Consider the following 144179-nt stretch of genomic DNA (forward strand, 5'->3'; position numbering starts at 1 on the left):
GAATTCATACTCAATATCTGCAGTTATTCAGTTTCTGCCAAATTGCCTTTTCTGATTTTTGACTATTTTCTTTTTCTTCATTACTTATTATAATATCCTTGGTACGATTGTGTGATGGGGTCAGGGATATGTTCCATTACATTTACAGGTGTGAGCCCTATATCGAGCTCCAGCTGTGTGCGAATCCATTGCAAGCTGTCTTTGCAAAAGGCTAGGTAATGGAGAGAAGCGCTATGTACAACAGCGAGGTGTAAGAAAAGGAGAGACAGCTCCTGCTCTCCTTTGAAGGATGCGCGGCACCGCCGAGAAGTTATGCGCTTAACTACAGGTGGAAATCAGGTGCTTTGACAATTTAAGAGAGCATCAATAATCGGGACTAGCGCTCTCATATCTAGAAATACTTGCCCCTACTGCATTTCGCTCTCTCTCTTTCAATGTGATGGCAACAATGAATTTGTGTACCTTGAATTGGAGCAGCGAATCAATATGCAGTGTAAAATTGACAATTTTAACAGCAAATAGTTTAAAATCACGCTGGAACACGCTTTAGCGGAGTACTTTATTTGAAAGATCAAAATATCCCATATTAAAGGATAGAAAACTAACATGCGGAAATGTGCGCATTATAGAAAAATATTAGGTTTTTAAGAGGGCCTAATTTTCATTTCATTTCGATTTGCGCATTACGAAGAAACTAGAAATACATATATTTATAATATTGAATTCTTTCCTAAACTACTCTTAATCAATTCGAGTATTTCATTTAAAATTTTACGGGGGAATAACGCTTGTAATTCAACGAAAGGTGAAATGCGTTCTTCGTCTCCGAACTTCGCCTTGCAACTAGAGCGGTGCAGAGCATGACTTCAAAGCGTATAGTGGAATGCTAGACATCCCACTGTAACGCTTTGAAACCAAACATGTGTTTGCATGAATTAGAACGAGTTGTCTCTCCTTTTCTTACACCTCCCTGTGTACAAGAACTTGTAGAATAAGACAATCCTGCATGGAGGATAATGGAGGAGGGGCACAAGACGTAGCATAAGTGAAAGCATAGTTTTCTTTCCTTGTCTTTTGTCTAAGATTATTTCTTTTAAAGGTCCTGTTTACCTTTGGAAGCAGTGATTTAGAAACTAGTTAAAATATCACATTAGATGCGTAATGCGTAGCTCTGTTGTATCACAGAACATCCTTCCATATGAAATTTTTGCAATAAAGCCTAAAAAAAAATTTCAAGCAGATATCAGTATTTTTGTTATCAAACCGAAACTGTAGACGGTTTAGCCTGAAAACATTTTTATCATAACTATTGTTCACATTTTGTGCATTTAACAGTACTTAAAATTGATAATGAATTAAAATTTTTACAGAAGTTGTTTCCATCCCTAACTCACATTTTAGAACTATCTACAAGCACCAATGCTGAGTTTTTGTTTCTTCTGCAAATGGTAAAGTATGCCTTTAAACCCGTACTTAACATAATTAAACAAAAACCCCACGCTAGCATAATTAAAGCTCTAAAACCCCCAAACTTTTGTTCTGCTTTCGTTTCACCTTATTATTCTGTATCATTCATTGTCAATATTTCATGAGGTAGAATACACACTTTACTGACGTTCTTAGCCCTTTGTTGGTCATAATAGCAAAATCATTTTTTTTTTCTGTTCCAGTATTTTCAAGATTCGTGATTTTTACATTCGTACCTGATTCTTCCATTGCTAACATTATATTGGCAGATTAAAGCTCCCGTTTCTCTCAGAGTAGCAGATTTTTCTTCTAAGTTTCTTTCCGACTTTGCCAAGATTTTATGGATCTATCCAGTTCCGTCCAACTTTTCGCCAATATAGGATACGCAGGAAATTCAGCATTACCAAATATAATGCAAACTTTCCCGAGGACCTACTGTAATTGGTTAAATGATTGAAACGTGGGTTTACCTTTTGTTATTAATACATCAACTTCCCATTCTCAACTTGGTGAAAAGGGGGATCCTCATGCCTACCAGGATCTCACAAAGAGGGCGCTGTTTCGATTGTCCAGTTGTCGCGTACCACAGGACTGGTTTCTCATAAATAGAAGTGTGAATATTAATTTCTGTGTAAGAATACAGTACATGAACAGTGGATTATGAGTGCATATATATATATATATATATATATATATATATATATATATATATATATATATGCACTCATAATCCACTGTACATGTACTGTATTCTTACACACACATATATATATATATATATATATATATATATATATATATATATATATATATATATATATATATACACATTAATTATGTAGGCCATACGTATCTATCTACATAATTATACGTACAAAATATTTGCATGTGTGTGTGTGTATGCATGTGCATGGTGGTGCGTGCAAGCAGCTGCAACTGCTTCTGTGGAAAAAAAAACAAAGTTGAAAAAAAAAAAACAATATTCACGTGTACACGTATCACACTCGCCTGACTAAATACAGTTCACTATGAGCAGGGAGGTGTTTCGAGGAGTGAAAGCTCTCCGCAATTTATGCAAATTTATGCGTAGGTTCTATGGCATAACAATTGAATGGTTAAGTCTTACACTTGCTTTGATGTTCCATGCTCCAAGCCCCTCTTCCATAGAGTTTGGATATGGAGACCAAAGAAGAGGTTCTTGATTTGAACAATTTTAAGCTGTATTTCAGGGTAAATGTTGAAATCCTGTGTGGAACTTGGTGGTAATCTTGTACGGTAGAGCTTCTTTAAGTTTTGAAGAAAAAAAAAATTAAACTGACAAAGGAGTAATAGTATCTCATAAAAAAGTCAACACGAGTGCGCACATTAAATTTTGCAAAACAATTATTGTTCACCAGGTTTAGCACTTGAATGTTAAATCTTTCAAATGAAGTAATGTGACTATCAATGTGCATTTCAGAGTGTTTAGTGGCATTTTACAGTTAAAGAAGTACAATTTCTACTAATTTTCTTCATGTGTCCCATATTCTTTGCACACTTTACAACTGCCTGCTGCCGAAAATACTGAAGGGGATGGTGAATTGCTGCTGGCTAGGTATATTGTATTTTAGGAATGCCATTCTTTGCCAATGCAATTTATTAAAGGGGAAATCCGGTCCAAATATATGTTAATCTGATTTCTTTAAAAAATGAAATCTTACAAGTTCAACAGTAAAAATTCAACTGAAATTGGATGAAAAATAAAGAAGTTATGACATTTTGAAGTTTTGAAAATTTCTGTAAAACAGTTCTTGAAGAGTGGATATGAATATGCAAATAAGTGAGCTAACCATGTCATAAGCTCAAAATTTTCCACTGATTGTTGAAAAATGGTAAAAATTAAATGTTTCTGTCATTGAAGTCTGAAACATGATGTTATTCCTGGTTGAATAGCTTCAGAATAATGATCAGTTAGAACTACCAGGATTAGAGCCTTGGGCATAATTTCATTTGTAATAAAAAAACAGAAATTTCAAAAATTTTTGTACAAACTAAATGGCAAGTTGTGAGGGGATGACAAGCTCACTTTGCCATTTGCATATTCATATTGACCGTTCAAGAACTGTTTCCTGAACAATTAGAGAAACTGCAAAATGTCGTAACTTCCTTATTTTTCACCCGCTTTCAATCAAAATTTTACCATTGAACTTGTATTTTTTTACTCTTTCTTATCAGACGAAGTTATATTTGGACTGGATTTCCTCTTTGCAACATCAGTGATGAAGCATATAACATTTTGGGGGCACAGAGCATAGGCATAAGGAGAGATTTTTGTTTCTTCTCCTTCTCTTAACACCTCCCTACGTCTGCATCAAGGAAAGACACACAACCCTGTACAGTAGTTCGAACTTTTTGAGTTATATATCTTTATTACATTGTGTCTTGAGAACTCCTACTGATGTAATGGTACATGGACAAATTGGTAAATGCTAAATCGAGAATTGTACCTGAATTTGTGGAAAACATTTCTAGCTTTTGCATGCACAAGCTACAATTGCTTTGGTGATGTTACCTCATGTGTATATAAAAGCAAAGCTCTACATGTTCTCTCTTCTTTTTCCCAATACAGGTTGAACTACTGATAATCTATACTGTCTGGGTATCATTCTTGCATTAATACTGAATAACCCATAACTTCAGAATAGAAATTTAGCATAAATGTAGCAGTAATGGATTTTTTTGTCGTTGTCTTCCATCAAGTGCTTTGGGTATACAAACTGTTGCTGCATCGATGTGAGATATTTGTCAAGTGCTAGAAATTCAATCATGCTATCATTTTGTCTCCTGTCTTTGGAATTGCGGAGAACGATTCCAATAGTTTCCAAGGGAAGAAATGAAAAAAGAAAAAAAAAACCAATAACAATGCAAGGCAAAATGCAGCATACAGAAGGACATCTCTCTTTCCTATAGAAGTGAGCCCTCTGCGGTCAGTTTTTTGCCAGACACTCGCTCCGTGTGAACCGAACCATTTTGTGGCTATTCCCCCCAGTAGCACTGGGGGGTTGACGCTTGACGGCAATGTACATACCTCTCTGACATGTTCACACGATAAGAGATTCATAAATTTGCACTCACAGGCCCTGCGACATATTTTTTTTTTTCTCTTCATTTTTTTTTTCTTTGTGCTCACTACAAATCCTAGGAGACTGATTCACTACAAAGCCATTTGATGTTTTCTCATCAACGGCAATCAAACACAATTTCCAAACATTGTACCAAGAGATCCTACACCCCCTTCCCCCCCCCCCCCCCCCCCCCCGCTTGTTAATGTTTCAAAAACACCCATTCTTCACTACAAAATAGGAATAGCTTTTTGAATAATTTCATGAAAGAAAAAACAAAACAACAACACATGATGCTGTTGTCTGCTCAGAGTGTATCACACTGCGTATGACCAATCAATCAATCTTGACCTCACTCTTTTACTGCTGTCCCACAAGGACCTAAAAACAAATTTTCGCCAAGCCAACAGCTCGGGGCATGGAAAGTCCACCCTGTCACCATACCCTGGCTGACGCGGGCTGACGGCCGAGTCTCTACTGGTCTGCAATATCTCAGCGCAGAATGACGTAACAAAATTGACCCATTCTGCAGTGTCACTCGCCGACAAAAAGTGGTTTGGACTATAGATTGTCGAAAGAGCATCCAGCCCTCGGAGGAGGTACTGGACTGCAGCTTACTTGCGGCACGGCAGAAGTTTACAAAACCGTCCACGAGCTGAAACAAGTACATCTTTAAAACATTCTCTTTTTCTATTCCAAATGAAAAAAACAATAGATAATTCAAAGAAGAAAAAAAAAGACACTGACCACTGACATGTATTAATTCTTGTTTTTTTTTTTTTTTATAAGCACTCAGTTACCTGCTTTAGAACACACTGGCTGGGACTATTACAATGCACCACACATGGCATCTGGGAAGAAACGTTGCTTTCATGATGAGAGTGACAACGATGCAATAAAAAATCTGCATTCCACAGTAAAATGTATTCTTACTGTACACAAAAATCAAGAACATGTGAGGCTCTAATGCCAAATCGAGTGCACATTCTTGGAAATCTAGCTACTGGTCAATTGGAATCTGCCTCTTCAATTTTTTTTTTCCCAATGCAGAAATGACCACGTTCCAGCGACATTGGAGAACAAAAATGTACAGAAAGGCGAATGACGAAATGACTCCCATGGTACTCCTGGGCTGAGAACCACTCCTGTGAGTCTTCATGCGAGAATGGGATAAGATGGAGCAGAAGTCCATAAAGTAGTAACATGGGATGCAGTTCAACATGAACCATCACCAAACACAACATATGGGACTGACTCCAACACATAACTACTCAGGCACAGTCTAAATATGCAATGGTAATCTGCTTCTTCTTTACTTACAACAAAACATGGAAACCCCCATACTATCTATCATAAACAGAAAATATTTTGGAGAACACTCTACAAGCATGTGTTCACAAGAAAGAAGAAAACAAAATGCCATTAAAACAGTGAACAGACTTATCAATAACAACCCCCCCCCCCCAAAAAAAAAGTACATGTAAGTTTAAAAATGTTGATATTATTGTGACATTTATACATACAATATGCTTTTGCCAAATGCACAGTACAGGGGAATCTCGTTATAATGAGATGCTTGGGACCACTGACATTTCCTCGTTATGTTGGCTATCTCGTTACAACAGGGACAACAAAAGAATATGGAAAGAATGGGAGCTGCAAAATGACCTTGTTATGTCAGGTATCTTGCAATATCCGACCTCGTTATAACGTGGTTCCGCTGTATTCCTCGTTTCTTTGCTGGTAAATTTGGGCAGCACAAATCTATTAGGAGTACACAATCTCGAGCAAAACAATGCTGTACATATTTTTTTTTTTTTTTTACCACATGTTGCAGATCTTTGTAATCCGCTCACAGTAACAGGATACAAATAAATCTTGCTTCATTCAGGATTCATTTAGGCTTTGTTTCTTTTGTTGCTAAATCTATCATGCACACAAACATGAAAAAAGAGATCATTGGTTTCCACCCTCCACATCACTAACAAATGTGATGCGTCATCACGAAAGCCAAATGTCAGGAAAATGATTTGTGGTTATGTGACAGATACGAATTTGCCCGACAAGCTGTAAATTGATATATAATTTGTCCTACTCCATTACAAGGAAAATATAAATTAAAAAACAACGAAAAATTAGAAAACTCAAAGGGGCGTATTGCCAAAGTCGGCTTCACGCTCACTTTTCTTCCTTTTATGATCTCCGCATTTATACCGGTAACATGATGACACACCACAGATTAGAAATAAAGAAAAATGTGAATAGAACATACAAAGCTAGAGTTTTAAAATATCTGTGACAAATAGACTCTCTTTGTAGACCTCAGCTTTACCAAAATCGGCCAAAGAAATGGCCCAATGGTCCAATGCGGGATAACTCATATTTTTTCGTTCTTTTATATAAAGATTGTCATGCTCTATCTTCTAGTATTTGCTGTTTGTTTGTTTGTTGTTTTTTTTAAACATAATATGACCGCATGACTGACATCATTCAAGAATTATGATTTTCTCATTTATAAGCAGTGATCAAATTGGCATCACCACACATAATTCCAAAGACCTCTTCTACGACAGGGTCCCGTCAAGGCATAATTCTTTCAGATACAGGCTCCAGGAAACTTAGGATTTACAGCGGCACATACAATCAAAGCCTGGTATAAATCTCTTCAAATGTCGGACAAACACAAGAAGTCGATCGGGGCACAGACCGCGAATGGGAAAAAAACTTAGTCACCAATCTACTTTCCTGTGCCTGCTGTGACCTGCCCATGCATTAAAACTAGTCGTGAAAGGAATGAAGAACAAAAGATTTCATTACAAATTATGCAAATGTAGTCGTCACACAGTGAGCATGCAATCAGTTTTATTTCAAAATGAGTCAGCCCCTCCCATTATTCAAAAGATATTGGGGGAAAAAAAAAATCCTTCAATTCAACTCTTATCTGCTTGATTAAATTTATCGTCATCCCTTTTGTTGTTGTTGTTGTCAATAATCCTTCTTAAATTTCATGCAAACAAATGAGCAAACATCTTCGTTTTTTTTTGTTTTGTTTTTGTTTTTCTAGGAATGGACAAGAGGAGGAGCCGAGGAAAGAACACGCGATGGACTCTGTACCGGAAAAAGAAATTTGGATAAATTCATTCTGAATGCAACTGATGTGCAGGGGACAAAGCAGTGGACCCGTGGTACGAGAGCACTGGAGAGAGGACGCGACTCTTTGACGGGGTTGTCTGGTCTGGTTGTACGCCCATGCCACCGACAACACAGTCTCTCTTAAGATGTCATGTTTTTGATACCAACAACACTCTCTTCACCCATGGCGGTAAGCACAGTGCACTGTAGAAGAGAAGAGAGGGGGAGAGAGAGAGAGAACAAGAAATGATAGTCAGGCGAAAGGGCAAAACAGACTGAATAAACAATTGGTGAATTTTCCAAACATATAAACGATGAAAAGTTATTGTCTGAAAGGTAAATGCATCAGGTACATTGACAAGAGGTACAATGTATTAACACCACAGTATCCTTCCAATGAGCCTGCCAATGAAATGTCCCTGGCACAAGAACAGGAAGATACAGTTAAACTCGCATAAGTCGATCTTCTCGGGACTGAGCAAAACACATCGACTTAGGCGATTTTCGACTTGTGCGTAAGTCGAAAAAAATCGACTTAACAACAGTTACACCACACGTACATTATGTATAAATGTACATGTATGTTGTCTTCTCTGGAGCCGAGAGCTGGAGAGGTGGTGTGCCGCAGCACGGGTCGCCCGGCAGGGTTGCGGCTAACTTTGCATGGACAGTGCATTAGCATTGGCACAGGTCCGATTACTTTACACCCTCGTTAAACCTTGGGGAAGTGAATATGAACGATACTTGAGCAGTGACTGATTCCAGTTTACCATACCGTGGCTTGAAATGCGTCTGATTTACCCGTGCCCGTAACTTTCCCCCTTCTTTCCGCTTTGAAAACTCAGCAGCTTCATCCATCCACTGCACAGCGCAGACTGCAAACACACACAGACTATACACAGCCCAGCCGCTGTACACACAACAGCCGAGTCGCTGTACGTACGTAGCGCTAGCGCGACAGGGCTGGACCAGCGGACCTACAAACACGAAGAGAGTTCAACAATCGCATGCGATCGCTTAGAATTTTGATACTTTAGATCATTTTTTTGTCGCCTGTCTGGTCGGGCTAGTTCTTATGTACACAACTGGCGTCTCGTGATTTTGACAGTGATTTATTGCACAATAAAATCTTATTCGACTTAGGCACAGTGAATTTAATGGTTTTTCCGTGAAAGTGTTCTTAGAATTTCATCGACTTAGGCGAGTATTCGACTTACAAATTTCGACTTGTGAGTGAATTAATACACGTAAGTCAATGGGGAAAAATCGGGACTTTTTAAAATCATCGACTTGCGCGATTATTCGACATATGCGATGTCGACTTAGGCGAGTTTAACTGTATGCTGCAGAACAATCTTGTCCCCCCCCCCCCCCCACAGATCTCGCCCATCGATAGCACAATGGCTACGTAAATCGGCAAACACATTGCCTGCGGGGTTATCTAAGAAATTGTAAAATTGATTTTTCAAAAATTATCATCTATGCTAATTTATGCTAATATATGCATAATGTATGCATGAAATCAGACTATTTAGTATAAAACACAAAAGAAAGCTCCAAAGAAGCACATTTTTGGTGTACATATTCTTTCCAGAATTCTAAAACTTGTGCCATCAGAAAAAAAAAAAAAAATTGAAAAAATTATTTTACTGCATTTTGTAAAATTTCCTATTTCCTGTTTTCTATTTCTGTTCCTTATTTCTGTTTCCTACAGGCAACAAATAGCTGGAAAAATGCTGCATTTCTCGCTTCCAGCAGGGCTTACCAAAATCTGGTCTTCCTTCTCGTAGCGGGACGTGATCTCCTTGCCCAGGTCGTTGTCTGGCAGTTTGATGTCTTCTCTCACCACACCGGAATCGTCCATTAAACTGAGGTAACCATCATCGATGTTGGTAAGCTGAGGAGAATGGAAGGATAGAGAAAATCCAGGCATCATCAGCATCATTCAATCCAAACATTCAAGACATTCTCAGACTTATGAGGAGCATGAACCCAAATATATATGGACTGACGGAATGCACGAGTAGTACAGACCACATCAGCAAAGTTTGAGAAACGTTGAAGAGTTACTGTAAAACAAGGAATGTTCGCGTGCATTTTAATTTCGTGAATTTCACGAGCGCCAAAATTCGCGAAATTTAAATGCACGCGAAATTCCTTATCTACACTATATGCACTGAACGCCAGTGGCAATTTGCAAAAATTTCATGCCATGAAAAAGGCTGTCTGCTCCAATTTGCAAAAATTTTGTGCAGCGAATATATCACGTTTTACAGTATCAAGTTTTCAAAATTTTGGAGCAGCCATGCTAAATGATAAGACCACTACAGTTCGTGATGTCACATATGTACAACGAAAAGAAAATATAGGCATACAGAGAGTTTTACAAAATGTCACTGTTTAATGAAAAGTACACATTCCCTAGACTTATTACTGACATCTGACGTATCAGTCACAAATGTGTAAATAGTGTTTACATTCAATGAATTGAGCTTCATTTGGATGGATAGCTAAATTGCTTATTTAGTACAGAGAGCAAGCAGTTTGGAATTTGACCATACTCACATGACCTTTAATCCTTGCCATTTGACCCCATGACACACAATTCTTCAAATAAGCACTAACAGGTACTATGTAACATCCATTTTCACGACAATACTTTGAGGTATTTTCAAAATATGGTAAAAAAATTGTGATATTTTGAACATTTTCACTTCACCTTTGACCCCATGGCCAAAATCTTTACCTACAGAATTGTTTTACAGCGATGCATGAATATACACATAAAATTTGACCTTTGACCCCAAACTTCCCAAGGGAATAATCGTCAGGCAGTATGCATATGAACTAAGTTTTTAAAGATACCTCGAGACATTTCTGAGATACATGTACTGGGTATATAGAAAAAAGTGAAAATTTTAGCATTTTCACTCAACCTTTCAAAAGGTAAACCCATGGCGCAGAACTTTCCCTCGAGAATCTCTATCTCCCGATACATGTATACACACAAAGTTTCGAGAAAATACCTTCACACATTGCATACATGGGGGAAATAGTGAAATTTCAAGACATAGACTGTGACCTTTGAGCATGAGAACCCAAAGGTTGATGGGCACAACTTCATCCACTCATATATACATGTAAATACCAAGTTTCATTAGGATACCTCAAAACAGCTTTTAAGTTACGCTGTCCACAAACTTGATTATGGATGGAAAGACGATGAACGGACATCCCCAAAACAAAGGCCTGAATTCACAAGGGCGGTACAATCTTGTCCATGGTTTAAACAATGGACAAAGACCATGGGGCGCCAAGTGTCCCATGGAATATTTCATTATGAAATCACTCATTTCATCAACGAAATTACCACTTTGTAACAAAATATTCCATGCGATGCTTGCCGCCCCATGGTCTTTGTCCATGGTTAAAAACCATGGACAAGATTGTACCACCTTCGTGAATTCGGGCCAATGCCTCTGGCAACATTTTGTGGCTGAGGCATTGAAAAAAAAAAATATGTACATTAATAATCTCACTCAAACATCATGTGTTTTTTTTTCCCCCCTCCCACATCCCCTGCCTTATTTCACCCATCATCATTTCTGGTTCTATACATAACTCTGACAAGATGATACAAGGCAAGTGCCAAAATGTGTCTCACCCATTCGCGTAGAAGAAATTAATGTTTTTCTAACTCCCGGAAGTTCATTGACCCTGCCTATGACCTTTGACCTTGTGGTGACCTGCAAATCCCCATGAGACATTTACCAGCCAAGTTTGGTCACAAACGGAAATATGGATAAAAAATTATGAGCCAAAATCGAAACACACCATAAAACTTAACCCGTTGAGGATGGACTGATTTTGCTACAACATGCATTTCCCATAGACACCTGCCCGAGTATACTCGGGACTCATCCTCAACGGGTTAACATTGGGCCCTAAAAGTTTGTTGACCCCTGTCTGTGACCTTTGACCTTGTGGTGACCTTCAACTCCCCAAGGGACATCTACCATCCAAGTTTGGTCACAAGCGGACATAGGGATCAAAAGTTATGATCCATAATCGAAACACGCCATAAATACTTAACATTGGGCCCTTAAAGTTTGTTGACCCCTGTCTGTGACCTTTGACCTTGTGGTGACCTTCACGTCCCTGAGGGACATCTACCATCCAAGTTTGGTAACAAATGGACATATAGATAAAAAGTTATGAGCCATATTTGCAGAGACTCCAACCCCAAGCACCTTCTGATCTGGAGATTCTCCCGCCCAAAACCCCTAGCAAACGGGAGACTCCAAGTTGATGTGTGCGAAGCGCGAAGTTCCTAGGGTTCTAGATGTTCTCTGGTACTATCTAAGGCTATTTTTTCAACATACGATAGCAATAAGTAAGAAATCCTTTCCACCAGGAGACACAGAGCCAGGGCAGGAGAAATCAAATCTCAAGCGGGAGAACGGGAGATTTCGCAAAAATGGGCTTTCGGCGGGAGATCTCCCGTCGAAAACGGGAGAGTTGGAGTCTCTGTATTTGAAACACGCTGTAAAAACTTAACATTGGGCCCCAAAGTTCATTGACCCCTGCCTGTGACCTTTGACCTTGAGATGACCTTTGCATTTCATAAAATGTGTAACTTTGTATAACCACTCTTCCCTCCAAGTTTGATTGATATTGAAGTCCTCAGTAGAGAGTTATTCAAGTTTTTGTAGCGTCACGGACAGACGACAGACGGACAGACGCCGCAGGCGATCCCTTAGTCTCCCCGCACCTCCGATGGGCTCGAAAAAAACTAATGGCCGGAAGATGTTGGAGCAGCAATAATCACCAGTCAACATACCTGAACCAGATTTCAATTTAGCAGTGTAGACAGAAGATTTTGGGGGCATCTGATAGGGACTTACCTGTAGATCTTTCCTCGAAACGTTAGGCACGTTCATGTTGTGGGTGGATGGACAAATGTCCTCATACTTTTTGCCAGTGAATATATCAATGCCTACAAGATGAACCTGCATATGGGGGAGGGGGAGACCAAAACAAAAATAATGAATAAACTAACATGTTGATTTCTTGTTATTTAACTGACACAATTTGCAATTTGACTTACAATAAGACAATGTTAACATGACTATGGTACATGTAGAAGACCATGGCTTTTATGACCCATCAAGCATGCTCAAATTTTGTCTACATTAATTGTAAGCTGTAGATTTCTTTGAAAAAAAAAAAATTATTGTTCACATTTTCATGTTGGACATTTTCATCCCTAACTCACATTTTACAAATACTTTGAAGCACTAAAGCTGTGGGGTTTTTTTCATCCGCAAATGTTAGCAAGGGGCTTTAAAGTCCCGTAACTTTTTACTTCATATCTGAGCTCAATGAAACTTGTACTCTTCCGTACGTCGTATTCTCTATCCATTCAAGCCAGTACCGGTATGTCTGCACATGGAATAAAGGTGCGCTTCAACTTTTAATCAAAAAGGCGGGCAAGGAAACGCCCGCAACCTTGCTTTCAAAACACAAAACACTTGTATCAGCTGTAGTAGCCTAGCAAATTTCCACCCCACTCACAATATTTCAAAGTCTTGATGTGATGTGTGGGTGTGTACAGGTGTATGTGGGTGTCTTTTCGGTCTGTGAGGAGCATACCGAAACTGTTTCAAGAATTTCAGCAGCCTTGTCATTTTGTCTGATAGGAAAGTTACAGCCACAAAATGAGGTTGCTCCTTGCCATTTGTCAGTGCAAGGGAACCCACAGACAAACAACCATTGATATACCAAGAACAAACAAAACACACACAGCATGTGAAAACAGACAAAAAATAAATGAAACTCCTCCATTTTCACAAAATGGTATTTAAATCAGCAGGCATACCTTAGCGTGGCCGTGCTTGCCAGTCTTGGAAGTTGACATTTCTACGATCTTGCATGGACGACCCTTGATGACGACGTGGCCATTCTTGCGGAGTGCAGAACATTGCTGTGGGTAAGTTGAGGAGGCGCCCGACTCACCACTACCGAAATCTTGCTCTTCAGCCATGGTGCTTTTGTTTCTTTTTTCTACAGAAAGTGAAGCAGAAAAAAAGAAGAAGAAATAAACTGAGGGAGTGCTCTAGCTCAGTACACAAGACCGTAGAATCTAAATTGTAGCATTCCTGGTTTGAGGTGTGCGCTACCTACATGTACATTGTACATTTTAACCGCTTCACAGCTTCATCTCCATTGCCCAGTTCTTGCAAGAATAGTATGGCTGCCAGGACCATTGACTGCCCGTAAATGTGACCTTGAACTAAGCATTTAAATTCCTCCCTAAATGGTCTTTTTATGGATCCAACTCAACTCAAAATAGCTGGTCTATGAAGCACAGAACTTGTAAATATGTCCACCTGCAGCAGAGTATTTGGGTATAAATGCAAATAATCTCAGCACCTACATTGTACACCTGGTAGAAACGTCTCTACCACAAATATTACTTACCGAGCAAAAAGTAGAGCCTTTAACAGTCAATATACAATGTACCGGTATACACTGAGCATGTCTTGTCTTTTGGAGCGTCATTCAAAATTATTCCTGTTCTATTGAAGATCTTTGACCGATTCACAGGCGCATGTCATTCTCTTTGTTTTCTTTTTTTTTTCAGCTAGAAGTGCATAACTTTTAACAAGAAACTGAGAGTTGATAAGTTACTGTCACACTAGCATGCTCTGACAGGGTAAAACTGTGAGTGGCTCAATTTCAGAAAACTGTCAAAACTTTGCTGAGCTATGTGAAAGTGCTCCAATGTAAGGAAAAACACTCCAGCATGCAAAAGTTTTGAGAATCATATTGTCACTATCAAAGAGATATTGAAAAAGCATGCACATACGTTGTACATCACTGTGCTAATAAACATTTTACAGAGTGGTTTATTCTCAGTCTGCAAAGTTTATGATCGATAATGCAAAGTATAGGATACCAGGTTATAAACAGATTTTGAAGTTTTCAATGCATTCAGCAGAGTTTACTTTCCACCCTGATTATTTGAGAGTTTGATACATGTAGGCAGACAATATCTGAGACTTTGGTTAGCAAGTGCGACCACGCATTTAATTTTAAAATTGGACACATTGGCCCGTATTTATGAGGGCAGGTTAAACTTTGACCATGGTTTAATAAATTTAGTCCACGGACTAAAATAAGCATGAAATAGACAGATCTTTGACATGCGCATGTAAATGCGCCATTTTTATTGGACGTCCGTCGGTGGACACAATCTGTCACATGCATTTACGCAGAAGAAATCTGCATATAAACGAAGGTCTAAATTCAAACCGCCATAGTGAATACTCGCCAATGTTGCACAGTGCCTCTACAGTAATTCCACATTTTATACTGTATGATAAAATAGTGCAAACATTCAATCAATTTCCCAATTCAAGGTGAGCAAAAGCTGTACCTTCACTGAATTTAGCAATTCTCCTTGTTTGCTATTAAAATGTACTGTAAGGTACTATGAGCAAAGATCCTACACACTATGTAAGATGGTCAACTCTCATTCGAAGAGTGAAACACTGCCACTTGGAATTGTGGGATTTTTAAGGAGTGCGCCAACTCCCGGTAGTGTTGAGCGGGTAAAGTTTCCAGGTGAGCCGTACTTTTCTGATATGTTTGTGTAGGACCAAGACAGGCTAAAAAACAAGAACAAAGGAATCGTGAGTAAATCTAAGAACTGGTGCCGTGCATTAAACTTCACCAATAGCCACACCAAACCATCAGCAGGTTTATCATTATTTCAATTTCCAAGAGACGGTGCACAGCAAGTATTGTCTTGTCTTCCTGGTCACAGCGAGCAGTAGACTCGCACACAGCTCGCTCAGCTCCGCTCGCAGGTCGCTACACTCACTGTGACTGTGCACGTCCACAAATTATTGCGAGCTGACTTTGCAAAAGGCTAACGCTTGTTCAATCTACATGCTTTTGTATGCCTGCTAAACGGTAGCGGGCGGCAGACACTTCCGTTCCACCAGCGGCCATGTAAAATCAGGGAGAGTTGACCAGCTTTATATAGTGTGTAGGATCTTTGCTATTAGTATCATCCTGGTACAGGAAGACCACACAATGTTGCTACAACGTAAACTGTGTGACAGCATCGAGCATGAAGCGGAGAATAGAGAACTTCTTCCACAGGAAGTCAGCCTGATTGGCGTTCTGAAATGTGCTGGACTCTCTCTCCCGTGTCAATGAAACAGGCCGACTGATTCAGACAAACAGGATTGCTTAATTTGCAATGCTTCTTCCAATTAACATGCCAAACACTGCTCTGGAAATCATCTGCCTGGAACCCACTATGCTGAGTATGTTACCCATCAACATTTTCAAGTTATGACAATACAGTGCACTCCCGTTATAACGAACACGGTTATAACGAAATTCCAGTTACAACGAAATAAAATTTAGGGCCGCAACATTATCAACTCTATGTATTTTTATTGTTTATTCATTCGGTTATAACGAAATTTCGTTTTAACGAAAGAAAACTGCCGGTCCCGAGGACTTCGTTATAACGGGAGTCCACTGTACTTAGATTACCCGGTATAAATGAGAATTAAATTCTGCCATTGATGGGGTCCATTGTACTATATAAGACAGTCAGATTTTGCAGTTTTCAGGGGTATTCACAAAAACACACACACACACACACACTTTTTCCTAACTATACACAGCCCAGTTGCTGTACATGGTACGTCGCGACAGGGCTATACGCGCGCGACCACCAACCACTAGGAGAGCGACGTAATCGTATCACGATAGCTTTGACTTTTGATACTTATGTTCATTTTTGTCACCTCAAACCCATCGAGTATACTCTTCAATATTTACTCTACATCTGATGCTATCAGTATTCAAATGTACAAAATGAAACTTACCGAAATTGATCATCATATCCAGCATGTCCACACCATACACAATCTTTCACGCCAGGCCAAGTTTAGATATCGGGTGGTCACGTGATGTGAATGCCCTTTCAAAAGGTCGCGCTGTCGACCGTGCTGTTACACTCAAGCAGCGTACGCACGGTTACTAGTATACAGCTATAAACTTTACTGGGCTTGGCGGCGGCTGGCGTCTGGTCGGGCGACGAGCATTGAGCTCCATACCACGGTTATTGTGTAGCAGACGCCAAGGTTTGTTCGACACTTTCAACGCACACGCGCTCGCTCTGGAGCACATCCGGTCACGCATGCGCATAAGTCAAGGCGCCATTTTGAATCCTGCAACGACGAAGCCCGACGGTCAGGAATTGCGCCAGAAAGTGTAATTTTATTTGTTCCACGGACTTATCGCAAGTGGTCTCCATGGACCCAGTGTGGCGGACTATTCTTCTGTAATAGAAACATGCATTTAACGTGAGTAAAGTATTCTGTTTAAAGGAGAAAAGTATACATTTTCCTAAGTTTTGTAGTTGTGTTGAGGTTCCTCATTTCGAGGCTGCATGCCGCGCACGTCAGACGCTGTTTTCGCATAGCGTAACAGCATCTGGTCGGGCTAACTTTTTCCCTACATTTCATTACTCTCTGACATCAAAATTGTGATCAATATACCAACACAGTGTGTACCACATTTAACAACAATGTATCCTGATCAGAGTCCTGTGTAAGGCAGTAACTTTGTGTACAATTTGGGTCACTTAGGAAATGAAAAGCTGGAGGGAATGTATGGCTATATTGTGTCTTCCTCCGTTACTATTAAAAAATGTATTAAAGGGAACACAAACCCAAAGAGCAATGTGGATTGAGTGAAAGCAGCAACATTAGTAGAACACAAGTTTTGGTGTTGGAATCGGTGGATGAGGAGACAACTAGAGGTTATGACGTACAAGTGGACAACAATATAAAGAAAATATTGAGGAAATTCCACAAAAATTCATTTTTCATGAAAATTACAAGTTCCATCAACTTGATACTGACATATGTTAAGGGTAGCAATTATTCCCCCTGCTTTCTGAAAGCGGTCAGTCAAGTGCTCTTTCATAATGCCAGAAATGTGAATTTTTGTTGAATTTCCTTTATATTTTCTTTGTATTGTTGTCCACTCATACGTCATAACCTCTAGTAGTCTCCTCATCCAGCGGTTCCAACACCGAAACTTTAAAAATTCATAACTTTTGCATCGATTGTCCGATTTTCCTCAAACTTTCACTGATGTGTTCTACTAATGTTGCTGCTTTCACTCAATCCACATTGCTCTTTGGGTTTGGGTCTCTTTAAGAGTTATTCTTCATCTCCCCCTAAAAAGAAGAAAAAAAAAAGTAATACGGACAGGCGTTGCGAAATAGCAGAACTAGACCACTTACTTTGCAGCAGGGTGCCTATTTGTGGCAAAGGCAGTTTCATTCATCGATGAATCTGCCCAGTCAGGTGCGAAAGTAGTCACACTTTCCCTAACATGTTTGAGCAACCCCTGCTTCTGTTCTATGTACAGTATGTGGGACACATTCTATGCTCTTTAGCTGAAAAACAACTGAATTCCACACGGAACCTCTCAGGCTGGTAAGTTTGCAAGACACTTATCGGTAGATTTAAGGTTATAAAGGGTCCAGACATACCTAGATCGATCTAAAATTTTTCTGGTTTGGAGGTCAATTTGAGTTGATTTTAAAGAGAGTATAGATGGACTTTTTTTTTCTATTTCTACTGCAAATATGTAAATAGTAACAACCACACAGGGTTTTTAGGGGAGGCCATAAACAGGGCAATGATAGAGGGTGCACGTTCCGGATTGTGCTGTCGCATGTGTGCAATCTGCGAGTGCTGTGTTCAAGGAGGTTCGAGAGATGGAGTTACAACTGACTATAATTATTCAATCAGCTGTCAGTTTTCTATGAATGGACAAAAGAATTCCACAGGTGCATTTGTGCCTTTGATGTTCGATGCTTGAAGCCGCCATCTTTCTGAGCAATCGGAAGATTCATTTTAACGCTAACATAATATCGGGTATATGCTGCTTGTATCAAATGCAATGAAATTTCACCTATTGATAAAGCATATAAAACAAAAGTCAAAACATTCCGTTCGAAAATATGTGCAAACGTGTAAATCTGAGCTGTATTTTGTGAAAGTGTTTGAAATTTTACCCTCATGGAAAGCCGGTTTTATCACTTTTCTCCTTATTTCCGCCAAATGAAACTAATATGGTATCATCTTCAAGTATAGTTATAAATTAAATATGTCAGATTAGCGTACAGACACGTACAGTCGAGTAATTTTGATATCTATTTCAGCAATATTTGAGCAATTTCTATTCGGGCACCCCTGTGCCTTTACCATTGTCTACCGCTCATCGTTTGTAAGTAGGGATAGCGAAAAGTAATTACCATCACAAAGACATATCTTCCTTGGTAAGTGGCTGGTGATTATGCAATGAGACACGAGTCAATTGTCTTCGCATCTGAGCGGCAGATCCAGTTTGACACATACTTCAAATATTTTTTAGTGGCGGCTTCGAGCATGAGATCACAGCGAATAAGATGTTGTGACTCCATTTCTCGAACCTCCTTGGTTATTACCTAGGCTCTCATTGTGTGTACCGCCTATCGTCTTGCGCTGCAAACAGGAACACTCCCCTGCCTCAAAATCAGACACCCTTCTGCTAACCAGCACTGTACTGTACCTTGCTGCAAAGAGGGACGCGCTTACCCCATCATGAATAAAAAATGGCGCATATCAAGTGCGAAATTCAAACTACGCAACTACCTTCACACGTGTTCCGAAGAGCACAACAGTGGGCCACATCGCCGGACCCCCGAAATAATTGTCGCGACCCTCCCGTGTCAGCTCGCATAAGCAGTTCAACGGGTAAGTAAAGTTGCATAGCAACACATATAAACTTGTTTCATTCCCAGCTTCGAAGTTACTAGTCCGCTTATCTGCATTGAATCTGTACAGCGTGTACACCTACAGCCACAATGGCAGCTGTTTCTAAGATAACTTGAGCGTTTACGCGATATTTATATTTTGCATGCCACCCGTGCCAGAATTTGCGGCATTGCCATGGTTCGATTGCAACGTGTTGTGTATGCGTTTAATCTCTCGCACAGCGTGGAGTACATGGAGTACCGTGCTCTCGTAGTGTAATGTATACAGTTTTGCCCGCGCGTGGTACGCACGCTAATCACATAGGCAGGGCGAGCGCACGGCGCGAATGTCGAAGCATGGGCATATGGGGTCGAACAATGAGTACTACAATGAGTACACAGGCGTTCGAACGATGATCGCAGCGCAGACGATCGGATCATGCACGCTATTTTGCTTCCACAATTTAGGATGTCAAACATTGGGTACTGTAAAAGTGGATATTTTCGCGCTTGGCCAGGTGAGAAGAGTTTCGCGTGTTTTTAATTCCGCGGAATCAAGACATCAACTACTGGATCATATGGCATGCAAAATATTCGCGTGCTTTTATTTTCGCTCTAAGTTCTGGCTACGCAAAATGCGCGAAAATTTCCACACCGCGAAAATTTCCACTTTTTAAAATAACTTGCTTTAATGTAGCTAGCTGCAATGCAGGTATGAAATAGTTTGTTGGGTTCTATAGTTTGAGTTCAATGTAAAAAATACTTAGAAAACTAATGTTAGGTTTCAGGACAAAAACAATTATTGTGAATTAAAATTTTAATTAGACCCAACGCCCCCAACGGTTACACTTACTCCCCCTACAGACAGATTGCTCAATTACGAGTCAATGACAATGTCAAACTTTACTGAATAGTGAATCTGTCTCACTGTCTGGGGACGAACTGATCCGAGCTGAGTCTGAGACATAAGACAAGTCTAACCTCTCTAGATCTATTTCTAAATCAACAAACAGTTTCCAGTTATTCTAACGTTAGATGTAGTTCTAGATGGCAAAACCAGGCCAAAATACGCCATTTCCAGGCACTCCATTCTACAACTTCACATTTATAGAGATTGCCAATAATTTAAATCATCAACAAACACATTTCTGTTCCAATCCTGTCGTGGCTTACAAACAGTTGAATCCACCGAGATTTCGCCGCACCCATGTGGCTTAGTGCATGCACAAAACTTGCCCTCGTGTCGGTATACAACAATGAATGACCATGCCCCGTGCTGTTGCAGACACACCGCCACTGCCATCCCCTACAACGTACACATGTACGCTGCGGTACGCGGCTGGCGGCGCGCCGATTACAACATGGCGCGTAAGACGTACCTATTTCTGCAACATCACGTTTGTATTTTCAACATAGACATGCAAAAAATGAATAATCTAACTTTACAATACTGGTCTTTGAATGATTTTACACATGTTCTTCATCATCAACCCGGTGAATAACGCAAATAATGGAATTAATTACCTTAGAAGGGCCCCAACAATCACGACACTTACACGTGCAAGATCTGCGGAACGGAGGCGAAGGAAAGACGACTTGCTGCAATTTGTACGCATGCGCATCTGAAATTGATTTAGCGCCATCTTCGTTGAATTGTTACACACTTCATAGAACAGCCACACGACTGAGCTTATCAGTTTTTATTGAAGGTTGAATGACAAATTTGCCGATTTATTATTTTGTAGGTTGTTTTCTTTAACCTGTTATATAGTTAGTCTTTGATACAGCAAATTATAAAGATGAAACAGCAGGTCGTGCAAAAATCAACAATCATGAACGATGTTATTTTTGTGTAGTCGCTTTAGTAAGTCAATTTTCATTATCTTTGATCGTATTGTATCATAAGGATTGTAATAAAAATTCTTGCAAAATTAATAAAAAAATATGGCTTACATAGAGATGACACGAAGAGATCAGTAACGCATTCTTAGCGTACACACACAAAAAAAAATGGTTGCAGAAAAATGTTAATGGACTGTGCGCGTCTTCTTCAGGGTTTCAGACATTCAATATTTTATAATGATTGTATTCGTAGTGTTTATTTATCTATGGAAGCGTAATTACCTTGGAAACTGTGTGTAGGAATGCATTCTCCTACAATACAATGCACACACACATGGTAAGAGCACAGTTTCTCTAAAAATTGTTTATTATCGCGTTATTGTGAAGAAGATGTGAGGCGCGATCAAAATTTGATGGTTAAACTATTGGACGTAGGTTTTCTAATTAAATTTTCATTATTTCTTATTTCGTTCATTTGTCATTCAATTTCATACACAAGAAGCATTCATTTTCGTCAAATTTACTCACGTCAGGCGTCTAATACCGTTATTCAAATTTCGTTTTTAACTCGACAAAGCAACCGATTTCGCATTTGCGCATTCTAAACCATTGAATGCGCATACATTTTCGGCAATGGTTATTTAACTTCGTCTCCACCAAATGTCCTGTCGCCTGCTCTTTCCCATCAGTATCCAAATTCGCAAATGGGCGAGCAAGTTCATGCAAGGAGTCAGCATTCAAATTAAACCTGTTGGTAGGTCTTCGATGTCTATTAACAAGCAGGGGCGGATCCAGAAATTCTGTAAAGGGGGGGGGGCGCAACTAATATTTTTGGTGCCACTTCCGGGTTTCATTTCATTATTTTCTTTTTATTTCTTTTGTTTTTAACGACCGATAAATAGGGGGAAGGGGGCGTGCGCCTCTTGCGCCCCCTTCTGGATCGGCCACTGACAAGTGAGATAACTTGTATAACTTCACATGTGGATCGCACAATGATGATGTAAATATACAGTATAGTTATGTAGATTTTCATGAAGATCACAAATCAGCATGATAATCATGCTTGAAACAAAGACTGATATCAAACATTATATGATGATCTTAATTGAATAAGGATGTAGGCTAAACTAGAGATAAAGAAAGCCGCCATATTGTGATGGCAGGACGAAATAAGGATTCTATATTGAAGTTTACATAATTATGCTTAGCAAAAGAAAAAAAAATGTTGATTATGATGATGAAATTTAAGATAAAAAAGACAGTTAGCATTCTAAGCCGGACATAATCATTCTTGCTTAACTTACATGCATTGTTCACTTGTGAAAATCGCTTGCTAAAGAGCGAAATTGATCGTGATTGACCATGAATGCACAAACTTGGAATTTCATTTCCAAATACGAAGTTGAATGCTATTCATACATCAGAATTTTAAATTACAACCACTGATATAGGTGCCTAAAAATGAATTTGAAAGAAGTAAACGTGAAATCGTTTAACCAAAGTCACCTCACCCACGAAGTTGAATGCACATAAAATAAAGATGAATTGACAATAAAATTTTACGAAATTGACCGGGCGAACCTACTAGTATATTATTGCATTATCGATTTCTTCACCCTTTGCGTATTGCTATTAGGGAGCTTTAGATTTTGAAGCGCGGACGTTTGAGACGACGCTTGCGCTGGACGTTCTCCTCTTCCCTGCGTCGTGCTGAAAAGTAGCTTTAGATTCAAAGAGATTTTCCCCAGTAAAAAATCTCTTTGCTTTAGATTACACTGGCACGCAACGTATAAGAAATAAAATGGCGCCACCATTATGGTGCATGAAGTAGCTCTCTGCGTCGTAAATTGAGCGGACGTAGAAATACTGTATACACTATAATTTTCGCGTACATAAATTTTCGCGAATTGCCGATGTAACACATTTTCGCGAGTGGTTAAATTCGCGATTGGGGGACCAGAGAAAATATGAAGTGGCAAAGAAAGTGTAAATTTTCAACTTACTAGCAACGAATGCTACCACAGCGACTGGGCTGTGTATACTAGTAGTTAAACGTGGACATGCTATATGTACGTAAACAAGCTTAGCGTTAGCCAGTATGGTCTGTTCGGTAAGCCGTAAAATGTTTGTATCGTCAAGGCAAGGGATTCATTTTGGAAGGTAATATTTTTTTCGCGTGTTGTTAATTTCGCGAATAGCTCCCGACTCGCGAAATTCGCGAAAATAAAACCCACGCGAAATATATAGCGTATACAGTAGCCCAGAGAACGAGTAGTGAAAAACTTACGACGACGCAAGCTAAAAATAGATCGACTTGACGCGTGCTTCTGCGCATGCTCATAACATTTTTTTTTTTTTTCCTCTGAATGTCCCCGTCACGAAAATCTAAAGATCCCTACTACTAGTGCATTGAAAGAACATAATAAGTAAAATATTGTGGACGAAAACGAAGCTCGACGTAAGCGGTGGCCGGGGGCCATGCACCAGGAATAGACGTCGGGCCACCACTTTTTTTCATTTTTTTTTCTTTTTTTCTTTTTAATAGAAAATAATGTTTTGGTGTCCACCACTTTTCCATTTTTTTTTTTTAAATGGTGGCCCGATGGGGCCATCAAAAGTGCACTGTGGATATGCATTGTTTTTATGTGTTTTTCTCATCCAGAAAAGGGGAGAGCAATGGTACCCATTAATGCAACTAGCTATCCTTACTGCTGCCGCGCGACACCCGGGATTGCAACTTGCAAGACCGTTTTGACTGCCAGTTCGGCCAGTCGATTGTTTCTATCTTTCATGTAAATGTTATCTGTATATCCAGTCATAGAAGTGTAATAATTTCATGAATATACGGTGGTGCTGTCATGGAAAACCAAATTCATGCCTCAATTCGACATCAAAATAATATGTACGTTATACAGACTATTATAAGTGAACCTATAGTGGGGGGGGGGGGGGAGGGGGGCATTTGTAAATCCTGACATCATGCCTGTCGATTTTCAGATAATAATCCGCTAGGTCCTAATTATCAATGTTAAAAAAATCTAGAGTTTTATCAAATTACTTTTTTTCTATATTCTTTCTTTAATTTTTACTCACAATAAGAGTAAGTGCGCGTGCTTGACGTACTTTTTCAAGTAATTACTAGATAGACATTACTTTTAATGGGCCTATATTATTGCCATTGTTTATTGTATTATTTGACTACCTTATAAAATCATTTTCACTGATTTTCTTGATTTTTTTTTCGGGTCACCAGACTGGGCCACCAACAAATGCAATTTCATGGTTTTGGTGCATGACCCGAATGGGCCAAAGACAGAAAAAAAGGTATTGTCGAGCCTAAAACTCGTAGTTGTTGATACATTTAGTTATATGAAATATAATAAATAAATAAATGAAAAAATAAATAACTAAACAAACAAATAAATAAATAAACAAATAAATAAATAAATAAATAAATAAATAAATAAATAAATAAATAAATGTATAAAGACATGTGCACACATCATATACACACACGCATTCTACACTAAAATCAGGGGCGGTGGTGGTGGTGCATGCACGGTTTTAAAGATTCTCATTCAATTCTATTCTCTCGGCACCGTATAATAAGGACTTTTTTATGTTTCTTGTTTTCTTGTTATAATCGTTATTTTCTCTCTACTGTGCCGTATAAGGTAGAATTGTGAATAATTGTGATTTCCTTCCTTGGTTATGATTCAGGGTTACACGTGTGGTTTCTGGACGGCTGAAGATCCCTTATTACAGAAAGATGAGCCATTATTCTTTTCGCAAACCTATAAGACTACCAAAGTGTAATTCTGCAAGCTTAGTTTCAATACTTTAATCATTCAGTTAATTGTCTTTATAATACACAGGCGCATGTTACATGGGTTACAGTTCAATATTCCGAAGGTTCGTTATTCTGGAGTGGATGGAGATTCGTTAATCCGACAATGAAATGTAGGGTTCGTTAGGGTTCGTTTCCCAAGGTTTCGTTAATCCGAAAATGGAAAAAAGGGTTCCAAAGGTTACAACATTATTATTCAGAAAAAAAAAAAGTTTGTAATTTCGAAGGTTCGTTCGGACGCACCTCGTTCTCATTTCAGATTACCGAACCTTATTTCATTTTCGGCTGAACAATCGGAACAACGAACCTTATTTCATTTTCGGATGAACAAATCTTTGGAATAACGCCACAAGCGTAGTTCGGATGATGGACCTTTCGGATTAACTAACATCTATAGGTATGAGGGAATTTTTATGTGTGGGAATAACGAAACTCATTCAGGAATAAACGCACCATTTTTCTGCTGAACGAATTGAAACATCATCCGTTTAAAGTTGGTTTTGATATCCTACATGAATGGCAAGGACGCAAGTGAATTGTATAGAAAAGAAAATGTGATCTACAGTATATTGTGAGATATACCCCCAATTATGGTATGTTCCCCATTCTTTCTTTTTCTTTCTCTTTAATATGACTATAAGTTGAAATGAAGACTATTTAAGTGTGTCGGTAAAGTCACATTTAGCTTAATAACTTCAAAAGTTTTTCAAATGGTTACTACACGTATACAAACTGTGTGCATAGCAGGGGCGGATCCAGGAATTCTGTAAAGGGGGGGGGGGGGGCTTCCGGGTTTCATTTCATTTTTTCTTTTTATTTCTTTTGTTTTTAACGAAAAATAAAGGGGGGGGGGGGCTTGCGCCGGTTGCGCCCCCCTCTGGATCCGCCACTGCATAGTGTTCAAAAATAAAGTGGAAAACTTATCATTTTCCCCTTCAAAATAGATCATGACTATAGCTATACACATATCCCCTTCATTGTGAGTGTTTTGGTTTTCAATCATAGTAGGGCCTATATAAGAAGGATCAAAGACCCCATTTATATGGATTTTCGCCGATGAGAAAACATAAATTAGATCCACTGAGTGAGTAATTAAGGGCCTATCAGACACTCGTCATGGTTCAATTCAAACTTATCACGGAATAGTTGTTTGACCGCATAATTGTATTGCCACTGTAAAGAAGTTTGCTTGAGGTATGCATGACCAAGGAGGTATCTCATACCTCCTTGGCATGACTGACATTACTCGTTACTTCCTCCACCATGGAGTTAACATTACAGATGTATCTATAAAGTTTTATTTGTGTCCCTGATATGTGTTTATTTGTTAGCAGTTTGCAACTTAATATGCACAGATTTGGTGTAAATCTCTCAAGGGAACGTCAACAACGCCCCTTGTATTTCCTTACACTCTATTCGTCTTTCAGTTTCTTTAGTTTCGCATTTTTTCTGTTTCTTTCTATTCTTTATCTTTCCAAGCACGTCGGGTAATCAATCAATTATTATTGACAATGGATTGGAAAGATGCGTGGTTGCTAGGGTGGGTACATGGCGCGGTTAGGCGCGGTATGTGGCATGGGCGTGTCGTAGGGCAATCCCACAATCCGGTAGCCGGTCATGGTCTGAGATGTTCTTCCGGTATCTCATCAGCACAAAGAAGACCGTTGTGCGATCGAGACGGAACCTTTCCACCGGGAGAAAAACACCATCCAGAAAGATGTCCGAGGGCCAGGAAGAACAGCCCCAGACCAACGAGGCCCCGGAGAAGACAGTTCTGGGTACGATGTGTGATTTTTAGGGTGTTTTGAAGTCTGGAAAGTGTGGTAATCGTGATGTTAATGTTGGATGTCAAGCCGTCTTGCTGCGGTTGTGAGTATCTTGTGTTCGAAACACGCACGCGCATTCATGTTCCACGCTCGCTACAGCTACAGCTACAGGCACACGAAGGTACACGCGGAAAGCTTTTACTCTCGAACTCGTAAGAGTCGTACTGAGTTCACGCCGCGCGCCGCCACGTTGTTGCCAATGGGCATGTTCTGCACGTAGGTCGTAGCGTGGCCACCGAATTATTTTTCCACTCGGTTGGAATTCGAAGTATGCTTTAATTTTAAACAGCCACTGGCATATATTTGTGAGTGTCGTTTTAACAGGATGACGCACATGTCACTATGCTCCCCAATAGGTATGAAATATGAGAACAAAAAAATTGCTTAATAACCCAAAATTGCATCATTGTGTGTGATGTTTGATGTGTTGTTTGTGCCATTGCATTGTGGACAGTGTGTCGGCGCAGAAAAGCTAAAGCAAAGCAGGGAGGTGGAAAGAGACCACCTCCCTGAGCAAAGCCAGTCACCCCCACTAAAGATTAGAAAGGCAGACTGATCTTTCCACGTCCCATTGCCCTTCCGTTGTAGTCCACAGAATATTTACAATGCTGGGCGTACAGTGATGTTCATCTTACATATAGAAAAGCTGATGAACACAACACCTGTCAAGGCAGAGATCAGTCTAGCCCGACCAGACGCTGTTAATACGCTACGCGAATACAGCGTCTGACCAACGAGCGGGCACCTTCAAAGTGGGGAACCACAACACAACTACAAAACTTATGAAAATTTATACGTTCTTTATAAACAATGTACACGTTACCAAACGTTACTCTCCTTAAGTGCATGCTTGTATTACAGAAGGTTTGTACATGTAAGTCCATTGAGAGCCCTCGTGATAAGTCCGTGGAACCAAAAAATGATACTTTCTGGCGGATTCCCTAACACCGTCGCGGTTCATCGTTGCAGAATTCAAAATGGCGCCTTGATCTCTGCGGAAATCTTTTGCGTGCGTGCGATGCGCTGCTTGAGTGTTGGTGTAGCAGCACGGTCGACAGCGCGACCTTTTGAAAGGGCATTCAAATCATGTGACCTCCCGAATATTGGAAATGGCCTGGCGTGAAAGACGATGTACCGTTCGTGAACTGTTCACACATGCTGCATATAACCATCAATTTAGGTAAGTTATTGAATCTAAATTTCAATACTCATAGCATAGATATGAAGTCTCATTATCATTTTGTTCGTCAGATGAGTTTGAAGTGGCAAAAATATGATCTAAAGTATCAAAATTCAATCCGATCGCATGCGATCGTTGGACCCTCTTCGTGTTTGGAGCTTCGTTGGTACAGCCCTGTCGCGCTACGTATGTACAGCGGCGACTGGGCTGTGTATAGTTAAAGGGAATGTAAACCCCAAGAACAATGTGGATTGAGTGAAAGCAGTAATATTAGTAAAACACATCAGTGAAAGTTTGAGGAAAATCGGGCAATCGATGCAAAAGTTATGTATTTTTAAAGTTTTGGTGTTGGAACTGCTGGGAAAGGAGACTACTAGAGGTTATGACGTATGAGTGGACTACAATATAAAGAAAATATAAAGGGAAATCAGTAAAAATTCATTTTTCATGAAAATTATACATTCGCCCAACTTGATACTGACATTTTATGTGAGGGGTAGCACTTATTCCCCCTGCTTTCTGAAAGTGGTTACTCAAGAGCTCTCTCATTTTGGTGGAAAAAGGGATTTTTGTGAAATTCCTTTTATATTTTCTTTATATTGTTGTCCTCTAATACGTCATAACCTCTAGTAGTCTCCTCATCCAGCGGTTCCAACACCAAAACGTTAAAAATTCATAACTTTTGCATCGATAGTCCGATTTTTCTAAAATTTTCACTGATGTGTTCTACTAATGCTAATGCTTTTACTCAATCCACATTGCTCTTTGGGTTTGCCTTCCCTTTAAGATCAGTCAGGATTCTTGACTTGATAAATTGCTGAAAGATTGGTCTGCATCTTGTGGGTTGGACCTACTACTCATCACCTGCCTAATGTTTATTTGCTTGATAAGAATATTTAACACTTACATTCACATAAAAACTTGACCTATGTGATTGAGAAAATTCAGCGCCATCAAATGCTGTTGTTCCCTTTTCAATTCGAAGTTTCAGTGCAAAAATATCACCGTTGAACTTGCGTGGCCTCTGTTCAGTTCCCCGCTGTGCCGTTCCCTTTTTAGATCGACCGCTGTTTTTGCATTGACAATGCGCACACAAACCGAGTTGTATTGAACACCGTGTTGTATGGAGCTTTTTAGAAAATGCATTGACATGACATTACGATTTGGTTAAAATATTCATTCGAAACTTTGTCCTTGATTAAAACCATTAATGAACAGTGAATACATTTTTATGTGCTCTGCGCGCAGTGCAGTTCGTACTAAGCGTTCTGTGCGCCAAAAGTACGCGGTTGGTTTCAAAAAGGGTGGTCGATGTGTAGTAGAGCTACCAAACGTTGTATAGTAATAGATCTATTAAACTGTTACATCTAGTTTACAGTGTAGTAGTTGGACCTACCACTCATCGACCACTTTTTGAATGAATACCTTATATCTTGATTTCATTCCACTTGAGGCAGAAAATACCGCAGATACATATCCCGGGCTCAGATTGTTGACTGGTACCATACACGCGGAATTCTCTGCGACAAACACAAGTGACATTTTTCACTGTACACCAGCGGCGCAAGCTCATTTTAAAGGGGCATAGTCCCGGTAGTGTAGAGGGCGCTGTTGATGATACTGCCGATCACCGTTAGCATTGATAAGAAGATTACCGAAGTTTAGCTGTCATCAAGAGTAAAGTGCGTAGGTGTTGCTAAGTAACGTTGCCTTTGTTGTCTTCTCTGCGCATCGCGCAGTCTGTAGTAATGCCAGGGTGCGTGCATACATGTGCTTGTTATTATGACATCACAAAAGAAGTTTGCTAAAGCTGTCATCCCCCTCAGCCGAATCATGAGCCGAACTGTGATCGGACCACTGACTACAGTGAATCGGACTTCTTCGGACTCGGGGAAGTGGGCCAAAGCGTAAGCGCTAAAGAGGAGTCAATAGTGTAGGTCTAGAGCTATAGGAAACTTGCGCTGTGCGCCCGCGTACGCATTTGACTAAAACACCGGGACCATGCACCTTTAATCGACCGCCCATTTTTCCATTGAAAAGCACGTAAATCCAGCTACCAGTGAATGGGCAAATATGTGTGAACAATAATTGCGTGTATCACTAATGAGGATTTTCTTCAATTCTTTTTCCTCTTTTTTCCTCAGGTTATTTACCTGTATCCCCCTAATTTTTCTTGATTTGTATTCATGTTCGAATGTTCCAGTGTATTGCGCCCCGTCCCACGTGTATTTTTTATTTTATAAGCGAGAAAGCCATTGCGCGAGGGTGGTCGATCTAAAAATAGGTGGTCGATGAGTAGTAGACTTACTATAGTACACACATGTATCTGGCTTCACAAAATACCCTTCTGTCTATGGAGCTGGCATGGAGGAGGGGCCGTATAGAATAAAATTTGAAAATTACACATTCCATCAAGGATCAACTTGATACTGACATATCTCCCTGCATCACAAAACAAACAAAAAGTCACCAGACATGGATTTTTAGTTAAGAGTAGATTTTGAAAGAGCAGACTCTAAGCTTTAAAATGATGTACATGTGGAAACTCAGTTCAAATGGACTCTCCGAACCAGAACTATCTAAATATTGGAAAGAAAGAACACACTCTGGAAAGTGTGAACTGAGAAACAGGCTCTGAAGTACAGCTGTACATGTACAGGGTGTAGTCAAGCGCTTTCCCAAGCCATGCTAGCTGTGGGATGAATTGAACAAAAAACAGGATGTTGACCACCGGAGCAACAACAATGAAGGGATTATCGGATTAAGCTGAAATTGAGCATGCTTCACTAGCACATTGTGTACATGATTAATACCAACTATTAATGCAGCAGCATCATTCTCCAAAGTTTATGGAGTTGAAAGTGAAGAGTATGGACAGGGTTTTTGAGAAATGGGAAGAGGGTTCTATGAGAAACAACTAATCACACTATTCCACCAAAAAGTGTTCGAGAAAAACTGCTGAAAACATAAGTTCCTGTTTGTTTTATGACCCCAAATTTTTGATTTAGAAAAAGACTTGCTCTTTCAGAAAATATGAAAAACTCAAGATTGGTTTAGATTGACCCATTTCACCTATTTTCAGTCCTCGCACAAAATCACTGTGTGCGACTTTTTGTTTGTTTTGTGTTGCACGGTCACATTGTAATGGTACAATTATTCCCCTGCTTTCTGAAAGCGGTTAGTCAAGTGCTCTTTTATGATGCTAGAAAAGTAATTTCTTTTTTCTTAGTTTTCTTTATATTTTCTTTATATTGTTGTCCACTCATACGTCATAACCTCTAGTAGTCTCTTCATGTAGCTCATCCAGCGGTTCCAACACCAAAACTTTAAAAATTCATAACTTTTGCATCGATTGTCTGATTTCCCTCAAACTTAGCTTTCATTGCCGACACTGATGCCTTGTACACGTGTTGCTGCTTTCACTCAATCCACATTGCTCTTTGGGTTGGGGTTCCCTTTAATTTTTAACTTGAAGTTAAGGTATGCCTTTGGTTAAATACTACCTGTTCAGCTTTATTTAATGTTGTCAGAAATTTACAGAAAAAAAATGTTTGTCCCTTATTTCATTTTGTATTACAGTACAATTGCTGCATATACACTTGTACAGTACATGTACATCTCCAAAATTCAAATTTTCATTTGAACATTAAAATGTAATTGAAGACACACACAACAAACCATAATTTTGAGTCGATAGAGATAAACTTTACGACTGAGATTCTTTGTGAGACACCCCCTGCCTTATTGCATTTCATGTCTAACTGACTCTAGTTTGATGCGTAATAAGGCATGCAAACGTATTGCTGTAAATATATTCTTTCTTACTAAACAGTGTTTGTTTTCAAGATTTATTTCCCCCAGAGCTTTTTGTTAGTACTTCATCCTAATTTTTGTTAGAGGTTTTAATTTTTCTCTCAATTTCTCTACACCTGTAGCCACTAAGGTATCGGGCACCGTCAAGTGGTTCAACGTCAAGAATGGCTATGGCTTCATTAACAGGTAAGTGATTATTCCGAGTCTTCCACTAGGGTGGGTGTGCTGATGTATGTACAACTGAAGAGTTTGTTCTCAAAAACCTATACGTTGTACAAAAATGTAAGTCCATATTTGCCAAATGGAGATATTTGCGATTAAAGGTCAAGAAAAATAAAGAGAATAATAAGAAAATTTTTGCTTCTTTTGACCATAACTTCAAAAATATACCTTTATATGGAGTGACCAATATATCATTTAAAAGGTATTATTTTGTACTTTAGAGACCGTACTTCAAAATCTTAAAAAATGGACGTATTAGTTTTTGCGAACAAACTCTTTAACTGTATCTACAGTCAAACTTAGGGTAATACAGTGTATTCTTCTTGAGGGAGGAACTACATTGTACTGTACGTGTACAACAATGATGAGTTATGCAGGTCAGATGATTTTTTATGTAATACATTTCAGTTGTTTAAAGGGATGGTACAGTATTTGTGGAGATGAGAATTGGGCTTTCAACTTTTTGCAAGATACCAAGAAAACACTTATGAAATAGTACAGAGCATACCATTTTAAGAGGAATTCAATGTTTATTTGACGAAAATCGGGTTTGGAATGACTGAAACATCCAAAAACAAAGTAAAACAAAGCAGTCATAATAAAATGTGGGTCCCACACTTTATTAGAGTCGCTCTGTTTTGGATATCTCAGCCATTTCAAAACCAATTTTCATCAAATAAACATTGAATTCCTTGTGGAATTACATGCTCTTTCATATTTCATAAGAAGTTTCTCATTATCTCACCAAAACTGTTAGAAACCTGAAATTAGGTCTGAATCAAAACTACTGTATGTAATGGTTGTCATGAGAACAATCTGCCAGGTTTATAGCTTTTAATCTGTCAAAAGCAAGGGTTGTGATAGAATGCGTATTACCGTATAATACCATGTTATAATGAGGACCTGGAAACCATGACAATTACATGTGTACCTTGCTGTATCGGGTTACTCACTACATGTATGTCATGGTACAAAAACAAAATACAAAGTTCAAGAATATGAAAGAGTTAGATTGTTGGTAAACCCCCTCAGGACCACCAATAAACATGTTCCTGATATTAAAGACTGAAAGAGTTGATCAGGATACATAGAAAGAGAAAAGGTAACTTTGCTACTTTAAAGGTAAATTACAATATCTACAGGTTGTATTCAGAAGGCCTTATAATATATGTCTCTTCTCCCATTTGAAATTTGTTTGCTGTTATACGTAAGGGTTTACCAAGAAGCTGATCTAGCTGATGTCATTTGCCAGGATAAAGAGTTGTTTGGGAGCATTTTGAGATTTAAAAACAAAAAATGTATATTAGTTCTGATTGTCCACAACTTTTATTTCTGAAGCGCCCTCCCCATTCAGCAGTGGATAGATACATGTAGAATGTTATTTGTGGATTGATCATGCTCAAGTAGTAGTATTTCCCAACCAGCTGTGTGAGATTCACTTGCGTTTGGAAGATGGATGGATACTGCTATGGCCTGATTTGTGATTATTGTATTTGTTTGTTTCTATCTTCATCAGGATTGAATGGTAAAATGTAGCACAATTCCACAAGGAGACCAAACAAATATTTTATTGACTTGGATTCATCAGTATTAGGAGACGGGTCACCTCCTGTATACATTGTACAAGTATTGTAGATGACAACTTGTGCAGAATTTACAAAGGAGAGGAATCACATCCGCTTTTATTTTCAGTGGGAATATTTTCTTGGCCCAGTAATGAGCCAATCACTGTTCACCTGATCATATTGTTGTCGTTCAACACATGGATTCCCATATATGCATCATTAGTTGGTGCCATTTTCGGAAAGTTTCTGGCATGTTGCCTTTCTTTGAAAATTTTCTCTGCAGTCTGAACAAGTCTATTAAATGTTTATAAATTTATATTGGGGTCAGGTTCAGTACATGTTATGATGGGTCAGCCGATTAAATGTCAAAATTTGCTGATTTGCGATGCGTTTTGTCTCCTCTCTTCTGTTTTCAGGGACGACACGAAGGAGGATGTGTTTGTCCATCAGGTAAGTCAGTGGACTGGGCTATGAAGAGCTAGGCATAGGGAATATGATATCTTTGAAGTACAATCGGTTGAAATGTGAGGTTGACACCCCATTTCACACAAAGTTAGACACAAGAGTGCTTGTGGAGACCACACGTGCAGTGCCTGAGAGGGGCATACTGTAAACATCGGTGCAGGGTTTAAGTAAAGTGCTTCAGGAATGCTCCTGATCCTGGCATCAAGAGGGGCGTAGATTTGGAGCACTCCAAGGCCTGCTTGTCTGTTCATACAGAGAATTAGAGGGCTATGGGAGTGCGCCTGGAGCACTCTAGATGTCCTGTATGAATGGGGTATGTGATGTCTTTTAGGCAATAGGACAAACATACAAGTGTATGCCATTTCTTTGGAGTATCATAAATGGAATGGAAATGTTTGTGAACTTTGTGCACTACTGAACGGAAATATAATACAAATATTTTTTGGGCATAACTTTACAAAAATGTTTTCTACCGCAAAATCATGAATATTTGATTATTAAAAGTGGAGTGCAGGAAAGTTGGCCTAGTGGAAAGTAAATTACACATAAGTTGCCTATTTTACAGCACACACTACCGTAATTATCTCGGTGATAAGTGTATCACAATATTGGCTCTTTGAAATGCAGAATTGCTGTGAAAAGTAACAACCCCCCCCCCCCCCCCCTTCCAAAATGAACAGGTGTCAACACTGTTTAGGAAATGTGTCTTTTCAACATGAGAAGTACTACAGTGTCATGCTGTGATTGAATTGCATTTAGTTGTTGTTTTTTTTTTTTGTATTGTTTCAATGCTAGGGAGTGTGCACTCATGTACAGGATTGTATCATCATTATTTCTGTTTTGATCTTGGTTGTTTTCACAGTCGGCCATTGTACGAAACAATCCACGCAAGTACCAGCGAAGTGTTGGCGATGGAGAAGTCGTGGAATTTGACGTTGTAGAGGGCGTGAAGGTAAATCACACACACTCAAGTGTATTACATTGATGTGTCACTCTCTTATAAATTTAATATTATTCAATTCCTATATCGTCGCTGGGGTGACAAGACCTTGTATCTCAAATTTTGATGAAAATGACTTTTTTGCATTAGTGGTCAAATAATCGGTTAAGTGATGTCCTGTCCAAACCCCAGCTGTCTTACCCCAAAAATGAAGCCACCGCGGCATGTCAAAGGAACGGCTATCCCATTCAGTATAGTGCTTTGGCCGCCATGTTTTTTGGCTCTCCTGAACATTTGACATTTTTGAGATACGAGGTCTTGTCGCCCCAGCGACGATATGTGGATAAGCACAGTAAATTTCATAGTGTGTCAAGCAAGATTTCTCCCTGTTGCCATACATGATAGAAGATGAAATTGAGAAATGATTCTTTGTTTTCTTCCCATTACAATTTGGCAAGGGCATGATGTACCCCTGAAAAGGAAAAATGCAAAAATGTGACAGAATTGCTTTAAAATGATTAAAGGGATGGTACAGTATTGGTGGAGATGAAAATTGGGCTTTAACTTTTTTTTTGTGAGATACCATGAAAACACTTATGAAATAGTACAGAACATGCCATTTTAAGAGGAATTAAAAAGTTTATTTGATAAAAATCAGGTTTGGAATAGCTGAAACATCCAAAAACAAAGTAAAACAAAATGATCATAATAAAATGTGGGTCCCACACTTTATTAGGATCGCTGTGTTTTGGATATCTTGGCCATTTCAAAACCAAATTTCATCTAATAAACATTGAATCACTCTTGGAATTACATGCTCTTTCTCACTATCTCACCAAAAATGATAAAAACCTGAAGTTAAGTCTCAACCAAAACTATACGATCCCTTTAATGTTTGATTTTGATAGTAATCAATGTATGCCATTTGATTCCTCTATTTGTCTGTGCAGGGCAATGAGGCAGCCCGTGTCACTGGCCCCGACGGTGCCCCAGTCCAGGGCAGCAGGTATGCGGCTGACAAGCGCCGCTACCGTGGACCCAGACCCCGCTACTACCGCCGACGCAGACCCCGTGGCTCCCAGGGAGACGAGGGAGAGGAGGGCGCGTCGGACGAGAAGGAGGCGGAGGAGAACAGCGCCCCACCGCCTCGAAGGTCGTACCGCGGAGGAAGGGGCGGTTACCGCGGGCGAGGCCGGTACAGGGGGCGCAGACCACAACGAGGAGAGGGTCAAGGAAACCCGGACGGTGACCAGGTAAGGAGACGATATGAGGAGAAAAGCTGCAGCGCCCAGGGCTAGTTTGGTCTGAAGACACTCGGATGTATCCCTTCTGTAAAACTAGAGACATTCATGGTGTGATATTTTTGTGAATTGGAGCTGTCGGCCCTTTTCGCAGCATGGTGGGATTCAGTGCATTGTGTAGACAAAACCTTCTGTGACTCCTGGCTCCTTGGAAAACTTGCAAAAGTTTCACAAATGATATGTAAAATTTCACACTTTGCAGTATCTGATTGCAAAACAAAATTCTACACAGCATTGTGAAGGTCTAGAACATCCATTTTTTATGCCTCCCCCAACGAAGTGGCCGGAGGCATTATGTTTTCGGGTCGTCTGTCCGTCCGTACGTCCGTCCGTCCCGTTTTGTTTTTGTCGATATCTCAAGAACCGTGTGGTGGTTTTGCATCAAACTTGGTATGAGGGTATATCCTTGGGGTATGATACTTTGTGTGGATTTTAGGGTCACAGGGTCAAAGGTCAAAGGTCACAGGTTATTTTGTGAAAAAAAATTGAAATTTCATGTTTTTCTCCATATCTCGCAAATGGTTCAAGGTATCTTCATGGAACTTAGTATATATGCTTGTACCGATGGGCAGTGATTATCTAGGGAAGTTGGGGGTCATGGGTCAAAGGTCATGGGTCAAAGGTCAAGGTCAACTCCTCAAAATATAACTACTTTCCTTATATGTATGCAATGCCTGAAGGATTTTTTTAAAACTTGATGTATGCATGTATAACCCAATATATATTCTGTGGGAAGTTTCTTGCCAAAAGGTCAAAGGTCAAAAGATCAAAGGTCAAGTGAAAGTGCTAAATTGCACTTTTTCCTCCATATCTCAAAAGTAACTCAAGGTATTGTCATGAAACTTACATATTTATGCATGTTCTACCTAACAGTGATTCTCTTTGGAACTGCGGGGTCAAAGGTCAAAGGCCAGGTTTCGATAATACTATTTTACCATTTGATACTGAAATTATACTTTTTCTCAATACCTTGAAAATTACTCAATGCATAAACTTGTAAAAGGGTCAAAAGTCAAGTGAAAATGATCAGTTCCCCCAAATACCTGCACTCTGACGTTATAATTATTCATCCAATTGAACCTAGTTCTAGGAAAGTGAACATTCAGCACATTTGTGGCAAACCTGTCATTCTAATATTTTGCCAATTGTGTGAAACTGTCATCACACATTGTCAAGACATTGTACTATAGACCTATTAGGAGAACCATGCATTATGGCGGAGGCATACACCAGTCGCCGTAGCGACATTTCTAGTTTTTTAATGCAGTGGTAATACATAATGAAAAACTTAAACTGAATTAAACTGAAGAACCACAGAACAAGAAGCCTGATATGGAATGTGCTGCTGTGGCATTTGTATATAACTTGATTACCTATTCAAAGTACACTTAGCTTTTTTTTTTTTTTCCTAATTAATTTTTACAAACATCACTTTTGAACATTTTTGCCTTGATTCATTCTTCATGAGGAATGATATTCAATGTCTGCCTTTCTATCAGACCTGGGGTTTATCAGTACTGTTGAACATGATCGTGATATATGAATATCTGTTGATAAATTCTGCCAACAAAGATGTTTAAAGCGAAATTCCACACTGTTAGAACCGTTTGTGTGCTGTGGTCACACCCTTTTGTATCATTGGTCTGAATACAGTACCAACTATTGTAAGATAATTATCATGAAATGAATGGGGAAAATGAAGGAGTTTTATACTTGCATATCACTTACACATGGAAGAGTACCATGTAATTGCTTCTATCCTAATATCATCTGTTGTCGCTGTGTGGATTAGGCCATGGACCATCAACCACAAGGTTCCTTTCCTGGTTCAAGTCCCCTGGCAGCAACATTTGTGCCCTTTGAAAATGCCCTTTATCCTCATTGTCTAGATTAAGGGATTATCTATCACTTGGGCTACTTGCACTTCGTCTAATGACCATTAAGTCCAATTGCCACTTAACCTCGTTTCTGGATGGGCTATGACAACATCGTCTGATACCCATAGTTTATTAGACAAAATGGAAGAAAAAAATCCAAGGAGTCAATATTGCAATTAGACCATCTTGTCATTAGACGAAATTATAATTAGCCAAACTGGACATTAGACCAAATGAGGATTAGACCAAACGGGCATTAGACGAAATGGATTGTAGAACAAATGGGTTTAGCCGTCATGGTTTTAGACGAACTTGGAAGTAGACCATCTGATTTTAGACGAAGTGGCAATAAACCGTTCGGGGGGGGGGGGGGGGGGATGGGAGTGGGGGACTCGAAGGCGTTGGTCCTGTGGTTGCTCCATTGCTTGCGTATCGGTCATGTGAAACAGATTATAATACATAATTCTTTGATGGTTCCTCCAGAACGGTGATGGCGGTGATACAGAAGAGAGGGATGGTGACAGGCAGGAAAACCGCAGGCGCCGCCCGTACAAGAACCGATACCGCTACAACCAGAGTTATCGGCGTCCCCAGTCCCGCGGAGACGAGGATCGCGACGAGGACAGGCAGAACGGCGACGCGGGAGGAGAGAAGGACGGCGATAAGAAGCAGCGCCGCCCGTACCGACGCCGTTACCGCGGCCGCAAGCCACCCACGGGCAAAGGTGGCGATAACAGAGGAGACACTGGAGGACAGGTGAGCAGTGGTACCCTTTGCGCACAAAGCCTCCAATCTTCTTCCAAATTTTGTAATCACTGTTATACCACAAACTTAACAACACACAAAATATCTCCGCCTGATTTTGATCGCATATTCAATTTGCAGGGCGAACAGACCTTTTTGTCAGACCAGTAGGTACCAAGTTTTTCCATTTTTATTATTGGTCCATTACTGAAAAAGTTACTTGTTCGACAGTGATTCTTTACTGGTCAGGGACTGTCAGACCAGTTCTAGTGTGCAGGGTTGCATTGTAACAAATATTGTTATAGCAGAATTTTGTTATAACAACATAAAAATTGAGGTCCCCAAATTATTGTTATTCTGTCTTTGCATACTTTATTTAATCGGCTATAATGTAATGTAACGAAAGAAAAGTGCCAGTCCCGAGGACTTCATTATAATGGGAGTTGCCTGTAGAAATGAATGCGACACTGGAATTTGTGCAGAGTTCAAGGTTTGTGGATTTTCAGTGCATGTAACTGTGAGAGTGAGCAGGTTGTTTGCCATGTTAGTGACTGCACCTGTCCGTCGGCCGTGAGATGGCAAAACAACGTATGTCGAAAATTGATGAAAATTTACTTAGTCACATACTTCAGCTTATTTTAGTATAATCTAACTCTTGACCAAATCTTGAAATCAGAACCCATTCCGTTACTGAGATATGACGCTCCCTCCCAGTGGGAATTGTTCAAATTTTGTTGGCAAAACAACGTAAGCGGCGATATGCTTGCCCCTGCTCAACATATGTCGGGCATGCACTTGGCAAAACAACGTATCTACATGTGATACGTTGTTTTCCCATCTACATGTTTATGCAGTAATAGTCTGCTTACTATGTGTGGCTGCAGAAGGGCGCACATATTGACGTTGTAGGACATTATATATGCGCCATTGATCGAGACTTACCTTGTTTTGCCGTATCAGTGGCAATAGTGTGGTTATGTTGAGATGGCAACACCACGGATGTTTTGATTAATTGCAAATTACTCTAAAGATAAAGGGTCTAGTGAAATCAATTTGCATGCACTGTATTACTGATATTGTTGTCCTCCTAGGGTAAGATAATAAAGTGTCGAACGAAAACAGAAAAAGAGCTGTAGGTTTGCAAAACTTCAAACTCGATTTACTGGAAATGAGGTTGGATGTAGATACAATATGTACGTTGTTTTGCCATCTCAAAGGCCGCCATCTGTCGATTGTCTTTTCAGAATGATGCCTCCGACGGACCAGTCATCAAGGAGGAGCCTGCCGCGGCCACGGAAACGAAAACCACCATCAAGAGTGAGGAGTAGAGGAGACGGATGACGATCCTGAAGCACTGCACCTCGCCCATAGCTCTCACGTTTTAAATCTAAGGCACTTTACGCAGGTCCAGACATTGCTCACTCGCAACATGAACAACTGTTATTCCATCCGAAACAGAGAAAGCAGTCGCATGCATGGCACATTTACTGCGCCTCGTACCCGTCTGTAATCCTTCACCGCGGGGATTTTTGATATCAAATTTTCCGTTCACTATACTGGCATATCATAATTTCACTGTAGCGTGGAAGTGGATGGGTTTAGCGAAAAAAGCAAGTAAATATATATTTTGCATGCCTCACACATCATTACAGTAATATTCAAGTACTAGCTGCATCCACAACACAGCGGCACATGCACTCTTTCTCTGTTTTGCAATGAAAACGGTATTCATAACATGGAACGCTTGGTGTATTGACAAACAAGAACTATAGAATTTGGCCAAAAAATCAACCAAAAACAAAAGATGAGAGAATGACTACATTAGACGGAGGTATGTGGTGCTTTATGGGAAGTAAAATGTGTGAACTGTTCACTTGGTGTTCGCATTTCCCAAGCACTGTAGCACCTTGGCAAGAATTGAGCATTCTGCATCATTCAAGATGACAACTTGTTTCTACACCAGACTATGTATTCATTTTGCAAACCAATCCGTGGAGAAATATATCAGACTCTTGAGTAACTCCATGATTGCATTAGCATTATTTATTTTGGCTTCAAAAGAAACGAAAAAAAAAAAAAATGAAGTTCCATTTTGCCTCTGAGCAGTGTCACCTGTTAACGAGTGGCAGGTGTAAGTTTGGTGTTAATTTGTATTAGTTCAAGGAGAATAAACACAAGGATTGAAGAGAAGATTCCAAGTAGATCATATGATAACATCTAGAAGGTACATTGTAAGAACCATACCTGTTTGAATCGCCTGTTGCAATACCTGCGGCTTGCACTATTTAGAGCTGCCGCAGAAAAGTTCTATTTTCAGATCAAAATGTTGGCTTTGTTTGTTAATTTATTAATTTAATTTATATGTAGAAAAATAAGTTTCGAAAAAACAGAAATGTTGATGGTTTTTTTGACGATATTAAGAATTGTTTTGATTTTTTAATTTGCATTTCAAGAGGAAAGGATATTTGAAATTTGAGAAAAATGTTTTTGGTTTTCATTATCATTTGGCTTGAAAAAGAAAAAAGTTAGATTTCGACTATTCCTTTTTATTTTTTAGAAGTTCAAGAGAAGAAATTTTGAAGGCTACATGCTCATAGTGTAGTCAGCAGGTACTGCTGTTTGATACAGGCAAGAAGTTTTCAGAAATGTAATGCCTCAGCATATAATGGTAACACACGGAATTAAAGACCTTTCTCTACATATGCTTTTTCATATTAGTATTATAAGACTCGTTGAAGCAAAGACATGCCCGTAAGATCAGAAGTTTAACAAAAATAACATCTTGAGTCTTAAAAATTGCAAATCACCTCTCTGTATTTCACAAGAGTGGGCTGAACATCTAGCTCGCTGCAGATGTAGGTTGTTGAATGTAAGCTCAGGAAAACAAGACCCTTATTTGAGCAAATTTCTACTGTTTGTGATGTTTAAATTCTTTCCCCGTGTTTGCCTGTGCATCAGTGAAATGAATGACTTTGCTGTTGTGTGAGAAACAATTTGCCAAAAAGACACATCCCAAGTGATTTCCTTATCAGCAAATTGTTTTTGTGTATGCCGTCTATTTTGCAAGTTTTTTGTTTATTTCTGTGAATTTTGTGAGTGGGGTGCTATTTGTAAGTTTTAAAATACACAAAAATATTACATGTATTTCTAATCCTGATATGAATGTGTACATTTGCCATTCATTGCTGTACTACATGATCGCAAACCTGACCACTCGCCAAGTCTAGATTTGCAGAATCTAGACAGATATATGGCGTGTACAGTAAAACTTCAATGAGGCATGTTCTAATACTTGTACATGTCACCATTTCAGGGTAAATTTGCTTAGTCTGGTATACATGTATCACATAGGAAAATCAAAATTTTGTGCTAATGCTGTTTCCGCCATGTTCCTGCTGGCCACGGCAGTCTTGTTTCAGGCTGACGTAGACAAAACGGGATGGACATGAGATAATGCGGGGGGACGAGATGAACGAACGCGGCAGACCCCGCGAATGCTGTGGAGTCTGTGTCAGATTTTTGGACTTTCTGAAAGTTTGCCATAGCAGTCGCGATGCTGCATGATAAGAAATCCAGTGACCGTACTAAAGTTTGTGGGGGTGAATGCAGCAAAACACGACAGTTCATAATGTAAGAGGGCCATAACAAAACTTGGAGGCTGTCCAAAATGGGAAACAACAAGAAATATGTGTAATCCAGCCTGACCAGACGCCATGAGAACGGTGTCTGATAGATAAAATGTTTACTGGAGCAGGGACTGGAATGAATAAGACTAGATGGGGGGGGGGGGGGGGGGGGGGCGCAGTATGTTTTGGGCAAACGGGACTGCCGTGGCTGCCAGGAACATGATGTAAACGTAGCATGAAGTACTTCGGGAAGATCCTCCTGTTTGGTGGAGATTGGGCAAACTTTGATCTGATCTTTTCTAAAAAGAGTGCTATTCCACATCATGTTCAAGTTGTCTTTGATGCTTAGTATAAATCAGATGTAGAGAATGGAAGAGGTCTCATCAAAATCAGACATCAAATTAAAAAAAATTTTTTTTACAGTGTTTTCACATATTACATGTAGTGATACAATTCGTAGGAGCCTCATACTCGGTCACACACCTAGCAACCACATACTACAAGTACAGGTACTGGCATAGAATCGGAAGAGGGAGGGCCATCGCCTCACAAATCTTCCATTGGACTAGATGTAGATCTGTGAATTTCTGTCTTCACCATTAAGTCAATGAGAGAAAGATGCATCCTTGACATCAAACCAATGAAAGAAGTGTTAGATGATGACTTCATAGTATGATCACTGCCTCATCCAATTTGCATGTACAGTGAATTGGGAGAAATCGTTTGAAACATTTGAAGTTCCATAACTTTCCCGTTTCATGTCCAAAGGTGATGAAATTTTGATCATTCTGTACATCTCATTTTACTCTATGCATTGCATCAACTTGAACATGATTTGGAGTCAAACTTTATCTCTGGTGCATGTATCATGTCATACATTGATGGCAAATATCACACATTGCAAATGATATTTGGCATTTTATGGCGAGATGCTGTGTGTGTGTGTGTTCCAGCAATATCGGCAGTTGTGGGCAATGTCCACATTCTCAAAGTAGAAAAACACTCAGAGAGCGCAGACTTCCACCAAGCAGCTCATTTCCACCCAAGCACACACACTGAAAGTTGCCTGTATTTTCCAATGATAAAGAAGCCTTTTATTCACATCAGGAGCTAGCTGCCTGCAAGCTGTGCTTGGAATGCACACTCAGTGTACATAATTAAACATTATACAAATTATGATTGTTTATGAGTGCAATGTACAAATATTTCACAAGGTGATATAATGCCTAAAATAGATCCTTGTCATTTGATGTTTTATTAATTTAGAAACAAGAGAATGTGGGGGATCTGAGATCGAGAGAGTGCGACTAGGCGCTTTACGCTAGCGTGCTGTCGCATACACACACTGCAAACGCAAGCGTTTTACATGCGTAGTATGCCTGGCTCTCGGCAATGGAGCAAATCATATGGATCCAAAATTGCACGGTAAATGGAGCCACAATTGCACTGATGATGATGTCAATAGTGAAATGGGACAACGGATCAATGTCAAACAACCAATGAAATGACAAGGATCTATTTAGGCGTTAGATAAACTTTGATTTAGGTGTACACTGTGTATTCAATCGGACCACAGTTTCAGGAGACGGTGAGTAATTGCCCAATACAATGTACAATTACTTTACAGTACTACAATGTACATCCACACACAGAGGAGTGTTTATTGCTTGGCGTTGCTTGGCATTTGGGGGGGGGGGTGGGATGTCTATTTTTTGTTGTATCCAACAGATCAGTTAGACATCAAAGGGAGATTCCTTCCTGATATTCTGCTGCTTTGTATGAAAACACAAAATTAGAGAAATGGATCAGTGATAATTCGGGAAAAATATCTAGATCACACTGAATTGCTTATTTGCCTCACTCTGCAAATTTTATTACACCTGTATTCATGACTTTTTTAATGTGTCTAATTTTCCAAAAAAAAAAAAAATAATAATTATGACTTTCTCCTCTGATGTTTTTGTTTTGTTTCATACTAAGCAACATAATATCGGGGTGGAATTTCCCTTCATAAATCATCACTGCAATCCAGTGCATGTATCATGTAACGTACTAGTAGTTCATCACTTAAACCCACGTGTAGCATACTCTTTGCTTTTAATTTACATATCGAGGCTTTCTGATGATCAGTTGCAACAAGACCGCACATTTACTTCAAAGAATACAAATTTAAGTAGGTATCTCATTGAGCTGGATACAGTACTAGTAATTGGAGACCTTGTGGCGACTCAGTCTCCTTGTTGCAGAGATGTCACAGACATTTCCTGAAATCTAGTCAAGTCTCCAGGGAGTCGTGAGAAAATCGAACATGTTCAATATTTTTGGAGACTCTTTCCAGTCTCTAGCTTGTCGCGAAGACGTCTCCGTGATGTCACCTTAGTAATGGGTAAGTCACTGGGAAGAATTTAATTTGCGAGCCCTCCCAGACGCCTCCATGACTCTGCGGAGACCCATTAGCGACCTACCAGAGATGTCGCGGAGATGTCTCCAAGACTTTTGGAAGAATAAATGATCACCTTATTTGGAGATATCTCTAAAGTCACTTTGGAGTCACCTTCTAAATGAGAGGGCAAGCTTTTTGGGGGGTCTTTGAGTTGCACGAGTCACGGCGACGTCTCCTCTAGATAGGCCCTCTATGACTTATCCATGGACTACAGACTGTAAAGTACATGTACAGTGTATATTGCTACATAAAAACAAGGGAGACATCTGTATGATTTTCAGAATTTTGCATTTGAACATCTATAAATATGGTTATATTGGGTACAGAGTTACAGAATTTATAGGGACTGGGATGAGGAATAAGAATGTTTTCGAAATTCATAACAAATCACAATGAATAAGGATGACATGGCAGCTTCACATAAAAACGCATGATTGGGTGCTCAAGGAAGTAGAACAAAAGAAGAAAGCATGCATAAATTCTACACAGGTGAGCTTGTTATTTAAAGCAATTGGTACTGTGGAATTATTTGAATATGTAAGTCTCGTATATTTGGCATTGTGGTGGCTCAACTTAGTTTAAAAAGTCAAACTTTGTTGATGTTACTGAAGGTACACACTGATGTTCATCTGGACAAAAAAAAAAACAAACAAAAACACAACTTTGCAAATGAAACTCACTATGCAGATATGCATGAACAAATACCATCCTGCCAATCAAACCATTCCATTGATGGTTTGATTCTAACACCATTGTCTTGGCGGTGAGATTGAGCATGGTAAACGTCAGATTTTGAGGCCAGTTTGGTGGCCATTTTAATATCTCAAAACCCTGAAAAATTATGTCAAGCTGCAAGACAGAGAAAACCCCAACAACATGAGCTAAATGATTAACATTAACATCTCACTTTTTCATGGCTGTTCATGTTAAATTGCCCCTGTTCAATGTGAATTAACCTGATGAATGATCCCCAGCAAGACACCTGTATCTTGTCCACCCCCCCCCCCCCCACATCACTATTTCTATAAACAAATGTGACATCTTCCTCTTTTAGATACTTAACTTTTCTGGAGCTCAATAACAACTTGAAAATGGCCAAAAAAGGGCAATTCATGATATAATACCAAAACAAATTACTTTGGAATGAGTACTGCATTAAATCCAGCACCAACATCCCTAGCCTCACTTCATGGCTGTGGACCTTCGTTTTTTCCAGCTTAGTATATTCATCGGTACGTTTAGAGAACAATCTTCTGTGATACATTGTACCTCTCCCACCTGCCAAGGAGCTAAAATCCCTCTTTAAAACATACGGTTGCATAGCAACAGGAGTAACAACCACCACTGGCTGGCACTGCTCAACCCACTGGTCCATAGCAGGCCTACATCGTGCTCTCTCGATACCAGCAAAACCAGTTTGCATTCAGCAAGCGAATAGTGGATGGATGACTTCCATACTGGTAATAAAAGGTACATTCTCATGTGAGATTTGATAAAATCTAACGTCCAATGTCTGATTGCCGACTGCCGTGAGTGATGTCCGACGCAATTTGGGATGACTTCACTGTGTCATCACATTTCTCCACACTGGGAAACCACCACGGGAATCTTCGGCCGGTTGTTTGCTCCGGTCGGTACATTCTGTGGGGGAAAGATTGTGCAGGGAAAAATAGCAAATTGGCAATGGATGAATCCAAATAACAGTCAGACCTCTCCTATCTGGACATGTCGGGACCGGCCCTCATCTGGATAAAGGATCTGGCCAGATATGGGAGACTCGACGTTAAATACACGCAGCTGCCTACACAATGGTAGCTACGTGTACATGTATCAATTTTGCATGAACATGTCACGTCTTTGTCAGCTGGTCTGTGTTCAGAATTTTCTGATAATTTTCTTGATGAATGATCGCCTGTACCATCATGCCCTGATTTTAGTAAGGAAATGTTTTCTGTCCATCTTCTTGCTGTGCCTTGGGGGCAGTGAAAGTCGGAATGCATGTTATTTAGATGAAAATTTGATGTGAATGGATGTTTGATTACGTTGGGAATAATATGTAACTCCTGTGAGCTTGTGCAGGAATTTCATCTTAGTTTGGAATTCCCCCTTTTCCCCTAATTATCAAGATTATAAAAAGAAAAACAAAAATCACAATATCGCCTCCGGATAATGGAGAGATCCCGATAAAGGGAGGCTGGATAGGAGAGGTTGGACTGTACCATTAAAGGTATTAGCCCACATTTGTAAACCTGCAGCAATTGGTCTCATAGTTAGCATGGAGTTTGGGTATGATTGCAGTAACACCTGTGCAAAATTTCGTTCCAATTAGTCCATTACTTTCATAAAAATAAATGAAAATGCACCGAATGCATGCGTATAAAAACGCTTGCTAGCTCCGGTCCACGCACGTACTACATGCATGCGATACATGTGTAAGTTAATGTACGTAGCTAGCCCGCGCTCGTAATTCGATATTGGGTCGGGTTGACCCGGTTTGAAAATTGATTTTAAAACGATGATTTTCTCTCTTTTATCGAATGGTATAGACAAAGAGCAACAGGTGAGGTATGTTACTGTTATAACTTGTACTTGAAGTCATATTGGACCTGTTTTATGCAGTTTTGATTTTCGTTGGTTTGCAAATGTGGGCTAGTACCTTTAACATACGTGTAACCTCTCAAAGCACTATAAAAGATGATATATAGAGCTGAATAATATTTTTGATAGGCAATGACCAGAAAGAATGGATAAATTTAGGATTATCAAAGTAAGTTTCCATCTGAAATGTCATCAAATTTGAGTTTCTCTACGTTTGCTTCATATTATGAAACTGAACCAAACTCTGGAATCTTTGTCTTTTCTAATATTTATGTACGTGTATGTGTTCAGTGATTTCTATTACACCAGAGAACGGGAATGATTTGCTTTGAGTCTTTGATCTTATCAAATGAAAGGACACACAAACAAAATTGTCAGTGCAATTTTTTATTGTAACCAACAGGAGAAAGAAATCACAGCATGTGAGAAAATTGAAATAAAGTGCACTTTGATGAGAAAACACACTCAACAAGTAGGATAAATGGTGTACCTCTATTTTCCTCATGACCAGAAGACCGTCAACAACTTTGCCGAACACTACATGCTTGCCATCCAGAAAGTCACACTTGGCACAGGTAATGAAGAACTGACAGCCATTGGTACTGGGTCCTGAGTTAGCCTACATTAGAAAAGGTCATGAATGATGATTATATGTGACCCGCTACAACAAAATGATCCTAAAGTCGGGCGAGGTCGATTATTTGAAAATTGCATGACACAATTCCCCAATCTTTCTGCTTTAAATTGATATATAACACATCTTATAAAAATAATCGGCTGCAGAGATATCGATGCTTAAAAGAGAGCATGTCGAGAGGTCTGGGAAATCACTATTTTGAGAAAAGCGCCCTAAAAGTTCTCCTTGCGATGCAATAACGATTAAGGGACAAGCAAGTCAGTATTCACCTCCGGACAAAAGAAGGTAAGCCCTAGCAACTCCGGAAATGCTCATTCAAACACAGCGTCGGCGGTCTCCTCACCGACCAATCAGTGACCAGGATGCCAGGAGAAGTGGCTGGGCATAGCGCACCCCGCCATCACGCACCAGTCGACTGGGGAGTGTGCGAGCTTCACGCTTCGGTTAGCGGCAAGCGGCAAACTGACCAATGAGATCACTCTGGTCGTTGTTAGGGGCGGAGCCTATCTGTGGCGCTCAATCCAAATGTTCGAACCAGTTTCTGCTTCGTTGAAACGCCAAAAAACATGGCCCAGAAAAACATTGTTTTTTGGTCTTTCCTTTCATCATTTTGCTTCAAAATTTCGACAGATGATAGAAGACATGTCAGACTCTGATGATATGTCAAATTCAGAAAATCGTAAGTTTTGACCAATTTTGATGCTTTGACTTCAAACTCGATTTTCACGGCTTCGACCGTGCACGACTTTAGGACCATTTTGTTGAAGCGGGTCACATTTCAGTTTAATCTAATAATCCCTTCATTGTTGTTACTCTGGTGGTTTACTTCCTGTTTTTTGTCCCATTCATCGCACAGCCAGCACGGTTTGGTAAAGATTAAGCGCTTGAATAGACACTGTACTTCAGAGCCGCTTTTCTCAGTTCACCCTGCACCTCAAAACAAACAAAAAGTCGCCAGACATGCATTTTTAGTTAAGACCATATTCTGAAAAAGCAGACTTTAAGCTTTAAAATGATGTATAACTCAAATCAAATGGACTCTCCTAACCTATCTAAATATTGGAAAGAAAGCACAAACTCAGGAAAAGTGTGAACTGAGAAAAGCGGCTCTGAAGTACAGTGTCTATTCAAGCGCTTAATCTTTACCAAACCGTGCTGGCTGTGCGATGAATGGGACAAAAAACAGGAAGTAAACCACCAGAGTAACAACAATGAAGGGATTATTAGATTAAACTGAAATTGAGCATGCCTCATTAACACATTCTGTCCATAATTAATGCCAACTTTCAAAGCAGTAGCACTATCCTCTCGAAAGTTATTAGAGTTGAAAGTGAAGAGTGTGGACAAGGTTTTTCAGAAATGAAAAAGAGATTCTAAAGACACACCTAATCACACTATTCTACCAAAAATGTTCGAGATAAACTGCTAAAAAACACACTTTCCTGCCCGTTTTATGATACCAAATTTTAGCATACTGTAAAAGAAGACCCGCGCTCTTTAAGAAAATATGAAAAAGTCAAGTTCGGCTAGGTTGACCCATTTCACTTATTTTCAGTCCTCACGCAAAATCAGTGTGTGCGACTTTATGTTCGTTTTGAGGTGCACGGTCACATATATGAAATGAGATATGGGCGAATCAGTAAATTACCAAGTACGTCAGAGGCAGAGAAAAGGTGAATAATCCTGATTTATTCCTTGTTTCTTTCACATATTTGGGGAACACTAATACATGTAGTTCCATGCAGTGTCCCATATTCATTCTGAAGAAGTTTAGCTTCTTAGCTCATTCTACCTGACATGCATTGTGATTTAAAGTCACTTCAACAATTTAAGATCAACTGCAGTTTTTGGATAGAACCCCCAAAACAAAAATGAATGTAAACATGCCCCCCCCCCCAAAAAAAAAAAAAAAAAAAATAAAATAAAATTGTCTTCCACAATTGCATCAGAAGACCTCATGTATATTCAGAGGATCCACACAAACATTTTGCAGCAAATAGATTGAATTGCTGACAGATCTGTGATAAATCAAACTTTGACAGCTGCAATCAGTCTCCCATATCCATATCCAGGTTGACATTGTTTTAGTATTGATCTCCATGGGTTATTTTTCGAAGTTCTTGCATTTTGCAGTTTGATAGTGAATATGAACAAAACATTTGACACCTGTGCCTAATTACCTATTTGAAACAAATTTTCAGTCAGTTTCACTCGCAATAAATTGTTAATTTCCCAAATGTACAAGGATTGTATAATTTATGTAAATGAAAAAAAAAAATCAAATCACTTAAAGAATACACTTGGAATCTTATTTTCATAATACTTTCTTGTTCTTCAATCGCTGAATATAGGCTATCCTAAAAAAAAAAAATTATTTTTCCTTTACTTTCCCAATTTGGAATGAAAGCACAAAACAGAAGATACACACCAAAACTTTGGTTCAAACCACAACACACAATATACTTGACGAATATTCACCGTCTTCTTCAACTGGACAAGTTACAATTCTCTGGAGACGTAGATACAAGGCCCTATTTCATTCTGTCTGCTATCAACCCATTGAGGACAGGCTGATTTTGCTACAGTACACATTCCCCATAGACGCTTGCCCGAGTATTGACCGATTCTGTGACGCGCTATGTGTATTTTTGGCATGGGCGCAGCCATAGTGGGTGTATCAGCCGACCCCCCCTCCGCACTCCCCCACCCCTCTCCCTACATTAGCACGCGCGCAGAATGAAAAACTGCTTTAGCCAATAGGCGTCTCGTACTGAGTGCGCGAATGCTTGCTTAGTGCGCGAACCTTTGTTACAAGTGCGTGTAAACATGTTGCCCCGGGGTGGGGGAGAGCAGGGGGGGTCGGCTGATACACCCACTATGGCTGCGCCCTGTGCCGTAAAATGTCTGCTGCCCTCAACAAACCCGAATCGGTCAATACTCGGGACTCATCCTCAACAGGTTAATAGTATTTGTCTCCTCTAACTCACCATGGAGAGCAAGCCAGGGGCATCATGCTTCAGCTTGAAGTTCTCATCAGCAAAGTCTGGGCCATAGATACTCATCGAACCGGTCCCATCTCCCTGTAAACACAAAGAGAAGCTGTGAATTTTTCTTTTCCTTCTTTTTTTTTTTTTTTTTTAATGATACAATATCACATGCCTCGTCACCCATTCCAGACCTGAATATGGAAGTCACACTGAGAAAAACCACAAGACCTTATTCATAGCAGTTTCAAAAAAATATGAGTGACCAACTATTACCTGCAAATGAGTAACATGAATTTCCAGGATGGATTTTTTTTTTTTTTTTTTTTTTTTTTGAATACATAGAGTGAGATGTGACAGTCTCATACTGCATGGGACCTCCATCTCAATTCCTATGTGAGGGATATACAAAGCTTGTACAGTTGTAGGGGACAAAATTGTAATGGTCAACATTGTTCAGCTGGTCTCAATGGGCCTCGAACCGGAGTTCTCCTTGCTTCCAAGGAAAACATGCCACCAACTGAGCCACTTTGCTACTCAATGAAACAAAAAACCTATTCTCTCATGGGCAGAAAACAATATACCGGTAATGGCAGATTAGGTGAATAGGTAAAATGGATGTATGATTCTGGTAGTAGGAGCTACAATTATTCTAAAAGGAACAACTGCACACTGCAAATGGTTCAGTGTGTCCGTTTCCCAACCATTATTGTTAAGCAATATGATATAGGCAACATATTTGGATACTTTCATCACCAATGGTACAAACAAGTACACTCATCCATAGTTCCAGCATGTAATAATACATGCACAAAATAAATACAAACACACAGAACTCTTATCATTTTGATAACCTCTCCTCTACAAACTAAGTCTTACCTGGTACTTCACATACTCTAAAGATATCTATGAAACAGATGCAACCAAGTGATATCCAATATCTAAACAAATGCAATAATTCATGTAAAGTTCAAATTTATATACCAGGGTACTGATTAAGTTGCAATACATGCACAGAACTATGTAAAATGGTAATCTGCTTGTGTCACTATTACAGTCAAATCTGCATCAAAGTTAAGGCAAAAAAGTCAAATTTTGACCAAAATCAAAGTTAATTCAAGGTGAAAGAAATGAGGAAAATGCAACCAGTGACATTTAACACTGATGCACATTATCAAAGTTGAGGCTTTTTATAGATGACCTGTCATCTCAACTTCTACATACAGCAACTGATTATGCGAATCTCATGTTAACTAGCACTTCTCTCATTAACTACAGATTTCCACACTATGTGCAACAAAGCTGGTTCAGAGGTTATGTAAGGCCTTTTCTTGGTTTTAAGGCGTGGTGAATTATCATCAAAGTTGTATGATAGGGAGTCATAAAGATGTGCGAAACTTACCTTGATGAAATCTCCACCCTGGATCATGAAGTCTTTGATCACACGATGGAAGGTTGCCGTCTTGTATCCCACAGGAATGCCATTCTTCCTGAAATCAAATCATAATATCAGCGTGGGGAAGTAATAATGATATCTAATGTCTAGAGCTTCGCTCCATACCAGGCATCACCAAATCCTCCCTTCTTGTCAGTCATCTTATGCTCTTATTCTCTATCCATACAGTGATCTCTGCCATAGAAGGATTGTGTTTGCTACACATTTATGATGTTTCTCAGGTTTTCCTTTCAAGCTTTTTTTTTTTCTCTCACTCTTCCAACAAAACTTTCACTACATCAGCCAATATTCGACCATACAACTAATGTCTGTCAAGCATATGACTGGGGAAAAAAAAAGAAGCAACACTGTCTGGTTATCTTCTCTCTAATGAATCAAAAGTCCAGAATTAAGACTAAGCATCACATTTGCATGTGAGAGTCAAGAGAGAGGAGCTCTTTACTTACTTATATTCTCCTGTGCAGAGTTGCCTGAAGTTTTCCGCAGTTCTAGGGACTACATCAGCAAACAGCTCCATTTTCATCCGTCCTATATCCTGGGAGTGGCAAGACAACAAGTTCATGAGAGAGATTTAGCATGAATTCATGATCACGTCATGCTCAGGTTTTATCACAAAAGAGTGAACAAGCAAGAAGCAGCCAGGCTACCAACACTGTAACACTAACAGCCGAGTGAAATACAAAATAATCATCATGGCAGTTTAGAGATGAACATGTTGATATATTCATTTAAAAGATTTTAATCATCATAATATGAGAACCACAACAAGGTCAAGAGGCAATGATCAAAAGTTTCACCAGATCTGCCATAAGTCCAGGGTCTTGAATTCAAGATTCATTCTTTGTAGCCATCTTCCTTCATCGAATATTAACAGTCTTCTTTGGAATCATTTAGGTCCAAGTTAAAGCAAGATCCAGATGAAATGTGGCATAAAAAGGAAAATGGAGAGAACTTTATCGTACAACTTGTACCAGTATTACATTTAATTAGTACTTCTCCTATGCAAAAAGCCAAAAGTAACACTAAGATTCTTTGCAATTCTACTAGCCTCTGGACTTAAGTATCAAAAAAAAAAAAAAAATGGAAAACTACACAACAATGCAATGGCGTTTAATGCCAATGGCAATTAGAAAAAGGGTTCTACTAATATTTACTCATATACAGTACTGTAGACTACATCACTGTATAATGAAGATAACTGTAAACCAAGCAAGCCACCCATAATTCGACCATAACGCCACCCAAAGAAGCAACAAATGCAAACAATGACAAACTGACCAGAAATGAATATAATTTATTAGTGGAAAAATGAGCAAAGAAAATGGAATCACATTTTCTTTGCTCATTTTCCCACCAAAGAAGCAACAACAACAAGAAGCAATGTCAGAATTTATACTTTTGCGCATTTATACTTTTGTGAACCTTGGCACGGCACGGGTGCCGATAAACAGAATGACAATGTTTGTAAATTCAAATTTCAGCACTTTTTAGTCAATTTTAATTGCCAATTAGATGGACCTACTAATAATTAATACCTGGTACCTTGTGGTAGCTGCAGGCAGTACAGTACACAGTATTAAATCAGTATGTAATATAACATTTAACGTTCCTGCATTGCCATTGCGGTAACGTTGGCTTATGTTTTAATTCAGTCTTTAATTCCTAATTAGACCCTAGTATTAAAATTAGTAAGTTCAGAGTAAATTAATATACAATTTTACATTTCTGCATTGCCATTGCATTGTGGCAATGATCTTGATGATTTGGAAGGGCCTATTTGATAATACACCAGACATCCGGCCCTGCTGCATTTTGCGCTATAAAGTGAGCGTGATCAGGTGACTGCCTAGTGCAGCTCGCGCAGAGAGACTTATCATTTAAAACTTTAAATTAGTTACTGAGTTAGGTTCTTCACATGATCTGCACATGTAGATTCTAGAGCCAGGAGGTCAGGTCTAACTTTGTTAAATGTTAGATCTTGACCCTCTACAAATACCCGCCCTACTAGCCCTACTGATCTACAAGCTATAAATATTGGCCTACTACCACCAGTAGACTCTAGGTCGACGGTCTAGATCTAAGTTTAGTCTAGTTGATGTTGTCTTGTTGATAGTCACACTTTTGACTGCACCACAGCAGCCAGGGACATGTACCACCACCGGTACGCGTTTTTTTTTTTTAAAGACGGCACAGATTGGGGCATGGCGCGTGTTAAACCTATGGGAAAAACGTTGGGTTAGGGTTTTTGGTTATGGTTATGGTTATGGTTAGGGTTAGGATTGGGGTTAGGGTTAGGGTTAGGGTTAGGGTTTGATGGTTAGGGTTAGGATTAGGATTAGGGTTAGGTTTAGGGATAGGGTCCCCGACAGATTTTTAGTTTCCCCAATCTGTGCCGTCTAAAAAAAAAAACACGCCACCGGTACACGTACCCGTACGTACATTGTACGTAAATTACCATGTCCATGATTACTGTCCATGTCCATGTCCACTGTCCATGTCCATGAGTAACGTTAGACATGTAGGCCTACCCGTTACTCAGGCGTTAGTACCGTAATCTTAATCGCGTTCATGTAAATTAGTTGCCGGTAATGGATTTTCAACACACATAGATATGAACGCGTGGGACTGTAACATAACGGGCTAAAAGGCCCGGAGCTCGAGCATTTACTCCGCAAAATGCCACTAAATTTTAAAGTGTTTTGCATCTTTTTACCTGGCCTCCAACGGTTATATCGAAGAAAACAACCGGATTCTGTGAATTTGAGGCATCCACTCCCTGCCGAGCCATTCTGACGAATCACAAAAAGACACCACAGCACAGAATAGAACAAGAGAAGCGTGTTCAGCGCGGCGGTTGTTTCTATACTTATGGAACGCCACATGGCCTACTAATGATCGTGGTGAGTGGTCTGCAGTACACTGTACCGAATATTGCATAAGTATAGCGCTACACGCGGCGTTCTATACTAGTAATCTTGCTGATGCTGGCTCTGTCATGTTTCTCTAAATACCTCTAACATTAGGATGGTTGCGCTATCGCTAGCTAGAAATAGGTTTCTATGTGCAGGGATTCTGCGATAGACAGTTTCGAACGATGGTAAGAATTTTTTTTTTCTCGAACTTACGATTATTCTGGTGTTGTTCATATTGTATTCTAAGGCATAATCTTAATTCACCCCATGACAATCGAGAGGAGGTGCAGAACATTCACTCTTACAGTCGTAAATTTACTGTTTTACTATTGGCAAATTGGTATTGGTCGAACTTCAGATCAGCCTCATCTCGGGCCAGCCAGTCAGGGCATGATTTACTGTGTCTGTGTGATGGAGATGCTCACGAATGTGCCAAGGAGTTGTGTGTCAAAGAAGGATCGTGCGCTCTCACAAAGTGTCGAGAGGTCGTGCGGCTGCATTGAACCACAATAATTTGAGAGGACGTTATGACAGATGCAGCATTGATTTACTTCATTTTGATTCGGTCACGGTTAAGAACTCTAGGACACACATTAAACTTTAATGTAGGACACACATTGAACTTTAAAATAGGACACACATTGAACTTTAACGTAAGTTACTAATTACAGTAGCTATAGAGTGTTTCAACAAGAGCTAGCTGGCTCCGCTGTGAGCTCCGAGGACCGAGGTCTACAGTACACAATGTATAGTCTAGAATAGAAATAAGAATTTAAAGAAGATCCCTCAGCTCTGTGTTTAAAAGATTGCTAAATCTTTGACAAATAATTGATTGAAAAAAAAAAAGAACTGTAATATAACCTCAAAGTAAACTTCCAAATGTTATGGTTTAATAATTCTTTTTTTTTTTTTCTCTTAACCCGTTCCATACTAAATTCTAATATCCCCATAGACTTAATACACAGGCCACCAGGTGCCCGTATGGAACAGATTTAAAAAAAAAAACCAACAACTAGGGTCTAAGAAAAAAGCCTGTGTCACATGTGTGCTCAATTCTCCGAAAGATACACAAAAATTTGTAGTTTGATTCTGTATGGTAGTGAAGCCTATCCCCTTGTTTTCACGTTTGTTTGTTTTTTCTGGAGGTAAAGATTCCCATTTGATTTCATTCCCTCAGGATCAGATTGAGCAGTCACAAGAAGCCAAGAATGGCCAAATGTCTGCTAATGCAGCAAGCCCCGATGAGGAGGTGCCCCCCACAGACAAGGCCCAGGAAATGAGGAAGAGGATGGAGGCGTGGCTGAACCAACCAATGAGGATTCGGATGACGGACGGTAGAACGCTGGTAGGAACTTTCCTCTGCACGGACAAGGATAAGAATGTGATCCTGGGATCATGCGAGGAATATGTCAACCCCTTAGGTACACGTTTGGGTTATTCTATCTCAATGTAAATGCTAACTAAAAAGCTTCATACTGTTTAACATTAGGCAGTTTATAATTATTCAGGCACTATATGCCTACTACAATCAACCTCACCAGAGTCGGATCTATTTATACTGAAGGCATAACTTCGACTTCAAAGAGAAAACTTGACTTACGAGGGGTTAAAATCAAAAGAAAATGAAGAGAAGAGGACTTGTAAACACCTTCAACTTGGATGATTACTGTAAAAGCTGTTATTTTCATGAGAGTTTAATTTTCACGAATTTCACAAAGCACAGAACTTTGGATCGCGAATTTAACAATATGTGAAAATGTCTCCAAGTGCTTCGTTAATAGAGCATTAATGTAAGTGTTGGTGTCGATATGCGAAAATGAACATCTCGCGAACATGTCTGACCTCATCATTCGCAGAAATATCTTATCTGTATGCGAAAATAACAGCGTATACAGTAGTTGACCTGCGAGGTCGACTCAAGCAAGGTTTCAAGACTGTATATGTACTACGTGTACAAACTGCTTCTACTACTGTTTGCTACTGCTAGCAGTGCAAATCCTTCACCTTCCTCAGTCTAAAAACAATGAAAGCACAGGTATTGAAGGCTATTACTATTAAACAAAGACCCTGTGTTTTGTTTCTGATCCAAACATGTAAATTTCCCCCTGTCACTATTTATTCCCCCTCCTGTGTGACATCTGTATAGCTTCTCAATAACCTCATGAAATCACTCAATGCGGAATGTACGTACATGTGCAGTGTACTACGCAATCAGTGTCCTAGTGCATCTATCTCTTCCATTCTTTAGACTCGGATGAAAAGGAGGAGCCCAGAGTGCTGGGGTTAGCAATGGTACCGGGCCAGCACATAGTCAGCATCGAGGTGGACCAAGGGTCGCAGTCACCGCTGTGAGACTGCACGCAGGCAGTCATGTGATCGCTTTCCCAACAAGCCCCACGCCGCTGCTCGCGAGCTGAGTGCGGCTGCTGCCCAAATGGAATGCGTTGTGAGCCGGAACAGAAGACCTTTGCCAGCGATCTAGACATTGTTCAGAATTCAATGTCCCTGGATCTTCAGGGCTGTGACTTCCATCTTGGCAAGGTGACTAGATATCTGCAGAGATAGCATTGGTTCAGGGCAAAAAGGTTGTAAAAGAGATTCAGCACCAAGAGGATGTCATGACAATCGTGAAGCAGAAAGAAAAACAAGAAGTATTTCTGTTTCATTTGAGCAAAAGTAAACAAGGTTTCCTATAGTTGTGATGATTTCAAGGTAGGCTCATTTTTCACTTTATTTTGCTCAAATCTTTTCTTTTTTTTTTTAAATTAAAGTTTTTAGGTCATTGTTCCTGCTGTATATTCCCAAATTGCTGTATATATATATATATATATATATATATACATACATACATATATATATATATATATACATATATGTATATGTATTTAAAGTTAATCAAATCAATGATTGATATTATCACTCATCAAGTTAGCGTTAAAATTGCACCACTGATCCAGGATGTGCTGCTGAGCAGACCAAATAAAAACATTAAAAGGCAAGATCTTTTATGTAACACCATTTGTGAAAGCGCAAGTGGTATATCATACAATAGCATGCAACGAAACCTGCTGCTTGTCCACCCAATCTGCTGCTCTCGATGTATTTTAAAGGCAGGGGATACCTTTTACAGAACTCCCAAAATGCAGCAAAACGTTATGAACCTCGGGGGACTTGTTTAGGCCACTGCTTAGAAATTTGGAAGTTAACAGTTATCTACAATTTGAATAATGCACAAAACTCAACTACTCAGTAGTTCTGTGTGTCAGCCACATTTAAGCCTTTTTGTTGCAGTCTTCTGTATTTTTTATCTATAAACACAAATCTAAAAGTATAAGAGCTGATGCAATAACATATAGAGTGTGTGGCAAGAATGTATAGAAATGTTTGTAAGTTTTGATGAACTTTCTTCACAAAATATACATGATGGACACACATGCAGTGCATGGGTCTGCAAAGGTAGCCTAGTAATGTACTGGAATTTACGGTGAGCCCCGAAAAGAATTCAATTCAAAATCTAACGGTCAATAAAAATGTACTAAATGTTACCTTCCACTTTCAATACTTTATGGGAGTTTCTTAAATGATACTCTCTTCAACATACCACTGTATTTATACAACTCTTCATTTAAGGCATGCAAATGGGATTCCCTACCTTTAAAAGGTTGGTTCATGAGGAAACGAAGGAGATTGCTTGCAACGAAAATTTGTCCAGCGTGCTATCTTTGTTGCATACAGAACGCTGCTATACCATCCCACTCTACAAGATTCTTTGACTAGGACACAGACCAACAATACTTCTATAATCTGAGCATTGAAATATAAAGGCAGTAAAGTCAGCTAGAACGGTAATGCTACAATGTAGTTGGTCTACATATTATATGTATGTCACTTTGTTATTATGCAAACTCACTGATGCATGAGTTTTGACATGAATTACAGACATAATATATGCTGATTATGTCATGTGCTCAGTAATACATACAATTGATGTAGAATAAATTATTACTATTATTTCTGTCTTTCTTTTCTTTTTGTCTGCGTGTACCTTTTACATTTAATTAGTGTTTCAGAGCCAACTTTCATAAAAAACCTGTTTTATTCTGACACCCTGTGATACAACAAGAAAAGAATTTAAATGGTATGTTTTACACATTACATGTATGTAATATGACATACAAAAAGTGAGGTGTCAATACGATGCTGTACATGTATAGTAAAGGGGCAGAAATAATGGAGAGCACTACAGAATGTTTTGACTGAAAATTAAAAAGTTTGTATACATAGTGTCAGTGTGTGAAAGCTAATGAATTCCGCCCATCTCCTGTCCAAATTTCTTCAAATTTCATCCCTCCTTCTTTTTTTTCTTTTTTTTTTGGGGGGGGGGGGCAAAGTTTGTACATGACACTCCCGTTTAAAAATGTACAGTTAAAACTTAATTTTTGTTACAGTGAAGGAGAAATTCAGGTCCCAAAAGTATCATCTATAATATATATCTCTTTAAATACTTCACTGTTCGGCAAAAACAAAATTCTGATACAAGAGAAGAAAACTGCTTGTCCCAAGAACTTTGTTATAATGCAGGTTCCTGTATGATGCTTTTTATGGATTAAATGTGATAACCTGCCAAATCTCCTCGACTATGTTTCTTAGGCTTTAATAGTTTCTCAAGATTGTGTATGTTTTAGGACATTTTTTTTTTTTTATGTAACTTATCTGTTGTGTTTGTCCTACAAAGTTTGACTTATACATGTATTTCAGAATGCCATGAAATTGACTGAAATATGTGTATTTAGGTTGTCATAAATCTTCTTAATTTTTCTATGTGATTTAAACTCATCTTTGTGACATGAAAAAGAAGAAGTGAAAAAAAAAAACACCAAAAAACGGCAATAAGATAAAAGTTTAATGTTCACAGAATACGTACATCATTTCCTGTACAAGATGGGTATGGATTGCTGAATTTGTCCTTATCTGAATCATAAAATTGGCACAATAAATGATAACTGTGCATAATTAAAATTAAGCCATACTCCACACATTATATGTATGTCTTATGTGTATACATGTGTGTGCATATTATGTATACATGTACCTCAATGTGTATGTAAGTGTATAGTACAGTGCACTCCCGTTATAAGGAACACAGTTATAACAAAATTCCGGTTACAACGAAGCAATAATTCAGACCGCAACATTAACCACTCTATGTATTTTTATTGTTTTTTTGTTCGGATATAACAAGATATCGATATAATGAAAGAAAACTGCTGGTCCCGAGGACTTCGCTATAATGGGAGTCCACTGTACACGTAATGTGAAATCCAGCAATTTTAACACTTGCTACGATGCTATATTACAATAAGAAAACTGTACTTCTACATCTCAGTATGCATACATGCCTGCAGACTTTAATAACCCAAGGTAAGTTTCAACATCAGAATGGATATGAAAATGTGGATTATACAATGTCATGTATATGTGTATATACAGAATTTTGATATTCTATTTCCAATATGACACACGCATCCCCCACCCCTAATGCGCATGTTCGGTGTATTTGTCGTATATGTGTTGTGTTGTGTGTGTGTGTGTATGTGTGGGTGCTGTTTGTTGTTCCGAAGGTTCGATATTCCGAAGGTTTGTTATGCCGAAGGTTCGTTAATCCGAAACACACAAATTCCCTATACCTAGAAGTTCGTTAATTCGAAAATGAAAAAGGGTTCGTTAATCCGAACATTGGTAGCGTTATTCCGAAGGTTCGTTATTCCGAAGATTTGTTATCCGAAAATGAAAATCGGAAAAACGAACCTTCGGAATAACAAATCTTTGGACTGACGAGCCTTCGGAATAACGAACCTTCGGAATAACGAGCTTTAACCATGTGTGTGTTGGGGGGGGGGGGGGGGGAGCGGCAAGCATGCATACAAGATGCCCTATGAGACCCCTAAATGCTTTGAAAAAGACTTTAAAGGGATGGAACAGTTTGGTTGAAATGGGGGTTCAGGTTTTCACCTACAATGTACTGCAAGATAATTAGAAACCAGAATTAAAAGTTTATTTGATGACGATCGGTTTTGACATGGCAGAGATCTAAAAAACAAGGTAAAACGAAGTGGTCCTAATAAAAGGTGGGTCCCATCTTTTATTAGGACCACTTTGTATTGGGATATCTCAGCCATTTCAAAACTGAATTTTATCAAATTAACTGTTAATTCTTCGTAGAATTTCAAACTCTTTAATATTTCATTTGAGTGGTTTCTAATTATCACGCAAACAGTTAAAACCTGAATCCCCATCAGAACGAAAACTGTACCATCTCGTTAATGCCAGAAATGAGAGCTATTTTCAAGCAACAGATTGACAATTATATTTGTTCATGTAGACACATACACACACACACACACACACACACACACACACACACACACACACACACACAAAATAATAAGACACCAACGACTTTTAGGAAGTCAGTAGATTGATTGAATTATCTGAACCAGACCTAGAGATCTGTAATATTTCATCTCAGAATATTTGCAAACATATACAGCAGAAAGTTTATTCACCCTCGCAGCTATTCATATTTGCTGTAGGTGGTGCTTCACGGAGTTGCTACACTTTGCTAACTTTCTGTCACTTTTACCATGCGTCAATTTCTTTGTTTTAATTCATTTCCCTTATTCTACGCGGAAACATGAAAAACAAAATTAGACTTTCGAAATGTTCGCATGGATCTACAAAGAGATAGTACACAAAATTGACACTGGAAAATGCTACCCGAATACAATTCCCGCGAATAAGCCAGAGAAATACGGTATGTGCGCGGATAGAACACAATAATTGCATGCCCATTGAATTACCAAGGGAGCCTTGTAGAGACAAATTGTTTCTTTGGATACAGAATCGTTCATCTGAAATAGATAACAAGCATCTTCATATGGGCGGAACGTAATGATATCTTTCAAGCCAATCAACTGAGGATTTTAAGATTTATTGTGACAAATTGCCTGAATTATTTGATGTTAGAAAAGAATGAAATTGTTATGTTTAGCGGCATCAGTAGGAGATATACTTGCGGACAAGACTGCCGATTTATAGTAGTTGCCCACTAACAGACATCTCCGGGGCATTTAACCTTGTGCCTTCCTAGAAATAACAGAAAAACGAACAAAATGAAAAGTACATCACAACAGTCATTGTCGATCACTTAGCAATCAAAATGTTTGTTTCGAAATAAACAATACGATTTATATAGCATGAGACCGTATTATTACCTTTTTTTTTTTCCAGTGGAGGAGCTACTTTCTATATTCATGTGACCTTGAAGTCAAAGTACATGTACAAATCTATTTTTTTATTTCATCAGAAATGCTCAAGTATGTGAGAAACCAAAAAAAAAAAAAGCAAAGTAAAACGTGATTTTCCATAAAGGGTAATTCACTCCAAGTATTTGGATTTCAAGAATAAATAGAGCAATATTAGTACATCAAAGTCAGATGGGTATGAGGAAAATCGGCCAATGCCTTCACGTTTCAGTGTTCATGGTGCCGCCATCACTTCTGATGGATAAAGAAGACGTGAAATGGGAATTTACCCCCAAACGATTATACACGTGGATTGAGTGAATGCAGCAGTATTGGTAGAATACATTGGTTAAAGTTTGAGGAAAATCTGTCAATTCGGCAGAAAGTGATTTCAATTCAAGCGCTTTGCTCATAGAATACACATTCCACATTCTGATCTGCACCTACTTCATACATGAATAGCTATAATACATATGTATATGAATATTATCTCAGTTACAAGTCAGTTTCAAGAGAAGATCTGCGATTATCTTTATTTGTACATTCTCGAATAAATATTGTATTCATGAGTAAGATGTTAATTTGCCTGTTGGCACAGAGTCATTTCGCTCTGCTGCCCCCTTGTGTCAGCCCAGTGCTAACACGGTAGATTACGTTTTTTTAACGGTCTGTCTGACCCTCTCTGACATCAGTCTTGGGCAGTGTGGACAACGTTCGGGGTGATGATTTTTCCCTTGCCAGTAAGTAGTCATTTTAGCACGCAAAGGGCATACTATGTGTTAAATGTGAAAACAGCTTTAGTTGTGCCACTCTTTTCGGCATACTAGTTCTAGATCTTCGTGTTCTTGTCTGTCTTTTCTTCTTTTTCTTCTTCTTTTCAACATTATGATCAATATCATCATCGTCGTCGTCGTCGTCGTCATCATCATCATCATCATCATCATTATCATCACTATCATCATAAGGACAAATATTAGTTTAGTTTGTATATACCTGTATACCATTTAACGTCATCATTATTAAAGGCTATTTGATTGCTTGCCACAATTAAATAATTTAGTTCCGCAGCATTGTGAATTCCATTGACTTGAGATAATAAGACCTTTTATATATATATATTTTTCATAACTAATATAATGATCATAATTGATAGTAGAATTGTTATTGTAGTATACACATTTGTAGTGGAATTGGTGATAGCTGAAGGAGCATCATTACTAAATACAATTACCATCATTATTTCAAGTTGGACAGGTGGCTTAGGATGATTCCGGATCAGAAAAAAAGTTAGTTGAAGAAAGAATATATTTTATAAGCGCAACAGTAAAAAAAAAAAAAATATCAAAATGAGATAAATACTGCATTATGTAAGGAGAGTATGTAATGGTGAATTAGGTTTTGGTCATTTACACTATAAGCTTGAGTAGTTAATGTGGATGAGTTGATGATGCTATCGCCTTACAAGTTGCCATATTATAGTTTGTACATAAACTCTTGAAATTTCCAGTTGTGTTATCAAACGCAATTACGCCCCATTGATGAAGTCTCAAACCCTAATCTTATCTGAATGCATCATTTCAAAGTTAATCAGCCTGGAATATACATTGCGTTTTACATTTTTGTTGTGTGATCAAACGGAATTACGCCCCATTGATGAAGTCTCAAACCCTAATCTTATCTGAATACGTCATTTCAAAGTTAATCAGCCTGGAATATACATTGCTTTTTTACATTTTTAAAGCAGAGAATTGTTTTGTGTTTGCGAGTCATTTTTGTGCACAATCAATAGGCAACATTTTGAGAGGACGACAACATCTCAGCTCCCTCATTTTCATACTTATCACATAATCTATTCGAGAATTGTTGTGCAAAAATTAGCGAAGCTTCAGTACAATTCATAACTTCCCTAATTTTTGTCCCATTTTGATCAAAATTGTTCACTGTTATACTCATAAAATATGACTTTTTCTTTTCAGACAAGCTATCAACTGATCCGGAATCCCCCTTTAAACTGCATCAACCATTACAGTCTTACCTCTATGGATCATTGTATTTTTATCGTGCCTTTTTGTGTGTGGCGTGTCTTCATCTTCTATAGATTATGTGCCTTCCACGTTGCTTTTCTTCAAACCTATTCTGTCTTCTTCGGAATCTGAAATCTGAGACAATGATTTCCCTGTCCACTTCAGCACAGTCGATGATGATAATGACGAAACATTTTGGTTTGGTTTAGGTTGGCGTGGGGTTCGGGATCTGCGTCTACGTGAAAATCTTAACGACCGGGTGCCATGTGTGTGTTTTAGTGGTAAGGCAAATAACCCTTCCGTGGAGTCATGTTGACTCGAGAAATGCTGCAGCTGCTTCGAGATTTAGCCGAAGGTGTCAGAGTGAGGCAAAAGCAACCACTGTGAATAATATAAGCTTTATAAACTTGTTTCCTCTCTCTCCCTCTCCCTCCCTATATACCCCCATGCAGGCTCATCGTGTCGTTCGTCAACCGAAGGTTCAATACTTACGTACTTACCCTCAGATTTCCCCAAAGATTGTTCTAAAACCTCTCGCACAGCACATATACTTCTATTATAGCCAGTCTCTTACGTATAGAGCAATTCATTACACACAATATAATCACACACAAACGCAAACACAATTGATATATACTATATTAAAATATTATTATGTATGCTTTTTTTCCTTGGGAGTGTTCGTCTTTTTGACCCTTAACATTATAGGGTTTTTTGGCCTCATCATAATATTAAATGGTTTGTGTGGACAAAGGAAAATATATGTAGCTTAAGACATAAACAAATGAATAATTGCCAAATTATATAAGTGAAACATAGTGGGTAGATTTGTCTTGTTTTGTTTTGTTTTATTTTGACGAGATTGTAACAGGCAATTTTCTATTACCGTGTTGCTTTTGACAGGCAAAGCCCGAAGCAACCTGGTCCACACTTTTTTTTTTCATCGAATAGTCAGACCAGGACCACTGAAATATGATTGGGCTTTGTCCTGTCTCTGAATATCTGCAAAACCCTATCGATATTATGCTGCCTTACATGGTTATGGTTGCTGTCATAATGTCATTTCCTAGAGCGATGCTTGTCTAGTTTTGAGTCACAACATGTGGCATTATTGAACATTGTCTGTTACACGCGTCTTGTCAGTGAGGAAAAAAGCTCTGCGTATAATGTTAACGTCAGAAGGGAACATCCAAGAAGATGAAAATATAGGACGTGGCCTAACATCGCGATTATTGGGGAACAAAGGAAAAATCTATACAGTCAATATCTAGTTTAAAGGTCAATCATGTTGTCTGAAGGTTCTAATGGTCAAACGTTAATATCCAAAAGGCTACCGCAAACTGCACAATTTCAGGTTCGCTCCCGGACAGGGAGAGAACAAATTCAATTGAACCAGATACATGCACGGGCCTGTCCACTTTACTTCGTTTCCGAAACCGTTCGGCTTTGGTGGCAACCATGAAAAAAAGTAGTTCGAAGGGCATTTCTATGCCCTGCAGATATTGTCGTGTTAGTTTCATTTCAAAGTTGAAATATGTCTTCTTCTTTTTTATTTGCCACTTAGTGTTTTTCAAATTATTATAAATTTCCAAGATTTTCTTTTCAGTTTCAAACCCATTCTCTAGTGCACAGTTAATACCTCGTATCAGAGTCGCACCGTCGAATTACTTAACTCTTTAGAAGCAGGACGCCCTTTCTGTGTTTAATGTCTGAGCAAGGCATTTTGTCCCACTCACCTTTACCTGAAAAGCCGCTCCATAGTCAAGTTTAAAGGGGATGGCAAGTATCTGATCAGTGGGAATCAGTGGGAATGCCGGGGATGATTGTTCCAATTCTTGTGGGATTAAGAGTACATTATATATCTATTGTTGTGTGAGAATTATTTGCTTCAGAGTGGTCTCATATTCAAGTAATGTGCAGTTTAATGGTTCCAGGCTAGCAAGCTTATACAGCGACGGGGCATTAAACTGCACATTACTTGAATATGAGACCGTTCTGAAGCAAATAATAATTTTCACACAACAATAGATACATAATGTACTCTTAAATGAATCCCACAAGAATTGGAACAATCATCCCCCGGCATTCCCACTGATTCCCACTGATCAGTATAATAGCCATCCCCTTTAAGAGCAAAATGATTTAAAAGCCGAACGGCAGTTGTGCATTTAAAGGGTGTGTACAGTTCTGGTCAAGGTGAAGATTTAGCTTTTAACGTTTTGTGAGATATTCAGAAACCACTCTATGAGATGTCAAAGAGCATGCAGTTCTAAGGGGTATCAAAAGTTTATTCGATGAAAATCGGTTTTGAAATGGCTGAGATATCCAAAAACAAGGTGAAACAAAGAGATACTAATAAAGTTGGGGCATGTCGCCTTTTATTATTAGCACTTTTTTGGATATCTCAGCCATTTGAAAACCAATTTTCATCAAATAAACGTTGAATCCTTCTTAAAATTACATGCTCTTTCATATTTCATAAGAGGCGTTTCATTATCTCACTTAGGAATGTTCAAAACATGAATCCCTACCTCAACCAGTACTGTACAGTCCCTTTAAAGTCGCAAGCAAATTATGACGTTATGTCATTGATTTCACGTTTTGTGGAAACCGCAACTCACCACAATCCACAAGGCACGTGAAAATTATGAATCGTTATGATGATTAATATGATACAATCTATGTCATATCGTAATCCTTATCACAAACATTTCCTCTCCTCTCTTTCATTATATGTATGTATGTATGTATATGTATATATGTATATATGTATATATATATATATATATATATATATATATATATATATATATATATATATATATATATATATATATATATATATATATGTTTCTAGTATAAAACAGATAGATATTGACAGATAGTTGTTTACATTATGTGAATACATTAATAATTATATCATTCTTTAAAAACTAAGTGAAAATTGCGCATGCAGACCAAAAGAAGTTAGAAAAATTAACTTCTTTTTTTTTCAGGTTAACTTAAAATTGTAGGACATGTATCTTGAAAACATGATTTTAAAATCGTGAACATCAGTCTGTACCATGTACTTATGAGAAATCCACGTTGTTTATATCCTCGTAGACCAGAGAATTGTGTATTTTACAGTGGTTTCCTGCAAAATGAAATGATCATGTAATGATTCAAGTTGTAGACTTGTAGACTTTAATATTTTAAAAAAAATCAATTTTGTATTATGCAATAATAAATTTATCAGGTACGAATTTGTCTGCCTTAGCCTTATATCTCCTCTTACAGTACTACATTCCTTCAATCACATGATTTCTTCTTTGTGACGCATGTCGTCTTAATGGTTATAAAAGTAGGGGAGATCGTCATAGTATACTCTGCTGCGAAGAACATGATACTCTGTGATATTTGACTTCCGATTGTCTTTCAGCAATTCGTTCCCCGAAGCACTGTCCTCCTTTTCTCGCGATGCAACGATGATACTTGTACATCCGTTTTTATCTCAGAAAATAAAAACAACCTTGCACGAGATACATCCACTCAATATTCCTGAAGATCTCGAAATCTACAGTGTTTCGAGTAAAGATTTGCTTCTCACGCAACAGCAAGACAGCTGTTTATCTTGATACATAATATGCAAGTGGAAATGATTTCATGTCAATAAAGCATGCAAGTTTCCCATCCAGTGGGAAAACAACAACAACGTTACAGTTGGCAACTTCTATTTTTTTTATTGTTATGGTTATTACTTATAGTTTTCTTTTTACTAGTAACCCGTCTCGCTAGTACAATCCTGAGATGTTGATGAATGTGTGTTACTATCATGGTTTGAATAACGTTTACTGAAGCTGATACCCGAATGAGAAGGGAACAAAATTTTACTTTTTTCAGATAAAAGACCAGCCATTGATCATTATCAATCAAAATTGGTTATTCAATACATTACAAAATATCATGCATGTAGCCCGACGTAACATGTACTACTCCTGATCACCAAACGTCGACTATCACGTTGCAAATTTCGTGAATATCTGTAATTTCTGTAACGGTCTTAACTTGACTGGAATTTCTGCGTATATGATGCTCGTCTATCAGCACGATTGTGTTTGTTTTTACTGCCTATTTGCACTATCTTGTTTGCATTGTTTTGTTTGGCGATACATAAACACTATTGATATTGGTCTTAAGGTTTATATGAGCTGTATTCTGGTGTTTTTTATTTCATTTTATTGTTGCGAATCCAGAGACATGAGGTGTGGAGGAGAGTGGATGGCATGTTTAAATCACGTCCTCTTTGACGCTCTCTGGCAGAACGCTTAAGGTGGGATGACAGGTTTTGGAAATGGGTAAAGGACATGCGTAAAGTTCTCGACGAATTCAAACAGGGACGAGGCGATCGTTGAGGGCACTGTCAATATTTACCGGTGAGAATCGTTAACGAGTCGACGGCAGAGACGCACATGCTGTGGTTGTTAGGCATATGAATCGTGTCACTGCAACTATGGTTTGGTATGTAGGTCGATTATGCGATTCCAGGATACTTTTAACCGGTCTCTGATTGACACGGAGAATGGAATGCTCATGGAGGGATTTAATAGGTTTTGCTATAAGTATAACATTAAACTTTATGTAAAGTTAGTTATATTTGAGAGCTTCGCCCGGCGTAGTCGTGCAGTGCGTTTTAATAGTTACCCGGCGCGTCTTCTCTACGTTATCTTTTCTTGCAATGATCCTCATAAAACAGTGCACAAGTTCATAGCAATATTAGAGACAGCGAAGATCGGGAAAGAAATATCTGTGAAGTGGTAATAAAGTAATGGTACTATTGAAGTATCACCAAATTGTGTCCAGTGGTATAAACAGTGACATAAATTATATCAGCCGAAATCTGAACGTAAATAAAAATCCCTCGCTCGCCAAGAGCAACATTTATTTTAGCACGTTATATAATCATCACTTGTATGTAAGTGTTGTCAGATATACAAGGTCTTGTATCTCCTATTCACTTTTCAATGGTGTTCACTTATTTCCGTTCAAACAATATATGGATAAGTCTCTAGTATTTCTGTACAACATAACAAAATAGTCGCATCATAATATGCATGCACACATATGCACAAGCACGCACGCACGCACAAACAAACAAACAAACACATCCGACACAAAACACACACACAAATATGATTTCTACCCCGATCTTTCACTGAGAGTCAAGGAAAAGATATTACAGAGTCAATAAATCAGTTTGGCTGGTATATAGGCATTTTAAACGACATTTTGCATTTCTTTCCTACCATATAATATCTCAGGACTATCTGCAATATAGTTCAGCTTAGGTTTTCCAAACACATACACCGTACGTATACCGTAAACACATAATGCCTTTACTGAAATCTTCACAACTTGCAATATCAGAGTTAGATATTTAGGTATGATAACACAAAGCAAAACAAAAACCGAGGATCATCTTAGAAAGCATAAATATCTTTGAAAAAAAAATATACCATTAGAGAGTTGCAATGAACACTGTAATTTATTGCTTTTATCTTTTTCCGTGAAAGGACAAAGACGAATTTAAAATGTATATTTTACTTCTGCGCAGCAGTCGTACTTGGTGTCCACTAATTGGCAATTTGACAGTGTGGTATTTCAGGGCAATAAATGGAATTAACTATGTACTTTGTTTTGTGCTAAGGTAAAAGTGAAATTCTTCTTTGAAGACACTGTGATGTAAACGAGATACAATCCGAGACATTGGATTATTTCTACTTTTCTTCCTAAAGATGAAAAAAGGGAAGAACTGGAAAGTGGTTGGATCAATAATGCCAGAGGCGCCCAAGCGATAAAATTGGATGGAAAGCGAGAGCGGTATCAGCTTTAGGGTTGTTGGTCCTGCCGATCGGAGGGGAACGTGCAATCATCTTTACAGGTGATTTTCACCTGATTAAGGTATCAGTTACCGAACGGGGAGACATCAATCCCTTCAGTTACGGAATAATGAGATTGAATGAATGAATGGATGGCCAGATTGAGTTGGGTTATAAGAGATGTACATCTGTCAGGTTGATAGAATAGCACTCTGCTTGAAGAGCGGAAAATTATATCGTTTTGATAACATTCACATTTTGCTATCATGAGGGAACATCTTTCACAATCATTCTTCTTTCAGAAGTCAAAGAAGCGCTTGTAATTCAGGTCTGAACAAAAAAAGAAGAGAAAAATAGGTTCATAATTTTGACCATTTCATTTACATCAATGATAAAATTAGTATGACTTGAACACACGTGTGTTATAATAATAATAATAATAATAATAATAATAATAATAATAATGATAATAATAATAATAATAATAATAATAATAATAATAATAATAATAATAATAATAATAATAATAATAATAATAATAATAATAATAATAATAATAATAATAATAATAATAATAATAAGGTCTTATTTACCCAGGGTAGCCTCTTCAGTGTTGCCACTGCTCTACCAGAGGGCCCTGCCATTATTATTACCCCAGCGTTGCCAGGTACCCATTTATACACCTGGGTCGAGAGGGACATGGTGGGTAAAACTAGTTTCAGGTCATTTTTTTTTTTCAACTTGCATACATTCGCAAAGTTTTCTCTTGCAATCAAGTTTATTTGATTTTGTAAAACAGGAATATTGAAGTAGCACAATCAACCATTCCTCGCAGCAATGGGATGTATTGTGAATCAGTGATGATTTATCCCCTGTCATGTATAAAACACTATAGACCTATAATTGTGCCAAGAACAGTTCCGAAACTATCAAGATTGTATGTTGCATTAGAGAGTAGAATAATGATTCCGACAATCTCATGAAGCTTATTCAAAAGAAAGGCAACATTCAGGTTATATCAATTTCCTTTGCTGTTCAAAATGCTCCTCATGTTAATGGTATACGCGTTGTACGGTATATCGCCTAACTTTGCGTATAAGTCACAGACCAGCTAAAACTAGTTAAAGGGATGATGTAGTTTTGATTGAGACCTGGCTTCAGGTTTCAAATTTTTTTTTGATGAGATACTGAGAAACCTCTTATGAAATGTGAAAGAGCATGTAATTCCAAGAGGAATTCAACGTTTATTTGATTCAAATTGGTCTTGAAACGGATGAGATATCCAAAACAAAGCGATACTAATAACGGATGGGACCCACCTTTTGTAAGGATCGTGTTGTTTTACTTTGTTGCCGGATAGCTCAGCCATTTCAAAATCGATTTTCATGATTTAATCAAATTCCTCTTAGAATGGTATGCTTTGTATCGTGTATTTCATGAGTCAGTAAGTGGTTTCCTGTTATCTCGCAAAAAGTTAAAAGCTCAATACTCATCTCCGCCAATACTATACCATCCCTTTAACAAACAATAATTCAATTACATTTGAAACAAGATAAGGGAACACAGTACAACAAAACAGAACAGAAGAAACCGCCTCAAAATACAACCAAACAAAGCAAAAGCAATATATTAAAAGTACAAAAAAAAAAAAGGTTGAGGGGACATCCCACGAACTCGACACCCACCAGTTTATACAGCCTACAAGCTCTAGACATCTTGTAAAACAGACTCAATAGCAAGACACTATAAGTAAAACAGAACCATGAGCCAGACACTATAGGTAAATAAGGCCTATAAGAGCTCGACACTGGACAAAACAATAAGGCCCACGAGCTCAACGCTAAGCAAAACAGGTCCACGAGATCGACATAACGTATATCTTTTCGAGTCCCGTATAAAATGTCTTCTATCCTGTCTCGAGGTTCGCTTAATGATTATTTCCAACCCCTCCACTTATCTTCTCATTCCGTCCTCTGCTCTCAATTCTCTCCAACTCTTTCTTCCCATTTCTATCCCCGATCCTTTTGTTCTCGACCTTTCTTTGCGATCACTCCACCGTGATTAAAATGAAAGGACCTCCTGGCTTTCAAGCCCTTGTATTAATCACGGTCATGTTTAAACCATGAGTTTTTGCTGCATCACGATCGCAAAAGGAAATCTGTTTTTGGGGGTATATCATGGCTCATGGTGAGCCGCGTTAGTGAAGGCACTTGCAGTAATTTGCTGCGAGAAGGCGGTATTTTGCGACAGAGACAAGCTTGATGGCGAAAATCGAAGATGGAAAGCGCTAATTCCACCTCAGCAACAGGAAGAATTGGCCGATTTTACACTGCATGGTTTCCAAATCCGGGTTACATTAATTCGCAGAACAGAGAAGAGCTCCCTCAATGGCCATAAGATGATAAGTGCGATAATAGAGCCCGAGTACTTTCAAGCATGTATGTCATTCACTTGGGAATTAGTTCAAGATAGCTTTATTAAAAAAACACTGCATTAGGCTAACTGCTCATCAAAAAGCGGTATTATCTGGAAAACATCTTGTGAGGGTTATGTGTAATAGTTTGAGTTTAGTTTCATCCGCAAGAAAATCCATGATGTCCAACCAAAATTCTAGAAAACAATGTATTGAGTATCAATGGCATGAACACACGAAATTCCATTTATTTATGTGCTATATATGTATTTGTGTGTGTGTTTTTGTGGCGTGTGTGTGTGTGTGTGTGTGTGTGTGTGTGTGTAGACGCTCAGTATGTCTGTCTGTCAATCTGTCGCTCCAATATGAAGATATGAATAATCATCTATCCATTCTTCACTGTGAAAACATTAATACACTTGATTTTGTACAATTTAAAAGTGTGTAGGGCCTACCCCCCCCCCGCATACGAGGACAATTTTTGTAGTATATCAATTCTTGCTCATACGCCAAATCTACCTGCATTTTAATTCCTTATCCTTCTTCTTTTTTGCAATAAAGAGGGGCAACTGAGGCAAAAGTCGTCCTCTGTCAAATTGCTAAAACGATTCATATCCATTCCTTGAATTGTTACACTGAATAGGGAAATCATGGTCTTACTGATCAAACTTTTTTTTTATGTGACCATAATTATGTAAGGTTGCCTCTTGGTATTTCAGACGACAAGACACTTTCATGTTTTCTTTTTCAAAGTTGGTCAGACTAGTATTTCTAGGTCTGCCAAACATTCGGCAGCAGATTATTCAATTTGATCTGAAAATGAATTCGGCGCCTTCTGGCATTAGAATGTCTTCCATTTCACATTTGGAGCGCCAGGGTATTAAATTAGGTCATGTTGAACTATAATGATGTTACCTCTGGCGAGGAATTTCATATACACATTGCCACAATGAGGTGCGATCGAGTGCCAAAGTGGAGTGGAAGATGTACCCATGAAGGTACAAACCTCGCAGTGACATATTTGACAAACAGGGCGGGAGGATGTTAATTTATCAAATCCACGATACATAATGAAGCCCTTCTCAGAGGAGCGTTCAAATTTAAACCTCCCCACTTTGTTAGCCTTTGTTACAGCCCCTCCTGCTGTAGTAGCAATGTTTGAGAGAGAACTGAGCAGCGCCAGGACATCAGCGAGGAGCTGCAGCGGGCTGCACAGCAAATGTGCCTTTGGAAACCCGTCCGAGTTTCTCACCTTTGATTTTCTACCAAAATTTTTTATTTTGGCAACAAAAGCCAATCAGTATAACCAGAACTCTGCTCGAGAATGTGAAGGATGCACCTCGCACCAATGGCCGCAGGGGAAATCTAGCCTTTCTATTGGTCAAAATGACCAAACTGAATGACTCGGAAGGAGTGGCGTACCGGTTAAAGTGACTCTAGACCCACCTCCCTGCACGGCCTATGAATAGTCATCACATGCGCAGATCTCAGAAGGCTTCGTAGTGTAGTGCTCGGTTTCGGTTGCTTAGCTTTGATACTTCACTCGCCATTATAGACTGGAGGTACTATTGACAGATTGCGGGCCTGTGGAAAAGACTACGCCTTTAGTTAGAACGCATACGATGACTTGTCAAGAAGAAAGCCTTAAAAGTTCATTTTCTTTTGTACAAAACATAATTTTCTTACGGAAATGACGTCAGTACTCGGTCGATATACGTCTGGTACTGGAAGAACGAATATTGCGTGTCTTTCCGTTAAATCATCTTCTGAAGTCTAATTCAAAACTCATCTTCCAATGACGCCATAATAAAGAGCCTGCAGGTACATGAGTAAGCAATTCCGGAGAGACAGGAGACTATTCTTAGTTGTCCATATAAAAACAAGAAATCTTTAAGAAGGAATAGATATGATTACGGATGTATAGTACTCACATCAAGCACACAACGAACAAACTAAGTCAAGTAGACAGTGATTCTTGTTCCTCACCGATTCATATTATGCCCCCATAGTTTTGTTTTTTTTATCCATCAGTATACATACGCCATCACGTGTGCTGAATACTCCTCTGAACGTCGGGTCTTTTCCTTCGAACGAACCTGTGATTTTTCTGTCCTCAACAGAGCACTCAAAAGAAAGAAAAATCGTCCTACTGCTATACGACCTTCAGGCGCATTCTGTTTTGATAGGCCTCGAACAGTTTGCAGGTATAGTTTCACTTTAATATGCTATCCATATATGGCGTTATCATTATCATTTTTATTGAAACTGATTGCCAAATTGCCCTTGATCGATGTAAATAAGCACCGATTATGCAGTGTTCAGTGTAATCTAAACATTACGAAAATTGCCCACATGACCCGAGTATGTATGTCCATAATTTTTATCATGACTATTACTTTAAACACTGTATAATCTGTGCTTACTTATGTCAATGAAGGATAATTTGAGAATCAGTTGCAATAGAACAACTCGAAAAATCATTTTATGCGAATCCTTTTACTTTTGCAAATTGTTTAATTTCAATCCAAGTCATTAGAGTATGAATTACCTTATTGGTTCCTCTCATCCCAAAGACTAATTTGTAAAAATTCACAATGTTAAGAATGGAAGGAGTTCAAGGAGGAATATACAACGCCAAATGATAGGAATTCAAATTCAAGCTTTGTTAATATGAAAATAATATGAATTAATATGGAAGGCTGCAGGAATTGTTCACAGGTTTAGAGAATTTTCTGTGTAAAGCAATTACAAGTACACAAAAGAAGGATCAGGTTCACCCTATTTGAATAGAAAGTCTTCGTCACTTTAAACCGCTAATCAAGAGAAGAGTGGACATCGTCGTCATAACGAAGCACCGAAATCTCTGGACGTAAAACATTATTGGTCATCTGAAAGGAATTCATTAAGTTCTGAAATAAAAAAATTCTCCATCGTTATATTCTTTTAAGCGCAAATTGAAATCTCTTTTGTTAAATTCTGGCTGAGATACTTATGTTCATTACCTATACAGGTTACAGCAAACATAAGGTTCATCATCATCATCATCCTTTTACAATGAAAAACGGCAAAGTAATGAAATTCGGCATTTTAATTTTCCTCAACTTTTCCACAGCTGCGTGCAGTCACCAGCTGTCCGAAATACCTCCTCAATCCCCTTTTCCGTTTCTCTGTCCAGCGTGTAGGCATTCTCTCTATCTCCTTCTTTCTTTCCTTCCTTTAATTTTGTTTTTGCCCCATTCCTTTCAATCGTATCCCCATCAGTTTAGTCATGTCATGTTGTTGTGTCTTTGTTGTTTGTTTCATTTTGTCTTATTTTCTGTATTATGTATTATGTACTTGTAATTGCAATAAGTATTTTGAAGATATTTTAGAGTGGTCCACAATCTACAAGCCAAGGAATGCTTTTTAGAGGACCTCTCAGTTCTCATTTTTTTTTTACCTTTCAAATATAACTTTGTAATTCCAGTATGTGTGCATATCTTTGTATGTTTGTTGATTTCCATTGATTGTCATACTTTGCAATATATATATGCTTATGATTGAATTTTGATCTAAATTACTTTGTGTTGTTTTGTTGAAAGAAAAAAAATGAAAATGAAAATGAGAATGAAATAAATAAATGAAATGAATGAATGAAAAAGGGATGATAAAGTTTTAGTTGAGATAGGGATTCAGCTTTTAATTTTTGCGAGATAATTAGAAACCACGAATGAAATATTAAAGAAAGAGGAATTCAAAGTTTATAATATTATGATAAAAATTGGTTTTGAAATGGCCGATATATCCAGAAAACAACGTTAAACACAGCGCTTCTAATAAAGGTTGGGTCCATCTTTTATTAGCATGATTAGGATCGCTTTGATTTGGATATCTCAGCCATTTCAAAACCAATTTTCATTGAATAGCCGTTGAATTCCTCTTCAGAGTGTTTTTGCTCTTTCATATTTCGTAAGATATTTCTCATTATCTCATTAAAAAGTTCGAAGCCTAAAGCCCCCATCTCATCCAAAACTATACCATCTCTTTAATAGCGTAGAATATGAATGCATCCTGAATCGCCTTGATGTCAAAATAAGCACTTTTTGTAGATTGAAGAGATATAATTATGATAGGGATATGATATTGGTAACTTTTCAATAAAAATGCATTACTCGATGTTGCTCAATAATTAGCCCCTTCGGGATCTTATCCTCAAACTGCAATTTAAATTGTCGACAAGGAGGTTGACATTGGTGTTCAGAAGGTTAAATTGTCACTACAACCTTTATCCGATTATTCCGGTTTGCCCTTGAAAGAGGAAACGACTGGAAAGTGAGGCTGGGAGACTAAACTTGACACAGAAAAGTCGAAGCGGCAGTGATAAAAGGGAACTTCATGACTGCAAGAATATTCATTGCTCTCTGAAAACACAAACTGAATCAAATTCGACTCTATCAAATCAATTACACGTCAGTAGACCCAATGATCACCCTGATATATTCCCTTCCCCTGAAACAAGGCTAAACAAACTTAACCCTTACTGTGCCAGGAATTGTGCACGGTATATGTACAAGGCTACGGAGTTTTCTGTATATCAATCGGCACACAAGGCACGCAAAGAGTTAAGGAGGAAAGGAGAGGTACAATAAATAATCTTCAGTGAGAAAGAGACGACTGGTATACCTTTATTACCTCTGCGAATCAAATAAAATCTCATTCAATTTTTCGTCGGGACTCCTACCAAGAGATAACAAAAGTGATTGGCCTGCATAATTCAGTGTAATGCGAGTTTTTCAGGACTTTATGATTAGTGATTGTGCAAGCCGAAAAGGAGATCAATCGAGGTATATAGGTATCGCTGACCGGATCAATTTCGTCAGTACGCCGTACATGCTGAATCATTCATAGATTTCCAAATCTCAAAGTAGATAGGCTCCGAACTGAGCAGTATAGTGCCATCCATGCACCCTTTTTTCGTTACACAAAGAGGCATACAATCTATCATCATCATTGTTTACGCTGCTTGATAATGAGGGGCAATACTTTAGAGCCCTAAATATCATAACTTTGAAATGAGTTGAAGGGAACAAGAATAATGGAAAGTAACGGATAACCTCCCATCACGCAACATATACCAACTGTACGTAGGCTGAACTTGGAAATTATTGTTATTCTCGTTGACAAAAAGTAAAGGTCTCTTCACATCTATTATTTTGACATGCACGCACATATGTATGTATAATGATATTATATCCACTATTGTGAGTTTGTTTTGTTTTGTTTTGTTTTGATTTTCACCAGTTTTTCTGTTGGGTACACACGGCACATCGGATAGTGCACTGCAACTTAAACATTGCCAGATTGCCTAAAATTGTGTTTTCTGCACTTTAAAATACAATTACGGTTTGAATAACAATGATGTATACTTATTCATCATGTTTTCAGTGACCCATGACAAGTGACAAGCTCAGCTTTTTAGTGACCACTCTTTTTCCACACCAACTTTATTTTTATATTTCAAAGCATGCCGAGGTGTTCTCAGTTAATTATGCTCATATCATGAGGTCTATACTGTGCAATTCACTATTTGTTTTGTATTTCTTTTTCTTTGATAAATATTATTGAAACTACGTGATTGTTTTACGTATATATATGCTTTAGATTATATCATACTTTGTTTCACTTCTTGCTTGATGGAAAAAGTCAACTGAACTGAACATATAATGTTTCCATTATTTTTATATGTCATTGTTCTATCAGTTCACACTGACCGATTTTCAATGTATGGATTATAGACGTAACGAAATCGTTATCATTTAAAAGCGAATAAAAATGTGTCGCAGATGCTTCCGTCAGACGTCAATAAGATGTGACTATAACACTGTAATTACCGAAAACAAGTCAGAGCTGTAAACTATATACTGTCCGACCTGTATAAGCCGTCATAAGTTCATCAGATCTCTAGGGCCACAGGCGGGATGGGCGTCTCGCGCCTTTAATGGATAAAACCACGCTTTTCGATCCGCCGGTCTTTCTCGTTGTATTAAGAAGTTGCGTGCCGCGTATTAGCGGCATGTCAGCCGAGTATGAAGCCCGAGGCATCGGGGCGCTCGAACCGAGATGCTTGCTCATTATCAGCACCTAACTGGCTAGGTGTGAACACCAAGCAGACTACGGGAGTAATTAGCAAATCAGATCGACAGCCGTATACAATATGTCGAACGACTGAGATCACCCTTCACTCCCCCCTCCCCCCTCCCCCTCCCCCCCCTCCCCCCCAAAAAAAGATGCCTACTCATAATACACCCACTCACCTAACACACGACATATCTAATGACTTACAAAATGTTGTATGATAATCATTGGATAATCATTATTATCATTAAAGTATATATTAACGAAAATAGAAAATGTGTCATCTGAATAATCATATGCAAATGATATTCAATCGCCATTAGTAAAACCCTAAGTAATACCTGACATTACGCTAAGTGCATTTGATCCATGAAACATCCCAAATTTGAAGTAACTAATTCTTAAGGTCTAGCAATTAAAGAATCATTTAAAACTATGAGGACACTTTCTCATTTTAATTTCACTTTCCTAACGCGAGGGGGCGCATTCCATTCTAGTCTCATCGAGTTCCTGTATAAAGGGAGGGATGCTATAGTCTCATAGCTCAGACTTTCGACGGGATTGATGGCTTAAAAAAGTAGATCAGTGTGCTATCTTTTTTCTAGAAATACCTTGCTAATTTTTTTTTCAACTCCTGTCAACTATTCATGTATTGTCCCTCCTTTTCATTTTTTTTTTCATGCATTGTTTACGTTACTCTTACGCACGTGTGATATTTTGTTGCGGTGTGCACAAATAATGACGAAAGGGCGATTCATAAAACTATATTGTTTCCCGGTATTGGAACTGCATAATTAGTCGGGTTTAAAAGGAAAATTCGCACTGAAATTAATGTTATCAGTACGCAGGTGTATAATGCAATTCCGGTAAGAGTCTTCGCGACAAACTAATTATGACGTCATTTCCGTGCTCAATCTCGAAACCCTTGCAATAGCTCCTTTCTCCATTCGATAAGACGTGATTATGCGAATCATAAGATTTAACGGAGAGAGAGAAAGTGTCAGATGAGAATAAAAGATCAGAGAAGACATAGAAGATGTTATTAATCAATCATCAATTTTTAATGATCTTTGATGAGACGGGGCTTACGTAATAACTGTGAGTGGCAGGTTATGAATTAACATACCTCATTGGCCGCTTCCTATACAGAGTTTCATTTATCACCACGTGCTCATTACAGTAACCATGGAAACAAGAACTAAACGGGAATGAAAGAGAGTAACAAGGGGGGGGGGTAAAGGTTGTTGGAGGTGGCTTATGACATTATTATCTTAATTGTTGGAGGCACTTTTAGAGCACATATTTTTATTATTACTGGAATCACAGCAAATCGTCACATTGTCAACACTTTGCAAACGACTTCAAAATTAAATTATGTTATCATTCCTGCCATTACCATAGTGGGCGATATTGACGCAGCATGCAAGATATGCAGGCATCATCCTTTATTTTCAGTTTTCAAAATCTATAACAATACAATGTTATATCACGTTTGCTTCCAACTTTTCTTTTTTCAAGGAAACTACAATGCAGTTATAAATCGATATAAACATGCATTTACACGCGCAAAGTAAACCAACAGTCATCCTTTAAATAGGATATGTGCGGTTCGCCACTTATTACCCAAGAACGAATACAAGTCATGGTGCACCGCAGTAAGCCTTCTTCCACCCAACGTTTTACCGCCACGGAAGCCTTCCAAGATTTCGCCTTTTAATTATCTTTCAAAGAAAGTGCACTGGAAATTTGATTATGTACAAGGTCTAGTTATTTGAATATCATACAGCAGTCATAGCGAACTTGAAAGATGTGTGAATTACTTCTTAATCTTGTGGTCTTTCTATTGGATAAGGTTGTAAACTAATATGTTGCTGGAAGTGAAAATAAATGGAAATAAAAATATGGCAGTTTGGAAACAAGACTATGAGGGATGACTCATAGTGGTTACCTTGGAGTATCTATTTTGCATAAATATTAGTTTTAAAATCCCCTTAAGACAGGTCAATCGCATTTAGCCTTGACTCTAATTTGCTCTGATTGTAAGATGATATAGATCAAACAAACTATTGTACAATTAAACAATATTGTTTGGATCGCGGGCCAATGTCCGAACAATCTTTCAGTGGACAGGTTTACTAATATTTTTATAGACAGTTATTTATGTATATATATTTTCTGTTTGTTTGGTTTTTTTTTTTGGGGGGGGGAGGGGAGGGATCAGATAACTTTCCTATTACAGAAGTACCTCTGTATGTGACGTGTTGAATATATCTATGAAATTGATCTTTTTCTGAGGATTAGGTGGGCATATTGATAGCAAATTAGAAGCTTAAACTGATTGAGTTTAATAGGATGATCTTGTACCCGTACCGTACAGTGAACTCTCTATATGCTAGTATAATAATCTGTGATATGTAGTTTCATCCTTGAAAGACCATTTCTTTTTAACCATTTTTATTCACATCTGTAATACGAAAGGCATGTATTTCATAAACGGAAAATACTATAATAACTATTCTTTTTCATATCATCATTAGATTTTTCAAACAATACCACTTTATATTCACCATCAAACATGGAAACGGATATTTTTTGTTTGAGTTTTCAGTTATTCACTCAAATTTTGCACATTCATTTTTTTCCCAGAAATAAGATTAAGATCAATAACATATAGATTAAATTGCATGATAAAGGGATGGTATATTTTTGGTCGAGATGGGTTTTGAACACTTTTGTGAGATAATGAGAAACCTCTTATAAACTATGAAAAGCAATCAATTAAATCAATTCAAAGTTTATTTGATGAAAACTGGTTTTGAAATGACTGAGATATCCAGAAGCAATGAGGTCTTAATAAAATGTGGGAGCCACCTTTTATCAGGATCTTTTTGTTTTACTTTATTTTTTGATATATCAGCCATTTCAATAGCAATTTTCATGAAATAAACTTTGAATTCCTCTGAGAATTGTATGCTCTTTAATATTTCATAAGGGGTTTTTAATTATCGTGCAAAATATTAAAATCTGAATCCTCCATCTCACCTACATACCATCCCTCTAACTTGTAATGGATGTACATACTGTACTCTGCATATAAGGAACAAAGTTGCCGAAGAGAAAAAAGGTAAATACGCAGTGACAGTGGTATAGCATGGAAGAATGAGAGCTGAAAAAAATCATAAAGCCCCCCCCCCCCAAAAAAAAAAAAAAAAAAAAAGAGGAAAAGAATAAAAGAGTAGAAAGGAGCAAAAGTCAACAAACAAATCAGGAAAAACGCGTTTGGGAACGAGAACGTGGTATCACATGTGATATCTGGCTCTCTCAATCAAAGCGATGGGTTTAGTTTGAGGAAGTTTCAATCGCTACCGAGAAACTGTCATAAAAGAGAGAGAGAGAGAGAGATAGACAGACAGACAGATAGACAAAGAGATAGATAGTTAGATAGAAAGAGATTGGGGGAGGAGAGGAGAAAAGGAAAACATACAATGCTGAAGTCTGCAAAGTAATTCTCTCGCGTGATGGATATGCTGTTTGTGTTCTCCCCGAAACTGCTTTTAAACTAATCACCGGACAAGTTTCGCGAGAATCGTCTAAAGGTCCTTATTCGCGCGACCTGTCGAGGAAAGCAGAAACTGTGTTAAAAGTTGATTAATGCGAGTAATATGACGAAATCCGTTTCGCACTCTCGCTAATTACAAGTGGAATATTGGGAAAGAGAAAATAACCTCGTGCCTTGGGTGTGACAAACGGATGGAGAAAAGTCAACTGTGAATGTTTTTGGTTCAATCTCTGCCAAGTTGTCAGCTTCCCCTCGGGATGTGTGGCTCAGCCGTCAGTCATTGAAGAATCCTCCCATGAAAAGTTACGCTACTGTTTGATTGAAAGACAGAAGCCACAATCTATCTTCCCATGTAAGGAAGTCTTGGCCTGGGGTTCAAATGTCAAAGACGTCATTGGCAAAAAGTAATTTCGCTTAACAGCGTGTCTGCTCTCATATCACGCTCATCTCAAACAGTCGGACCACAAGACACACAAAAAAAGACTAAAAAAACAAACAAACAAAAAACAAAAAACAAAAACAGCAACAAGAAAACCTCCGGTTTCTAACACGGTCATACACGCACAAACATACCTGTACATAAACTTACGCACTCACTCACTCCATGCATCCTTATCTTTGTCCTTTCTTTTTGATTCATTTAACATTTGCAGACCATCTATAAACCAAAACACATTCTCTTTATAATCCTCTGTAATGGTTACGAAAGAAATACAAGCTTTAGAATTTCCTTTCGGAAACTCGGTGTTACCATATTATTATAACGCTTCTCTTCAACGTCTTCTTTTTTTCAAAGATAAACTCAATATGTGGTTGACCAATTAATGGGTGAAATAATTATCTTCTTTACAAGCGATCTGTCCCAACATAAATACATACCCTCATATGTACATACACCTATCTTCGAGACCCATATTTTGTTTGCAATTTCCCTCTCGCAGACACGCACAATATCTATGAGCAACCACAAACAGAAATACGAGAGACATATTTCTGCACATGAAAATACACATTTTACGTATACACATATACTTCTCCCTACACGCACTCCCACACACACCACACCAGGGCCCAGAATCCCCATTAAAGCTAGTCAAGATACACGTATCATACTAGGGATTTACCTCTTCCTATTAAAGTTGAAAGACTCATACCACTGGCGTTGACTTCAGGTAGAAGGTGCGGTGCTATTGATAGCATACTAGCTTCCGTGACCAAGTGACATCGGCAGTATGGGTTATCCCACTGTGAAAAGATTCCATTATCCACGTTATCTATTTCAGATCCATGGATTTTCCCCTGCAGTACTTACAGTTTCAAACGTTACATTACATTTCATCTCTCTCTCTTTTTTTTTTTTCATTTCTGTAAATACGACTGAAATTAAATTTGAAGATATCCGTTGTTACTTGAGAAAGCAAGCTTGGCAAGTGTGCCATACGCAGGCCGCAGATTACATTTTGTGAAGAAATACGGCGCACAAGCTAAATACAATGGTTCAATTTATTTCGCACAGGTTAGGTGCGTGTAAGAAACACAAGGCCTATGTTTGCGTGTGATAGTATTAGTACACTGTTATAAACACCGAGAAGAAAATTCTAGCTAAGTGTTAAACATGCACCAGACATTTCATGTTAAATTCAAGGCTAGGTTTTACACGAATGCAAATAGCGTCAGGATTTTAGGTCTCCAACTGCACAACTGCTTAATGAACCTTAGAAAGCTGTAACAAAAACAACGTTTTGCATTATCGTGAATACAATTGAAGCGAAAAAACTAAATATATGATTTTATATCTTTCTGTCATCGATGATATGCACAAATTTTGATATCAGTTAATATTGCCAGCCATGCCTGTAAAACATAACATGTATAGAACATGCAAAATCACTGAAACAAACATACCCAAAGGCAAACAGACACTCATACTTAATGGCGTAGCATCGACTTCTTTTATCCCATCTTAATATAACCAAAAATAGTAGATTTTTTCCCGCTATACTGATAATTCCCTGGCACGACAAGTTCCAAAGACATGAAATGAGGAATACAGTGGCAGTATACTTAAATAGGAAAATGCTTCGACTTTGATAAAGAAAACTTAAAGATTCTGCCTCTAGATGAACTTGCTACAGGCTTCTAGATAACTTTTGTAGGGCTTATCATCAAACACACCTGGCCAGTGTGAGCATTTTGACAACTTACATCGTCTGCTACTTACGGTATCTGATAACATGATTTAGAGGAGAGAGAGAGAGAGAGGGGGAGAGGGGGAGAGAGAAGAGGGAGGACGGAAGGGAAAGAAAGAGAGAAGTTATAGAACGAAATGGATGCAGAGTTTGTCCAAAAAAAAAAAAAAGAGAAAGAAAGAGAGAAAGGGGGAAGTGGAAGTAGGGGCGAAAGACAGGTGGCGGGGGCGGGGAATCAGAACTCTATCCAATGCCCGGATTGATTTTGACCGCTGGCCAGAAAACGACTTAACAAACATGCAGAACTTAGAGAGATCCACGAAGATATGATTTTTACATGACGAAGGGAAAGATCTCTCGAGGTCATATAAACGTCCTCAGAAATTATTATCAAAAATCATCGATTGTCGGGTTCGAGCTGCAACGGCCGGTTTTAATTTAATGGTCCGGTCTGATAGTACGTGACAATTCAATTGATAGTGTCCCGTCTTTTTTTTTTGCAGCTGATAACTTCGCTTTATAAAGCTGTAGTTCTGCGCAAGTTGAATCTTATACCGTCATGGAGAAATGGTGAACGTGACGTTTTGACGAAACACGTATGACACTGCTAACAAAAATCAGGGCTATGGATTGCGATGTCGATTTCTTTCACTCTCGTAGTCTGTTTAGTGCTCCCAAGTTCACAGAATACGTATACGTCATTAGACCAAAGAACTGAAACTGCGTGGTTGTATAGCGGCGGGGCGGGGGGGGGGGGTAGAGTGCGGTTGGATGTGGAACATCGAAAAGAGTGCAATATTACGGGCAGGTCACGTGATTGTTTCTTGGATGGGTGTTGGTAATTTTGCCTCGTTTGCGTTATGAGCTCAGCTGGAGAACATTGCGCATTATGTAGCTGATCAATTGACGCTCTAACACAATTGCGAGCGTGGAATTCTGTTTCAAACTAGATACGCACGGATATGAACTAGGGAATCAATTTGATCACTCCCTTATTCAGAAATGTCTAACACAAACTGACGCCACGAAAGCGTAAGCGGTAGCTCGTACCCGAATTAAGACATCCAGAATGATACTGAATTTCAAATACTGCATTTGGAGTGGTTTAATATTTATGGAAAGAATTATCTAAACGAGCAAGAAGCTAGCTATTAATGCGATTTAGGCAAATCGTTTGAATTAGTATGCCCTGTGATATAGGGAACTATGTATACTCAAATACAACAACAAACAAACTGATCTTTACAACGAAATAGGATATTCAACGTCGACAAAAAGAAATTTGAATACCCCCTACGATTATAATATAATATTATGATATAGAAACACAATATCTTAAGTGCGATATGAACAAACAATGTAATCAAGGAAAAACCTCTACAAAAGTGCAAATTAGAATAGTTTCTCTGTTTGGATTAGGGATTGTTAGTCCAGTTATGATTCAATTCCCAGAAGAGATATTTTCTGCTAAAATAAAAAAGAGAGAGTAGAATATGCAATGACTCAGACGCCTTCTAAGTGCTCAAATCATCTATAGTGTAGGTAGTGATGAAAAATACAAACACAAAACAACAAAACAAAACACACATTTTATTTGATTCTTCAGTTTTACATTTGTTTTGTTTTGTTTTGTCTGGGTGATTTTTAAAGATCGGCTCAAACTTAGTGATGATGTTACCTGTAGCTACACTTGTGTACATACGAAAGAAAACCCAGAAACGTGACGGCTCTATATATGCATCTGACAGAAAATATAAGACCGTTTTATCTATCTTTCTCTTTCATGCACAAGTCCTTGTCAACATGGCAAGATAATTAATTATGATGAATTTCTTGATAACAACAATCCACTAAGACTTACTTATATTTTTTCCATTTTTTCTATTTCATTTCACTTCATTTCATCTTTATTCAATTGCATTATTATTTCTATATCAAACAGAATTATATACAATATTATGAACATTAAACGATTACATGAAATAGAAAGTATTTCATATGATTCACATATAATCACTGTATATTCTAAAGAAGCGTATAAGGAAAGTAAAACAGGCTTTTTTGTTTGGTGTGATACTATGCAACGTATAATAATTAAAGAATATCTTGTGTTGCATTTGGAGTAGAAATGAAAAAAAAAGGCATCAATCCTGTTCCAGAGTCTTTAGGTGCATTCAGAGATTCAAAGCAGGTTCATGTCCTGTGATGAGTTTCGACAGAAACAAATGGAGATCTCCGTCCGGTCGTCCCTGGAGACAATATCCTCTTATGCCCATTCAAGCTGAAAGCTCCGATAACTTTTACTTTGTTCACACCGAGGTCTCGTTTTTTATCCAGATATCGGAACGTCTCGAGTGATTTGTTGACACGTGTGAACACAATTCGATCGCTGGCAGACAAGAAAATGTATCGGTCGAGCTAATATCGGGAGAGTGGGTGGAATGTGTGTCGTGGTATAGATGAGAGAAGTCTCGCGATAAAGGTCGACTTGAATCACTCGACGTCAGGACGACCGATTAATGCGGCTTTGTAGTCTTAGGTGAAATCGATCGATCTATCATGATTTGTATCGAGCATGGGGGAGAGACATTAAGGTGAGACCTCGTGAAGGGGAAGATGTAAAATGAGAGAAAAAGAGGAGAAAATAGCAAGAGATAGGTGGAAGAAACAGAACAGTGAGAGAAAGGAATAGGAAAGTAGTATGAAGAGAACGAAATGCAGAGAAAGAGATATAGATAGAGAGAGATAGAGATAGATGGATAGATATATAGATAGATGGATAGATAGATAGATAGACAGACGGATAGATATGTAGATAGATATAGATATAACCAGCGATAGATAAAGAAAGATGGGGATTAGGAGAAGAAATAACGAAAAAAATGTATATAGAACACTGTGATTATCACGGAGTAGAGATTGAGAGTGAGAAGAGAACAGGAGAAGCAAAAAGACTCATGTCTATCTATTACAATATAACATAAGTTGAACGTAGCAGGTGTAGTTAAGATAGTAGTCAGAGAAACACTGTTACAAGATAGAATAAAGAGAAGCAGTGACGTAAAAACAAATGAAATATATTTCTTTTCTGTTGCCCTAAACAAAAAGATATGGTTGGTTCATATATTTACTCTAACAGTTATATTCATAAGATAGATTATAATTTTGATAAAGATACTTCCCCCTCACTTTTCTTCGGGGCCTAGATCCATAGATAGGAAGATTTATTATCAAAGAAGACAAAAAATATGTCTCGCACTCCTTTCTTCATGTGACGTATAAGAGATGTTTTGATTTTTGGTATTATAGTTACAGTTTTGTGAACAACTTCCACTTCCTCAAAACATGAGTCGAAAATTACAGAGAGAGAAAAAGAAGTAAGAGAGAGAGAGGGAGAGAGAGAGAGAGAGAGAGACTGAAAGGGGACACAGAAAGAAAGAAAGGGAGGGAGAGATGAAAAATTGTGCTTCGGCAACAATCTGACAATTTTGGGAGATATAGGGTGTGAGTTTTCTTCAGTTTGCTCCCTCTATACAATTAAAATCTGTAAGATCACAGCTGCCGGTCTCTAACTTCTAACAAACATGTCGGGAAAAGAAACCATGCAGCGGTACTCCTACCTGTCATCTTCTGCTTTTCGGGCAGCGATACTATACCACCAGGCTATCCCTGGTTGTCAGGCAGTGAAACGGTTAACTTGGAACAAAAAACCCAAGATCCAAAATTCCAACATTGTTTTGTTAAGTTAAGCTGGTTCCCTTTTTTGCGATATGTTTGTCAACATGAAGATCAGCAGTTGTGATCTTATACAGAATTTCTATGTACAGAGGGAGACAAATTGAAGAAAACTCATATCCCATATCTTCACATCTCTGCTTGATAATTCTTTAATATTAGGGGATCCTAACATTTAGCATTTTATCCCTGTTTCGTCACCATCCTCAGGCATACCTCCTTTCTCCTCCTTTTTCTTTTTCGTTAAACTTTTTCCACCACAAGTTTGTTCTCCTCGCGTAGGTTTCTTCCCCTCCCATATATTTTCTTCGTCTTCTTCTCTATCTTCTTCTCTATCTTCTTCGTCATTCATCTTCTTCTTCTTCTTCGTCATTTTTATCTCTATCATTGTCATCATCTTCTTCTTCCTCATTTTCTTCTTCGTTTTTCTTTTTATATTTTCTTATTTCATCTTGGTGTTTTTGGTAACAGTCACGACGTCACTTGAAAACAACTGAGACTTAGCAAAAATAACCATTCAGAACAAATTCGTTTGGTGGAATGGGGTGGGGAGGGGATTCAGAAATACTATACCTCACTGACTACAGTGTATAGCCAAGCTTCATATACTTTAACCAGTCATGGGATATTCTGAGATTCCCTCATCGGGGGTCTTTTGAACAAGTCTATAAAGCGTCAGAAAATCAAATCGGGGTCGGGTGGATGAAATAAAAGTCAAATCGTCCTCAACAGCTTATGCTGAAGGGCAGGAAACGGTATGTGTACAATATCCGAGGGATTAAAAAAAAACATAATAATGGCAATTCAAAACTCCAGTCAACACAAAAATCGCTCAGAATAAGTGAAGCATTGAGAACGGAGCAAGGCTCATCCAATTCGGAAGGAAAAACAGCTCATTTCGGATCCTCCCAGAGATATTGGCAAGGATATGACAGGGGTTAAGTTGATCCCTCGAAGGGGAATTAGTTTAATGCGACACAGAGTGCCGCAAAATTACATTAATTCATCTCGTCATGGGCGGTATACGTCAAGGAGAGAAGAAGAAGATGTATGTTTTCTCAAACTCACAAGTAGCACCCACATATACTTCACTATATATTCTTTCGAGCATATACATAAGTAAGCATACAGGATTTAAACAAAAAAAGGAAGCAACGAGAACGAGAAACTTTCACTTTAAAAATTGCAACGATTATCAAGTTCTGTCGAATAGTATCATGGCAATAATCTTTTCTAGCGTGTTTGTTTTAGCAAGGCAAGATAAAAAAATTTGTTTTCTTTCCTCACATTTTGATTTTGCTCAATGTAGCGATATAGCTAAGAAAAACATATACACAAGCACACACACATAATATACACACAGACAGACTGACAAACACACACGCGCCCACTGTAAGTCTGAAGGTTGTAAAATGGACTGGTCAAGACTGAAGAACTGCACTTTTATATATTGTTGAAAATCTACCTGGTGATTAAGGTCCATAGTTATTGCAATTTATGACAAAAAGGACACAACTTTAGAAAGTGAAAAAAGAGGCTCCATGTGTGCACCCACGCCTTCCACATCATTGATTTATGGATTTATGAACTAATTGATTAATTGATTTATTGATTTATTGCTTTATTGATTTACTGATCAATTGATTTATTGATTTATTTTTTGGTGACATGCTATACTAGATGTGGAATATAAAGCAATTAAAGGTTTGTAATCAACTTTTGGTGTCAGGCAATTAATGAGACGAACTATCACATCCTGAATCTGTACGCTATCTTTCCTCAGCTGCGCTTTGGAAAGATATCTACATCCAGATCGCCTCGGAAGTGATAGTTTGTCCCATCACCTTCGCCAACGTCGATCATTAAATTTGCTCATTGTACGTGCGGTGACATTAGAGATGGGTACAAGACAAAGGAGCAACATCCATGGTTTATCAGATTCTATTTTGTTCTTGGAAAAATGTTAACTAATTATGTTATTTTGAGCTAGGGGGCTCGCCTTTTATTTATACCACTCGCTCAAATTACAGCGGTGGTTTATAGAAAATTTGTACCAAGGACGTTTCCCTATAAATATTTACAGGCTTTCGAGCTTGTTTCGTAGTAATGTAATACGATGTCCCTTTTTTCCCTCTAGATTTTTCCTCAGATCATGCAAGAAAGTGCATGAACACCTTAAAGGTCTGTCTGTTTAATATCGACTTTTCCTTCCTGAATATATTCCGGTGACACAATTTAATATGATGAGATTTTGTTGTTGTTTTTTCTGAAATCTTGAAAATTCAATCAAGGTGCTTAAACTAATTTCAGGAACTTAGACCTTGCAGATGGTAAGTGGGCTGAATGTAATTATCATTCATTTGATATTCATTTCTTTGTGTGTAGATTCGTATTTGTTTCATGATTTGATTTACGTGGCTGCTAAGACAGGACTAAAAAAATGCTCGTTAGCAGAAAACACCACGGGACCGACGACTTTAACTCCTCGGGAATAACATATTTTGCCCATGGACACAACTGCCGCGGCGGGGTCATCCAACAAGACCCGACACCCACGAGTTATACAGCCCACGAGTTCGACATTGAAAACAGGTCCATGAGTCATACAGCCCATGAGTTCGGCACTAGGCAAATAAAGCCCATGAGTTCGACACTAGGTAAAAACAGCCCACGAGTTCCACAGATACAACACGGGGCTTAATGAGTCGGTCTCGTGGGCCTTGTAGCATAGTTTCTAACTCATGGGCTGTATGACTCGTGGGTGTCGGTCACGTGACGTGCACCTGTTCCCCCAAACCAGGAAGTTCATTTTTTTTTAATGAAAATCAGTCAATCTCTGCAATCAAACTATACTGTGATTTAAGGAGCACTTATCGGCTTTTGCCACAAAATGAGAAGTGGACTTATCGGTATATTTGCCGCAAAACACATCGAAAAAGTACAAAATTTCACATTCTTCTCTTTGTGAAGATTTCTGAAAATTGACCTTTCTACAATAACCGAGATACTTTTCTGATCTCTACCTCATTCGCGCGCTACGCCAACAAAATTTAACGATAAGTCTTGATTTAAAAGAATGGAACAAAATGGACTTCTCGGTTTCTCGCGAACAAACTCTTATGCTCAGAATCTGATGACGAGAAATATGCTGTAATCAAATTTTGACATACACTTTTTCTGCCATAAGTTTGCTTCTACCGAAGAAGATTAACTTTTGCTTGGAGTCCTCAAACTCACAATCGATGCAGGTGTATCTGCTACGGGCGAGAGTTTCAGACGTAATTCCAGTAGAATAGGGCCAGGTGGAACCCAGCACGTGTGTCAAACATCATACAACCGCCGCGATCCCTAAGTAAGGTCTTCATAATGATAAGTCAGGAGGAAAACCGATCTAGTCAGGCAATATCATCTGTGCAATATTCTCATATCTCCGACTGGCCTAAGAAGAAGGAGAAGAGGAGGGGGAAAAAGTGACCAAACGAACCGAAGATATCTCTCTTCGGACATGACTGCTATTGATTCGACTTGACCGCTTTGACTGTCGCCATCCGCACTGACTATCTCCGACTTAACATCTTGACAGCAGCAATCGAAATGTTTATTGACAAGATAAACATGGATATCAAGAGAGAATAAGAAATTTGTATTTGAGGGGGAGGAAAGAGCAGTAAAAGTTGATTGGAAAAGACTTAAACAGAGGGAAAAGAAGAGAGGAATAGATATAGAAAGAAAGATAGATAGCTAGCCAGATGGATACATAGAGATCGACAGACACAACTGTAGGCCTACCTCCCACGGATATAGCATACAATGATTGAGGCAATAGTCTATTGACAGAGAATGTACAAGAAATCAAGTCAAGAAATATTGTAAATTATGAAGTTTCCATTTTACATACCAAATTTGCAGGCAAGTTCTTTTGTTCGTTAAAGTGATGGTACAGATTTGGTTGAGATGGGGCTTCAGGTGTCCAACGTTTTTTGATGATGATTTGTTTGAGATGATGAGAAATTTCTTATGAAACATGACAGAGCACTAAAAGGAAGTGAAACTTTGTTTGATGAAAATTGGGTTTGAAATGGTTGAGATATTCAAGACAGCAATCCTAACAAAATGGGAGACCAACGTTTCATTAGGATTGCTTTGTTTTACTTTGTTTTTAGATATCTCAGTCATTCCTAACCCAGTTTTTAACAACTGAACACTTCTTAGAATTTTATGCTCCTTAGCATTTCAGAAAGTAGTTTGTAAGTGTCTGGCAAAAAGTTAAAGGCTGAATTGTCACCTTATCCAATACTACGCCATCTCTTTATCCATGAATGTTTTTTAAAGTAATAACTTATACTGTCTGATCTAATCAAACACATACATATATACACGCACACGCGCACAAACACACACACGCACGCACACACGAATACGCAGAAACACACAACACTGTGCAGCAGCTATGCAGAGTCTGAGTCTGGAAATAAAATAGTAAACAAGAACGTGAGAATTATATAGCTATGCACATTGTATGACTTGCGGACATCCAGGTCAGGGACACAATACCAATGAGGGAGGTCCATTGTACTGTGCCTGTAACTACTTCCTGTAACCCACACGGCCGTGTTTATCACGGTGTTTAATGACTCTCGAAGAGGGATTGTTAGGCTGATCTAGATTCAATGACTCGGGAGTAAAACAGCATCTTCGATTGATTTCCTCCAATATGTGACACGATTCAGTCTCCCTATCCCCTCCCGGCAGTGCGGCGGTATCTTCCTCAACACTGGGGTGTCGCAAACAAAATGACTCCATGAGCTCTTGCCATGAAACAGAAAGAGAGGAGGCAGAAGAAGAAGAAAAAGAAGGAAAAAAAAAAACTTCCCGCCTAATTTGTCTGCCCTCACTTTCGTGACTGCAGAAGGGAAGCAGATGGATAATTCAGAAGCTGGCGCGAAATAAACGTTCCCGCCAGGATTTTGGCGGGAACGAGTGGCACGATTACATTCTCCTCTTCCTCGGTATTGATACGCCACCCGGGGCGCGCCATGTCGCTCCGTTTCACTCGGGTCCTCTTCTCCCTCCTGTAGGAACGTTTATCATTACTGTCAGCGAGAAGCCTAGAGAGGAACAGAATACACCTGCGGGTCGGCGGTAGAAAGTTTTGATATTTAGAAGTCCAAATCTTAGAAAAAAAAGGGAAAGATTAAGTAATGGAAGAAAAAAGAAAGGTGAACAATGTTCTCTCGGCTAGACAAACTCGACAAACTTGACGTACTTGAAAGAAAACAAGAACACTTCACAATACCACTAGTTTTTGGTGGGTAGTTACCTGAGCTGAACCAGTGGTTATTTCTGCCAACATTTGCGATTGGCATTACATTGCCTTACCTCGCAGAGCGGCCCTATTAGCTTAAAGAGCTTATCAAGGTTGGCAGAACCCCCCCCCCCCCTCCCCCTCACACACACACACACTTTAAAAAACGTGGCGCCGGCGGTGCTTATAGCTTGAAGACACACATGCTTTACAAAGTTTTATTTAAAAGCACACAACAAATTGATTTTCCTCATTGTTCCACAACATTTCTCACTCAATCTTGAATATTCGCACACAGCTACAAACTATCTCCCCATTTGATCACGATTCCATCAAATGAATTCATTCAGCTCTTAAAACCAGATCTTAACAAAGTCATTCAGATCCAGGCGTCTAAAACAATTTACCCGATCTACTAAAGCTGTATTACTGCAGTTTCCAAACATAACATTTGAAATACATATGTACAGTTTGTGAGGCAATATTACAGCATTGTAAAGAAAAATGGCAAGGTAAATTTGAGATAAAGAATCTTTAGCTTAAAAGTAGTCCGGTATTTTTTGATCTGTTAACAAGGGTTTTTGCTCGTAGGATATAACAATGTTCGTTCCATGCTAGATAACTGAAATCAATATTACAAACATAGGATCATGGCGAGATGCTGAACTCTTAGAGTACCAACGACATCTCTACTATACTCAGTGTCAAGAAACATTTTGTGATTGTGGGTTTCAGACGGTTAATCATTCATATTCGTTTAATGCTCACGAAAGAACCTTCCGATATGAATGGTACTTTGCCAACACGTTGTTGAATATTATGCCCTTTTATGGTGAAAGTTTTGAAGGCATGCTTTCTTTATATAGGGGTCCTCAACAATTAATAAAAAAAAATAACAGATAGCAGTCATAAATCAGCCACTCTGACATAGCGGGGGAGTTACTAAGCTTCTGGAGTATCGTGAAACTGATGTCCATGCATAAACAGTTGTAACAATTAAGATGATCGTAAAAGCTGATGACACGCATTTGAGTGACGCCAAGTCCACATGTCGTCCGTCACTTTCTATATCATTTTTCCATTTATCTGTTCTTCTCTTTGTTTTACGGCGAGTATGACCTTTTCCCCATATCAATACATATCATCAGAGGACACACTGTCACAAATCAGAGAGAAGGGATGTGTTATTAATACCTGCGAGTTGTGACGTCATCTTAATCCAGCGTTTTAATAAACAAGCCGCGCTCGCCCAATACAAAACAAATATTCCTCGCTCACGCTGAGTGCTTTATCATCATGCCCACTTGCAACTTACGAGAGGACCACGGACCAATAACAACGACTAAACTGAAAACGGTGTTTGAGGCTTCCACAGTTAGCTACAACATGAAATTCTCTCTCACTTTCTTTTTCTCTCGCTCTCTCTCTCTCTCTCTCTCACACACACACACACACAAGCTTTCTCTCTTTCCCTATTCATCTCTTCTCTTCTGTTTCTTTCTCAATCTTCTCAGCACTGTACACACTGTTGTTAGTAGCACCTATCATACTCTTTGTCGGAACAGAAAAAAAGAGCGGGAAAACAAAAAACAGAATCATGAAATTGCGTAGTCATCAAATTTTTCGTCGTCGTGACGAATACAAGCTTCACTTCCTTCAATCCGGACAATTTATCAACTTAGAAAATAAAAGGGTTTCGATTTCTATTTTTGTCCGGAAAGTAAACTCAAAATCCATCACAAGATACTGGAGACCAGCCGTGAAATATTTTCTTACCAGATTTGAACGCATCCGATCCTGTTTTTGTCTTGTCAGAAACCGTGTCGCTACATACCGATAGATATTCTTTTTTTTTCTCCTGCTTTGTCTCGTCACCTCCTATTCCACAATCCCCTTCTTCCTCTGCTTCTCCTCTTGTTTCTTCTTCTTCTTTTCTCTATATCTTCTCTTTTGCTCCCCCTTTTCTCTGTCTCACAAAAATAAGAAATGATTCTTTTTTCATCTCCTTGTAACTCCTTTGTGGTCTGCCGCTCATTAAAGGCGTAATTTACCATTTGCAGATGAGACAAAAACCCAGCATTAGTGCTTCAAATAGTTCTAAAATGTGAGTTAGGGATAGAAACAAGTACAGTCGATGTTAAGTATTGTTAAATATATAACGTGAACAGTAATTATGATAAAAATTTCCAGACTTTGCCGTCTACAGTTATGGTTTAATGAGAAAAATAGTGATAGCTCCTTAAACATCTAAGGCTTTATTGCAAAAATTTTAGATGGTAGGCTGTTTTGTGATGCAACTGACCTACACATGTGCATTAAAAGTGATATCTTGAATATTTTTTTTTTAAATCGCTACTCCCAAAGGTAAACAGAACCTGAAACACTTTCTGTACCAGGGCTGTTCAATGAATGAGTGCAACGCTACTTTGGGGTTTCCTGTGCCAAGCAATCGTCACTCATAGCACACATAGACTTCATGGTAAATCATCGATACTGTTGTCAGAGATGGTTGGCTTATTTCCGAGTCAGACGCATAAGATATAGATTTGAAATTATTATTTTGCTTTTTGTCCCTTCCTTCCCAGCATGCTTGTGTCCTACAATCACATTTATTTTCATTCATTTTCACTCTCTTTTTGTAACAGCTTCAACAGCAAACTGCTTTTTCAGTGCAGTATTTGATTTTGTTCATTTAACTTGATCTAAATACGTATGAAAATCCTGTGTGCTTATACTTTATGCCCATGTTGCCAATGTGTTTTCCTTTTTGCTGTATTGGTATTTATATGTTTATAAGGATAGAAATAAAAATGCACAATGTATTTGGTACAACCTCGTTTCTAATGAATTATGTTTGGCGGTATGATTGTTGCTGAAAAAAAAACAAAAATCTCATACACATACAAAATATACAGGCACACCCAGCACACAATTCAGTAGCAGTGGTGAGCCGAATATGGAAACCTGACTTCTATGAGCATGCCAATCACATTCTACACTATCTCATTTCTTACCTCTCCATTTATATTTCTTTATATTTTTGAATAAGCTAGTTAAAATATTGGTTTAGCGACCTTCGGAATATTACTTCGTATATCTTTTCTTTACTGAAAAAGCTATTCCATTTATGTTAAGTGTTACATTCCTATCTGTACATCAAAAGTCTACTCTGTACAGGGCGTCCGACTGCCCCCTCGCGTAAAGAAGGTTTTGGAATTAAGAGAGGGGGAAAATGCTCTGTCGACATTAAAAACAGCCATGGTGTTTATTTTCTTGGTGTAAGCCCAATCAACGCCGGGAATCGTGAACGCGGTGTAACGAAAACCACATGCCGCCGCAACGATTGTATCAGAAAAAAAAAAAGGTCTAACGCGCTTTTTCCCGCTTCTTGGCAAGCGAGTTGGAGTTGACGTTGCCTAATTGGTCGCTCTATTGGTACAGTCACGGCCACAGTCGGGATGTGCGTGTTTACTTTAGTCAGCCGATATCTTCATGTTTACCCAAAAGAAGCCCGGCACAGTTACATCGATTAGCTGGTCTAGAGAAGAGGAAAAAGAAAAAACGGCAGGAAAAATCAAAACTGTTTTCCATCTAGCAGCCTTTGATTGGTATATCCCTTACTCCTGGAACTGAGCCGCCTTTTAATTCCCACGTCGGCCGAGATGAAACGGAAAAATTATTGTGGGCTTGTTTCAATGATCACAAAATTGCAAGTGTTGGAGAAAGAACACACACACACACACACACATACACATAAAGACACAAAATGGTTAGAAATGAAAAGATGTGATTGCGTTAACAGCCCGTGTGTGAAGAGTTCCTTTTTAAAAGGTGCCAAGTCCATTTTGATTGTAGGGAGGAAAACATGGATTTTTATTTCACATGCTTGAAGCCACTGTTTACTATTAGGAGCAGTGGTTTGAAATAATATGTACGAATTATCGCGTTTAATGCATAACAGTTCAGTGGTATCACAAAACATCCTGACCATAAAACTTTGGCGATAAAGCCGCAAAATAAGGGAAAAATCACCAATTTTCTCAATAAAACATTACTGTAAACGGTAAACATTATATTCTAGAAACGATTTTTAAATCAAGCTATTGTTCACATTTTGTATATTTGATAATAATTACCATTGATTATACTGATTAACATTTTTTTCGTTGGTTTTTTTTTTATCCCTAACTCAAATTTTAGAACTATTTTGAAGCACTAAAGCTGGGTTCTGGGTTTCATCTGCAAATGATAAATAGTGCCTGTAAAGGTCCTTATACAATGACTTAATGTTCCATGCTACATGTAACACCCCAAAATTTGATAAGGAAAATGTGTCTCGGAATAATCTACATGTCTAAGTTGATTTTTAAAGAAATAGTGCTTTGGGGATGGATTGGCACATTACCATTAACAAAAACCCCCACAAAAAACATGGTGATGTACAATACGGAAATGCTGTGTTAGTGACTAGTTTGTGTGATTTGTTTATTTTCCTTGGATGATTTGCTACCTCTTCATATTCTCCCCCTGTTTTCTTAAATTTCGAAAGATTTTTATGAATAGAAATGAAACTATTTACAGTTAACAATCAAGTAATTACTTTATGAGTCATTTGGAAAGAAACACAGGCAGGAACCCAGTCGGTCTGGCCTTTACTCTTGGGTCAAAGTGCGGTCAAGCACGCACACGGGTGTCTGATTGGATCCTGATGAATTTAGCACCTTTTGGAACCAACAAAACTCATTTTTCATTGCCTGATTTCTCCATGTACACACAAAAATGTCAATACTTTAAAGAGTTCGCAATATGGTACAGTACTACCAGAAATGAATATACATCTGTCAAATGTCAAATTTGACGAAAAATGGATATAGCACCTTTTGGACAGGAACTAGATTATTATGAAGATGCGTCTTGGTTTGGGGGAGGGGGATTCATGTCTGATCAAACAAGCACTGGTGTTACGTCACAATGTTCTTCCTTCCTCAACATCCTCTATGGTTATAGACTGTTACTGCCATCCCATTCCAACGTGTTCATGTCATATGTGTACATTTCGTGGGTGGAGGGGGCTGGAAGAGACAAAGATGATGAACACACCACGCGCACATGTAAGTGAGGTACAGAACGTGATAGTTGAGGAGATAATGCGTGTTACAGGCACAAAGTTTATAGCGGTATGTTGTGCTACACATACGATACCCACGCGCAAGTTACCGCCAAATATTCCACGTGTGCTCTTCCCCTGTTACTCTCTGTTCCTAGACACACTGCTGAACAAGTCGACACCAATTGCTCGAGTAACAAATCTTGAATTTTACTAGCTATCATTCATTGACCGTCCACAAAGCTTCGAATTTCAATACTTATTTTTATCTTGCCCTCTTTTCCTCTGACTCTCACATCTATTCTCTCACACTAGCATCTGCTGTCTCTTTAGTTTTATGTCTACAATGTACTCCCGTTATAACGAACACAGTTATAAAGAAATCCTCGTCGCATCGAAGTAAGAAATCGGGTCCCAAAATTGTAATGCATATCTCTTTGTTTACTGTTCGGTTAAAACGAAAGGAAATGCTGGTCCCTAGGATTTTGTTATAACGGGAGTCCAATGTATATTTCTCTCACCATGTATAGTAGTTCTCTCTTCATTGTCTCTTGATATCATTATTAGCGAGTTTTAGATCTGCAACGCGAACACTATTAGATGACGCAGCATCCCCAGTTGGACAATGGAAACAGCTGTACCGCGCATGTGCAGAACAACATTAATTGCCTTATTAGCGTCATCATAGCGTTCGCGTCGCTGATCTAAAAGCTCGCTATTAATGTGGATGGCCACATTCTTTCAAAGCTGTTTTTACTATCCAAATGCCACTGTATATCTCCACTTCCTGTCTCATTCTATGTCTTGTCTATCCACCCCTCTCTCGTTCTATCTCTCTTTTCTCATCTTTCTTAAAAGAACTATTCGTCCCTTCTGGTGGATGATGTTGTTACTCGTCTTTTTATATCACTCATTTCTCCTCACTATCTGTCTCTTTCTTTTTTCTACCATATTTACATTTCTGTTTCCCTTCTCTACCACTTCAAATGATTCCGAGGTCTTTCTCACGTAGATTATAGTCTTCCCTTCACTGGACACATTATCCACAGCCCGAAGGATTCTCTGAATTCATTTAATCATTCCTTCTAGTTGGAGCCTTTCTCCTCTACTTTAAAGGAAACATATGACGTGTTTCCCCATCGTATTTTCTCTCCCCCCCTCCCGATATTCTACGCATGCTGATTGGAGTCTGCAGCTTCTCCACTAGCTTGTTCTTATAATCTTCTCGCTACCCCCCTCTCTACTTCTCCTGGGGCTTGTTCGCTTTGTTTTAATCCCATCACGCCACAGGCGCAGCGGTTAATTTCAAAGCCGCAGCGAGATTGCCTCTTGTAGTTAGCTTGATATCGAACTAATGGGAGTTTAAAGAACACTCTGGGAGAAGCGAAAAGTGATTCTTGACCAACACACACACACAAAAGCAAGGAGAGGAAAAATATGCTTACCTGATAAAAAGGCAAATTAGTTGTACACAGAGGGGAAAAACAAGATGTATGCAGGACAATCGAGCTACTTAAAATCATTAACATGATCAACGTGACAGAAGGCTTCTTGAAGAAGAGCCCTTTAAGGCAATTATCAAAATTAAGAATCACTTACTTGTCCCGATCCGTCATTAAAGGATGTAACTCTTAAAGTGAAAAACCACTCAATTTCAAGTGGACTGCGATGCATACGTTCAATAATAAACAGATCGGTGGAAGGTTTTAGTTTATTTGTTTGTTTTCTATTTGTTTTGAAATGAGAGAAAATAAAAAATACTTAAGTTATAGAGTTTTATTCTTTTATTCACAAGATATTGCTCAAAAGGAGAAAGCCAGTTGAAGAAGGGACAGCAAAATTTCTCTCGCAAGAACCAAAGCTATAGACATTGCAAACGTAAAAGGCAAATTAAAGAATAGAAGTGTCTTAGCATGGGGAATTATAAATTACTAATTGCAGAATCAGAATCATTGACCAAAAAGATTTAAATTCCTTCACACACAGACAGACAGACAGACAGACAGACACACACACATATACACACATCCATATATATATATATTCTTTTTGGGGCGTTTTACAATGATTTTCGTTGCAAGCTGTTGCTTTTTGTTTCAGTGTGTTTCAAAAGCCCTAACGAAGACGGCTTATGCTGTCGATATCTTGACAAATAAAGGCAAAGGTGCCGCTAGCTTCAACCCTTCCGTTGCCATATATATATATATATATATATATATATATATATATATATATAATACATACATATGCTTAAGTGTGTATGTGTTTGCGTGTGTAAACAAGCCGCGGGAGAGTTGTAAGGAGAGACCATCCCCGCCTGCAATGCAATCGTTTTGCGAAGATAGGTGGTACTTGAAAAATCCCCCTTCACGATGTTTTTGAAGACTACTAGTATTTGGTTTTGTTTTTTCCAAGAAAATTTTAAGGAAACTTTTTTCTACTCTTTCTCCTTCTCTAGCTCATTCCCAAACGCCATTTGTTTGGTGGGATGGGTCTTTAACGAAGCTTTAAAGAAAATTGAGGTAATAGGTATATCGAATTCTTCAAACATTATGTTTCATCTCATTGTTTAATCAAGACAGATGTGGTGTATTATAATGACACGATGGGATTCCGGGGGGGGGGGGTGCAATGCTTTAGAAAGGTCACAGTTTTCACCACGATCAAAATAATTAATTGCTGCAACTTTTTTCAGAGGTAGCTTGAAGTTTATCAATCGACGTGCACATCCGTAGCAATCAGGGGGTATGCCGCTATCAATACGTATTTCATATCTACCGTAGATGGTTCTTTATGCTTTGTGCATACCCTTGGCTAAAGGGGGCTTGATTCTTTGCGTATGGTATCTAAGAAGCATCCTGTGAGATACCTTCAGCATTGAAATTTTCTAACCCTTTTTGATAGATTGATTGACTGATTGATTGATTGATTGATTGATTGATTGATTGATTGATTGGTTGATTGATTCACTGATTGATTGATTGATTGATTTGAATTTCTTTCCACTTTGTGTGTGTTCACAAGAACAGGAAACATAGGTAATTGGGTTACAATGATTATACAATAATATTTTTGCTTATTGACGTACAAATGATAATCGAAGCACATATTGTAATAACATATACATTTGCAACAAAAGGTAAATAAGTAGTAGTCATAAGAACCAAAGGGGGGAAGCCTAAAACATAAGCACAGCTTGTATTACTTAGGTCCTCAAAAAAATTGATCACATCATAATAAAACCGTGAATTGAAAACACAGCAACAACAGAGCATATACCAGAATGGTATAACAAACTACAACAACTAAAACTGAAATCGAAGCTCTGAATGACAGAAGGATGGGATGAGAGGATTCGAAACAGAAGGAATAGAAACAGAACCCTTATATTGGTACAGGTGGTGGTGGAGACGTGAGGGAGGGACACTGTAAGGGTCACAGCTCGTTATTCCGAAGGTTCGTTATTCCGAAGGCTCTTTAGTCCGAAGATTCGTCATTCCGAAGGTTCATTGTTCCGAATTTCATTTTCTGATTCACGAATCTTCGGAATGACGAATCTTCGGAATAACGCCACAAATGTTCGGATTAACGAACCCTTTTTCATTTTCGGATTAACGAACCTCTAGGTATAGGGAATTTGTGTGTTTCGGATTAACGACCCTTCGGAATAACGAACCTGCGGAATAACGAACCTTCTGAATAACGAACAGCACCCCACTGGAAGAGGTAAGGGACAGAACCAACAATATTTACACATCTATATGTTCAATAGATTTCTGTAAATGAATGGTACAGTTTTTGTTGAGACCTTTCTTCAGGTTTGTAACTTTTTTGGGGGTTGAGATTATGAGAAATATCTTATAAAATATGAAAGAGCATGTGATTCCAAGAGGAATTCAACATTCATTAGATTTTGATGAAAATTGGTTTAGAAATGGCAGAGACATCAAAAACAAAGCGATCCGAATGAAAAGGTAGGACCCACCCTTTAACTTTAGCCTAGGATCGCTGTGTTTTTGATATCTCAACCATTTCAAAACCAATTTTCATCAAATGAACTTTGAATATCTTGTAAAATTGTATGCTATGTAACATTGCACACTTTCTTAGTATCTCGCAAAAAGTTATAAGCTCAATTTTCATCTCCGCCAATACTATACTATTCCTTTGATTTTAATTAATTTTAAGTTTGTCAAACCTGAGCTGCCATGTCCTTAACTAGTATTTTTTCTTTGTATTGTGTCATGATAAAGCTGTGAGGTGAAAGACAATACATCCGAAATCCTGCAAGCTTTCATATTTTGAACATTTTCTTGTAGAACACCATTATTGTTTACTATGAATGATACTCGTACAATGTATAGACCATATTGTACGTGAAATGCATCTATTTGTCATGAAAACATGATTTTCATAATATTTACATCTTATTTTTTCCTTGTCGTTTAATCATTGAAGAGTCATTGTGTATAAAAGTCAGCAAGTGGGACCGTCATCTAAATTCGGCTACCATAGCACAAATTTAGAAAGTATACTTCAGAGCTATGAATCTCTTAATTGACTGCTACTAATGCGGATAGAATCGATTCCCCGTCTGAATCACTACTTACCCTACGTCACTGAGCTCGAAGGTCTGTGTGGGAAACTTTGGCGACCTTGAGACAGTGACGTCACTATTGAACACACGTGGTGGATGCAATGACGTCACCACCTGCAGGGAGAGGGATGACGACCATGTTCATGCGACTGATACGGACATGTCTGGCTTTGCTTATGGTTGTTCTTGGCGACTGTTTTTGGCTTTTTTTTCCCTTCTTCTCTTTGACTGAAGAAAGCGGATGAATTTACCAACAGTGTTTCAGCACTATACTTCACATGACTTCATGAATTCGTATCAAGTTTCCTTGATGCCCACAGCAGCCAGTCACTGTAGCGGAAATGATAATTGCATTGAAACAAACACCTATGGAATATCCATGGAATTGGTAAAAACGGTACACGATATGCCGTTTCCACACTATGTCATATCACACATTTTATTCGCACCCTTTATGTATGCATTCATGACAACGTGTGCGAACATCAAATGATATGCTATACCATTCATACAGTGCTTTGCAAGATAGTGTGTTCCTTCTGGTATTGCACTTGGTTTTACAACGTCAGTGAATTATATGTTATTTCAAACTTAGCGATTTCGCTGCGAGTTGTCTTTAATTTAATGCTTTTGCAAGTGTGCATATACGACCGATCTGTATAACTACTTAAAATACGTCTGAATGTCTTGTTAATCAAACGTCAGTTCACACTACCCCGTCATGCCTGTTTCCTGTTGTACATTCAATGTTCTGCTATGTCCGGCGCCACGATTTAAAAAAAAAAAGGGGGGGGCATTTTATATTTCTGGTGCCAGTTCCGGGTTTCATCAGCTAGTAAGCAAAACAAAAAAAAGAAAGTCCCTCAGCGCAACTTTCTACTGTCACACCGCCGTGATGTCCTTGCTCTTTATATCATCTGCAAAATAAAAAAGATGAAAGATGAATAGGAAAAGTCTCCAATCAGGCAAATTTGTATGGTTGTTATGATATTGACGTATTAGTAAAGATACCTCAAAGCCCCCCCCCCCTCCCCCCCGCACGAAACAACAACAACTACAGGGAAACAGGAAAGACACATAATTGAAAGAACATTCATGCCATTGTAAATCCACTGGATCATCCAGGATATAGACACGGTGACGACATGGTTTCAATTTTCATCTGTTCATTATTTGTTTTATAAGTGTTTACGTCATAATATTCCACTCTTTACACAACTTTAATTCAGAGCAATCAAGCAGTTTACAGGGAAACAGTGTAGTTAATGGTTAACAGCATGCAGAAGTCCATACCGCCAAATTTCTGCTGGAGAAACAAACAAAAAAAAAGACTTTTCTTCATCTGTCACTTCCTATATTTTTCAATAATTCCATTTTAACAAGTGTGCACATTCCAGCATCCGCTCAAGAGGTATCTGTTTTCTTGATTTTCCTGTTTCGTTTTCTCCCTAAACGTCCGTGTTTTTATGTGTCCCTTTCAGTAGGGATAGGTAAATTCAATCGACTATTTTACACCTCAGATGAAACAAAACACCTGTTCACTTTCAATATCCTGAAAATTGTTTCTCAGTCCAAGCCTTTACTCGTCCACGACTGCCTTTTATTGATCTCAGGTCCCTCCTCGCCACCTAATTTCTCTCTTTGACGGTTTGGGAGCCCCAAGGCACCCTAATCATCTTCATCGCGTTTCACAAGTGTGTTCCTTCTGACTCGACCTAAAAGATATCGCTCGCCGTACGTATGATCAATGTGGAACGTAAACAAAATCCCGCCTCGCAGAGCTAGCCGGATAATTAAAATATCTATTTCCGCAGCGGTTTGGTTGGTATCTTCCTTTTGTTCGTCTCACATTATTACCCCTCATGAAAGATGTTAGAATCACACGCAAAAAGAATCTATTTAAACACACCTGCACGCTGGCGGGAAGCAGTGGACTAGTATTGTCTTTGTCTAATCTAGACTCGCTGGCAAGGACGAGAGAATATTTCGCCGAGGGAAACGAAGCTTTTGATTAAAGCTCACTCTTGGAAGCCCAAGGGGAAAATGGTAGAAGTTTTTAACGGAAGACTGTATGACATACTTAGTAAGGCAGCTTGTCCATTTGATAACACACACATCTATTGCAGATTGTCGAAAGTTGCTTTTTCGTTCGTCCAGCCCTTCGGACTGATAAATACACGAAGAAAATCTCCGTTCGTATACTCAAAATGCTTGAAGCCCACGCATGTCAGCATTCTGCAATAAATGCATAATGTATTCATGTGGTTGGTCTGAAATCACAAGACTTTTTACAAACGTCTCTAGCCGGCTATAGACTCCCTGTATCCCTGACTAAAAGAGAACTCACATTGGCAATGAGACTAAGACAATCTATGGTGGATGCCGTAGTCAACCCAGCTACATCCTAACTACGTTTTCGCTTATGTGTTTAGCAGGTAAAGAATGTGAAAATTCGATGAATGAGCTATTCTGTCATACTTGACGGCAATCTTCGAGATACAGAAATTCGAGGGAAGCATAATGTTCTATGGAGACTGTCCGAAAGTCTTATATGGAACATCATTTTCTGCCATAGACTAACACATGTACAACACTGTACAAAGTGAGAGTATGTAGTATTAATGGAATTGATGTACAATGTGTTTGTTAATGCGGTAATATATTAGAATAGAATATTAGTATATAATAGCAGTAGAAGGATTTAAAGCAAGATTTGAATCCTTGATCCATGAAAAAAAAAAAAAAAAAAAACTTCTTTGCATGCATGCAATGCCATAACGATAGCCAAACGAAGGTTATGATCGGTTGTAATCGGACATTAGTGCTTCAGTTACAGACAAAGATCAGGTGTGTGTTTTTTTTTAATATTTATCACAGTTATGGGGAGAATATGCAAAGATATTTCTTTATCGACTATATTCTTCAAAAGCAAACTAACTTACGTTTGAAATAAATAGACAAAAAGGATTGGTACCATATTAACGCTAATATCTGAATATCTGAATAGAATTCACACTGGGACAATAGGAAGTGTTTGTTTTTTCTTTGAAATTCCTTTATGTTTCGATACACAGTAGGGCCTCTCTCTCTCTGTATATATATATATATATATATATATATATATATATATATATATATATATATATATATATATATATGTATATATATATATATATATATGTATATATATATATATATATATATATATATATAATATATACATAACCTTCAACTTTGACATTGTGAGAACTTAGATACTCTGAACAAACATACTAGCAAAAATTATATAATGTTTAAAGTGATACGTGGAATTTGAAGGAGTACATGTATGTCTTAAATTCAATGAAGGACAAAAACTGGGGAAAAGAGACAAGATGGTAGAGAGGGAGAGAAAGAGAGAGATAAAGAGAGAGAGACAGAGAGATGACATAACGAGAGACAAGGGAAGATGATAGATACAGAATGATATATCAACAAAGGAAGATATAGAGAGAAATATATCCGTTAGAGAGAGAGAGAGAGAGAGAAGAGAGTTCGTGGTAAGGGCGAGAAGGAGAGACTGATAGATAAGAGCAGATTGAAGCGCGCCATAGAGATGTGAAAACATGTAGATGTCCCGCGTTATCTCGCGTGATTAGGTCTATGGCAGTCGACACCGTGGGTGAGAAATAACCCAATCCCTAATTAGGATTGATTGTTCTTGTGCTTGATATAGTGTCTCCACGATAGATGGCTCTATGCCAGATTCTCAATGTTAATAATGCCACGATGGCATAGAGCCAGAAAGGCGCCACGCCATGCTATGCCGCATAGTACTTTGCGTCATACACCTATAAGAAAAAAGTTATAAAGATTGCGATCGAAAAATTCCTCAGTATGTCCTTTTTTTGTCTAAAAAATCGTAATTTTTATTTTTTTCCATTCTGAATGAAAGAAATGTTTATAAAAACCAAACAACAGTCCTTTTCTTTGGCTCACAAAATGTTTGTACATATTATATTCGATTATTGTATGTATGTATGTATGTGTGTATGTATGATGTATGAATGTATGTATGTATGTATGTATGTATGTATTATATGTGTGTATGTGTGTATGATTATGAATGTATGCATCTTTCTATCCGCCTATCTATGTGTGTGTTTAACGTAACTTAATGTATGAGGAATACATGATAAATGTGTATATATGTAGTAATCAACTATACAAGCAATAAAACGTATAGGCCTAAATAGGTTATAATAAATGTTAGACAGAATCTATGCTAAAAGATCCATGTCATTTCATGAATATGAAATATCTTATGGCTTTGTTTTCAGGGTTCAATAAGAGAGGAAATGAAGGAAGAACAACAAAAAAATAATAATCAGTTAACTCGTCGCCATGATCATTTTGACTGTCACTTTCAGTTCCCCTATATGGCTCCCATCGAGTCGACTTTTCCTTTCTCGCATAGCTTTATAAAGTTGGACATGTTGGACGAGATACAAGGGCTGAAACATATGCCATGACATATACGTGTATTAATCATGAACACATTCCCTTTTTGTTCTTTGTTAGTTGCTGCATAGAGAGGAAAAAACAAACAAACAAATCAACAACACCCAGTGCCAAACCGGTCCGAATTTGGCGGTTGGCGCGTGCGTTTTTTTTTTTTACCTTATACAAGGGCAACGTGGCGCATTTCTCTTTTGACTGCATTTAATCATTAGCATACATCATATTGTATTGGGCCTTGAGGGGGGTAGAATTTACATCGATGCATCCAATAATATCATAATGGACGGCTCGTCAGAATGGAATTAAATACGTACTCTCTACTAGGTATTTTTTCTCTAGACACTTTATGCTACCCCCCCCCCCTCTTCGTCCTTCACTCTTCTTTTATTTTTCTTAATATCCACCGCCCTTATTCTTGCTTTGGACTCGGTGGTAATGAAAGACAAAAAATGCTTATAGTGGAATGTATTTAGGATGAAGTCTGATCCATTTTTTGTCTTGCCTGCTGGTGACGGCGAATTATATAGATGAGTGTGTTGGTCGCAGCATTATTAGCTGTCCACTCGTATTTACAGAATTCGTGGTTGAAAAGCACTTCAGATCTAATTGGGCAAATAGCACGAATCGAGGGCACTGTATAAATGAACATTCTAGGAATTGATAACTGATGTGAAAAGAAACATTTTACCGTATAAAATCAGGCTGAGAAAACCCCAACAACTAATACATACACTCTTCCTTTTCTGGAAGCTAACAAATTTGCAAAGTTTAGCAATTCTTCAAACAACAGACAGACGAACTAAGAAAAGAGGTGTGGATATACGAAAAGTTAAACTCTTTTTGAAATCTGATAATGAATTAATTATGTACGTAAGTTACGTATCAAATGATTAACTGTAAGAAAAACATGTAACTCACGAATCACTGTATTCATGGCTTGTAAAAGTGCACATCTGTTTGTTGATGGTCAGACATAACGATAGAGCCGATGTAAAGACGTCTAGATGAATGGAGAGTGGCGAAGACTTATTCGAAGACTAACAATAAAGCAGTCTCTGTTAAATTTCTACGAATCAAGATATATTATGATTTATGTAACGGCAATTACGATCCGTATCTGTGGGGCAGAGAAAGTAAGCATTCATATAGATTAGTGATGGTTCAATGGTTCTAACGACATGTTGCCCCAGTCTCGCCCGATAGAAAATCGCTGTCTGTTATCTCTTCTTATTGCCCATTCTCTCTCTCTCTCTCTCTCTCTCTCTTTTTTTTTTCTAAAAAATAGATAAATAAAAAGCAGGAAAAAGAAGATGATACAACAGATTATGACCGATTAATTAACGGTTCATTCGTTCCCTAATTCAATATCATTTTCCTCGTATATATCCAAAACAGTGGACTTTAAGAAGGAGAATAATCACCATGCCAGTGTAGCTGTTGATGAAGCTCACCTGCGAATAGGAAAGACAATTTCGTCGTGAGATTATCACTCAGGGCGCTGTGAAGCTTTTGCTGCTCAAAACCACAAGATATGATTATGCATGAATGACAATGTGGATACAAAATCATCGACCAAACAGATAAATCGACTCAAAATTTCTGGATTTTCGTACCGCGATAGAACAGTGTTTATCAAGTTCTAATCGTTCATAATATATTAGACTGGTTTTGGTGATCTCCCGATAAACCTATAAAATGAGTTTGCTACACACTGCCGAATCTCACCCGATCAAAAACACCGACCTTGTTGACTCTCTGTCTGTCTTCAGTCTTGAACTGACATTCCAGCCTCAACCCCCGGTAAAATGTTTGATCAATTTACAGACCACCAAGAAATTAGATTACCCCGGCTGGTGGGTTTCGAGAAATATTGATATTTCCATCCAACTGCAACAAAATCAAAATCCATACGAGAAACATTTAGAAAGGAAAATCTCCCGGCTTCTGCTCCCCCCCCCCCCAGAAAAAAATATGACAAACAGCAAGCAAAGAAAAACTATTCCGACGTGTGGTTTACGTACCCAACATTGGATTCCGAGCCTAAAACACAGAAGGTAAAACTGCGTGCGAATTGTTTCTTTACCCGATTTGAGGGCTAGTGTAGAATGAGGGCGGTATAGTGCAGAGCTGTTGTCGCTCGACGGATGAAATAGAAAACAAGAAGAGCAATTTACTGACTATTTTGCTTGCCTGGGATTGGGAAAGAAAACACAGCTGAAACAAACGCCAAACAACACAAAAGTAGACTGTGCCATCAAAGTTTTTAGGTTTGGACTGGAACAGTTGCTTGTGAATTATCCAGGAAAGCCTGGACAGGATAATGCAGGAAAAAGGGAAAAGCTACGATTAATCTAGTACGATGAGGTGGCTCAGTCGGTATTAACGTATCTGCCTTCCAAAATGGCTCGCAGTGAATAAAAAACTATGCGAAGATAACCATACCTCGCTACACGAGGGTTTGTAGATTTCACTCCTGATGCAATACAATCTCTGTGAGCATTACATCACTTTGTCGTGTCATAGATACCTAGAGAGATTTGGGTTTCAGTCCATAGAAAAGAAGAACGCGAGTAATGTAAAATGCATTAAAGAAATACCTTTGATTAAGAATGACGGGGTATCCCTCCAAAGTAATATGTTCCTCAGAGGAGCCAGTGCAGTCTTACAGAATATTATTATACAGAAAAACTATGTTTGCTGCAACGTATAGATCCTCATTCATGTGGAAATTTGGAGTGAGGAAAGCCAGTCGTGTCTCTTATTACCCCCTAGGCTGAGTTTTTGGAAGAACGCCATCCCTGGACATTTTAGCATTCCAAGCCGGAGTGATGCCATTTTAGCTTTCGCATACATTATTTTGTATGATCGTAATGTTTTCCATTCATTTAAAAACAGAGCTACATGAATGGAATCCATTTACTACCGTGATTCGTGACGCCACTTTCCCACTCACAAAAAAAAAAAAAAAAAAAAAAAAAATCTCCCTCAAAGCAGGGGCGGATCCAGGAATTCCGTGAAAAGAGGGCGCCGTTACAAAATTAAAGAGGGGCGCATGCATCTCCTCCATTTTTTTCTTTTTATTTCTTCTGTTTTAGCAACAAAAAAAAAAAGGGGGGGGGGCACCCGGTGCGCCCCCCCCCCCCCTGGAGCCGCCACTGCTCAAAGTCTTGTTCAATGAGACAACTCACAACCAGTGATACAATTTTACTGATTTGGCGGGAATGCGGGAGTTTTTTTCGAGCTTGTAAGAAAATGCGTTCCAGAGATTTCATTCATCCATCCGAAGGTTTTGCATTTTTACACTTCAGCATCCATCAATTCATTTATGACGAAATGCTCGACAGGTGAGCGGGAAGATGGAGAGAGAGAGAGAGAGAGAGAGGCAGAGAAAGAGTGAGAGAAAATGTGAGAGAGAGGGAGGGGGCATCACACTCATTTCACGCGAATAGCGTAGTAATACTGTGACTCATATTTCACACATTTCCTGATAAGTGCCCTGCCAAGAAGCTCGCCTTCTGCTGTCACTGGGCGCGAATGATCTCTTGAGAAGAAAAAGTGGGCGGGGGGGGGGGTGGGAAGGGGAGGGAGGGAGGGAGGGAGGGGGAGAGGGATGTAAGGCATGGGGAAAATTTTAGTGGACGATGTTCAAATTAAATGTAGGCCATAATCTTATCAATATGTTTTCTTTACTTTAAAAAACGGAGATCGCGAAATTCGAATCCTGCCCCGTGTTAAAATTGTTGGACACATTACCACATTTTAGTTCACGACGATGTGTACCCTAACATCATTGAACATGGAGAATGTAGATAATGAACACCCACAGAGTCAGAAGCCTTCTGGAAGAGCAGTGCTTACACCGGAGAGGCTATCGTCTTGCAAATAAATCGGTGTGTTATCACCTTGGTGATGTGCATTCTCCAAACTTTGAATGTGGTGTTGGAGAACCAAAATCGCGTTAGGACATTGTTTGTTCCCCGCTGGTCTACGTGTCCAGTGCAAATTAAGTGAGGTTTCAGACAAGTAATCGGGTGTACCGGTCAGACAATATCAGAATAGACTAGTGCAATTCATGTCCCTGCAAGGCGTATAGTCACGTGGACCATACCTTTTCCCGGATCACGCTCGCTCCCATATAACTGTAGACGCACGGCGATCATTGCTACTGCTTTTCATATATAGAACATCGGCTGGCAACGTTTTCGAAAGGAACATTTTTTCTTATTCATTTGCAATTCATTACAAACTCTCAGACTGCTAATCTACTTGTCGTATTTTTACTCCCTATGTATCTGGTGTTTTTGTTTTGTTTTGTTTTGTTTTGTTTTTTTATTTCACTCTTTGCTCTTTGAATCTTTGGCGACACATTGCCATAGCGGGAGTTGGTTATTCGTTTACAACAGATGTAAAATCATCCAACATCCCAACATACACTCTAATCTCATGGAACTATTTTATTATGTTACACAGGGGAGACACCAATCAAGCTCAAAATACCATGATGAAGACGACATTCCTTTGTGAATTATCACCTGACCAAAGTCTTCCAAAATATTGATTCTATAAATGCGTACTATTATAAAAATGATATATTTCATGTATTTCTAAAAAAAAAAAATCAAGTCATGCATCATGATATCACTTTATAGTGACTCATCCTGTTTTTAATCTAGATACTTGTATTAGCCCACCTTTGTATTAGCACAAATACAATTCAGTGAAGCTTTGAAATTGCCCGCTTATAATGTAACAACACTTTTGATTTTGAGACAGATGGTTCTGTCACAAAAGACACGAACTCCATCACTTTTCTATTTGGTTTCTTCTTTATGTATGTAAATTTTATCCATCAAACTCTCAATTGTGAAGCTATGTAAGCGCTTAATTCATTTGTTCAATGAAATACTCATTCACTGTGATTTTATTCTTCTATCTGTTTATCGATTTCGTTGTTAAGCATCCCGTTTGAGCGTTTTATTTCTCTTTCTTATAAACAGTCTATTTCATGCATGATTTTTCCTTTAGTTTATTCGAATGATGGTTCACTTGTTCCACCGGGTGCTGTTCGTTATTCCGAAGGTTCGTTAATCCGAAACACGCAAATTCCCTATACCTAGAGGTTCGTTAATCCGAAAATGAAAAAGGGTTCGTTAATCCGAACATTTGTGGCGTTATTCCGAAGGTTCGTTATTCCGAAGATTCGTTAATCCGAAAATGAACTTCGGAACAACGAACCTTCGGAATAACGAATCTTCGGACTAAAGAGCCTTCGGAATAACGAACCTTCGGAATAACGAGCTGTAATCTGTTCACCAGTCATTTCTTTTTTTTTTTTTTAACTTATTCACTTTGTATCACTTAGTATCCAGTTTCCTTTTTTATGACCTAATCCTTCTTTATAAGTCACCTATTTAACCCTCTACACGCTTTGAGTGTCAATTAGTGCATAGAACACCTATGAAATAGTACACATCGTCTGAAGTTTCGCGCACAGAAAGGGTTAAGACAGCAATATGATAATACGTTAGATTTGTTTTATCATATTATATTCACATGACAGAATATGAAATGATGCAACACTACGATTGATTTACTTCTTATTGCTTGTGCGTGTAAAACAGTCTATTCTTTTTCGGTACTTGATGGGTCGGTCTAAACAGTCTCGTGCTATTCAGAAAGAAATCAACCACCAAACGAAAAAGTATATATTTCGTGTGATACTTGTAGCGCAAATATCGCATTCTGATTCAGCTCCAAAGTATGACAGTTTTGTTTAAAAGTCACATCCATTTCACGAAAATTGGGAGGGTTCGAATACTTATGTTTGTTCGCTTTCAGTTCACGTCAAAGGCATTGTCGTCACTTAGGTCTCGCAGACAATGAATCAAAATAGCATCGCTGGGCATAAAATGGAAAGTAGGTAAGTGTCTCGTACTTTTCAAGGTCATTTTAATGGAATCGCAAACTATGGTGGGCTTCAAAGGTAGGACGGGATAATTGAATGTTCATAGAGAGACATGCAAACGCTGATTTATGCTTTATTTATGCTTTATCTATTTATGCTTATCAAAAATCTATTGGACTCTTTGTTACTCTTACTTTGATAGGGACCTGCTGGATAGATACGCATTCCCAAGCATGAAATACGACATTCATGTTTTGATGTTTATACGCTTTTATAACGGATACATGACATAATATCAATCTTCGTGCATGTCAGTGTATTATATGCATTTTTGTTGAAACAGAAGATGATATAGAAAGATATCAAAAGATATAGATGGAGGGAGAGAGAGGGGCGGGGAGTTTTAGAATTGGTAAGGGTATAGTGCTCGGCAATTTCGAAGATTACTCTAGACGAGAACTGTGCTTGTTTGGTTGAATTCACATAGATTTTGTTTTCTTTTCTTTTGTTATGTTTGAAGTGAAATCTCCGAGTCATCGCATGCATCTGCCAAAGCAAGTTAGTCAGGTCTGGAATCAGCCAGAGCTCATCGACCTCAGCGACAAGGGTGATGACAACGGTGATTAATATCGAGATGGACCACCATCCGGGGGATGCGCTAAATTGGAGTCGCCTTGCTTAAACTTATCTGCCTTTCTCTAGTTTCTTCCGAGTCTGGTAAATATTTTCGTTCCCGCTCGTGCGATACGCCTCTGCTAATGCCTCTCGCTGAGAAGTTCCATAAACCTTGTATAATACGCTCAGAGAGGAATGCGTGTCATCAAAATGAATGCGTCCATGATTATATCATCAATCTTCGGCAACTAAGGAGCTAGACGTAGGCTTATGTTAAAAAGAGAAAAAAGGAACTAGAAAGAATGAGAAGAAAGGAAAAAGGACAGTCAAAGAGTTGTAGAGAGACATATAGATAGCAAAAGACATAGCGAAAGGGAAAAGTATACGCACACAAAAAGAGAATAACAAAATCTTGAAGATAACGACGAGTTAGAGATAAACTAGAATAACTTTTTTTTTTACATCAAGCAGTCAAGTTCGCATACGTACTAGAAAAGTATACCTATACGTTGATTTTGTTATCTCCTACATCTACGCTCTCACCATTGCTTACAGCTGCAATGCACCGTATACGCAACAATTTTAAGAGAAGAACCCAGTTTTCTATTAATATTTTGACACTCTCTGTCGGTCCCTATGGTTTCTTTAATACATTTCTTTTACGTTTCACATTTCAGTAAAAAAAAAAAAAAAAAAAAGCTTAAAAAGGTAATGGATCTCCGGCAGAAAGTCAAGAGGGAAGTTAGGTCAAAGGTTTGACTGTACTGCCACACTACTTTTCACAGAGACAGGTATATGTGAAGAAAAAAAAAAGTTATCCACTCCCTTAATCTCTCAAACATCTAGAGAGTGCCCATTTCATCGGACCTCAAATTCATCATTTTTTTTTTGGGGGGGGGGGGAGGGAGGAGATCGAGACAGAGTCTCTTTAATTTTGATAGCGTGTTTGTATAGTTAAAAGTATACGTCATGATATCACACAGAACAATAAAATTCACGACCAACCCTGTTAACGATTTAACATCCTTTAGTTGGACCCTTTCACGGCATAATCACTTGAGCAATGATTTGTGGTTGTTGTTTTTTTTTAATGTTGGTTGGACGCGTAGGACACAATTTGCAGAGATGTACCTTTTTTTTTTCTTGTTTGCATACAAATTTAGAAACTTCTAACGAGATACCTCTTATACTTTTATAACCTCTTATCGGAGAGGACTATACGTAATCCCATTACTCTGGGTTGTTTTTTTTTTAATCGCAGAATAATGACTTTTTTTTTGTTATCCTTCTCCTAAGATCTCAAAACTATTTACTGTTAACCAGCAAGAACGAATCACTAAAATTGTGCATGACAAAACACACAGACACGTATACACCGCACACACAGACACAGATAAAATAAGGTTCACCATGTTTTACTATACTTTATTTGTACGATGAGATAATAACGACATAAAAGGTTAATAAATGGTTCATTGTGGCTCGCAATCACAATTTGGCAAAAACAGAGATGGGAGACTAAACAAAAACAGGAATAGATAACAAGCAAAACTTGATAAACATCAACAACTAAAATATTGTACGCACAATTAAGACGATGATACGGAGAACGACTTCTAATACCTTGCCTCCGAAATCGATCGCAAATTGGATACCCTGAAATTATCGATCTCTAGTTTGTCGGAATCTCAGTTTACGGTAACTAGATATTGTCTCTTTCGACAGTTTAATCGCTACGGTTCCGAAACCCCCCCCCCCCCAAAAAAAAAAAAAAAAACAAAAAAAAAAACAACGTTCTCTACTGCACAACAGATGGAACGAATTCATTTTCAAAGAAGGATATCCTTGTATTTTAATCTTTCAAATAGCCACATTTTATTTTCGTTCACTTCTGTGGGTCTCGTGGAACCATCCAGACAACTCCTATGTTTTTACCCTCCATCGATGTCTGTCTGTCTGTCCGTCTGTTCGACTAACTGGCCATCTCTAGAAATGTTATATACATACAGTGCACCCCCGTTATAACGAACATGGTTATAACGAAATTCCGGTTACAACGAAGTAAAAAATTCAGGCAGCAACATTATCCGCTCTTTGTTTTTTTATTGTTAATTTCTTTGGCTTTAACTAAATTTCGATGTAATGAAAGAAAACTGCCGTTCCGAGGATTCCGTTATAACGATGAGCACCGGAAATTTAACACCAGCTCGGTACTGAATAAGTATGATATTTAACACCTGACTATTCGTAATGTATTATGACAAGAAGACGTGGGTGAATGTGAAGATTATTTTAGGTTATCAAGCAGTGGGTAATCATTTCTTTGTTTCTCTTTTTTGACAACGTTTATCTGTAAACATTCATAAAGTTACATTAATTGAATACCAAGAAAATAAACGTAAGTGACAGCATAAATAAAAAGTCCCCAAGATTTGACTCGAGACTAGCATCTGTCGATCTTACGAGTCTTGTTGGTTGACTGTCACCTTTGCTACGCACCATTTGTTTTATGATCTCCGGAAGATTTTTTTTTTTTCCAGAGCTCAATATCTCCGGGTCCGATCCGGCAGACAGCCTATTTGTTCAGCTTCGACTCACGTCCTAACCTTTGAGGGACGATTTCTGGTGATAATGGATTTAGAATTGACAGGAAATTAATAAGTCAAACATATCTTCCCTGACAGGGTTAGGCTTCCCTGAAGAATATAATACGTCCATATTTGCATCATCCTTTACGTAACTGGACTTGCCGTCTGTTCTAATCTCGATAGTAAACATATATATAGAAATCAAGCTTTGACACGGGCTATAGAGAAAGGAAACAGAATTCGTTTCACTGTATTTATGCTCGTGCATAATACGTTGTGTGTGTGTGTGTGTGTGTGTGTGTGTGTGTGTGTGCGTGTGCATTTATGCATTCTGGTGTGCATGTGTGTGTGTGTGTGCGAGGATCTCTTCCTGTCAGTCATCATTAGAATCGTCTCAAGTGTGTGTATTCTATAACTCCGTAGATTGATTAAAGGGAGAGCAGGTTGGCAATGTGGCAGATGAGGTTCTCTTGGGTACAGTTAGTACAGTTCGTTAATTGGAACATGAAATAAGGTTCGTTATTCCGAAGGTTCGCTAATTCGAAAAAGATCTAGGGTTCGTTTAATTAGAAGATTCGTTGATACGAAAATGAAGTAACGTTTGTTATTCCGAAGGTTCGTTAATTAAAAAATGAACAGATTTCGTATTCCAAATGTTCGTTAACTTAAACCCAAAATAAAACAAGGTTCGTAATTCCGACTGTTCATTAGCATACACCGTCTACGCATTTTCGAATTGGCGAGCCTTATTTCATTTCCTAATAAGGAACCTTCGGGATAAAGAAACTTATTTCATTTTCGGAATTACGAATCTTCGGAATAAAGAATCTTATTTCATTTTCGGAATGACGAATCTTCGGATTAACGACCCTCAAGATGTAGGGACTTTGTGCGTTTCGGAATAACGAACAACACCCGTTTCCCTTTTAAGTTCAGTCTCTCTTTCTTTTGTTTGATTTCATAGCTAAATTTAACAGTTTTAGCCGGATGACTCACTCGACAGTCTGTGAACTGAAGCGAACAGGTTGCTGCAGGTCCCGAGGGGTGCAATTATAATAGATTGACTGACACAAGTGAGAATCCTGTTTCTTCCTTTGTTTAAAGTGAAGTGTCGTCCATTCCCCTTGTCCCGTCTGTATGTATCACTTTCTCTAGAGAGGGAATATAAGGGCTTATCATCATATGATATCCGTTGGACATAATACTGTAAATAACAAGGGAGAGAAAAACGCCTGTGATTTTCATAATGATTGCGAAAATGCATTTCCATTAATGGGTTGCAATACTAACACAAATCAGTATGTACTGGGCAGCATCTTAATAGATTTTAAAGCAGTTATGAAAGTGATAGTTATCAGTGATATTCATATGATATATATATATATATATATATATATATATATATATATATATATATATATATATCATATAATTATATTCATTTCCATAAGTCCAAGTGTGCTGAAGGAATATAGAACTATAGAATATCAGCTTCAAAAATTATTCACGCTACCTTTGCTTATATCCTTTCAGACAATGCTTACATACATTAACAGAGAGTTTCTAAACCTCAAATTTTATTGTGAAGAAATGCATAAAATATAACACTGGTCTAGGGCAATTACCCCCTAGCCTATCACCCCAGACCCTTCCCCTGACCCTAACCCTAATCCTAATCCTAAACCAGACTCTAACCCTGAACTCTAACCTTATAACTAACCAGTATTGAGTCGGGGGTAATTGTCCTCGAGAGGTGATTGCCCTGATACGATTAACACTGTTGCCCCTGAAAAAAAGGTAAGTAAACATTGGATTCTTATACAGAACGATTTTTACGAATGGAAGGGAGCGAAGTACGATTTTATGTGCTTTAGCGTGTCTTCAATAAAATATAATTGAATGAAATAATATTTCAGAATTGAAAAGACGTATATATGCTGAAAATAGATTCATTTCGACATTTCGAATATTTATCCATCAACCAAACTCGATCTAAGTTTTTCAATGAACGATCAAAAAGGCAGGTTCGAAAAGCGCATTACTGATTTATCGTGATTTTGATTTATCGTGCCTATCAGAGACGTGTGCGTGTTTAAAGAGAGTGTTCCTGGGAATTGAACGCGTGTGCGTGGGTTCTTCATGGAATATTCAGAATGTAAGTTACATACTGTCCGTAAGACGTGCCGAGATCCCTCCAAATGAACTTTTTTTTTTAGGGGGCGGGGGAGATCAGTACGTTAGGGTTCGACAAGTTTACGTGATCAATTAGGTTTTCCATTTGTCATGTACTATTTTATTGCGCTATAGAAAGTAATGCAGTGTATATATGGAATAGGAACAGTTTCCCTTTACTATTTCAGTCAACAGCGACAAATGCAGACATCATTGAATATCGCGTCACTAGAAAACCCCGATAAAAAACTTGTGCAAAATGAGAGGGAAAAAAATTGTTTTGGAGATGTATTCCGTCATAGTGACTTTCTTTTAGTAAAGAATTCTTTTAGTAAAGAAAAGAAGCTCGGCAAACGCCTTCCATTTCGAGAATTACCAAATTCCCATCAATGACTTTGAAATAGAAGCTTTACATTGTACTCAAATTTAGTCCAACGTGAATCGTTCTACCTGGTATGTATAGTTCATTCTTTGGTTAACCCCATGACAATAATTGCCATGATCGATGAATCGACGTGTATTTGGGATGCATCAAATTTCTCGCTTGGAAGCAAGAATTATGCAAGGAATGGTATGTGCTGAATTGAACACTATTGTTTAAACGGCGAACTTCTCGAACACATTTCCCTTATCCAAACTCCATTACAAGGGAACATATTTGCGCTGGCCAAATTGTCCTCAAAACGGATAAATTGCCGCCAAACGTGCAGAAAATCGAAAATCTCAATTCATCCTCACGTTTCGTGTGTCATCACTCCGCGATGCATTCATCTCCAACCCGTTCTCAACCAAGGCCAAGTGAACAAGGCATGGCTTTCATGGCATGTTGGGGGAAAAAATATGCTGGAAAAATATCGTTTTCTGGTTGTTAGGCACGAATCCTCCGCTTTCAGCTGCATCTGTGATTCTCCAGAGAAGAGACGTGCGTTTCATATAGTTAGCAACCGTAGAACTTCAAAACTTTAAAGGAAAAAAGTGGAGAGAACGGTAACAGAAACACATGCGCACGTACGAGAAGAGAATTGGCGGATGACGAGATACAAAAGCAAAATAAAAACAACAATAATGATGCGATAGATACAAGTTTGTAATAATTGTCTCGTAAGGAATGTGCTCATCCTTTCATTCATGGGAGGTTGTTAATCAGCAGTGACTGAAAAATGTAACACACCGAATTAGGTGCAGTATTCAAAACAAAGGACACAAAACATAAATCAGGTAAACAATCAAAAGTACTTTCCATTTGTCATGCTTGTGGCGCATATGTATGCAGGACAAGCGTGAGAGAGACCTTGTACGTACCCTTAATAGTATGCAATCACTCATTCACCTTGTCATTGCGATTATACATGAAATATGAATAACGCATAATTTCAAACAGCCAAATGGAATCACGGTGTAAGAATGGGTGACGTTCATCACTGTTCGTTAAGTCGAATGCTCATTAATCTGAAAAGGAAATAAGGTTCGTAAATGAAATGCGTATTTTACTAACGAACAATCAGAAATAATATGAATCGTGTTTTGTTTTCAGATTAACGAACCGCTAGAATAACCAACCCGCCCTTTTTTTTTTCATTCAGATTCATCTCACTAAAGCTTTGAAATAACTAACCTTTTTTTCATTTTCACATTAATGAACCTTTTTCATAACGACCGTAAGTATATATACTGTTCTTCTGACAGTTTCAACACTTATAGCTCTGGTTACCGAAAATATTTTGATTTTACGATTTCCCACCGATTCATATACATCAGGCACCATGTTGTCAGGTGCATATCTAGCAATATAGCATACAGCGCGCCATTAACTACAGCAGAGAAGCCAAATTTAGGACGCGGTTAACACGACAATGTGAACATAATATAATCTGCTTCCCGTTTGCGAAATCACGGCTGACTGCTTGTGAAATACTACAATAGACAAAACAGAAGCAAAGAAAATGAATTCCCTTTCAAAATGATCTATTAATGCTTCAACAATGGAAGTCTCACGAGCAAGGGGATGTGCCATAAGAAGTTAATCATGATTGTATATTTGGTCATAACAATAGACGTTAAGGCAAACATATACATTTTTAAAACTTAATTGTGTTTTTTGTGACTTCACCCATAATCAATTTTGCAATCAGTATTACGCTGCTTTGTTTGCAAGTTTGACATCATTTTCTTTCTTCTTGGTTTTGTAAAGAGTAAAACAAAAAATGATTCTTTTTAACCAATCACAATTAATACGTCAGCGTCTTTAAGAAAAGTAACATCGTGGTCCCCCCCCCCCTCCCTATAAATCAAATGTTAGAATTCAGGGGAAGTTTTATTTTGTGTCCAAGTTGACTTAGGAAAGACATAGAATCGACAAATCGTGCGGTAGAGGTTAGGAACAAACAAACAAAAGACAAGTAAAACTACCATGTTCAAGATTTCACTGAACAGATTCTACTCTTTTTTCATTGTTCATTACAATTGTTGACTTGCTAACATATTTCATCCTGTCCATATGCAAAATTATACACAACGGGATTTTTTTTTTCCACGGTAATTTTGAATCCAATTTTCTTTTTCCAAATGTTATTTTTGTTTACGTTTCTTAATACCCTAAGGTCCTGAATAGCCCTCTATTGAGACAAAAACAACCATTAAAGACCACTACCCAAATCTACAAAATACCAAAAGTGTTAAAAATGTCCATAGGCATCTTTTTTTCGCGATGATGGAGATGGTTTCGAGTTTCACATATTGACAAGACGTGCGTCCAGTGACCTCAGAAGGAAGTGATCTTTGTCAATTAGTGGGTGAACTCTCTTCTAATGGACATTTTACGAGGCGCCTCAATGACAATTTCGGGAGGAATATATGTCATGGACTCTCCATTCTCTGTTGATAACTATATGAAAAATGAAGTCAAAGAAACAGAAAACAGAACAGTTCCAATATCGCGTTGAAAGTTTTTGAATATTTGAGCTTCACATATATCATTTCGACCATAGAGAGGAGATGCCGTCATTGCTTAACAATTTCTCCATTAGCTAGGACAAGAAAGCTTTTAATATTACTCTTTTGTAGATTATTCGATAGCCTTATAATCTTTACATTTCTTGCAAAGTCATCGCTGCCAATTATTTGTTCTACAAAAATTCATTGAAGAAGATTTGTTATCTTCTTCTTGAATTCTCGTTAAAGGAGATAAATTTGATAATAGCAAGGAGATTTGTGAGGCCCTGATGTCATCTTCAACATATTTCATTTGCATTTCATGCATATACATTATATATATATATATATATATATATATATATATATATATATATATATATTCAACTGTACAGTTCCATAACTTCTATTTGTTTGTTTAATTAGATGGGGTAACATTATTCATCGGACTTTTTAACAGAAATGTATTCATTTTCAGTAGTCCCATCTATCACATACACGCGCACATAAACACATAAACACACACACACACACACACACACACACACACACACACACACACACACACACACACACACACACACACACACACACAAATCTTGATAATTACCATGGTATGCCCACGATCAAAATGAAATCATTTTGGTTTACTTTTTTTCCTCTCTCAATTTGGTTTTATGGAAACATTTTGATGCCGGCATAATCACGGCAAATGACATAGAACACACCCTATACTCCATAAGTCCCCCTCTGGTTTTAGAATGCCCTTGAGCACATTCTATACAAAGTCACAAAAGTTACAAGTTTTGTTATGTAATCTCATAGTTAAGTTTATATTCAGTATCTTCAAGTATCACTATCAATAGCCACGTACTGAACAAAAAGGATTTTTGCTATTACCCACAACTTTGTACGAATTCGAGGCCTTATGAGTACATTCAACATTAAGAGCCAGTTCTATTGAAACGGTGAAATGATAAGAGGTAGTCATAATTGACAATGATAACGTCAGGTTTAAACATTATCCAACAACGCTTGTGAATTATACTTAATTTACCTGCATGATATACTCAGCCTTTTACAACATCTCAAAACAATTCAACACTCACGCAAATAATAAAAGACACACACACGCCAACCTTGAGACGAACGACTTCGTAAATGTTACCTTTAGAAGACCAACTATTGCAGTGATATCGCACCGTTTAGCAATACTCTTGATTCATTGGGAAACAATGCTATTGCCAAGGACGCGCCTAAGGGCGGTACGGCGTATTCTCGACAACCGGCGTAACAGAGCGATTAAGGTTGCTGGCGCTTCCTTCTCGTTCGCCGGATGCCCGGGCTATTAGGCTCTCGTGTTACACGAGACCTTTGCCGGTCCGCAATCTTCGCTCTCTGCTGATTTTGATGGACATTTCTCGAGAAGACAGCAGATACTGTACTGTGTGTACTTTCATTTGGAGTGGGTTCGACGGGGGAGGGAGGGGGTGTATACTTTAACTGTAGTCTTTGTTGGAAATGCGATCAACGAACACGTGTCCCAGAGGCGGCCAACCAACAGAGTAAACACAAATCAAGAACAGACACACCTTAACACACCTGAAAAACAATAGATGATGTCACACACCCAAAAGTTATAGAAAGAGGGGAAATACTTTCATTATCACCATCAAGAACTCCCCCTCTCTGAAAAATCCTGCCGATAAGGTCATTAGAAATGATCGATAAAGGACGAGAGCGCAATGTAACACCATGTCCAAGGTGACTTTGGAAGTTACATTAAAGGAAAACTATCAGAACTGTAGAAGTATAAAAAACATTGGACAACATAAAAAGGGAAAGTAATGAATTTCTCAGAGTCTGACAGGTTTTTAAAGAAAACTACGCTATTAGAAGTATACACCCTTTATATGCGATTTGGCGAAGAGAAAAGGCATCTCCACTCTCCAGCTGAATTTCCACTCGAATTTTTAATACATCTTCATTTCTATCCATTAATTTTGCACTGAATTAAATAGCCAAAACTTTCACAAGTCGCACTAAACGTTGTGTTTCAAGCTATCCCTGAGCAAGAGTATGCTTTTTGTTAATAGGGTAGAGGGGGATGTACTTGTTAAATCATGGGCTGAAAACATGTTTGCTTGTTTGTTTGCTTGCTTGTTTGTTTGTTTGTTTGTGGGGGGCACCTGTTGACGAGACCGTTGAAAATGGATGATATCATCATCTCATCTCATTCGTATTATCTGATTCTGCTATGCTTTCTTTAAGAAAGCACTTATGATATAGTACAGAGCATACCATTTTAAGAGGAATTCAAAGTTTATTTGATGAAAATCGGGATTGGAATGACTGAAACATCCAAAAACAAAGCAAAACAAAGCGATCGTAATAAAATGTGGGTCGCACACTTTATTACAATCGCTCTTTTTTGGATATCTCAGCCATTTTAAAACCAATTTCATCAAATAAACGTTGAATTCGTCATAGAATTACACGCTCTTTCATATTTCACTGTATTTGAACGTAAGAGGTTTCTCATTATCTCACCAAAAAATGTTAGAAACCTGAAATTAGGTCTCAACTAAAACTGTACGATCCCTTTAAACTTAAACGTCCCGTAACTTTCTGATAGCCACATCTGTAACCTGTAATTCATTACATTTGTATTATCATTTTTTTTTCTTTGTTTATCAAAATTCATTCAAAGCTAACGTGTGTACCCGAATACTAAACAAGACTAAAAGGACTCTCAGAGAATAGCATAGTCTCTGGAATAACTTTTTCTTCCTGTATCTATCTGATAAATTTTATCTGAACTATTGGGAATAAAACGAAATACGGACAATACGTCCTCCATTCACCGGATGAGATGAGGTATCTTTTCTGTTCTATAGCTCTAAATTCAATTAAATTGGATTTTCAAGTACATTGAGTTATTTACATTCAATTACAGATCAAACCCACATAAAGTTCGATCTGTATCTATTCGCATTGGTATGACGTCGAAATGAGGAAGATCACACTCAACAGGAACTAATGCGAGAATCGTGTAAACGGTTACAGTTTGTTATTCCGAAGGTTCGGTTATCCGAAAGTGAAATAAGGTTCGCGGTTCGTTATTCCAAAGATTCGTTTATGGGCTCAAATATGAAAGAAGTCCGTTCTTCTGAAGGTTCGTAATTTCGATCAAGGCTCAATAATCCGAAAACGATGTAAAATTCGTGATTCCTAAGGTCCTTCAATAGTAGGCGCTCCTCATTTTCGGATTAACGAGTGAGCCTAATTTCTAGATCAGATGGACGAAGCTTCGGAATATTAAACAAACCTATTTCTTTTTCGGATTCACGAACTTCCGAAATATCGGAATTATGCCCCAAACAATATGCCAAATGCTCAGATTAATGATCTCTTTTTCATTTTCAGATAAACGAGCATAATAGGTGTCGAAATTTGTGTGTTTTGGAATAACAACCCTTCTGAATAACCAAACTTACATTGCTGAACAAACGACCCTTCTGAAAACCGAACCTTATGTTTTCGAATTAACGAACCTTACGAATAACAAACATCATCCAGTGTAAATAGCCTGTAGGTATTTATAGTGCGCACAACAATGAAGGATGAGAGGAGAAAGAAAGAGAGGTCAAAAAGTCAATAAGAAGATATTAAGTTGATTATTCCTACAAAGTATACACGGTAGACTGATTGAGGGAACCTGAGTTTCAGCATAATAGCGTGATGTATAAGCGGAAGCGCACCCTACGTCGGTATGTGGGCTTTCAAAATTCGCTCGAGCTCCGGTAACATCTGGAGGCGAAATATTGAGGCTTAACCTTGATGTTCACTTCCTGCTATTCAATGACTGTGCCTTATCATCACGAAATATGGGAAACATTGATGGATTCATTTCTCAGATCGATGCTTCCAGGCATGGCATCCGGATGATCCCCAAATCTGCGTTTACTGGGTTAGAGTTTGCGTCTCCCCCTTTGACGTGACGCCACGGGGTTAATGATTAACGGGGTACACCTTAGTCACGGCATAGACCTGATCAACTGAGCAAGTTCGTACCGTAGTGCCATTCTCGAGCAAGAACTTCTGAATGTTGTTTTCCACAGTCCTTATTCACGGCATCAATTATTGTACAGTGGCGGATCGGGGGGGGGGGGGGGGGAGGGAGGCGCACCGGGCTCGCGCCCCCTCTTCATGTTGGGTTAAAACAATAGGGGGTGTAACGTGCGCCCCCTTTAATTTTGCATAGGCGCCTCCCCTTTATGGAATTCCTGGATCCGCCCCTGATTGTATATCCCATGGCGCTGTGCTATTCTTACACATTGACTATAGTTGAAGCGTAGGCCGCGATTTCCTCATGTTTGTGATTGTCGCTGTGGATGATAATAAGAAATACACCTGGTACTGAGATCAGGGAGGTGTCATAGGAGGAGAAGAAACGGGAATCTCTCCTACCAACACATGTTCATCGCAGGTGTAAATAAAGATTTGACAAACTGCGACAAAGAGAGCACTCCTGTTTAAGCAGATAAATGTACTAGTATATCATTCCTGATTTGCAACAAACCCGGCGATCGAGCGGCAGTTTGCTGTCGCTTTCAATATTTTCTTCAGCAATCACAGGGTGCAAAGGATAGAGAATGCAAAAAAGATAAAAATTAAAACAATGTGTTTCTTCAACTCTGAAATGCCACCGCATTACATAGGCATTATATTTTATATTCAAGTCCTAGAGCAAAATATTACCCATTAGATATTCGCAAGATTGTTAAATATCACTATTTTTCGTGAGTTACGAACACCATATCCAAACTCTATGATCAGAATGATAGAGAGTGCAGATTTGAGAGTGGTTGTGGAACATCGAAGGCAGTAGAATGCTTACATAGCATTTATACCATAGAATTGCACCTATTACTACTATTACTTCTGCTATAATGAATATATGCTATAGCTATGAAAGGCTGTTTTGACCATCCGACAGCGCCTATAAAACAATCAATAGTCGTTGAGTATTTATAGGACAATGAGAAAACCAGACGGACGGAGAATAATGCACGCAAACATGCGTTACAATGTAGCACTGTCACTAGATAGCAAGACCAAATTCGCGAGCTCAAATTGATGGTCACAGAAGGCAAGTAACATACTTTTCTCCTGCATACACCTCCCCACGCCCCCGTGTGTATGTGTCTGCCTTCTATCAGCTATCTTGATATAGTATTTTGTATTCTCTTAAAAGCTATCTTTCATTAATATATCAGTCGAACGGCGGGACCGCCATTTTCCTGTCCCATTGTGATTTTGAGCCCTGGATGAATTTTTGATGAATTTAGAACGCAGGATAGTGGTACCGTTTTTGTCACCGCAATGCGGACAAGAGAGTGACGGAAAGATAGACAGACAGACATATAAATAGATGGATAGATAGAGGGAGAGAGAGAGCGAGCGAAATGAGAACAAGAATATGGGGGCATAGAAAAGTAGACTCATGTGAAAATGGTGAACTTTACATTCATCACGTACAAATTGAAAGCTGAAATCGAGCAGAAATCGAAATTTCATAACAATGCAGTTTGCTTGTCTGCTGTCTTGTTCGGAGCACTATCGCGCGGTCCCTGTATGGAAAATGGCGCAAATCTGACTTTGTTTCTACACATGCCATGTACTTTCACTTAATTTTTGTTAGTTTGCTGCGTGGCATTACTGTAGGGGAGTTTTTCAAGCTCCTGCAATTCCTTGCTTGCTTCTGGTGTTCCACGTATCGCAATAGCAGCGCGACGTTTCTTCTTTTATTTTTTATTTTTAGTTAAGTGAAGCAACATCAGAGGAGAAGCAACAATAGATATATTACGTACAGTGAATGTCCAGGAAAAAAAAAATAACATAAACACATTTCAATGCATTCAAACTGGTTTTATGTAAAAATGTCCACAATTTACCATGCGGTCTGCCACCGATGTTTTTCAATAGATCACCTTTCAATTCTGTTCAAGTGTATTATATATTATAATTACAAAGTAACTAAAGCATTCCGCGCCCAATAGATTATCAATAACAGCTACTAGGAATACGTTTATTCGTCAAATCACAAAAAATGTAGTACAAGACTGCAATGGCTATAAAGAAATCTTATCTGAGTGCAAGAAATATATATAAGATGTGTTCATGATTTCTACTGATGATTTATTCACCATGATGTATACAGGCAGCGGAGTAAACATACAGGGGTATTGGACATTGTTACCCTTGGCAATATCATTCGACTTTCGTGTTCTTTGTTCCTTTTTCATTTGCTTAGCCTTGAATTCTTTTACATCGCACCCACTGAACTTATTTGAAAGTATTTTGGGGTCTTGCTGGTAGACAATTTGGTCAGTGTAGCTGCCGTAAATCTAAAGCTTCTTGTATTGTTGATATAAGCACAAATGCAATGTACTTGAATATAGAACATGTAGAATGACTGGAGAGATTATTTAAACGCAGTTATTACTGTACTGGATAGATATTCTCTAACAGGTCGAAAATTTTTGCATTTCCGAGGACCTGCTTTGCGGATTCGACGTCAACACGTATTTCGTCTTGTCAAAGTTGAATTCATACAAATTTTAGACTTGCATAAATCATTGACTTTATAATGTGTGTTTTGTTTATGTTGAGATTATGTACCAAAACAAAAAAATATTTCTTTTCTAACAAACGTACCCGTGTTTTCGTATAGTATATATGTTTTAGTATAAAGTTACCATTGCATTTCAGATAACACTGTTGTTTTTAATGTAAAGCTGACAAAGACTATTGTGACGTCATGTCCATTTTGGCACACACAAACACCAGTGACCTTTGCCGATATAATATGAGATAACCTTTTCTAAATCGCAATATCATGCGGACTGTATGGGGCTTACTCACCATGACAAAGGCATGCCGATCAAACCTGGATGTGACCTTTAAGTTACAAAACGGAAGAGCGAGAGAGACAGAAAAAAAGAGATGAAGAAAGAAATGGAGAGAAAGAGAGAGAGAATGAAAGAAAAATATGAAAGTGAGAGAGAGCCCTGTGGGAACATGGTCCACAGAAATATACTGTGACGTCAGAAATGCCTTGAGTTTCATCTACCTGGTACTCTAGTTTACGTACTGTGGATATTTTGTTCCTCTCACCGTCTTTCTCTATGGATTTCCTCTATTTTTCTCCTTCTTCATTGTGGATGGTTATCTCTGTTTTATCTTCCTTAATTCTCCATGATTAATAAAACTGCTCCAGACCTACATTACTAGTCGTGTAAGTGGTTTATTCTGGTGATTGTGTTTATGTATACCTGCATGATTGTGTGTGCGTATACTTCTTTTTCACGTTACCATTTGTCCATAATCATACTGTAATTCTTTTTTTTTAAATTGATGGGGATCCTTGTATGCAAGAAATCGTATATGTTTTATGCTTTTTTGCCACCTGGAAAGAATGGTTACATGATATACGTTATATAATATACAATGCACTCCCTTATTATAACGAATAACGAACACGGTTATAACGAACTTTCGGATACAACGAAGTAAACTCTCAGGTTCCAAAATTATAGTCTACATATTTTATATACTTTAGTTATACAGCTATTACTACATTTCGATATAACGAAAGAAAACTGTCTGTCCCAAGAACTTCGTAATAATGGGAGTCGCCTGAATGGTCTATATACATATATTATATATACACTGTATGTACATATATATGTGTATATAAATGTATTATGTACATATATATATATATATATATATATATGAAGAGTTTGTTTGCAAAAACCGATAAGTCCATATTTGTCAAATGGAGATATTTGCGATTAAAGGTCCAGAAAAATAAAAAGAATAATAAGAAAATTTGTGCTTCTTTTCACCATAACTTCAAAAATGTACCCTTATGTGTAGTGACCAATATATCATTTAAAAGGTATTACTTTGTATTTTATGACAAATACCGTACTTCAAAATCTTCAAAAATGGACTTATCGGTTTTTGCAAACAAACTCTTCATATATATATATATATATATACATTATACATAAAGAGAGAGAGAGAGAGAAAGGGAAGGGGGGGGGGGGGGCAAGAGTAAAGAGGGAGAAAGGGTCATTGGTTTGATTAATACACGAGCGCTCGTCGAAGTTCTGTTGGCGCGTTATTATAGAGCGACGCAGTCATATATAACACTAATCCACCCGGCAGTCCGCGATGAAGACCCGCGCATCGAACCGGCATCGTATTCCAATTTAAAGATTTACAAAACTAATGAAGCTGTCAAACATGGTAAATGATGTCTATTTGTGGAGGACGTTTAGAGACGCTTAATGTTCTGCGAAGCTTAGGTCGGCGAAGATTTTTCTTCAGCCGTTGCACTCTTAATTGGTCGGAGCTCAAAAACAGATATCGAAGAGAATTTACTACACCTTCTTGTTGGTTCTAATCGCGAGATTTGAACAAATCTTATGCCCTATATATCATCCATACATCACCTTGCGAAAAAGGTACCCGAACTTGCTCAAACTTACTCAACGTCAGGGAAATCCTGTTCTACAATGGATAATGAAAAGGTTGGGGAACCTGTATTTCAATGTACTCATTAAGCATTTCTGCCCCATTTGAGGTATTCGTGTCAGCCAGTTGAAATGGTGCATGAATGCTATAGATTTTTTTAACTTAAACGATCTTGAAAAGATCATAAAAACAATATAAAGGTGTAATAATTTTCTCTAATAACTGTCAATCAAATTTTAATCATGATATGAATCTGAATTCTTGGAATCATTGGCAATAGGAGAGGCCAAAAGGCGTTGGGGATACTCATATTAATGCTAATTGAACCTAGAATTTAATGATTGCATAAGGTATTAAGTAGGCCTACTTCATAGGATACATTGACAAAGTTGCTTTATGCCATTCTGTTGTTGTACTGTTCCCTTAAAAATAAGTTCAGCTACATTCTAAGTATCAATAATCCTATAACTTAATAAATTCAAAATAATATGGTTGAAGCGCTTGTCGAGTTATATCCCTGATACTTGTGCAAGTACACAAAAATGTGCAAATTTACAAACGACCAAGAATTAAGAGGAATAAATGGATATACTGTTTCTACAATAAATTAATGCTGTGGATCATAATCATCATCATCATTGTCATCATCGTAATTTTATACACATACTTTATCAATCATATGTACTTGTAACATCATTGTAATCATTATCAATTCGCATTTTTCACACACAAAAGTTTTGTATGGGCATTATAAACCGAGTACATTCTTTAGTGTGGTGCTTTTCCATACATGCACAGTGATAATTCCCAATCTAAGGAGACTACGCTGCAATCTTAACTTTCCGACAACAATAAAGACAAAAAGTTGCCAAAAGCAAAAGAGTTTTAAGGATTAGTCCTGTCTCGCCCTTGCCTTTTTACATAGTGCTATGTCTAACGCACATGCAACATTTTCAACTTCCTATCGCAAAACAGGAGAGTAAAAACTTGAAAGTCTGGAAAACTTCTGTCATCTTTTCTGAACATTCATATTCATATATGTTTTATGAATATTCAAAACACCCGAAGCAGTAACAAAAAAGAAAGTTCGTTCATTGCAGTGCCAAGGGATATAACTTGTGTAACTGTGTTACCTCACTTTACATGACCCCAGTTCTTATTGTCATAGTTTGCTATGATCTGTATTGGTCACTTTAATGTCGAACGCCAAGACACCCTGCCACAGCAAACAAGTGTAATAGGACTTGTTTGTTATTTTTTCTTTGCTTGCCTGTTTGTTCGATGCTTCGATTTGTTGTTTTTTTTTTTTGTACAAGTTGGGTACGGTACGAAGAGACTGGTAGTGATAACACCTTTATGTTGTCTGTATCATGTACTGTAAATCCCTGTCATCTTATTATTATTACCATACCGCATTGTGTTCATTTCGCTTGTCCAAAATACTAAACACGCTCAGACGATGACCCTTAACCTCGAGGATAGCTGATCACGAGGATAAGATTTATGGGGCGCAAAGTATTGCACGGTCGACTTGGTAACGAAATCGGCCATGCGACACTTGGCGCCCCATAGAACTTATAGTCGAGGTTACCTATCCTCGAGGTTAAGGATCACTGATAAAAGCATAGCAGCAGCGAAAATATGAAAACTCTTGTCAATAACGCGTATTGATATTTTCTATAATCATTCATAAAATGCGTCGCATGATATAACCAACAATGTTGTTATCAATATTTTAAAGTTGTTAACACTTAAATAACCTTATTATCGATATCATGCACGTGTCATAATTATCAGCAGTCGTCTGACAAGAGTTTTCATATTTTCGCTGCTGCTATGCTTTTATCAGTTTGTTTTCATAAAATTCAAATTTCTTGCACCTTATTTCTCTCAATTCCTCATATTCTTCTTCTTCTTTACCCCTTGTGCTGCTGTAAGCAATCATTTTCCCTTTAGATACAGCACACCTTGATAGAGTTTTCATTTTGTTTTGTTTTTTTCGCAAAAATGAAATATCCGCGGATTGACAAACAAATTACCTGAATCCCATAACCGCTGAATCTTGATGTGAATTTTTTCTTTTTTATTCTACAGTGTGTCGGAAAAGAGAAAATTGCACTGTAAAATTGTTGACTAGACTTTGCGTTCATTCCCCACATTTTGATATTGTTCCGTCTCAATGTTACCGTCTATTCCTCAGTCCAACTATCAGTCTGTCTGTTTGTCTGTCTATCTCTGTCTACTTATATCTCTGGTATCAGGAAACATACCCAGCGGCTTTTTGCAATCGTCAGATGTCCAGACGTAACACAAGGCAAGACGCGGTTTTCCCTTTCACGAGAACTCAAATAGCCGGGGCGTAGGCTGAAGGGCAGGAGGGGCAAGCTGGACAAAGACACAGATTCGAACATTCCAAGCACTGTTGGCATTGCTCTTGAAACTCCGACAACTGGACGTTAATCTCGACCGACGCCATATTATGCCCAACTGAACGAATCGAGTTCGCGTAAACCCAGAATCTCTTGACATCGTTTGTATATAGCCCTCTGAAAATCTCTATGCCATCATGAACGTTTCATATGCACTTTAGTTCCCGGTAACAAAATCACTATTGAACGAAACAACAATGTTATTTTCCTAATGTCCCACTCGTTTCGAAATTAGCTCATGGCGGTACAAAGGAGATTATAAGCTCTGAGTACCAAATTTTTAGTATCATTTACGTAATTACAAGTAACGCTCACCTGTAAAATAACGGCAGCGGTATTTTCGTGGACAGCTCGTCCACAATCGCTGACAATTCAGGTATGCACCTTTCTCGTTGATTAGACATTCTCTGGATGAAATGAATGAATGAATGAATAAATGAATGAATGAATCAATCAATCAATCAATCAATCAATCAATCAATCAAAGGGCGAGTCGGTGAATAAATAGAAACATCGTCTAATGGAAAAAAAAAGCAATCAAAGAATCAGGACACAAGAAACAATCAAAGACTCACAAAAAACCCCGCATTTATATATACATATATATATATATATATATATATATATATATATATATATATATATATATATATATATATATATATATATAACAAACTACCAATGAAAGTATATTGCGACCATATATAGAGAAACAAACATACAAACAAACAAAACAAAGTGATCGTGTCTGGACTAGTCTTAATATTCCTTGAGGTCTGTTCCTATAATATCATAAAGACAGCCAGCTGGCAGGGAGTATACTTTTAGAGTACACCTGAGGTTTACGGACTAAAATATCCAAATGAACGACAAACCTTTCTTTTTTTTTATTCTGAAACTCGGAGGTATGTCCTTTAAGAGAGCGACGAGTTTTAGTCTTGATGCACGAGTTGGAGGGTAGAAGCGTGTTATGAAAGCATTTGCGAATTATTGAGAAATAATGAGGGTGGAAAAACTTAGCAAATCCCCCCTGTTCGTACTTTTCGGCTTTTCCATTAAAGCCCAGATGTTGTTGCCATGGTGGTGTTCTATCAGGGGCTTACAACGCTTACACATATACGTAATGACACGTTATTGTAAAGGAAACTGCGAGAAAATGGAAAAAAAATACAAACGCAAAATAAAAAAGAACAGAACAAAAATATGTGGGAGGTCATCTCTCTACCCTTTCGCTAATGTCCTGCTTCCATATGACGACGTCCAAGGCGAAAAGACTCCTGCAATACAAAACGAAATGAACAGAAAGTTGCTTCGTAGTATTAAATGGACATGCTGTCTCCATAGCAACATATCTCAAATTACGGAGGAGAGATTGATTCTATTTAGCAATCGCAACAATGCTGAGGCAAAAAGAGAACACGTTGCGTCATGACCGCACCATCACACACAGATTTGTTCGCGCTTGACTCACATAAAATTAGGAGAAATTCCTTCAATAGCCAAAATTCATGTAACAAGAAATCAAACCACACATTATCATAACATATGTACGTGCTTATATATTTTCTTAAAAGACAAACGAGATATCACTTTCATCTATAAAGTGTCTAATTATTCAATTAACACGATGAGCAAGGTATTTAGTTGTCAAGACTACACCAACCTGACGAGAATATATCATCTAGATTTATACGTTTTATGCAAAGTAATTTATGCACGTCTTCAAGAGACTTGACTATTTGATTCGAGTATAGGCTTATGTATATATATATATATATATATATATATATATATATATATATATATATACGTAAGTCGTATTTGGTATTCTGATATTGCAGTGTAAAAGAAAAAAAGAAAAGTAAGAGGGAAACCGTCTTATTCTATACTGAAAAAAAAGTCTTTAAAAGATAGATGACATTGATCGATCAAAACTACTAAATATAGAAGTAAAGAGGAAGAAGAAAGTGAGAAATGAAATTATCTCTAAAACGTTGGTTATGAAGACAGACAACATCAGTCCTGTCCTTCAAAACAAGTTGGAAAAGAAAGACAAGACTTAATAAAGATTGAAATATGTTTCAAAATATACGCAATAATGAATAAGGGGTCTGATCCACCATTATCATTCTTTTACTTCATGTCCCAAAAAAAGTCAAGAATATTGTGGAAATATTTATTTTTCACTGATTGAGACTGGCGTTTGAACCCGCAGTAGGAGGCCAGTGCCTGACTTTATCCCGGGTTCAATGTTATACAACTGACAGCCTAAAATATCAAGGCATCTCCATCTGTAATAAAGGAAGAAAACATGGCAACAAAGATCTTATTGTAAGGCTCTAAATGTACTGTTCGGCAATTCGCATGCCAATGACCAAGCAAACTTTTTATCCACTCTTGTCGTGTACCATACAAATTTTTATGAAATTTTTACGGAAACACAAAATCATCAAATCAGTTTTGTCATAAGTGATAAAGATGCAGACTACTTTCATTATTGCTGTATCTGTCCCACTATATACGCATTTGGCTCTCCTGCAACTTTCCACATTTAATGTTTTTGCCATCTGTCACGTATGATATAAAACCCTCAGGCAGTCCACAACATCATGTCGCTACTCATTAAAGGATACCGTCTAAATCTCGCGCAAGAACATGCTCCAAAAATGAGTGCAAATAACAAACTAAAATCGAACAATCAGTACAAGATGCAAAGCTTTTTTTTTTTCTATCTAATGTATCAATAAACAATATATAGACCTAATAATATTTGGTCCGTTCGAAGTTGATGATTTGTGTATATGTAACCCCGGTTCAATCGTAAAGAAATAACTCCATTTGTCATTGGAATGCCCCACAAAATTTGCGGAAAATAATTGATCGTCAGATTCTGATCGAAGAGAAGGAAGGAAGAATTACTACAGTCCTCTTGTCGTAAATATTACTGGGCTAGACAAACAAGAAACATATACGATATTTGATATACCTTACATGTGGTGCATATAGTAGCACGTAAAACGCACATGATACTAAAGCCCCCCCCCCCAAAAAAAAAAAACAAAACAACAACAACAAAAAAAAACCAAACAAACAAAACAACAACAACAACAAACATCTGCGTCTTTTCAAACTGTATGTTTTGAATTCCAGTGACTGCATTCAATTAGACAATAATTGAGTAATGTTCAGCTGTAACTTCCTCTGATTTGTGTTGAATAACCTGCAAAAGATAATATTTATTCGACACTCTTCCATAGCTGGTGGTGGTCTTTCCCCCCTCTTTCTCTCTTTACGCTTTGTTCATACATCGCAATTCAAATATTTTAAGTTATGGAACGCAATGTCCCCACTCTATTTTTAATACCATTAACTGTTTTACCAAATCAGCTTGCATGCATTGTTATGACTGCTATTCTTTTCAGTGTACCTTTAGGACTTTGAAATTTTGCACCGTCCACGCGATGCATAGAACTGTCTGTCCACTCACTTTGTAGTAAAATGAAAATGTTGAAGGACATTCACATCGGGAAGCTTTATTGCAATACTTTCTAATGTGGGGAACAGCGTGGAATTAGTAATACTGGAACAAGGAGATAACAAAATAACGAATGTGTAAATTTCCTCAGGGAATTATGTTGTTCTTTTGAGCCGCTGTAGAGTATATAAGATGAGCATCGAAATTGCAGGCAGAATAATTTCAAACATGACAACTGATTCTGAAATTGGTAGCTATTTCCTCCCCGACATTCCTTACTATGTGATATTCAACATCAACATTCAGGGAACTGCATGTTAGTATCTTTCTTTTCCGATAATTCCTATATCTAAGAGTATAATGGATAATGTCATTATGATCTTCACAAATGCAAAAGCACGAAAACAAATGACATTACAAAGTCATGCAATTTTGATAGAGGGATTCAGAGAGACAAAAAAAAAAAAATTGAAAGAAAAAATGGACGAAATAGAGGGAGAGAGAGAGAGAGAGAGTTGGGTTATATCCCTGCTGGGAAGAACTCAGTGTCCCACAGTGTGAACACATTGTGAACACAGTGTGAAATCTCTTCACAATGTGAAATTCGAGCATTTTAACGTTATGAACAGATTGAGTTTCATCAATTCGTATAGTGTGAAACATCAGCTCACAGTGTGAAACAGATCATTACTATTATGTGAACTATCTGTGAAAAACCACACCACAGTGTGAAATCATCTTCACACTGTGAAATTCGAGCGCTTTCACGTAATCGGCTATATGAACACATAATGAACACACTGTGGGACACTGTGTTCTTTCCAGCAGGTGTATAACTAAGTTCCAATGCGCCGTACCGTGTGTCTTTTCTTTTCTATTTTTATGACGGGCACGGCCTGATTGGTGTTCTTCAATCTCAGCCTAGGGACGGTCAGATCACGTCCTTCCCGATCTTGGGGATGGATATTATGTTTTTTTATACCCTTCAATACGCGACCTCTTTGGAATCGCGCGTTTTTTCCGGATGAGTTCGCTGCTGAAAAAAAAAAAAACACAAACCACTACCCAGAAAAATAAAGAAAGTGGAAAATAAAAGGGCAATAAATGTCCGGCTCCCCGCGGAGCACAGAGTTTTCCGTCAAGTCTGACCCGTATATCGATCGCTGGTCTCGGGCAATGCTCGCGATTATTAGCTCTTTATACTTGTGGCGATTTATCGGTGGAATACTCATGGGTTTTCCGCATGTTGCCCGTCTTACTCATTCTCAGTGATATCTGATCACAGAATGGAATGCGTCGTGTCTAATGCGTTCATTTCCAAGGGAATTACAAAGGTACACAATACATATTTATTTATAGGTATGAATTTAAAGTTGGACTTCGAATATTATTGTAAGTAGAAGAGGGAGTCTCGAGTACTAGTATGCCTTTTGTAGTTCCAAAAAGCCTTGTTGGAACTGCAAATGGTGTATTCTTCTAAAACATGCGCTTTCCTCGCCAGGATAAAGCGGCGATATATAGATCTATGCCATTTTAGGCTTTTATCACATATATAAAGAGCTTGCTTCCAAAAGGCGCTAAACCCATCGAAAAATAATGGATTTATTGCCTTTTGGAAGCAAGCTCTTCATGTATATAATATATGAAAAAACAAAGCAAAATATTTCGGAAAGTATTGTCCATGTTGATTTCACAACTATACTGCAGTGTTCAAGTACAATGTTGACGTGATTGTACTTTTACTACAGTATCCTTTTTGTTGTATAGAAGGAGAGAGACATGGATGCTCCTTTTGAGTTACCCACATCAGGTTCCTCACTCTCGAATCACAGTTTGCCATACCATTTCACACTTTTGTCAGATACCTCTAGTTTACACAACGCTTTCTCCTTTCCAAGAACACACCCTAACCCCCTGCTGGAAAGAACACAGTGTTCCACAGTGTGAAATGTGAAACACAGTGTAAACGCATTGTGAACACAGTGTGAAATGTCTTCACAGTATTAAACGTTTTAACATTGTGAACACACTGTGACTCATGCATTCACAGTGTGAAACAGAATCTCCCTATGTGGGGTCACTGTGAAAAACCACATTACAGTGCGAAATCATCTTCACGAGAGCGTTTTCACGTAGTTGTTTTTGCGAACACATTGTGAACACACTGTCACTGTGTGACACTGTGTTCTTTCCAGCATGGGCGCTTATCAATGTTTACTATAAACTAAATCGCCCCCTCTCATTTAAGACGTGAAGGACCCGGTAACACGGAGACCATGCATGGCTGGTCCAACTGAATCCATCTTCATTCGCTGCCCATCGAGGTACGTTCGAAAACCACGGATATTGCCTGTCAGCCACGGGTCAGCGAATAATATCTTGTGCATCGAAGTGAACTCTCATTCGTAACGGTCGAATCCAGTCGAAATTCTTCTGCTTTGGGTGTACATGTAATTTACCTACATAGAGATGAGTAATAAAGCTAAACAAAATTTGTTACGAGATTCTCGAATATATCCGAGCCGTACCAGCCTTCCAACTCCGTGGTATCACCAAGCTACCGGGTCTGCAACATGTCAATAACCTCGATCCCACAATACAAGTATTTATTACCAATCAGAAGAAAGGCACAGGGAGTAATTTGGACTGATAGATAACTTTGGAGGAAGGAGAATTATTGAAGGCACGAGCTCCTGACGAGTGGAGGAGGTTGTTCTCCCCGATTGCTCTCCTTATCGATCGCATCAGTGACTTCAGTAGCTGCAGAGTGGTATGTGTGCGCGCGTGTGTGTACGCGCATGTGTGTGCGCAAGTGTGTATGTGTGTGTGTGTGCGCAAGTGTGTGTGTGTGTGCGCAAGTGTGTGTGCTTGTGTGAGAAAAGATATAGTACATGTTAGTTTATGCATAGACCTATAGGTCCATTATGGTTTATGTAAATAATTCGAATAATCTGACATTTCTGCTTATTCATAATGCGGAATTGGACATGAGCTAGATAGACATATCTTTTCTCTACAGCCCCCTTTTAACAGATCCTTTCAAACCAGAGTTACCGCAACAGCGCCGGGAAATCTTTTTTTTTTTTTTTTTTTTATCCCGCCTGTTAAAACAGACCACGGAAAATGTTGCGCGGACATTGCCGAGGTAACTTTTGACAAATTCTACCCTGGCCAGCTGGGGTAATTACCCCGACATTACCGGGACAACCATTCTGTTAAAATACCCTCGCGGTAACATTCCTCTGTTACACTCAAGACTACTGGAAACCTACCCGGAGAAGTTTTTTTTTTTTTTTTTTTTTTTTCATTTGTGTCTGTTAAAACGGTACCCCTCCCTCTCTCCTGCGGTTTTATTTAAAAATTATGTCTTCCGGACGTTGTCCCGACAATGTCGGGGTAAGTTTTGTTAAAACACGTTTGTTTGTTTGTTTGTTTGTTTGTTTGTTGTTTTTTTTTTTTTGGGGGGGGGGTTATAGCCTTGTATATTTTTTATTTTAATCTGTTTTTTTTTATTTGAAATTGTGTGTGTGTGTGTGTAATGCAGCTTGATATTTGGCCTTATTCATTTTCCTTACACTATGTTAGAGGAATTCGCAGGGAATGATTTCATGCGTCTACGTAAAGATAAATGGCATTGATCTTCGGCGTGATCTGATTTTGCCTTTGAGCACCTGTAAAATTCCAAAGAGGGATTTTCCTTGCAGATATGATCGCAAAATATCGCATTTCTTAGAACTCGGCCTTCCATTCAAGACGGAAATTGCTTTCTTTTTATATTAGTGTGTCATATTTAACGTGATCAGCTTCTAGGCTTCAGAGCAAACATAAATAAGCCGCAAAAACGTACGAGAAGATGATGTGACATGATAATAATTATGATATCGTGATATGGAGTGCTAAAGCTCTTACACTAAAATGGATTCTTCTAAAAGTTTGCATACATTCAATTACTTTAAAGTAACACGAATATCGGGTAGCTATATACTGCCGTCTCCGGACAAATTGGGGTCAAGTTTAGGGAGGAGCGAGGCATGCGATAATGGCAATACTCTTAAACCTGACGAAATTCACTAGAAAAGGCTGCTTCCTCTTGTTATGCACACCCATGGTAATTGATTGACGATATTGCAAAGAAGTAGGCCATGCGTAGTAAAGTTTTGTGAAGAAGTGCAGCACAGTAGTCCATGTTCTAGTCCGTGTAAAAACCGGTACTATCCTGTGTTTAAGATGTTGACATGATTACACTGTATGTCTATTCAGGCAACAATATTTGCCTATGGTGTTTAATTTGTTTTTGTCTGTATAATGTGCTATTTTCTTCTCTTTCTTTAATGTTGACCAGGCGGATATTGACGATAATGTAGTTTAGTGCGTGCTTACCTGCGTGCCTTTTGTTCTTGGGCGTGGCATAAAGGGTGATGCTCTGTATTCCGAAGGTTCCTTCATCAGAAACACATAAATGCGGTATACCTAGAGATTCGTTAACCCGAAAATGAAAAAAGGCTTTGTCAATCCCAATATTTTATTGCGTTAATCCTAAGGTACGTTATTCCGAAGATTTGCTGATCAGAAAATGAAATTAGTTTCGTCAGAGCGAAGGCACGCTATTCCGAAAATAAAATAAAGCTCGCTAATCCGAAAATGCAAAAACGGTGCATACTAACAAACCTTCGGATTTACAAACTTTTTGTTTTTTGTTTTCGGAGTAATGAACCTTTTGAATAACGAACCTCGTTTCTGTTTGGGATTAACGAACCTCTAAATTAACGATTTTTACTTAATTTTGGGATGTAAGAAATGTTCTTTGTATACAATAACTGTTGTTATCTAGTGTAAAGAAGCAACTGACTTGTATGCTGTTTTGACGTACAGAGTAATGAGCGCCGGTGGTGAACTCAGATATATCTTAAGTTTCAAATTATGTGATGTTCGCAGCTGATAATGGTGATGAAGCTAGGATCTTGACACTTTGCCCTAAATTTTTTTCATGTCGATTTTCAGCCTGTATCATTGACAAGCGCAAGTTGTTGTTCTTTCCCCATTTTGGGATGTTTCAACTTGACCTTCAGGATATCAATTTACCATGACTGTAAAAATCAACTGAACGAACCTAAAATTAGGCCTGCTGTATTTCACTCCATTTTTGTGCAGCATTTTAATCATACATGAAATTCTCACTGTTAAAAATCAAGGCAATTTCTCCCTTTAAACAGTTATCTAACGAACACGGTGAATCAATTACAAAGGTCCTGAAGTGAGTTTTACCGGCGAGATCAACGCAACGTGCTGTCGATGTCAAATCCGAATTTAATTTGCCCCTGGCGACTGGTCTGCAAACCCCGGGTCGTGATTCCAAACATACAGAACACATTGTAGGAGACACACTCACACAGAGGGAATGGTCCATGCAATATTTGCCTTGGTCTTACAGGAGGTTTGAGGTATATATAATGTCCGTCGAAGAACATGGACAGTATAAATTTGTTTTCCCCATTGGTGTTAATCAACAGAGGCAATCTGCTTCCTTTCCTCTTCTCGGTTTCCCCTCTTCTTTATATCCCCTCTCCTTCTTCTTCTTCTTCTCCTCCTCCTCCTTTTTTCTCTCTCTTATACTAAGCTATTACCAAAAAATCAAGAGCTGTTCATTATAAAGACAATAATCCATCAATAGCGGAGGGGGGGGGGGGAGTGGGGTAGAGCAGAAATGACCATCTTGTAATCAGTAAATGGTCAACTCTGCATTTCGTTGAGTAAGCCAACCTTATACTGGCGAACGATAAGATGAAACCGCGTACCTGCATTCAATCTGTACAGAATCCGGGGGGGGGGGGGGGGGGGGGGAGAAGCAAAAATTTTACAATCGGAGAGAAAATTGGAATGTCATTCCTTCTAAGAGCAGCTAGTCTGATGATCAGCAAGGAATTTCATAAATCTATAGAGACTTTTCTGCAATGAAACAAACGTTTTTATACATACACGCGAAAATGCTCGAAAGAAAGATATTTTTGTGCCGTTTCCTGTGAATCATCAATACTGAATGACCTCTGGGGTTTCTACTGCATTTGATTGGTTAATGGGGGTGGGGCCGTCAATCGATGCTTCATCTACCCCCTCCCTTCCCCTCTTTGCTCCTCACCTTATTTTCTCTGATTTCTTTTTGCCTTTATAAGAAAACCTTATGTTTACACCTGCAAGGGTCCTGAATGTTATTCACTTTGTGTCTATTGGGAACATGTAGGATAAAAATCTTGAACTGTACATGTACATGGTATGTTTTTTCTCTGTACATGTGGGGGAGCATGGGGGCGTGGTCGAGTGTCACTGGTGTCTATACGATTATATGCGTTTATGACACACACACACACCCACACAAAAACACATACACACAACACACACACACACGCACGCATACACACACACACACGCACACACACACACACGCAAGTATACCATATATGTATATACATCTATTCTTTTTCAGAGGAGTATGATATAATACTCTACATTCGCGCGGGAGTTGTATATATTATCACAACGATAGATATTGAAGGCAATACTTGTTACATTTCATTTTAGCACGCAGTCAAATTCTTGAATTATGCTACTTGACTTGGCGTTACTGCCTGGAACATAAAAATTTCGATCCTCGCTGTATCAGTCATGTGACTGGCTAATGACCAATCACTGACAAGTAGTTATGTAGACCAGTCAATACATATTCATATATCCCCATTGTAGAATGGTGCTAAAACAATAAAAGAGGCTACCCTGGGTGAAAGATATCCTAAGTTCAATAATCTGGCGCTCTTTCACAGCGCCGTTTTCCATTTGTTCCAAGAATACCCCCTTGCCTTCAATAACCATTAATGTCAATCCAGGGTAGATACGAAAGCTTCAAATCTTCAGTCACTAAAACGAAAGTGAAATGCCATTTCATGTTCAATTTTTAACTGTGCTGAAAAGAAAGAGAGAGAAGATGAATAAGAGGGAGGGAGAGA

The 144179-nt window shown here is 38.3% G+C and overlaps 4 protein-coding genes across 5 annotated transcripts; 2 read left to right on the forward strand and 2 right to left on the reverse strand.

Annotated features, from left to right (window-relative positions):
• Window positions 1-5331: 5331 nt before the first annotated feature.
• On the reverse strand, window positions 5332-21151 carry LOC140238896 (eukaryotic translation initiation factor 5A-1-like). 2 transcript variants are annotated; one of them, XM_072318796.1, is made up of 5 exons: window positions 21061-21151; window positions 13579-13763; window positions 12605-12709; window positions 9466-9597; window positions 5332-7904 (listed from the first exon to the last, which is right to left on the reverse strand). In XM_072318796.1, exons 2-5 carry the CDS (start codon window positions 13741-13743, stop codon window positions 7842-7844), a joined length of 465 nt encoding a protein of 154 aa, XP_072174897.1. In that variant the 5' UTR covers window positions 13744-13763; window positions 21061-21151; the 3' UTR covers window positions 5332-7841. The 2 variants fall into 2 exon arrangements, with proteins under 2 accessions (XP_072174897.1, XP_072174898.1); XM_072318797.1 differs by having other exon boundaries at window positions 21093-21125.
• Window positions 21152-26837: 5686 nt separating this feature from the next.
• On the forward strand, window positions 26838-42063 carry LOC140239036 (uncharacterized). Its single transcript, XM_072318932.1, has 7 exons — window positions 26838-27003; window positions 32167-32230; window positions 34248-34281; window positions 35159-35248; window positions 36187-36489; window positions 38898-39170; window positions 40403-42063. Exons 1-7 carry the CDS (start codon window positions 26853-26855, stop codon window positions 40484-40486), a joined length of 999 nt encoding a protein of 332 aa, XP_072175033.1. The 5' UTR covers window positions 26838-26852; the 3' UTR covers window positions 40487-42063.
• Window positions 42064-43855: 1792 nt separating this feature from the next.
• On the reverse strand, window positions 43856-55738 carry LOC140239013 (peptidyl-prolyl cis-trans isomerase H-like). Its single transcript, XM_072318910.1, has 6 exons — window positions 55616-55738; window positions 53349-53437; window positions 52849-52936; window positions 51450-51542; window positions 48316-48444; window positions 43856-46868 (listed from the first exon to the last, which is right to left on the reverse strand). The coding sequence occupies exons 1-6, from the start codon at window positions 55688-55690 to the stop codon at window positions 46800-46802; spliced, it is 543 nt and encodes a 180-aa protein (XP_072175011.1). The 5' UTR covers window positions 55691-55738; the 3' UTR covers window positions 43856-46799.
• A 196-nt stretch (window positions 55739-55934) lies between these two features.
• Window positions 55935-58612, forward strand: LOC140238998 (N-alpha-acetyltransferase 38, NatC auxiliary subunit-like). The gene is made up of 3 exons (XM_072318893.1): window positions 55935-55999; window positions 56992-57235; window positions 58063-58612. The coding sequence occupies exons 1-3, from the start codon at window positions 55997-55999 to the stop codon at window positions 58164-58166; spliced, it is 351 nt and encodes a 116-aa protein (XP_072174994.1). The 5' UTR covers window positions 55935-55996; the 3' UTR covers window positions 58167-58612.
• The last annotated feature ends 85567 nt before the right edge of the window (window positions 58613-144179 follow it).

This window comes from Diadema setosum, chromosome 15, assembly GCF_964275005.1.
Source record: "Diadema setosum chromosome 15, eeDiaSeto1, whole genome shotgun sequence".
In the NCBI taxonomy this organism is placed as follows: Eukaryota; Metazoa; Echinodermata; class Echinoidea; order Diadematoida; family Diadematidae; genus Diadema; species Diadema setosum.

What these genes read in the sequence shown, in the direction of transcription:
- LOC140238896 (XM_072318796.1), bottom strand. Translation starts at nt 13,743, where the DNA reads ATGGCTGAAGAGCAAGATTTCGGTAGTGGTGAGTCGGGCGCCTCCTCA. An exon ending in GCAAGCACGGCCACGCTAAG is followed by an intron (nt 12,710 to 13,578) that starts GTATGCCTGCTG and finishes CCCCATATGCAG; the next exon opens with GTTCATCTTGTAGGCATTGA. An exon ending in AGAAGGAAGACCAGATTTTG is followed by an intron (nt 7,905 to 9,465) that starts GTAAGCCCTGCT and finishes TCTCTTCTACAG; the next exon opens with TGCACTGTGCTTACCGCCAT.
- LOC140239036 (XM_072318932.1), top strand. Translation starts at nt 26,853, where the DNA reads ATGTTCTTCCGGTATCTCATCAGCACAAAGAAGACCGTTGTGCGATCG. An exon ending in CCCGGAGAAGACAGTTCTGG is followed by an intron (nt 27,004 to 32,166) that starts GTACGATGTGTG and finishes CTACACCTGTAG; the next exon opens with CCACTAAGGTATCGGGCACC. An exon ending in GAGGAGACACTGGAGGACAG is followed by an intron (nt 39,171 to 40,402) that starts GTGAGCAGTGGT and finishes TTGTCTTTTCAG; the next exon opens with AATGATGCCTCCGACGGACC.
- LOC140239013 (XM_072318910.1), bottom strand. Translation starts at nt 55,690, where the DNA reads ATGGCTCGGCAGGGAGTGGATGCCTCAAATTCACAGAATCCGGTTGTT. An exon ending in ATATAACCGTTGGAGGCCAG is followed by an intron (nt 53,438 to 55,615) that starts GTAAAAAGATGC and finishes TGCCACTCCCAG; the next exon opens with GATATAGGACGGATGAAAAT. An exon ending in CTCTGCACAGGAGAATATAA is followed by an intron (nt 52,937 to 53,348) that starts GTAAGTAAAGAG and finishes ATTTGATTTCAG; the next exon opens with GAAGAATGGCATTCCTGTGG.
- LOC140238998 (XM_072318893.1), top strand. An exon ending in GGAATATGTCAACCCCTTAG is followed by an intron (nt 57,236 to 58,062) that starts GTACACGTTTGG and finishes TCCATTCTTTAG; the next exon opens with ACTCGGATGAAAAGGAGGAG.